The 130032-nt window shown below is 42.2% G+C and overlaps 5 protein-coding genes across 5 annotated transcripts in view; 1 reads left to right on the top strand and 4 right to left on the bottom strand.

The window, feature by feature from the left end:
* The first annotated feature begins 17695 nt into the window (after nt 1-17695).
* LOC141005071 (Rieske domain-containing protein) lies at nt 17696-22230 on the top strand. Its single transcript, XM_073476820.1, has 3 exons — nt 17696-18103; nt 18611-18726; nt 19898-22230. Exons 1-3 carry the CDS (start codon nt 17914-17916, stop codon nt 19994-19996), a joined length of 405 nt encoding a protein of 134 aa, XP_073332921.1. The 5' UTR covers nt 17696-17913; the 3' UTR covers nt 19997-22230.
* A 4176-nt stretch (nt 22231-26406) lies between these two features.
* cilp2 (cartilage intermediate layer protein 2) lies at nt 26407-44677 on the bottom strand. Its single transcript, XM_073477194.1, has 9 exons — nt 44614-44677; nt 36745-36822; nt 35216-35485; nt 34823-35005; nt 33595-33750; nt 33193-33510; nt 32583-32691; nt 31095-31252; nt 26407-28820 (listed from the first exon to the last, which is right to left on the bottom strand). The coding sequence occupies exons 1-9, from the start codon at nt 44675-44677 to the stop codon at nt 26407-26409; spliced, it is 3750 nt and encodes a 1249-aa protein (XP_073333295.1).
* Nucleotides 44678-49410: 4733 nt separating this feature from the next.
* yjefn3 (YjeF N-terminal domain containing 3) lies at nt 49411-93852 on the bottom strand. The gene is made up of 6 exons (XM_073477162.1): nt 93785-93852; nt 64032-64140; nt 55138-55248; nt 51215-51328; nt 49885-50035; nt 49411-49607 (listed from the first exon to the last, which is right to left on the bottom strand). Exons 1-6 carry the CDS (start codon nt 93850-93852, stop codon nt 49411-49413), a joined length of 750 nt encoding a protein of 249 aa, XP_073333263.1.
* A 4056-nt stretch (nt 93853-97908) lies between these two features.
* gatad2ab (GATA zinc finger domain containing 2Ab) lies at nt 97909-121740 on the bottom strand. Its single transcript, XM_073476197.1, has 11 exons — nt 121609-121740; nt 105274-105582; nt 101872-101995; nt 101612-101743; nt 101324-101395; nt 101002-101118; nt 100674-100874; nt 100252-100501; nt 99730-100121; nt 99393-99621; nt 97909-99012 (listed from the first exon to the last, which is right to left on the bottom strand). Exons 2-11 carry the CDS (start codon nt 105567-105569, stop codon nt 98879-98881), a joined length of 1947 nt encoding a protein of 648 aa, XP_073332298.1. The 5' UTR covers nt 105570-105582; nt 121609-121740; the 3' UTR covers nt 97909-98878.
* Nucleotides 121741-124830: 3090 nt separating this feature from the next.
* LOC141004876 (MAU2 chromatid cohesion factor homolog) overlaps nt 124831-130032 on the bottom strand; it is a 9356-nt gene continuing 4154 nt past the window's right edge. Inside the window, exons 11-18 of the mRNA XM_073476565.1 lie at nt 129026-129091; nt 128810-128893; nt 128263-128312; nt 128069-128146; nt 127863-127974; nt 126581-126671; nt 126325-126452; nt 124831-126186 (exon numbers count right to left, since the gene is read on the bottom strand). Of these exons, the coding sequence (XP_073332666.1) occupies nt 126112-126186; nt 126325-126452; nt 126581-126671; nt 127863-127974; nt 128069-128146; nt 128263-128312; nt 128810-128893; nt 129026-129091 (684 nt within the window). The 3' untranslated portion in view covers nt 124831-126111. The remainder of the gene's footprint in view (nt 126187-126324; nt 126453-126580; nt 126672-127862; nt 127975-128068; nt 128147-128262; nt 128313-128809; nt 128894-129025; nt 129092-130032) is intronic.

Below are 130032 nucleotides of genomic sequence, written 5' to 3'. Positions count from 1 at the left end.
TGGCGAGCAAAAAGGAGGGAAAAAAAGAGACAAATAATTTGACTGCGCTTCGAACGACATAAATTATGTCAGCTCTAAGGGTGTTTTTCTGTTCTGCCTGAGCCCTTTCAATCCAAAAAACATATGGTGTCTATCCGCTTTAGACATGGGATTCATATTTAGATGTATCAGATTTAAAGCAGTAGAATAAGAGGGTGGGAATTTTCCTTTTTTACCCCCTTTTCATTTTGTTGAAGAATGAAGCTTTCCCAACGAAACAATTAGGCCTATTTTTTTTTTTTGCCAGAAAAGTGACACCAGCGGCTAAAAGCTTTCGTGTCTCAGTTGTGCTGTTCATCAGGTCTCTGAAGAGGACCTGTCAAAAAAGAGGAAATTGTATGAACCCACTTATAATTATTAAAGTAAACAGCGTGTTCTCATAGGACCTGCACGTTGGCCTGTTTTAGTCTCGTCACAAGAATGTAGAGTTGAAGAAGTGAAGATCTAATTTCTCTTTCCCCACAAGATAATTGACTTTTTTATTAACCTCTGTTCCCCAACAGATCCTTTTTGCTTGATTGTTATGCTAACCACGCTTTCCATTTTGCTTGCCACATATGCAGTTTACAGTGATGAGTGGCAGATTTATTGCATAAAACGGTTTGTCAGATCAGCACAGCCTTCCCTGTTCTCCTCCTTTTTATTTATATATTTACTAATCAATAAGGCAATAGGTCAAACTACTTCAAACAGTCCGTTGCGTTTATTCAAATAAAAGGTGACAGCTCTGGCTGCAAGATAAACTAATCGTTACACATGGGCAGGATTTTAGAAAATCATTAATTAATCTCATAATTCAACTTTTTGTCAACAACTATTAAGTAATAATGCTGAAGTTTAAACTAGTAGTGTGGCTGCAGCGAGGTGGAACATTTGTGCCTGTGTTCAATGCACAAAGCCTTCCTACTGCAAGGCCTTACAGGACACGATTGGTACGATCGGTATTTTAGCCAGATAGTTGGCTGTTATGGATGTGCTTCGCAGCGATTTAGCATAACATTTATATTAGTTTGTTTACATCGTCAGTAATTTGGTACCCCTTCCTGCAGTCACTGTGCGGACCCCCTAGTGGTTGTGGACCCCCGTTGAAGACTACATACAGTATGTAAAGATATAACAGAGTGTGACAACCACCCCGCTCTCTTGTAAACATAAAGATATACACAGAATACCTCTGCAGTGTGTCTCCTCATCTGTGTGAGCACACAGATCCAGTGTTCTGACCACAGGGAGCACCAATGAAAGAAAAACACGTCGGTCAAACGGTGTGGAAACAAAAACAGACCTTTGAAAGTGCGCTGTATAGGTTTTCACTGTGGTGCAAAAGAGGTCTGTAAGTAAGCAGCATAAGACTGATTTATCAGCTCTTTTCATGGAGGGCTAACTAGGGGTCAGATAGGATTGGTAAACTGATATTAGACATTAGCGTCGGTATAGCTGAGGGAAATGATCGAAGTGCCAGATGTGGAAGTTAGGACTAGTTTGTGTCATATTGGGTCATGATATCCACCATATTGCCTGCTGAGCCCCGGGTCCATTTCTACTTCTGTGATGGATCATGATCATTCTTTTCTACTGTTTTGTTGTTGTTTTTTTCAGTGAGAAAGGTAGAGTTGGAAACTTCATCGTTACTGTAAGAAGATCAGTTTCCCAGAGGAACAGGGTGACAGTAGCCTCTTTGATTTTTAGCTCCATCCTCTGAGCCATAACTCTCCCTGCCTTCTCTACTCTGGGGTGCTTTCACAAGATGTCATTCACATTTACATTTACATTTAGGGCATTTAGCAGACGCTTGTGTCCAAAGCAACTTACAATAAGTACACTTGTCATTTTGTATCTGTTTTTACACGGCTTCTTTGGATTGGGTGTGTACGTGTGAATACAACACGTACAGACTCAGTTGGGCGTATTCAACTTGAGATAAGAAAGGATCCCACCCAACTAAACTGTTTAATTTCTTAAGTAGAGATATGAATCGAACCACAACTCCTCTCCTGCTTCTGACGTCTTTGCTGTATTTTGCAATGTGGGGTTTTTAAAAAGATATTTATCATTTTTTGAGACGTATCTACTGTTATCTGAACTGAATATCTGCAGTGCGGTGTGGATGCCTTTTATTTGGGCCAAGCTTCTCAATGTCTATTTCCCCAGTGTTCACTTTTACACAGGAAACCTTGAATAGATTGGTCCCACCAGATGGAAAAGGACACTGGTATTCTGGGTATTTGGCAGTCACGGGGGGAAGAAAAGGCAGGTATTTGGAGGTATTTGGATACTTAGTGGACAGACAGGAGGTGGATAAAGAGGATGAGAGTGAGAACAATAGAGTGTGTATCTTTAGAGTTGCCTGCCTTGGGGTGGAAGAAGAGTCAGACAGTCTGTGTTTGTCATTAAAGGAGAATTTTCAATGGAGAAAACAGATGAGCACTTCTTATCTGATGATTCCTGACAGCTGTGATCAGACAGGAGGGGATCAGAGTGTTTGTGTGTGCACATCTGTGTCTACACTGTATGAGCCTGCGTGGGTGCGTGCTTTGCATGTGCTTTTATGTGTTGTTTTTGTAGTGAGAATGGGACACGGCTCATTTGCTCCCAAGGACCACCCGCACAACCACAAATGATTACTTCTGTTTGACTGAAGGTCAAAGTTACAAATATTGCACAAACTATTATGATCTACCGCCAAAACATACAACAGTCAGAGTCATTTAATTGTTGAGCTGTGATTCATTTCTGTGGCTACATGTCAGAATTCTTATAATTTTTTTGTTGGCTTTGTTGTGCTGTTATACACCAAATCCAGTGTGCCCTTTTTTCTGCATGATTTAGTAGTTGAGTACTGGACGTCAACAGTTCAGTCATCCACTGAATAGCTGCTATTTGTCACTGTCACATTTACTGTTTACTGACCTGGCTCAGGCTCCATTTCGCGGGGCAAATCGGGGCCATTTGAGCCATGATGGCTGCCTCGCCTATCCTGCGTCCACTTGGACCGTGCGTTGTGCACTCCCTCAAAAAGTAACGCATAGCAAGATGCAATATGCGATGTGGGCCAGGAGTCAATACGTTGGTCAGTAGCGCCAACAATGGGGGAATGTTTTGAAGACAAGCTTATAGGACAAGTCTGCAATTACTAGCGTCTGTCTGAGGTGTCGTTGTCGCTGCACAGTGATGAAATGCTTGAACGTGCTTGCGGCCTTCTCAGTATTAACAAAACGGTAACCTCCTTGAATGTCACAATGTTTTAAGTTCTATGCAGTCTGACTTCTCTGTTGTGCCCTCTGGTCAATCCTCCAGTAACACGCATAGCACATACGCAGGTAGCCTATATGAACAGAAAGACACGTTCTATGTTACATTTGCTGCAGCAACTGATTTTCAGGATTGCTGAGAGTCTGAAAATGAAAGCATGCATCACTGACTGTTGTTATCTTGTAGATTTTAGAAGTTAGTCACCACTGATATTTTGCTTGATTAATGTAAAGCATTTCTCTCTCCCGTGATTTTGGATCCTAAATGTTCATGACCTCTACGTTTATAGTAGATAGATATTTGATAGTGAACAAGGGGAGAGAGAGAAGGGTACCTCATGCAACAAAGATACCCAGCTTTTATGCACCTTAACCTTTCAACTACTGTGGCTCCTTGTTCATTAAATAAATGATGTGCCTGTAATGAGACGCTGTGTGGTGAGATGTAAGTTTTCAGTCAATTTTCAGGCAGCACATGCTTGTGCAAATGTGTATCCTCTTTAGAGGGCTGCACGGATGATGCGTTTTTGTAGGCTAACTCGGATGTTATCATTGCTCTGGTTCCCTCAACAGAAAGCCTATGGGGACTTTTGAACTGGATTTTGGATTTTTGCTGAAGATGAGTTTTTGGTATTTACACATTTTGTTCAGCAAGATAGTCCTCACAGATGAACACCACTTTTGTGATTTTGACTAGTGAGTAGATGAGTCTCCGTGTTTGGCCGCGATCCTGTTTAATGTTGCCGACAACTTCTGGAGTCTTACTTGGCCACTTGTTAGTCACGTAAACGCGTCATTATTCAAACATAAGGTATGCACTGGCATATTTTATGCTGGTGAGCAAAACGTGAAAATCTCTTACGCTTGTGTTAACCACAGGCCTTATTTCAGGCATTTAACTGAAAACCCAGTCAAAAAAACCCTTTGATTTCAAACGAGGTAACCGTAAGAACAAAAACGCTGACTGATATATGGGTTTCAGGACTCACTCCTGCGGCACTCTATTGCTCATACTGATTCACATTGTTTTCATGCAGAAAAGTCCTCATCCACAGGAATAGTGCACTATGACCTCTGGAAAGAAACATTGTTTTGCCTTGTACTTCTTTAGTTTCACATGCTTAAAAGTATGAAAACTAAACTGTTTTGCCACAATGATTCATGTCTCAAACGTCTGGCCTTCAGTAACGGTCACAGTATGATATTCCTTGCAAGGTCTCAGAGCTTTCATCTTACAGGCCACTCTTTGTGAAACAGATTGTGAAATAAAGCTGGGTCACGTGCAGCATCAGTTGTGTAAGAATCAAACAGTTTTAAATGCATCTTTCTGAACTCATCTCAGAACATTTGTAGTGATAAATTATCACTGATTAATACCTTACCGTACTCAAACAGTTGCACCACTTAAATCTGCTGCACAGTTATTGCATATTATGAAAACGTTACATTGAAAATGTTGACCAAAGAAGTTCCTGCCACTTCTGCAGAAGAGTTTTAGCTGCACAAGCAGTCTAACCTGTGGAAAAAAAGTGTAAGCAGTCAGGATTGAGGGATGGTATTTGGAGCAAAGGAGACGGCTTGAATTCACCTCTTTAAAAAATATTCATAACTGCAGTTTCAAACGACTTCGTGCAATAAGTACAGATTCAGCAAACCCATACAAGAAATCATTTTTAACTTGGAGGAAGTGGAAATTTCATATTACCCCCATTTGTTGAAGCAATTTAAGTGTTTTGCTCATTTGTCCTTCTTTTCCACTCTTTTCCCTCCTGAACCCTTCAGACAGTAAAACTAAAGAGGTTAAAGAATTAATTTACATAGGGCTATGTAACAAGGTCATGTTCGGTCTTCATGGTTTATCTACAATTTGATCTTACCGCCAGAAACGGAAAGATGGTGATCTCTCTTTGAAATGCAACTATGTTTGTAGTTTACAAGATTAATATCATAAACCACATCCTCTGTCTAAGTTGTGAAGCGGCAGAATGTGATGTCATGGTTACGGGCCACTGCAAGCTGGTTAGCATGCTAACTTAGAGGTCCTAAATGCCAAATTGTGTAACACTAGTGGTCGCAGCTCGGCACCAGCATGTTAGAACAAAACAAACGGCGTGTCGGCCACACCGCCCATCTCCCTATGACGCCCACGTGAAGTGATGATGTAAGTACATTAGGCAAGCAAGAGGACGTACACCTCGGCCATTATTTGCATGAGTAATTAGCAGAGTTGGGAATGAGTGTAAAGGCACGTTGAGTGTGTGTGTGTGTGGGTGTGTTTTCGTTCTCGTTCTGATGGCATGCACATGAAAATACTTAGTAGCCCGAGTCCGCACACAGAGAGTGGGAGTGTTACGTCACTCTCTGCTCAGCACGTCCTCAGCACGTGGACCTTTTTAAGGGCTTATTTCTTCAGATATATGTTCACTGGCCAGAATAACTAGATCCTATTTCCTGTTTCTTATTGATATATGAACATTGGACAATCACTGGACCTTTAACCTTCCAGATCTCAGACTGGAAATACACTCAGCACTTAATCAGAGTTCCACTGTGGCTCTAATACTCCTAGCTTACACTCAAAGAAACAAGTCAGGAAGACACGGAGGATTCCCTGGGCAATGTGCAGGTTATTCCAACCAGGTAGCTCCTGCCTTGACCTAGTTTTCAGCAAGTGCAATTTATCATATTCGCCAGCTCTGAAGTGAAATACAGCAACACGTGGAAGACAAGAGGTGTCTGAGGTTAAGGAAAATTTTGCCCCAGATGTTAGTGAAGTGTGGTAAAGCAGAACTGCAGCTCCTCAATGTCTCGTCAGCTTTTTTTTCTGAAATGAATGATGTGATATTTGAGCAAACCATCCAGAACTGACATTTTCATCTGTGAAGCCGTTGTGCAGTCTAATATGTGTAGCTACATCGTACAATGCATGCAAAGTAGAAAGAATAGGGATCAGGGCTAATATTTTCTCCTCTCGAGTGGGTTATTCTAGCTATGTTCAAAATGCATGTGGTATTTTGTCACTAGGTTCAAAAGTATCTGTCAAATAGTGTACCATTAGGAATGGGACCCTGCGGACAGGGCGAGGATTTGTCAGCAGCAGTGAGTTATCTGGGGCAGCTTTCTTTCTCGATCGGTCCCCGGGGATATTTGAGATGCATGTCTGTGATCTTTGCACATATACGCTGTTCTTATTTCAACACCATTGCCCCGCCGAGATGTGAGCAATTGCACTGGAAGCGGACCGTTTGCTAAGAGACGACGCCGTGCAGAAAGATTTCAGTGAGAAGAGTTTCAGATGTGTTTTCTGATAAAACAAGCATGTGAGGTTAAAGCTGGTTAATTACAGAGCTGTAGAGAACTTAACATATATCCTGATTTTGACATAGATTTTGTTTATGCTGTCAGATGGATATGCATGTATTAAATTATGCTTTAATCAAAGAGAACAAGGCTGCAGTTGGCCTTGATTAGAAGTAGGCAGTTATGTACGTATATGAGCCTTAAAGAAATCATTTTTTAAGTGTGAATGAAACAAGTGATCACTAAGGGAGATACAGAACAGACTACTGGTTGCAGCCAACTATTGGGCCAGGAACATGGAGTCAGAGGTTTTTTTATACATAAGTATAACTAAGTATAAGTATATTCAAATAGTATAAATGTTATTTTGGTCATTTATATGGATACGTTATTAGTGGTAAAAACGGGGTCAAATTCCTTGTATGTGTACACATAACAGGCCAAAAAAGTCATTCTGAATCTAAATGTGAGTGATGTTTGAGTCTTTATCAGCAGAATTATCTGTAAATAAAAACAGCTAAAACAACAAGGAATTGGCACTTTGTTTCAGCCTTAGAGTAGCATCTGCTGTCTGTCTCACAAGCTGCATACTGCACAGCCCAAACAACCTCCGTCAAGAAGGTACAGCAGCTTGTATGTTGCCTCGGGCAAAATCTGGGGCAGATAAAAGCCACCAAATCACTCGCTACGACTGGTGAAACTTAAATGCTGTGAGTGCACAGTAATAACTGAAGGTGACTCGGATTAGCATTTTAAAGGGGATCTATTCTGCTTTCTTGTACGTGTAAAAGATCTTGAAAGTTAATGAGGTCAAAGTCCGCACCAAGAGAAGCTCCTCTCTCCCACAGAAAACACTGCTCCTGAAACGCCTCGTCAGTTGTCCCGCCCTTAATTCCATTACTTTGCGACATCACACTACAACACCATGTCACACATTTGCATAATCAATGCCTCGAGACTAGTTTAGCACATACAAATTGATTTAGCAAAGCAACTCTGCTGTTGTAAGGCTTGTGAGAGCTAAACCAATCAGAGCCGACTGGGTATTCTGGAGGGGGGATCTTAAAGAGACAGGAGCTAAAATGGGGAGTGTCAGACAGAGGGGGAATACAGAGCTGCAGCACTGGACAGAACTAGAAAACAGATGTGTTTTTAGCATTAAAGCATGGAAACCTATTCTAGTAGTAACTCAAAATAAAATCACGAACCTGAAAATGAGCATAATATGTCTCCTTTGATATTTTGATCAACCCAGAGCTTCTCCCATTTGTCAGTTAGACAGTGAGAGAGGACGTTTTAGTGTTCGGGGGGTTTTTTAGCGTCAAACTGAAACTTCCAAGGAACTTCTAAAGAGAATTATACCCTCGCCTCACAGTCAATTGTTTTGTGCCATTTTCCAACTGAAAGGCATGTGGTAGAGAAAGGGGCGAGGGGGTTAAACAGTGTCTGTATTTTTTGGCCTACCTCTTTAACAGAATAATTTTATCTTAAACTTGTGTGGATCGAATCACTTTTACACCAAATATTGTTTTCAAATTCATCCCTATAGAGTCATCCCTATATATGCAGACACTGCACGTCTCCCTGAAGATTGTTAAAACAACAGCTAACATGCTGAGTTTCACTCCATGAGACCTTTGTTCCTTAAATGATCACTTTCCCAGATGGACGGGTCCTCCCTTACGAATCGATCTCTCCTCCATAAGTCCTGTCAGCTCTCATCCCCATTGAGGCGGCCTGGCTGGAGAGGCCGTCGGACCAACTGCTGTGATGTGGTTAGAAGCCGGAGGCCAACGCAGATTTCATCTTTGCTTTCATGTTCTATTTAATGGCCTTTTATGGGGCTGAGCTTACTTTTTCTTAAATCCTTACATTCGATGTGACCATGTGAGATTGAAAGACATGCCTGGTTTGGTGTTGTTTCAGTGATCGTTCACATCTCCTGTGGTCATTACGCCATCCTGTCTGATGGAAACTGGGGAACATGTTATTGTAGATCTATTGATGCTGGAATTTCATTGAGGCCAAATGTATTCTGAACTGCTTCTGTTGATCTCTTGAGCAAAATAACTATGGAGAGGTGAATGTCTCACGCGCTTACCGCCTGGGAGGTATGTCTCCATAACAGAATAGACTGTTTTAGAATCTGTCTCCAATAAAATGGGAAGTACACACAAGTTAAATTTTTTTGTTTACTTTGTGAGAAACTGGCCTCTGTTATCCTGTCTCTGATACATCTCGTTCCAGACTGTAATAATGTCCTTCAGGAAGCACAGTATGTCTGTTATGGGACACATGCAGATCAGTGAGGCCTGAAGTATCCATGAGAGGAAAACTAAGACTTAGTTAGAGTCTGGGGTGGAATCTGCAGCAGCAGACAGTCCGGCTGAAGTCAACAGAGGGGAACAGGCTTAACATTTCTCCACGGGCCACTTTAAAATGCTATGTTCTAACAACAGTTATTCCCTTGTGGGACCAATATTTTTTGTCCATGCAGCGGTCCAAATGTGGGTTTTTATGTCCAGTCCATCATGCATAATGTATTTGGTCTAAGATGTAATAATGTTTCATGTTTTTCTGCGTCAGATGTGTTCTGTGCAGACAAAGACCTGCACGTTGTGGTCATTCCTTTTTTTTATTTCATTAGGCTAAATTGGCAATTTGCCTCGCACAGCAGTTCACAAAGCGTAACAAATTGCGGGTTGATGGCCTGGTGGAGCCGAAATTATTGTTATAGTTGCTGGTCTCTGCTGCGCCTCAGGGCTGGATATGAATAATATGTTGATGTGGAGGAGCTTGATGTATTTCAGAAGGTCTGGAGTGTAGACGTCTGCAGACCGAGGGAGTCAAGTGATTATAGGCCTGTGAGCAGAACACTGTGTCCTGTGTATTGGAGGGAAAGCTTATCATGGTGTGTAATGTTTTATAGGTGTGTGTGTGAGAGAGAGAGAGAGAGAGAGAGAGAGAGCGTCCTTTTCCATTTTCAGCAGTGCTGTATGCAGGTTTGTGAGATTTTATTGATTTTCTGTGCTTGAAGTAGTTTAATAGTCATTTCTAAATTCACTTGTTTTTCAATCTCTCGGTTCAGTTCAATGAATATTTATTGGCATGACATATTGTTGTGAAAAATATTGCCGCGGCATATAAACATTCTGACAGCATGAGGTAAATAAAGTGAAAGCAGGAAGTACACAAAAAAGTAATAATAAACAGGACACGGAATTAAGTGAAAAAAAGAAAGAACAAAAATCTGTTTCTTGCTCTGTCTCTCTCTCTCTCTCATTGCGGCTGACTGTAATCACCTAAAACCTCAGGGACAACACCGCCCCCCTTGTTTCCCGTTAGCCACGCTAGTGCTGTGGCCCTGGGGGTTGCAATCCCTGTCCATCAGTCACCACTTTGGTCCAGACTTAAACATCTCAACAACTCTGCCATGAAATTTTAGGCGGACAATCATGATCCTCAGAGGATCCCCTTGACTTTTCCTCCTGCACTAACATGATATTGGCATCTGTCCTTTTGAGTGAAGTATCTCCTCAGTTATTTGCTGGATTTCCACGTAGCTTTGGTACAGATGTCCATGGCGCATTAACAATGAATGCTAATAACCTTGATGATCATCCAGCATGACTAACTGATCAAAGACTGACTTTGTGTATTTCTTTGGTTTGTGACCAAACACCTGCTAAACTAATCACATTACCATCAGCCTCAGCTGTACATTGTCATTTTGAGCATATTAGCCTGCTGACATTAGCATTAACTAAAAGCACCTCTGTGCTTAAGTACAGTGTCAGGGAGCCAGGAGCTCAGCTTCTCTTCTTTTCATTTCATGGCAGATTGATATCTATGACTTTGAGGTATGAGCATGCCTGTAGACTCGTAGGCTCAATCCCAATACACTCCTTACCCCTGGCATTTAGCCCTACCCCATTTAGGGCTACATGGCCCTCCAAACAGAGGTTTTTCAGAGGTGCACCTTAACCGAGGGTTATGAGATTTCTCTGTTGTCTCAGTGTATTATGGTGCCTTTCTTTAAAAGCATGAAACAATCACAACTAGTTGTCTGATGGCGCTGTAGTTAGTTTGTTAATGCCAATTTGCGCATGATAGTGCTGAATTTTGACGTATTTCAATGTTGCATTCCCCCCTTGATGCTACACGATGCCCAAAATGTAACTAAAGTCCAGCAGTGGAGTTGCTGCATTAATGAGGGTCTTGAAGGGTTGTCCCTTTTCATAAGAGTAGATTTCTGCAAATACTCCCTGTAACTCCATTCTGAGGGGCAAGGAGGCACTCAAACAGGGGGTGGGGGTCAAATATGAAAAGGGGATTGGGCCCAAGTCTTTATTTAATACAAAGCAGAAGGAAAATGTATCATGCATACCTGCCAGATGTTACCATGATGATGTTGCTATGTATAAACATGATTGTGGATGATCTGCAAGCAGCAGTTGCATAACCTCATGAAGTATCATGTAGTATGTATCAATATAGTTGTGTACTATGTCTGTTTAGCCTCATACCATGAGTTGATTAATCTAGGCGTCCTGAAAACGACACAGTGCATCACCATCAGAATTTACTTGCTCCTATTTCCTTCAATCAACCCAATCCAATGTAAACCATATGGTACACAGTAAAACCATCATCACAGAGGCACATCGTGACAACTACACGCCTGCATTTTCAGATGGTGAACTCCTGCTCTTCCCTTCAGACACCACCTCCCCCAGCAGTCCGTCCGCTAAACTAGGGGACCTTGAAGAACAAGACGTATTGTGTCTGGATATAATCAGGACTGAGGACATGAAGGAAGGAATGTAGCATAGTCTGATCTCTCCTGCAGACATGTATGCAGTGGAGTTGGACGAGGGGGGGGCAGACTTTACAGAGAATGACTCAGCGGCTCGGTGTCACGTCCGTGATGTCTCATGGGTACACTTACAGGATGTCTCTCCTGCACAGATTGTTTCGAGAAAAACATTCTAAGGTTTACGATGCTTGCAGGTCATGTAAGGTTTTGGAAAATTGGTCTGAATTTTGCTCTCTGTCTCCCGTATTGTCAGAATGCTGCTTCCCAGTAGGCCCAAGGAAATTGTGCTGTACAACATCACTTCAGACCACATTTATCCTGTCAGATTACATCTCCAGGAAAACGACATGCTACTATCTAAATGTCAGCACTAACCTTTATACATGAGAAATAGTATTGCTGAGGAGCATTAAGGATATCAAACTAAGTTTGCATAATGATGTATCTTGACAAGTTGAGAAAGTAGACTGTGAAAATGTGGACAGACAAAGTAGGAAGTGTCTGCGCTGACTTACATTTCAGCACCATCGATCACGCTAATACGATTGAACTCGGTCCAATCTCAAGAGAAGCAAACAAGGCCATTAATCAACATTTCAAACTGGGTGTTCTTTGTTACTGTTTGAATTTTGATCCGCACAAATAATCATGAGCGATAGAGGAAGGAAAACAACACAGGAAATGACTGACATTGAAGTAGCTAAATCACAATAAGGCTACACATGTCACATTTTAAGTTGGTTGCCAATTAACAGCAAGACGTCTGCACATTCTCCTGTTTTCTGCAAGTTTCCATTATTCAGACCAAAATCTAGTCTGATGAGTCATCTCGCCTTTTTCCTTCACTCAGGCAGCTTTAAGTTTGGAAAAAGCCAAAGGATGCCTTCAGTCTGCATTGAATGCTGCCAACAGTTTAATACTGTGGATCTGTAATGGTGTGAGCAGCCATGTTGTGTCATTAGATCTGATTATTGCTCTGCACGGCCATATAACAGCCAAAGAATGAGACTATTTTACAGGCCCAGGTGGTGCAAACACTGTTCTCTATCCTGTTTTCCAGGATCCTGATGCGCCCATAAACACTGCTAAACAAATCAAAGAGCGGTGTCATGAACACTATAAAGAACAGGATTCTAGCATGGTCTGCTCACTAACCATTGAAACTTTATGAGTTGAAGAGTAGAGTTTGGCGTTTGCCTCCGTCCCATCCCTCACAGAACTGGAGGATTTCCTTCTTGACAAATGATCCAATATCCCCCTGCACTTATTTGGGGATTGTTGTGGCTCCTTATTATTTGTTGTTTTTATTGTATTGTCCACTCCCTGGACTTAAGACTTGGTATAAACTGTGACCTTAATCAGTGTTCTCTCTCTTAGGATCTGATCTTTTTTGTGCTGCAGTACAAGAGGCTCAGTCAACCTAAGCCCTAAGCAGTGAAACTTTTCAAACTTTGATCAAAGTAATGGTTCAAGAAATAAGTTGTTTTTGCTTTTTTGCAAGAGTTAAATGAGAAGATTGATACCAGACTCATGTCAGTATGTTAAATATGAAAGAAGACCGGGAACAGTTAGCCTGGTTCTATCTGAAAGAAACAAAAACTGCCGAACAGCATGTCCAGTGCTCACTAACGTACATGTTACTGTACATATCTTGTTTATTCAAAACATCTGCACAAAAACTTGCGTGTCAAAATGACACATTGTGGTTATACGGGAGGAACTCCAGGAGTATCTGTGTCCAGCCAAGAAATAATCCGGCAGAGTTACCTTTAGACGGAGCCAGGCTACAGCTGTTTCTCCCTGTTTCCAGTCTTGGTTCTGAACTAAAATAACTTGCTGCTAGCTGTAGCTTCACGTTTGCAGTACAGACATGAGGGCGTGTGTTTCAGCCACGTTTTTCAGTCAGATAGACACTTTTAGTTGAATCAATCCGGCTGTCCACCTACCTGCAACACATCCTCACATCTAAATGACTGAATGGGTTTAGGTTTATTGCCAATGACTCCAAAAAGTGACATACTGTATGTCACTATTCACAAAACTAACTTTTGGCAAAAAAAAAGACTGAGATTTCTCAAAATGTCAAACAATTCCTTTAACATCACCGGTGCAATCAATGTAAGTGTGAGAGGGTTCAAGAGCTGAAAGTGCTTCACATGGGCCAGCGCTTCATGAACCCATGAGGTACCTCGGGCAAAGGGGATATCTGTGGCCACCTGAGCCCCAGACACCAGGGGTTTTAGAGCAGAAATATACTGACAGAAAAATTAAATAAATAACACAGTGCCTGTTGCTATAAGTAAACTTGTTTTTGATGGTATAGGTCTTCCTGCTATCCGCATTTATTAACATTACGACACTTTGAATTCTGGGTACTTCCCGAAAGCAAAGTCAGCAGCAATGCAGACTTATATAAAGTGTGCATAAAGTGGTGAAACGTTTATGAAAGGGCCCTCGACCACTTATCGTTTTCACAGTGGGACAGCGCAGAGCCTTGGGGCTTATTGGGAATGCAGGTCTGTGAGGGCAGACGTTGGGAAAAGGCCCAGGAGTCAGTTGTGGGTTCAGTTTCCTGTCCACCAAACATCAAAGTTGAGTCTGGATTTGCATTTGAAGGGAAATAAGGACATTATGGGTATTCATCCACAGTTTACATAGGACATCAAGTACCAGACAAACAACAGCGTTATCCTCATATGGGCTCCCTGTGGGAAGTTAAAATCAGACTATCCTCTTATCTGTACAATAAACAAAAGGCACTTGAGTGACGAGAATTATTAGAACAAGGAGCAAATCAAGCAGGTATTGGTGTTTTAAGCTTGGCTGAAGCATTTGCTTAATGAAAACCACGTTGGCTGGAGAGTTGGTCTTCCATCCATCCTTGGCGGATGAGTTAGGAGACTATTGAGGGTGGTTGCTGGGTTGTAGACAAGACGAAGTTAATGATGGATGAGTTTGGGCTCCACTCACAGTCTAATGTCTCATCTGAGCCAGACTCTCTCTACACCAAATTTTGCCTCATGCAAGCACTGTCCAGTGATCGGAGCACTGCATCGAGAAGTCAAAGAAATTTATGGACGGCACTATCCTCCCGTGATCATTTTGGCCCTGTTTCTCACCGCCTGCACCCTTGTTTATTAATCCCATCCAGCCTACTGATTCAGATTTTCCACAATACATCATTTGATTTCTGTAATTATATTTTTCTCCCTGAAAAAAAACCTCAAATCATTTGGAGCTCATTTAATATGATTCACAGCGTGTGCCCTGCAGTTTTCTCACCTCTCGGCATGCCAAAGCGGAGCTGTTGGTAATGACTGTCAGTTTGTCAGTGCCAACTCACAGCTGCAGTCTGTCCGCTTTACTGTAAAGCTTTTTGGCGCCAAAGGACCCATTTCATAACCTCAGGAATAAGTAATACTTGTCAGCGTTATTGAAAATAAACACCTTTGGTGATTTTCCAATTACATCTTGCTGTATAATAGAGGCTGCATGAGTCAAAGCTACCTATGCAGCATGGCAAAATATTCCCATCTGCTGTTAAATTAACTGACAGTCATGTATCATTTATTTTTCATGATAAAAAAATTAATGTTAGGCTAATTTGCTTCTCAACCTATTTTAACATTACTATTCAGTATGTACATGTAAGGACTGAAAGATGCATTGCTGTAATGTCTTACTTCACACTGAAAGCATGCTTTGTGTGGTAGGAATGACACTGCACAGAATAAGCAAAATGCTGAGCAATGATAGTGGCAGAAGCAATGTGTAAAGGCAGTGATGTTGACAATAGACCTTAATGACACAGCGACCATTTTCCTCCATCAGAATGGGAAGCTTGAATGCTGGGATATTGCTGCCGCTGCATTCCAGGTTGTAAGTTGTATAAACGTTGCTAATTTGACAAATTGTTGTTGTTGTTTCACAGCTTCCCAATCGAGCAGCAACTGAAAAGATGATGGATAGCGGAAATCTGGAGGGACATCACACCATATTTCAAGGGAACATAATATATTTGGTACCCGTGAGCTAATGTTAGCATTCAACTACTTCCTGGATGTTGTACGATTGAGGGAATGTAGTCCCAAATGAAACGTAAAGCGCCAAAAATGTTCAAACTATAGCGTTCACTCAAAGGGACATATTTTTTTAGGTGTGCCCTCTTTTAGGTGGCTAAAATAGGTCATGCAGCTGGTACCGTTTAGCAGTACAACGCTCTGGTGCAACACGCTGCTTCTCCACACACTGACGGTCATCTACTGAAGGTAATAAGATGCAAACTATCACTTTAAATGAATGTGTCCGGGAATTGGGTTGTTATTTCAGATTCATTTGCGCCTTTCGTATCGTATCTTGTAACACTATTAGATGCTAATGTTAGCTAGGAAGTGGAAGTTAAATGCTAGAGTTAGCTGTTGTCCACTGAAAGCAGTGAAATGATAATAACCTGGAACACAGTAGTATAACATTTGAGCTTTCCACCCTGATGACAGAGGAAAATGGCCACTGTGTGACTATAGTCTACTGGAAATCTCTCTAAAAACAACATAAAGACAAGAACAATACTATAACGTGACATGTCAGTCCATAACATTTAGATTTCATTCCAAACTGCTGGCATGTTGAGTCTTCTGCGGCTTCATTGAGACTTAACACACCTCCGTTACAAGGTTTTAATGCTCATAAGTGGATGTTTGTAGAGTGAGGTATAATAATGACAACCTTTTCAGTTTGTTAGCTTAGCCCACAACATATTTGAGAATACAGTCACTTAGTTCAGGTTTCTTTACACTGGCGGTTCCTATTCTTCAGCGATTTCTCTTCACATTTTACTCTCGCGGAGATCCAACTTTTGACAAGACGCAGCAGCGTTCGTTCCTCCTGCCCGTGACACATTTTCACAGCATTACTGCTCTCGGTTTTACATGAGTCAGTTTCTCAAAGTCAGGAATCAGAACAAGTGGCCTCTGTTATGCATCACTCCAGTCTAGACAGTCACTCACATTACTTGTAGGCTAAACTGCCAGAAGCATTAGTACTGGCACAATAAAGCAATGGAGACAAAGTGAATAAAAGTTGAAGGAATACAGATAATCATTTTTTTTGTTTTTTTGCAATTTGCCAATTGGACAAATTTGTAGGTGGCACAAAGTTCTGCTCCAGCGCTCGTGGAAAGGTCAGTGTATACGCTGCTGATAATTAAGAGTCATTAATCTTCCTTGATCAAAGACAGATGACTCGTACATATAACAAGTTCTCATTGAGGTCAAACCTACTGACTGAGGTCTGACTTCCTTTATCTGGATGTATCTTTTTTTCTGTGGTTATATATTTTATCTGTTTTATCAAGTTTCATTTGATGAAGTAGGCCTGCTGCTGACTAAAACTGATATTTTGTGTCCTTGCTGTGACAAAATCCCACGGTTGACATGAATGCTCTACAGCTAAACCGCTGGCGGGGTAACAAAGTTCACAAACAATTTGTAATAATTCCAAGAAACTGCAATGTGGAAAACTTAACCTGAAGAAAAATCAGCCAAATACCTGTCTGGAGCGCTGTACATTATGGAGTCTGCCATGGATGGAAGAACAATAATGGGCTTTATAACTGATCATTGAGAAATAATTTTGAACTATTTGCGCAGTACATAAAAAGTAATGTTCCACATTTGCCACAAACTTTGGGAACAAGTCCAGCGCTCTTATATTTTAGTGTTCTCAATAAACTCAACAGGGCCACCAACTAACAAAGCCTAGAAAATGGGCAGAGTTGCGTCGTTTGAACATAAAAACATGAAAGCCGGCTTTTGTGACAGACTGACTCTGATCAAAGAACAGGAAGGGTTTGTTTGGGTCCATTAATAATGTATTTATGACTGGCAGCAGTCCCCACATTAAAGGATAAGTTCACCCAAAAATGCTAATTTAGTCATAAGTCATGCACCTTAATGCTGATGGAAGGTCAGGTGAAGTTTTGTAGTCCACAAAACATTTCTGGAGTGTAAAATAACAACTGAAAACAACACGAAGTGGATCCTTGGAGCATGATTTAAGGCTACAAAACTAGTAGACCATAACTGATTTTTTTTTTACATTTTGGGCGGACTTGTCCTTTAAGCTCCTTTCGCATGTGGGCCACTGTTTGCATCTGGCTGCTTGAGCCTTGGGGGGGGTTATTTTTAGAGCAGTCGTGGCCGCTAAACTATAAATTAAATCTGTGAGTTTATGAAGGATGTCGGTGCTGCTTGGTTATTAGGCGTGACAAGACACTAATTCACGAATGAGGAGCAGCCGTGCTCAGGGTACACCGCTCCGCTGCGCGTGTGACGGTGTCCCGGATGGCTGACTGAGGAGCTGGCCCGGCTGCGAGCTCAGCCCGCTCGGCCGAACCGTCGCACCAAGCTCGGCCCGGTGGTTAATATGGAACATTCCCACCGGCGGAAAAATAAAAGGAGCCCTGTAGTAGCGGCAAATTAGAAAAGCAGCTCGTTTCGCCGTTTCTTTATGGCTTCTGGCTGCGGGGATGACGAGGGAGACGCGGAAGGCGGCTCGTGGAGGCTCGCAGGCCCGGCCGCGGAGCTCTCCAGCAAGCGCTGCCGGCTGATGTACTCCCCCCTCGGCCGCGGCTCTGATGTCTGCCTCTTCTACGTGAAGGGGGAGTTTTTTGCGATGGATGCTCGCTGTGCACATTCCGGTAAAGCCTCAACATCCACATGCACTCTCTCTTATTAGATTAACCCTTTCTAAGCACAACCAGACCTGAATGCTCTTTATTTTGCACATTTTATTCTATTTATTCTATCTGTCCCCTTTTAATCTTGCAGTATGATAGGTGTGTGTCTGTATTTGTAAATATTGTGTTATTTTTACCATTCTTGTGTCTGGTTTATAGCGTTTTTGTAATATTTTTATGTGAATTGTGGATTAATAAAGTTATCTATCTATCTAAGCAATAGTAAGTGCATTCATCCTAAAATGCAGAATATATGTAGATGCATCTGGTTTATTTCTGGTGTATTTATCCTTCTGCATAAAAAAAACAAAAACAACTGCTAGGCTACTGTGTCCATAGTGACAGGTTTATCAGTTTCACGGCGTGTTGTGCAAGCCTCCAAATCACATTTTCCTAGAAGGAAGACGGCACAAGTCATCTGTTTGGAGAGGAAGAATATGCGATTAACACATTTCCTGTGTCTCCCAGGCGGCCCTCTGTGCGAGGGGGACATTGAGGAGGCCGACGGGGTCCTGAAGGTCTTCTGCCCCTGGCACGACTATGACTTTGAGCTAAGAACTGGGAAGTCAGGCACCTCCTTACAGGTCAGTGGTGGTTAAATATGACCTGCTTGTTTCATAATACTGAATTTCTTCTGTCACCGAAACAGTTACGTGTCTTCTTGTTCTCAGTTTTGAATATAAAGTGTAATAGTAGATAGTAGAGACCGACCGATACTGGATTTGTGGGGCCGATACCGATACTGATATTAGAGTATAAAGAAATTCCAATATCGATTATATTGGCTGATATTCTTATATATATTATATACTTGTGTTGACAAAGGTACATATGTAATGGAGGCATCAGTTCAGTTTAACTGTGAATTTAATCATTCTAAATTAGCAGTATTAGCATGTTTTTCCACATTATGTTCTGTAAAAAATTACTAAAAAAGTTTTAATATCGTCACACACTAGACAAAATATCCAAAAAATATAGGCAATATCAGCCAAATGAGATATATCTGTCTGGGTCTAGTAGATAATGGTGAAAAATACAAACGAGACCGACAAAGATAACTCAAAGATATGTATCAAACACATCATAACGTACGTTTCAGATACATCATATGAAAACCTGATTGTATCCCATCAAGGCAGAAGCATCACTTGCTGACTGCAGCTGGGACTCGATGTGAACCTTTGCAGTGATACGTAGCCAAATCATCCTCTTTCATTCATTAGATGTTGGATGTTCCACCGATTGAAATCAAAACTCATCAGTCAGAGTTGAGATTTTGTTTCCCTTTTTCTTCAGTCAAACATCTTTCCATCCCCCCTTCTGCTGTTTGGATGCACGCATCAGTGACCTGCCCAAACAAGAACTTTTTCCGTAAACATGTCGTCTTTTTTTCCCCTTTAATCATTTTTACATGTCGGACATAACTGTGATGTCCGCTGTCATGCAAAAGATGAAATACAGCAAATATCTGCCACATCATGTCTTTAAATTCACTGTAAGCCCACATGCTCTTTTGCATGTTAAGATTTAGTTTAGTTTATTTATTTCACGTGAACATGACAGGAACATTGGTGCTGCAACATGCTATAATTCACGAGCACCAGATGCACAGCAGTGAGTGTTTATAGCAAGATGCTAATTTACATCACCTGCTATGTGCTATGTGAGTTATCTCTGCTTCCACAGTAGCTTGTGATGGTGTGTTTTTCCAGCTCTTTGGATCATGTTTTTTTTGTTTTGTTTTTTTTACAGCAAAAGGTGTATGAAGTCAAGCTGGAGGATGGCAACGTGTACGTGAAACACACCAGTCGTCTCTCCCTGGAGCCTTTTCCTGCAGATCCGAAGAGTTGAAGAACCTCAACTTTCAGCCCTACGTGAGACAGCTGTGCTGTATAGCGAGTCCACTCGGGCTATTTTTAAGACTTGTTCCACAAACCCAAGCCATCTGAAACATTCCTAAGCCTTATCTGTCCTTTTTGCAGACTGTTTCTACTTAGATTGCTGTGGACTCAGGATTATATCTGATTGTCTGAAGAGGGCATGACTTCATTAAATTGTTTCAGAGTTTTTCTTGCTGGCCTTCCAGGTGGAGACTCATCACAGACACTGAACACGAAGAGCTCACTGCTTAGTTTTGTTCACACACCAGACAGAAGCTAGTATGCAGCATAAATACAAAGAATTTACTTTTCTCAGCAGATGTTACGGAAAGAATCAGCATATTTGAATATTGGCAGAACAAAAGTTGTTTGCCCATTTCATTTTTCGGGCATTTACTTTTTTAAGGATTCCTGAAGAAGATAATATTATTTCTGCAGCTCTTACTTTACATATACATACGAGTTATTACATTCAACCCAATCAGCAGAATAAATGTTATAAGTACGTTTCTGCAGAATCACAAAAAAACTGAAGTTGAAACTGTTGGTTTGTTCAGTTGAATTTTCTATTTCTTTCTGCTTAGGTTTAGTCACAAAAACCATCTGGTTAGGGTTAGGAAAAAAATCCCTGTTTAGCTTGAAATACCTGTTTTGGTCACCACGATCACGGACGGAGATGTTTGAGGTCCAGTGAAAAAATAGCTGGTTTTGGTCGCCAAAAAAGCCATTTGGAAATGTCCGCAGGTGTCCTTTAAAACATCTGGTTTTGACGGCCAAAGTTTTGGATGGGAATGTCGCCAGGTTTCCTTAAAAATATCCAGTGGTGTGATTCAAACTGCAGTCAGCCATTTGGCAGCCTTGGACGTATCTGTGTCTTGCAAAAACGTTAACTGCAACCGGGCCGTTTCATTATATAATCTAAGACCTAATCAAGTGATTTTTTTTCAAATCAAACATGCCCCAAATGAAAAGCACAGATGAGTAAAAAAATGTAGATTACCATCTTGATTTGTTGACAAAACATGTAGATTCTAAATCTCAGTCGTGTTATTTTTGTAATCTTGATGTCCAAACGTTAGACGAACTGATACTGGTCACCTTTCCTGAGTATAAAGCTTCCACTGATTTTCAGTGTTTTAAATTTGCAATCATGTAATAGTGAACGTGCACTGACATTTCTTTTCAGCAACTAACACCGAACTGAGCCTCTTGTTCCTTACTACCAATAATCCTCTTCCATGTCTTTAACAAGCGTTATCTGAGGCCTCAAATTGTCACAGAGTAGCAGTCACACTTGTTGAGTTGTGGCCTTTGGATAAATTTAGACATTTATTCCAGTGATGTCACGCAACAGAAACTCCCTTTCAGAATTTGTGCTTCTGGACAGTTTTTTAACCCACATACGGCTCCAGCAAGCAGAACACACATGAAGGGCACTGCAATTACGACCGGTGGCAGTCCGAGCAAAGACGTCTCCATCAGCGTTTCTCTCCATTCCTGGCCCGCGCACAGACAGGTTTGTCTGTTACTGACGCAATGGGACTCAAAGGAAACGGTTAGCAAGGCGCCGGAGGAAGGTTCACGACCTGAAATGCACCATTGACTCAAGAGAAATGTGTTTTTCTAGCTTTATGTGTGTGTGTGTGCACTGATGCGAGTGTTTTCTTTATTCCTCAGTGGTGAGCGCAGTTACTCACTATATTTTCTGTCAGCTCCACTTCTGGCGGAGGCACAGAGAGCAGTCATGAAAGTGTCAGTGACAGTGTGGCTCAACATGCTCATTTTCCTCCCTGCTGCGCTCCCCGTTGTGTGACTTTATTACAATAATAATTCCAGTGGCGAGAGATTTCTGTCACTCATCCCCTGGGGGGGTAACGGGCAGACATAATGGAGATGCAGCTATTTTGTGTCAATGTAAACATAGTTCAGGATTCTGCACAGGGCAGGAGAGGTTTCTTATGAGCTAGCATTCATGTCAGCCTTTTGCTATACGTCCCTGACTTTTATTTCATATGTTCAAATAATTTTAATACGTTTTGTTTCTTGTTTGTTGTGTGAATTACTACTTACCAGTTGTATGTTGCCATTGTTTTTATTGTTGTGACTTATGCAAGATGTAAAATTGTACCTGTATTGTTTGATTCACAAATTAAATTGTTGTATGTAAGCAACATTGTCATGAATTTAATTGAAAATGGACTAAAACCCACGTTTCCCATTCAGAAATGTGACATTGTTCAATTTTAATGATTGTTGAGTGTGCCCTTAATGCATAATACACAACCCATAAAGAGTATGAATCAAAAAATGTACACAAAATCATTTATTTACAGTTTCTTGTTCATACAATTATAGTATATTTCATACAATACACAATTTACACGTAAAAGAAACGAGAGATTGGCATCACCATGCAAAAGTTAAGCGCTGACAGAGAATTATCAGGAGTTCATTTGTGTGTTTGTTTTACTGGAGCTCAGGGCGGCTTCCTGGAGCACAGTGCCAAATATACAACTCTTCTTCGTATACTCCAGAAAGTTTTGGAAGGGTTTTTCGTGGATGACCTCCTGAATAAATTATGATCTCCTTGAGACCAGCTGGACTGTACAGAAGAGAAAATGGACGGATCCGACACGCTTAAGATACTGTGAAATTCTTGGTGGTTTTCTGGTGGATTGAGAGCTTTAGTGAAATGCAGCCGGTTAGCATTACGTGCACCCACTGTAAGACGCAAAGTGAGGTTAAGTATTTCGAAAGCAATTAACTTCACCAGGTTATGACTGTAAGACTAAGGGGATAAAAAAAAAATACCCTTGAAATCACTGGTTGTCAAGCATGCAAGACTTTAGTTGGTTTCCGCCTGCCCTGTATGTAGCCAAACAATAGTATGCTGTTGGGGAAACGCAGTTATTTGTTCTTTTCGGCTAGGTTTAGATGAGAAGATTCAAACCACTTCCATGATGTATGATAAATACCAAGCTCCAGCCATCTTAGCTTAGCTTTAGCTTTGTAAAAAAGATAAAAACAGCGAGCCTAGTTTTGTCTAAAGGTGACAAAATGTGCCTAAAACACATTTTAAGCTCACTTTTCAACTTGTGCAAGTGTAAAAATGACCTTTCCTGCCTGAACCATGAAGTTTTTTTTTATCTCTCAGCAGGGTTTCTAGGAGACCCTGGCAAGCTGTTTACCGTTTCCACTGGCTCTGGCCTCATTTAATGGACAGAAATGAGGGTGCTATTGATCTTTTCATCCAACTCTGACCGAGACAGCGTATAATCTTATTTCCAAAAATGTCAAACTATTCGTTTTAGGCTGTAAAACAAAAATACATTGAGCTCCTTAAAGCTACATTTGTGATATTAACAATGAATCCCTGTAATATGAAACGGTTGCTGCTGCTCCTATCCCACTGAGACTCAGAGAGATAAACTTTTTTTTTTTTTTGCGGTGTGTTTTATCTGTTGGATTCAGTCTTAAACTCCCTTTATTTGATTCTGAAGACTTTGGAAAGTTTTTCTTGGGTCATTAAACCAAACACTCTGGAGCTTCTTTAATCTTCTCTGAAGTTTCCCAGAAGACAAAGTAACTGCTGGGAGAGCCCAGCTTACTTTTCACATGCAAGGCCTTATATAAAGGTTTACTCAGCCTATTATTGTTACCTTGTCCTTCAAACTCCTCTGATAACTTCTCCTCATGAATAAGCCAATTCTCCTGTCAAAGCGTTCTCCTCTGAAATCCTGCATTCTTCCATGTGCAACCACTTTCGAAGCCTGATACTCTGTAAGTGATTGACTGTGAGGCCAGAGACCACTAATATTTTCCCTTCCTTTTTCCATTTACCAAACAGTGCCTCAAAATGATTAAATCCATCACTAGATAATCTCGCTCCTCTTTCTCTTGATGTCTTTGGTCTAACATTTCCTTTCCAGTTGCTCTACAGCTGTCGGGCCTCCTCAGCTGACCTCACACACCATTGCATTTTTATGGGACTTATCTCTTCCCACACCTGGATTCAATCACAATTTTCTTACGGGGTGGATGCTACATCTGCTGCGGGGAGACGTTTGTTTTCATCTGGAGATCTGGACTGTTGAGTCGTGGACGGCCCACGGGCCTGTGATTAGAGAAGTCAGTGATCATGGCGACGGTAACACGTGTTGTCACCCTTTATTACCCAGCTCTGAGTGTTTTTCTGAAGTGCGCTGCTCACGGTGCATAATGAAAGAGATTGTTGTTCGAAGTGGGGCCGAGTACGAGTGTAGGGTTACAATATATGGTTTTCATTTAAGCATGCAACCTCATGATGCCACCTTTTGGCACAAACTAAACAATAAATCTGCTGCACGTTAGGAATAAAAAATGTAGCCCATGTAGTGCATGGATGTAGAGTTAACTGTACAGTGGGCTGGGGGCCGTTTTGATGATAATTTGTTTGACCATAATTCCCATGGGCCCAGTATATTCTTGATTGCTTACTTCTTCCATTGTACCCTGGAGATTAACTTGTTTGGCTGTTTGTGAAAGTGAGTAAAACTTTTTTAATGGTTCTCAAGAGAATATGTAATTCGTTTTCGAATTAAAACAAGGCTTATATTTACTTGTCAGCCTCCTCTTTCCTCTGTGGTCCCCCTTATGTGGTTTTGGATTAGTTCAGCTTGAAGAGCTTCTCTCACGGGTCTGCTAGTGCCCCTTTTGCAGATAAACAACTGTTGAGCTTTAATCACCGAGTGAAGTTTTCTCTCTATTACCAACAGCGATTAAATGGCTTAGTATTTTTAGGTCTATATGTCTAAATATCTATCAAGATGAATACTTTGAGTGTTCTTAGATTGTCACACATACTGCCACAATGACAGGAATCTCTGAAAACTTGGCCAGTAAATTAACACGTGTCATTTTTTAATTGTCACTCTCCTGTGTAAGAGTCTCACAGTGGGTTCTGTTAATGAAGAGGAGGCTCCGCTGAGAGTTCCCACTAACAAGACTGCTCTCTGAAGTTGAAAAGATTACCGCGGTGTACAAATTCTACAATCAAATGAGCCATGCAGCAAAGTACGGAAAGGTTAATAGCTTCTACGTAGTTGAGAGAGTTGAAGAATGATTACACGACATAGCAGTTAAATTATTTGCTTTAAATCACTGAAAATGGTCTTGTGCAAGATCTCGTACAGACACCTTTACCATACTACCTGCTACATGTACTGAGGGAGTTGTTTCTTCATTCTCCAGCAGCACTTTTCATGTGCTGTAATTGTTTGTTACATGCTGATCTTAGTTAAAAGTTAAATTATATACTTATTGCACTTCAAGATACAAAGGCAGCTGACAAACACATAACCCGACAATTAAAACAAAGTAAATCAAGACCCTGAATGAGTCTCTGTAAAAGGTTTTTGAGAAAGTGAGATATTTGTGAATAAACAGTATAGTTTTGAGTTTGGTGATGCAAATTTGGACTGTGCAGAGGACAAAAGGAAAATCATGTCATACCTCACAATGGACTATCCTCATTCTAGACTGCCTGCCACCAGAGAGATCGGTGTTTGTCTTGGCAAAAGCCTCGGTCTTGCACATTTTAAGTAGGTGTGAAAGACGTTTGGCTGAATCACAGTTGGCAATGTGGCATGCTACAGAAAAACATTAGGAGCATGACTGAAAACATCCTCTGTTCCCCGGGTGGCATGCCTCACCCTCGCTGCACCCGACATGTCTCTTTTGCCTCCCCTTGGTGGAGTGAGTTTCCCAGTTTGTAGAAAAAGGGTTCAGTGTCTGCTGCAGACAACAAGGACCTCGAGTTGGTTTCTTTGCCGATCTTGAACGAAGTTCCGTGGAAAGGAATGGCCAATTATGAAGTGTTTGGGGCCTGGCGTAGTATTTTCAGTTTTTTAAGGTTTGGTTTCGACTCAAGCATTGAGAGACGTCAGCAAAAACACCCGCCATGGGGAAAGTGGAATGCCACAAATTAAAACTATAAAAGTTACAATCTCAAACGTCAAGTTTGTCTATTCATACATAAAATTAGACCAAAGCTGATTTAAAAAATGGCAGTCACTGCATTACATACAGACAAATGATGCATGTCTTTGACGAGGGAAGGAAGAAAATGATATACCGAACCCTTCAAGTAAGTATAAGTCTAATGAATATGTTCAATCACACTCATTGATTTTGCTGAATTGCTGTCTGCCTTGGTTTTGTGGTTTCCATAGTGAGGAGGGAGTTCATACTCATTAACAGACGTTCGACTTTTACTCCCTCGACTTGATGCCGTCATTGACTGAAGACCTGGAGATGAAAAGCAAAGAACATTTAAAATGCTGATATTACCATCAATGTAAATACAGCTCAAATGACCCTATCTAGGCCTACCTCTCGCCACATCTATTGGCGCTGCTGTATGCGCGTGGACACTCTCCTCCTGGTTGTAGAGCTGACTCTGCGACTCTGGGACCTGCCCTGCTGCTCTGAAGGATAGGCCACCACCTGGGAGGATAATCTCTGCGCCTGCAGACCATCCGACTCCCTCATTTCCCTCGCCATCTGAGACAGAGTCTGACCGGGGTTGGTCTGCAGACGTTGGAAAAGGCTTTCTCTGTTAATTTTCCTCTCTGGACAGCTGAAGGTCAGAGCCACTCCAGAGTCTGACTTCATCTCCCTGGAGAAACCATCTGAGGTGCCATCAAAGCAGCGGCCTATAGCAATCTCCTTTGCCACCCTGGGATTCTGGTCTGTGACTGTGTAGATGCCATAGTTGTGTCCCAAAGGATCAACAGGCGCCAGCATGGTGAGCGCATGGGACTCGTTATTTTGAGCGACTGGTGGATGTTTGATGAGATACTCTTGTAGGAGACTGTTGGTGTTAATCCTGCGGCAGTTCCCCTGAGGAAGCACTGATATGAGCGATCGGTCCACCTCGGCTTGATCAAACAACATGCCGCTGCATTTGAACTCTACGCAGGCTGCTGAGGTGTTGGCCTCTCGCATGTCTCGGGTGCTGCGAATGTCTCTTATGCCATAAAGTTTGCCTTTTGTTTCTCTGTGTGTTCCTCCCAGATTCCTTGACCTGATCATCACTTCCTTCTGTCCATGGATCTTGACTTTAATGAAGCATGCTCTGAACTCCTGGGGATTGGGCCACCAGGAGAGGTAGTCTCCCGTCCAGGTCGTCAAATCATTCTCCTCAAAGGGAACAACATTGTATTCATACTTGTCCTTTTCCACTCTGAAGAATCTGAAATGATTTGCATCAACAGGAGCATTTTCACAGGCTATTAAATTCTGATACGGATATATTGGCCCATTGGTCTCATCAAGATTATTTTGGTTGGGCTTTGCCAAGTTGATTCTGAAGGCTGTTTTCTTCAGAGCTGGATCCTCGTGGTCTGAGCGCTGGTAGTCTATTTTATCCAGGTATGGCTGAGACACTCCAATGATGTTTGGATTCATCTTGGGGGAGGAGGGCGCTGCCTCCAGTTCTTCCCCACCCATCATTGCTGTGACGTAAGCTGTGTAAGCGTCGGGCCTTTGGGCATCACAGAAAGCAGGCAAACAAGCCCCGTTAGATCCAGTTATGACGCTATCAAAGCGCCCCCATGCCCTCGGATTAGAGGAATAACCAGGTTTGGGTTCCAAGTTTATCAAGCTGATCACAACACCCTCCAGCTGCTCAGTAGGTAGGAACTTGTCACTCATGTAGGCACGGACTTTGACGTAGCAGCGTCTGTTTTCAGGCACGTCTAAATTAAAGAGCCTACGTTCTCTGATCTCCATGTTGCCTATGAGGAATGTGCGCTCCTCTCGTTTGCTTCGCCCGTGACCACCAGTAGTTTGTGTGGCGTAGAAGTCACTCTCCTCTTCCCAGACTCCTGTGTCTGGGTTTAAAGACCACAGTTTCATTTTGGGAATGTGCTCTTGCATTTTGACGTGCTGTGTGTCAAGAAGGACTTGAACAGCTCCGGCTCCGAGTACCTCCTTGTTGGTTTCATCTCTGAAGTCCACAGAGAACATGCCGTAGGTCCTCAAAGGGAGCATGTCACCCTCATCGTCCACAAAGTTGAGATCGCCAGGGGCCGCAGCCGCCGTGGTGATATTTCTCGGGTCAATGAATGTGACGCTGGCTTTCACAGTTCCCTCATAGATTTCTCCATTGTCCTTGTGGAAGGAGTTGGGAGGAATAACCAACTGACCAATGGGGTCTTCCCCTTTAATTTCCCCTAGGTTTATAGAGTTGGTCTCTCCTGCATTGATATCAATCGGTGTCTGCTTTCTCATCACCTTCACATCATGGTAGATGGACCCACCTTTCTTATCAAAGATGAACACCTTAGGAGTGTCAATAAACTTCTGAGTGGGGTCAACAAAATTAACAACTAATCTCTGTGTATCAGGAGTAATTTGCAATGTGAAGCCTCCGTTGTATCCAGTGGTGCCCACCCTCTCCTTACCAATGTAGATGTGTCCAAAGCGCAGTGGCTCATCATTGTCAGCTGTGACCACTCTACCACGAACCAGCACAGTTGGCTGCACACACTTCTGACAGCCGCACTGTGTCACAGCCCGGATAGGGAGGTTGTAGCTCCCGCAGTCAATGATTCGGCTTTCCAAATGTTGGACCCCACAGCAGAACGCAGACCCGTCTCTGCAGCGCATATCAAAATCTAGAGAACCAGCACATTTGTTGTGAAGGCAGCGGCCAGCGTTGTAGTACTTGGAAATAGTCCCGGGTTGAACACAGTCCATCGGCAGTCTGATGAGGTGCGTCTCCGGGGTGGAATTGCATGCTGGTGTTCCTTTTGCTGTGAATTAGACGACAAATTACATTATTTACTACTTACTTTTGTTGACATGGCACATTTAGAAGATACATACATAACACATGAAAGTGCAAAAACCTGCACAAATGACTGCTGTGAAGTGTTATTTTAACACTGCTTTGGTTTGAAAAATGCATTTTCATACATTTTTTAAAATAACCTACCTGCTCTTGAAAGTCTGTTAAATATAACTATTTTTATTACCAAGAAATTTATGTTTTCACTCTTGTTCTTTGTTAGTTGTTGTTGTCGGCACGATTACACAAAAACAGAAAACAGAGCAGATCTCCACAAAATTTGGATGGACAAAAAGTCTCGGCCCAGAATTGACCCCATTGACTTTCGGTTCAGATCCAGGAATTTTCTCTCACTTCTTTAACATTGTGAGACAAGGGCTTTTTTGACATTTCTCAGGGAATAATGCGTGGATCTTGATGAAAGATAGTTGATGTTGATCCTAGATCTGGTGAGCCTGAATCATGGTTAAGCAGTTATGGGTGGTATAAAATTTAGAGTGATACAGAGCTATCGAGTTTGACATTGGATTAAGCTTGATTGAATTAAAGGGGATTGTGGGTCTTGGTGGAGGTATGCTCTCTACTGTGTTCTAGTTGTACAACTGTTTAATTATACAATTGTCGGATATATGTAAGTGTATTAAATACAGTGGAACCAATGGAGTACTAAAAAAAAGAAATATTTATGCTTTTTACACTTCTTTCTTTTTTACACACATGCTCTTACACTCACACACAAAGACACACAATCACATACATTATTTATGCACACACACACACACACAATGTCTGCATGGCCTGAAAGTAACAGTAAGTGGCCAAGTTGGACGCTGGATTGCGCATGGAAGGGTAATTAGACATGAAGTTGAATGGAACATTTATTTACCAACCATCCAGATGGGAGTGGGAAAGAAAGAATTATTGTTCGGCCAGACATTGGCAGAATAAATAATGTGCATGATATCATGGTCGAGCTTATAGTCAAGTATCCTTGTAAAGCTGCCCATCTTGACAGTAAGTTGATAATTGCAGACACAGATCCCTGCGATGTTGTGCATGAAATATCATCACAGTACTGCTGATGGCTTTACCAACAGGCTCTGGAGTTTCCTTCAAGAATATATTATGTAACTTCTTTTCACCTGTGGTTAACACTTTAAATGGGAAATCAAATAAACTTCTGCATGATGTAAACGGTGAGAAGAAAATGTGCTGAGTTGAAGAATTTAAATTTTTCATCTTGCCCAGAGGTGCAGCTGTTGTTCTGCACACACACAGTGTCTCCTGCCATAATTACTTTTGGAGTGCAGGGATTCGTCTGCAGCCTGGAAGAGATTGCTTTAGCGGCCTTCCATGAAACCCTGTTCGTTAATCTGTGTTTATGCTAACAAGCACCTGAAGGACATAAGCAATGTGTCGTTCTCCCACGTGGATGTGGAAGCGCAGACTTGTCTGAGAGAGAAAATGAAACAAGATTTATTAACAATCCTGGATTTCACCTCAACACTGGATGTCTTGGAGAAATTGGGTTTGAGGTTTTACAGCGTCCCGAGCCATCCCTCACAATGAAGAATGCCAGTTTAAAAAGCCGTTACCTCAACCAAAGTAAACATAATAAAAACTCACTGCTCCAAGCACAGCCGGATTGTGCGAGCCCTAATATTTTTATTTTCCTATTTTCTTTGCTCGTAATGTTTTTTTTCCAATGACAGATAGTCTGTTAACTGACTTTCCTCCCTCCTTCGGTTGTAGGACACTGTGGTTTTGTTTGAATCCTCTTAATGCACAGACATGGCTCACGGATGACTTAGTTGGAGCTTAGTGCTGACATTCCCCTCAAAGTGTGTATTCAATCTACGAGGCAGCTGCTCTTTATACAGTGAAATGAAGTGCCGTTGTTTGCTTTTTGTCAGCGGTTTTACTTGAACCTGTGCAGAACGTCATTGTCGAATGCACTGGGAAAGCAGCCACCCTGAGCTATAATCCCTGTGTGCCGCTTGCTATCATCATAGTACATTACTTTCTCTCCAGGCTGATGATGATGAATTACACTTCATGTTACATCACTGTGAATAACAGGAAAGAGAACTTTGAAGGATTTAACATTTTACCAACACGTGTATGTGTCTCTAGTCATGTGGTAAATAATGGCCAACAGAACATCTTGAACTATGTGACTGGGAATGTGCAACAGTAGATAACATCTTAAAAACTACACTGACATCCATACTACACATACCAATCACAGTGAGGAAGGATGGCGAGGACTTGATGCTGCCTGCAGGGCTGCTGGTTTTGCAGTAGTACTGCCCCGACTGCTCCGGCTTCAGGTCGCGCAGAACAAGGTCCTCTTCATACTTGTACACCTTCCTGTCCAGCAGAGTCCCATTGTGGTACCTTGAAGAATAGTTACAGAGATAAGAAAATATTAAATATCAATATATACATTTTGATTTTTAAATATGCAATTTATTCTAAAATTGAGTTTTGATAATTAAAGGGATGGAGGGTGGGCTTTGGCCCAGAATAGACCCCACTGACTTTTGGTGTAGATCCAGATAAAGCGACAGCTCCAGGAATTTTTTAGCCGTATTTAGGCGGCTGCAGTCTATGAGTGAGCACAAAAGGGCGGAGGCATATCCTCTACTGAGTTCTAGTATTGTGAATGGCTCGAAACACTATGTGGAATGTGAAAGGGGTTTCTTTAGAGGTGTAATAATCCATCGATCTGGATCTGTAAATCAGTTCATTGACCAACTTTCCAATATAATTGATGCAAAATGAAAACATTGATACATATCATCAGCTTTAAGATGCGCCTTTATTTTGAATATCCCATGGCGGGTCTGTGTCACCTCCGTCCAAGCGCACCTCCTTCCTAAACGTCAAAAAGAGCTAGTGCCAGGCAGGTGATGGCAAGCAGCCAAGAAAAGCCTTTTGGAAAATAAATCAGTGTGGAAATATTTGGGATTTTGGAAAAAAAAAAACACGGGTCAACAAACAAAAAGGGCATCTAACTTATGTAATTTGTTTAGCTATGAGTAGAGAAAAAGACAGTTAGCTGCTAGGCTAATTTATGCAATGTAAAATGCAATAGGTTTAAGCTAATAATGGTGACTAGAAAAAACAATTGTTTTGTGTCCCTGACAGTTAATACTGAGCCGAATTGTTGTGAATTTAAAGTAAACTGTTCTGCACTTAACCAGTTACAATTATTCAAATGTTGTTTTTTTCTTTTATGACCAAAAGCAAGAAAGAAAGAGGTGGCAGCAGCTTCTTCTTCTGTAGCTGTGTGAAACATTATCAAATCGATGTCATATCACAGCAGACGTTGTGATATCTGCAAATATTGTATCGTTGTCCAAAGAATCAACATAATATCGTGGTGTAATATGAGCTACACCTCACCCTACTCTGCAGTTCCCCTCAGCTGGAAAGAGCTATTTAGCGTCTTTCAGCACATTGTTTTGGTTTTCCAGTCTGCATTGTCACTGCTTTGATTCGCTGTCACCGCGCTCATCAGCGTTGTTTTTTCAGCCACAGCACAGTGCTACAAGTAATTGATGAATGCTGCTTTAACAATGAAAAACACATGCTTCCATAAGTATCTTACATAAACAAAATTAGATTTTTTTTGGAACAGATGTAAAAGTGATCACTCTGATGCAATCTGTTTCTACGTGCTGTGTTGTGATTAATAATGTTCCAGCACTAGTATTCATCTCACCAGTAGTATTTGTCAGGCGCTGGTGATCCCGTTGCCTTGCAGCACAGCAGCACCCGTCCTCCCTCATAACGCACTTTGTCCTCCGGGTGCTTCACGATGTACGGCTTTTCTGTGGAAAACAGAAAGGAGCAATCTCTCAAGGCTTTTTCTATGAATGCTGCTGCAGATTTTGAGACCTCATAAAACTCAGTCGCTTTATTCTCACATTGTTCTCTCTGCTTATGAAAAATGATTGCGGAGGGAATAACTCGTTGAAAAGCAGCGCAGGCTTTATTTTTATTTGGTCTCCATGCGACCAAGTAAGTAAGTGCTCCAGACAATGTGAAGTCTCACAATAGACCAGACTGTTTATGTTGTAGTCATGTCAATTTCCTGTTTTCTACAGTCTGAGTATATGATTGGAGGATTTATTGGCTCTGTGGCGCAGTAATAATGAGAATCAGGAAACTCTTATGAAAATACCTCTTCTTAAGAAATAGCCAACAAAATCTTGAATTAATACTTAAGTATACCATTAACTTGCTTTGTGTTTTGATTGATCGAAGGAAACAAACACTCGTTAAAGTGTTAATTATTTTTATTTTTTATAATCTTTTTTATTAGGACTCACCAGCTGATTTGAGGACAGCCCGTACCCACGACAACCCTGTGGTGTTACTGGAAGTGGAGACAGTGATCGGAGCATACTTCTCCTTCCTGATGGAGATCAAGGTCGAGCTGGAGGAGCAGACTCCTTTGAGGCCGAACTGACCATTGGCGTCCGTCCGAGCACGGATCGCCTTGGGCTGGCTGGCCAGAGCCACCAAGGCTCCTGCCACAGGGACACCAGTCACAGTGTGGACTTCTCCGTGCAACACGTGGCTGTCACACACACACCGGCTGCAGTCCTCACTGGGACGGCCTTCGGTGCACGCACGCTGACATTTGGCTGTTGGGAGACAGACACAAAGACGTGAGCACACACCGATCAAAAGAAAGATATGACATCGTTTACAGCATATTTTCAGCATACCTGGGCATGGACTCTTCCCGCACTTTTGAACTTCAACAGGCCGTCCAGAACACTGAATTGTCAACGAGGTCCGCACACAGGTCCTCCTCCTGATCCTGCGACCTCCACCGCAGGTCGCTGAACACATCCCCCACCGACCCCACGGGGTCCACTTGGCTGACGACACAAAGAGAGGGAGGCAGGAATGATGTGAGTGTGGAGTGGTGTTGCTTATATTCTGTTAAATTGGTGATCAATGATATCATTATTTCATTAAGTCATTCAAACTTTATAATGGGAGTTGTTAGCTCTCTTGTTAATGGGCACCCTGTGTATGCAGTTATACAGTGGGCATGAAAAGACGTCTGATTACAAGTAGCTCAATCAAGAACACTCGAGCTAATGGTTACACAGGTCTGTTTAGCAGCAGCTCTGCACTGGAGGGTGCTGCTTGAAATGTCACAGCAGAAAATTGCTCAAAATCAAAAATAGAACTTAAGTTTTTGAAACAATCTCATGTTGATATTGTGTTAATAATACACATACGATAATATTGTGTGAATAACCCAGCGAAGATGTTCGGCCTTGTGCATCTCACATTTTACATTTTACAGGAATGGTTACAGACTCGCTCTCCACCTCCCTACATTCGTTATTGTGAGTGTATTTATTGTAGAAAGATTCGATGGCCAGCATTTTTGATCATTTCTATAGATATTGAGATAATATCGTGAATTTGTTGGGCCATGCTAATTGTGTAGTGAAAATCTATACAGGAAAATTGGATTCCGGATTAATATTATCCTCACATTTCATACAAGCCTCCAAATTAAACCTTTACAAGGGAGGTCAGGGTTTAGGGTCAGGCACCGAGCAGTGACCTGGAAACTGGAATTCATTACAATCACTTTGATTCACTTGATATCTTTTGGTTGGTGTTCATAGAGTACTGTTTGTAGGCTAGTTCATGTACTTTTTTTGAAGTCGCTGTGACATCTAGCATTGATTCTTCAGTTCAGCAGTACAGTTAGATCGGTCTGAGCTGTTCTGTTCTGTTCAGTTCAGCGCAAAACTCAGTTTTGATGCACTTTCATAAGTTTGTTAGCTCGGCAGCCAAAGTCAGAAGTTATCGCTTTAGTTTCTGTGACATGTTTCTGTTGCTTTCACTGTCTTTCAGTGGGCTTTAAACAAGGAAGATTAGTATTTTGTAGTTTTTGCCTGGCTTACTACTAATTCTTGTGATTCTCACCTGTACATGGAGGGGTGGAGCACTCCCTCCTTTCTGAATGGTGGCCCTGGCACGCTGGCACCAACAGGAGAGGCATGGGCTGGGTGTTGACACATTTCCTCTGGCGGACCTGAATGCCTACGTCGTCACAAACCGATGTTGAACAGGGACCCCACTCGCTCCAGTCGGTCCAGTAGCTCTGCACTAAACACACATTGAAGAACGGAGTGCGACATCCTGAGCAAAGCTGGCATTATATTCAAGGACAGGAAATCACAAGCACAGTATTTAACATGGCATAATTTATGATGACTGATTCAACCCTGTAGCCAGTGCTACATGCATGCATGGCTGAATGTTCATATCTGCAAAGTGACAGTGTGTACAGCTCTGAGCTGCTGTCATCAGAGCTACCTGGGGGACACTGAAAGCGGACGTGATAGTTGGAGCAGATGCGACCGTGGGGCTGTTCCTTGTTGATGCACCAGAAGCCTTTCTCCAGGCTGGAGTGGACCACTTCCCCGGTGTCCGCTGCTGCCACCCAGTCTGTCGTGCGGGCCTCCATGGCCATGGGCCGTGCGCAGACTCTCTCCCTGTAGTAGAACCGTATCGCCTCCAGACGCTCGTAGTCTCCATTCCCTCCAGGATGGTCGATGTTGAACCAGGACGTCCACTCTGTCACGCCTGGAGGCACATGGAAGGGAAAACCAAAAGAATGAAGGGTCAGAATGGAAAAAGAAAGTCAGTAAGAAAGAAAACAATTCAACTCAGGATCCAGGATAAGAAGGAGAGGGGGAGAGAGGCTGGTTTTACATGGATGGGAGACAGGGGTCAGAACCAAGAAAAAGCAGGAGGAGGAAATCAGCATGGATGGGTTATGAACTTTAAGAGGAGGTCTGCTACTACAATTTGAAGCTGACTTCATACACCCCAGGGAGCTTCGCACTGTCCAGGTTCTTTCCAGCCCCCTGGCTTGACTGATGAGACATATTGTCTAGTTTTTATAGTCTGCTGCATGTTCTGAAACATGAGTGCTTCCTCAGGAGGAATATGAGTAAAAACAAAAGAATCTGATGATATCTTTCTGATCATGAACTGATGCATTAGTCTAATAGATAAAGTTGCTTGGTGGACTGCACTGAGGTGATAGGAAGGACGTGCTGCAGGCAACGACCTGAATACAGGCTGGTGCTCTCTTGTTCAACTGAAAAAAGGATGTTAAGTCATAAAAATCTCTGAACACTTAACTCTCATTTCCTTTGTGCTCGTGTTATGGTAAAAACATAAAAATAAGAACATATGTCAGCCATGTGTCTCTGATACAGGGAGGTCTCAGAAATGCTTTTGGTTTATGAACCAGGAAGTACCACTCAGATCCCCCACTTCTTCTCTTCTGTCTGGTCCAAAAAGCAGAACAAAAACATTTGGTGATGTTGCTTTCAGCCATAACGCTCCGAGCTGCTGAAACAGCCTCCAGGAGGATCTGAGAGGAGCTGAGAATATTGATATTTAAGTAAAAACACATCTATTGTATGTAGCGTTTTATAATTGTATGATTTTACTATGTGTATTTGTTTTATTCGTCATCATTATTATTACTTATTTCCTACAACTGTGTTGTTTCAACATTTTACTGTTTTACTGTAAACAACTGATTTTGTGTAGTAATTCATGATTTTACTTTTATTGTTATTTTTATTGCTTGTGTTATTCTTTTATTATTAATCTTTTACTCTGCCCAGTCACCAGGATATAATGTTGGCAGTCAACGTTTCTGCAAACCACAGATACGTCCAAGGTTGGCATCCTCTGTGTACCAAACGTAGCATGCCACCCTTCACATGGAGTTACAAGCCAACAACTCCTGCTGGATATTTTGAAGGTTCACAATACATATCAAGCTGTGAGTGTCACTGCTGATGACGGATAGACAGATTCAGTACCTGTTGTCTGTGTGTCCGTGAACGTGTTGAGGGCCACTCTCCTGCTCCTGTCCAGCTGACTCCTGGCCCTCACAGATCCTGCAAACAGGGAGAGAAACAGATTCATATAAAGCAACAAGCACATAGACTCAATCCTCCAGCTTATACTTTTAAATTTCACGTGTTTCTCTCCTGATCCCCCAGAAGCCTAGCTTAAGACTTAAAGTTTAACTGATACGGTGTAATAGCCTCAGTATTATTTTCAATTGAAAATGAGGTTTTTGGCAGCATAAAAAATGGAGAACCAGCTCTCTGACACTCTGCATTACATTTCACAGCTTATTTCATTATTTGTATTCACACACACGCGCAGCCCTGTGCACACACACATACTGACGCAGTCAGAGCACATTTTGATCTTTCTCCACGGTATTAAGGTTCTTCTAATTACTCGCCTTCCCTCTGCCCTTTACTTTATATTGGCTCCATTTTTTCACTGCTTTCATTTTAGCTACAGGCCTTCTGTCCTGTTTATGTGCTGAAACAACGAATGGGCTTCTGGGACGACTAAAAAAGGGAGAAAACTGCAAGAGATTGTCCGCTTCTTTTTCCATTTTTGTCCTTTCTTTCTTCTCCTGCAAGCTTTCATTTATGATGTTCTACTTCCATCTCCTTCCTCTTCGTCTGTCCTCCTCTGTCTGCTCCTTTGATGTTTCTCACTGCTTCAGCGACACCACCGTCTTCATCAAGCCATCGGAACATCCTCCACATTCATCATCATCTCCCCCGTGCTCTTTGTCATTACATCTTCTCAATCTTTGGTTTACTGCTCCCCGTCCTCCTCTGCTTGTCCTCCTCCAGGTCCTCCCTTCTGCTCTTGATCCATCAACGGGCGGCCGTTGTTGAGGATGCTAATCAAGCTCCAGCTGTGACAAATTATTGCATGTGGAGTCATCTGTTAGCCAGCGGCCGAGCCAGAAAACTTTACTTGCTCCATCACCTCTCACAGAGCGCACACACACACATTCAGCAATTTGTTGTCGATCTCTTTTTGATCTTAATGATGTATGACTTTAATGTACACACACACAGCATGCCTGTATCACTGAGTCATTCTTACGCCGTTGTCATTTTTCATGCATGTGCAACACAACTGTGAGGATACGATGAAAGCGAATGTTGCCTTATTAGAAAGAGAAAGACATTCAAGCTGGCATCCATCGCAGATTTGGCTGTTTGATGTATTAAACATGCACCGTGGCATGTTTTCCCCCTCGTGCTTTGAGGCACAATGAATCATTTTTCCTACAGAACAAATTTTTTATGTTTTCAAAAACGTCAGTTGTTTGCTTGACATTTCATCCGCCGCCTTTCAGCTCGGGCTGCGCGGAAAAAATAAATGTCGAGGTCCGTGACAGAAACAAAAAGTAGCTTATGCAACTTCGAAAGAGTGTGTGTCTCTCTGTGTGTGTGTGAGTAATGTGTGCAAGCACTTAGCACTTTCAGGGAGACACTGCTGAGTTTACGAGCAGAGACTCCCAGCACAGGGGCCAGTATCGATCCCAGTCCCCACCGGTTTTATGGCTCACTTCGAGTCTTTATTGTCATGCCAGCACATTTCTCTTCACAGCCTTAACAATTTTTTTGATAGATTTAGCATAGAAGGATTGTAGCTCAACAGAACAAAGATCTACTGTCCAGAAATGTATTACATAAGCTTTAGGGCTACATAGGCACTCAGCTGACCTTCACGGTTGTTGTGTTTTTATGCCCCCTGGCTTTAAAAACCATTGATAGGTTTCCATATCGGCTTTGTCTCTCTGATATACTGGAATCGCTGGATAAACAGAAGCAAATGCTTTCACTCTGATCTGCTGGGCAGATGTGGCTCTTCATGCAGGTTTTACTTTAGTAAATCAAATCAAATAGTTTTTCCACACTGCTCCTTTTGTCTCCTGAATCCTGTGTCTGCCCTGATTACAATATAAAAACAATTGAAAAGCTCTTCTGCCACTGGACAGAACAGCTCGCCCTCTCTCACATGTGGGTTCACTCTGAGAAGTTTTTAAAAATCTTTTAAACGCGAGAAAAAGATGCTGCGGGGACACAAAGAACCCTTTTGTTCCACTTAATTAACTCTGACTTCCAAACTTGTGGCTAATTAATTACCCTCCTCACTCTGAAGTGCATCCATTTATTTCCAAGAAATTCTACAGCAGTTTTCCCGCTCTGGTTACATAACATTTCTCCTCCGCTCAGACCAAAACAAAGGGAATTCACAGCCGAACCGTTTGGCTCCTGATGATCAGTTCAAGATGTGTGATAATGAAAAGCGAAATGGCAAACGCTTCTCTGAGTTTTATGAGGTGACTAATGGTTTTAGAAAGTTAAAAGAGGAAACCCAGATTAGCTTCGGCGGAATTAAGGCAAACGTCGGGGTAGTGACCTCAGTTATGGCAGGTATGAACTGGCCTGCTTCCCGCGGCGGACTCACAGAGCTCATTGTGCTTTTGAGTGGCATGTTAACACTTTCGGATTTTTTTAAAAGCCAGGAGGTTTTATTGGGGCACTGCTTCATATGGCTGGTATGTGAGGGAATTTACCTCATCGAGAGGCGAGTAAGACACGTTTTTTAAGCCAGATGGAGCAAGGTTAGAACTTATGATTTCCTCTTTGCTGCTAAAATAACATCCAAGTGCTCCGCTGGTACAGTATATCCTGTTTATCTTTGATCATGTGTTACGGGTGCCTTGCTCGCACAAATCTCTTTACAGTCCTGACTTTTCAAAGCTAATGTAACAGAACCATCAATAAAAATTAAACGACAACTGTCTGTCCACACCCTCTACTGCAGGATGACACATGAAGGCATATTAACCTTCATTGGTTCGGGTTAGGCACAAAAATGACTTGGTTAAGTTTAGCTAAAGGTCCTGGTTTGGGTTAAAATAAGTATTTCAAGACAAAGGGTGTTCACTTGGTTGCAATCTGCAACCACACAGCTACATGCTGCTAAATCCTGAACACAGGACCTCTAAACATAGTGTTCTACATCCTGAAACATATGTATTGTTCTGCAGTGATTTCAATCCGTTTTGGAAGGAACAAAGAATTGATGTCATCCATCAGATAAAATAAAGCCTCTATGTGTCAGTCTAGTGGGCATGGACAAACAATGTATTTTGACATTTAATTTGAAGGACTATTTTGTTAAGATAAGGGGACCTTCATTATCACAGTTACAAAAATAAACACATGGTAACGGTCCTTGATCGTGGTCAAAAGAACGTATCTACCAGTTAGAAATGAGAAATTGGACTGTTGTCATGGCTCTCTCATGGTTTAGATGCTTCCTGTTTTATTTTGTAGGTGAATCCTTCTGGGTCATGTTCTATTCCTTGAAAAACTTACATTATCCCCAACGTTTGTACTTTTACCAGTGGTCCTGCTCGCTCCTAGTTTTGCTGGGTTGCCTTTTGGACTTCGGACTTTCTTGGATTACCCCTGTTTGGATTATTCTTTATGAGACTTGTTTTCACCTGGATTTCCCAGCAGCCTTTAGTTATTTGTGTTGCGTTGCCAGTTTCTGTTCCACCTCAAGTAAGTTTAATAAAGTAGCTTTTGCTAATTCAACCCCCTGTTGTTTTGTGTCCTGCATTTTGGTCCTTTTTACAAAATAACATAGCAACTGTAAACTACTGTGTTAAAGTCTGATGTATTATTGACCCATCCATCCACCATGACCTGCTCCCTCTGCAGACTTTGTCGCTCTATAACGTCTAATGACTTCCTCATTTGCTCTCATCATAACTGCCGCTAGGAGACTGTGTCACTTGAATGCAAACCTGCACATTCTTACTTCCAATGCATCAAATACGCCACACTATGACGCCGTAGGTACCCCTCTAGTATGTAGTAGTGGCAGGGGATTCAAAATTGTGTGTGAGGCCACATTACTAGATGAGCTTAACACATTTTTACTCACTTTGATCTCCTCAACAAAGAGGCAGCTGTAAATTCCTCTCCATCTCCAGAGGACCAGCCACTGTCAGTAATTAACAGTCATTAAACAGGCTGCTGATCCTGATAATACTCCTGGCTGTGTGCTAAAAACATGTGCCAAACAGCTAACTGACGTTTTAACTAACACTTTAAACATCTCTCTCTTGCAGGAGACTTCCCACCCGCCTCGATACAGCCACCAGCGCTAAAGTCTGCTATGTCTTGCCTTAACAACTACCGTCCTGTGGCTCTCATCCCCATCCTGATGACGTGTTTTAAGAAACTGGTTCTACAGCACATCAAGACAACCTCCCTGCCAGGCTGGACCTTCAACAGTATGTAGTCAGAACCAACAGATCCGCAGAGGGTGCCATATCCACTACCCTCCACTCAGTCCTCACACACCTTGAAAGTTACGTAACAAACCTACTTGATTAAATCCACACCATGATCTTTTCAAATTACAACCATTTTAACATCATATATACTAATTATTGTTGCTCAGGTGCAAAACTGATGCTTGGAGGAGTAAGTCGTTGTGCAGTGAGTTGGGAGTGACAACATGGTGATGCAAACATGAGCTGTTTTGGGGCACACGCTTTGACTTTTCGCAGCTAGAGAGGTGGAATGCATATAAGGATGTATCACTTTTCTCTTGCAGTTTCACCTTTGACATGAACCCCGCCATGTGACGGTTATTATAAACCTCCGCCAGCCTCACCGTGACCCTCATAAACCATGGACAAGGTAAGAAGATACATTATAATGGCACCAATATATTAGAGGAGACCTGCATCTGTGGGCTGGTTAGTATCCGCTTCCACATATAGCCACATGCCAAGCACCTGAATGCCAGTAACATATCTGAAACATAGCTACTGGCTTACATCCTATCCCACACAGCACTCATTGTCATCTCTACCCTCGACTGCTATTCTTATTTTTCAGAGGACTATCTTTGGATTTAACGATTTACGTCACAGCGGTTCATTCTGAAATACAGCCTGGCTACACCAAGGCAAATCCTCTATTAATAATCACCAGTGCCTTTATTTTCACAGGCCAGCCTCTTCTCTGCTTGACTTTCTGAGTGGGAGTACTCTGCCTTAGCCAGAATCTAATAAAAACGCTGCTGAAGAGAAGAAGAGGGAGGAAAACGCAGGACTCTATGAAGTTGCACCCAGAATGGTTTCAGTCGGATTAGAGAGGTATAGTTGAGCCAGATGTATGTTGGCAGTGGGACAGGGCTTAAATACAAGGTCTGGGTTGTGTTTACAATATTCCAGATCCTTACAAGAGGGAGAGGAGGAGAAAACAACACCCACCCGGCCCACCTTATGTAACCTGTTGGACAAAATAAAGCCCGCTAAGAGAGCGAGGTTGTGCAGTCCTTGCCCTTTTTGAATTGGAGGTATTTCACGTATGAATTTTGGTGATGTGAGTGTGTGTGGGGCCTGTGTATGTGATGATCTGTTTGCCATGTCATATGGAAGCTGTTTATGTGTTTGGCCTGCTTCTTCGCCGAGGTGTGTGTGGTTGCTGCGGAGTCTGCTTTTTCTCTCTGTGTCTATCTTTCTCGATGGTCCTCGTTCTCAAAACTTCGAGTCTGATTCCTAAAACATCTGTAGCTCATTAAAATCCGCAATCTCGCCCCCTGACATAAACTAATGATGCAAATCAACCAAATGATTTAAGGATTTGCAAAGGCACAACAAAGGCTTTGTGTTCTCTGGTTATTTTCTCCTTGATGCTATTAAAAACACAGTGTGGCAGCTTTGAATTTCCGCATATCTGGAAGTCCTTGCTTGAACCTCTGCACCTGTGCACAGGTATCAGAGCCAGGATCAAATTGAAAGCGGCTGATTAGTCCTGCGATGGATAATATCTTGGCGCGAATACACAGAAGAAAAAAGTACGATGTGATATGGCTCGGAGGTTGTCATTAATGGGTATTTGCGCCTTGTCTTTTGATCCATTGTAATCCCTGTCTCTGTCATTAAAGTCAGCTGGCCAGACAGCTCTGTGTTTGGAGCAGACAGTGGTCAACATCTGGAGAACTAGCCCTGGTGTCTGACTCACAATGGCCCTCCAGCTACTCAAACACACACACACACACATCATCTAACTTTGACATTTTATGCAAGACGGCAAGAGATGGAAGAGATGGATTGGAAGTCCTTGAGTTCAGATATAGAAGGTCGGTTACAGTGAGTTACAAAAGGCTTGGAGCTGGTAATGCCACGCCGTTCCCCTCTGAGTTACAGTGGGCATTCGGCAACAGCTGCCGCCTTCAAATAGGAAAACAGCTCGTAAATCTGTAAGCCCTAAGGTGTGCGGGGAGAGTGACAGGGACCGAGGCGAGGAGAGAGCGTTTGATGGAGTAGGGCAGAGAGAAATGGGTGGAGAAAGGCGAAGGAGGGAATGTGATGGAGTGAGGGCGAGGCAGAAGGGAAAATACCTGAGGGAGACACATTAGAAATGCAAGACGAATGGACAGATGGAGACATACAGTCGCTATGAAGGCAGCGAGGGGGGGCGCCGAGACGACCGTTAAAAAGTAAAAAGGAAAGAGTGACATGCTAGCCAATGCGACGGGGGAAAAGAGCACGGTAAAGTCATTTTACCTGTGCTCTTTATCCCTCCTTTTATTCCATTCCCTCATTTAGCCGAGCACAAACCCCAACAGGTGGGAAAGTGGGTCACTCGCTTTGTGATTATTGCTTCTTGTTTCCAAGGTGACCGGGTTTATATCTGTAGGGAACGCGGGTGAAACGAGGACAAAAACGCACCACCTTACAGCAAAATGTGGATGTGCTGCTAAAGAAGCGTGGCACAGAGCGTGAAACTTTACAATCCGTTTAAAGGTCGCCATTTTATACATTTACCTTCGCTCCTACTTCGATATACTCATCAGTTAATGGCACACAGCCTCTGCAAAGACATTTACGACTCCGAGGCCTCCCAGTCCAACAAGATATGGAGACTATTAAGGTGTACTTACAGTCGCTTGCTTTTATGAGCTGCCAGCTTCCTTTAATGGGGAGCAGCTGTAAGGCGGACAGAAAAGTGACAGCTTTGGAAAAAGTGCTGCTACTGGTGTCATTCAGGAAGAGAGGCAAGCTTTCAGGAGGATGATAAGAGCGAAATTCTGTGGGGAAAGAAGTCGTAATCTGGAGGAGGCAGAGCATCAAACGGACATTATGGAGCTTGACGGTTCAACGTATTGAAAAGTGTGAAGTGAAGGGAGGAACCAGTGCTTAAAAAGGTCCATTAAATTGGCTCTTTGTGAGATCATAAAGCACAGTGGCGTGCATTTTTTTATCAAAAGCCGGCCACTTCTATACTGCAGTTTGTCATAATGAATACAAAATGTTAGCCGGCAGGAACTTTTTGTCACCTTTCCTCTCATCATCAGAGCTGATTAAATCAGGCTGCAGGGACAGTATGAAGAGTTTTCGCTGTTTGACCTCCTCCTCCTCTTCCTCCTCCTCCTCCTCTTAACCTCCACCTCTATCACCACCTGTGGCTGATTAGCCTGGTGGTGAAACGTGCCGGTGACTTAACATGAGAGATTAAGAGCTACTGCGGTGGTCTGTGAAATAACACGAACACACACATATACACACTCATATCATATGAGCTCAGTCCCCCCTGCTCTGACATCCTCGGGGGGAAATACCGTCAATGTAGAAAACTCTGGTTGTAGTGCTCATGTGTGAGTGTTCATACACTGGCCCTCTGCTGTTACAGTGTGTGATTACTAAAAAAATCGTTTTAAAATTGGCTGTCATTTTGCTGGAAAGTCTACATTTAGAGTAATATCCTGTTATTCTGGCATCCACTTTGGAAAACAGCAATAACAACAGCTGCATTTTCAGTCTCACTTACCTTGGCCCAAAGCCAGTGAAGCCAGGAAAGACAGCAGGAGTGCCACCTTATTTAATCCCAACATGGTACCACACCTTCAGGTACTGCTGAATTTCTTTTTCTTTCTTTCTTTCTCGGATCCTCTAAAGACTTAAAATTAAGAAAGAAAAAGTGGATTCTTCAGCGTGCAGACGCAGCTGCTTCAGGTTGTCAGGTGTGAGTGATGCTGCCGGTCGAGCCGCAGCTCTTTCTCATGTGAGTTGAGTTGCTGAGCTGGAGACAGGAGCTTTTTAAAAGAAGGGGGCATCGGGAGTGCAAACCGATCCAGCCCCTCTCTGCTCACCATTGGCCAGTGAGATGTAACATCTGGGTCCCCCATATCATCTTCCAAAAAAAGGTGAGGGTACGGTGGGGGTAGAGAGAGAGAGAGAGTCAGAGGAGGAGAGAGGGAGGGACAGCGTGCTGAAAATAAAAAAGGTGTTTTCCTGTTCGTCCAAGCAGGAGCAGAAGTTTTGACTTCTTTGCAAGGATATTTTCATATTTCTTTGATTTGTAATCTTCTTTAACTCCTGTAAAATGTTCTTTATCCACAGAGCAGGTGTGTGTCTGTGTGTGTGTGTGTGTGTGTGTGTGTGTGTGTGTGTGTGTGTGTGTGTGTGTGTGTGTGTGTGCAGAAACAGAGCCTGAGGTGACCTATTTTATTTTCATTTCTTATTAAATTTTATGTGCTGTGGCTTTTGTTTTTGGTAACATTTCAAATGTAGGAATCTGGTTTATAACATCTTGTCATTGATGGCACTTTACTTCTGTATCTCTTTATTCAGTGCAGAAAAAGGGAAGCAGTTCTAGTCGTCTTCTGTAAAATGTCATGTCCTCACTCTTTTAATCTGTCCCTGCACCAGACACAGGACAGTGCCAGATGCTGCTCTGCCTCTCCTTCAACTTCTGGTTCAGTTTTGTAACTTTTTAACAGTCGCTGATTGCAGGGCGACAACACTGCCAAAGAGTGGAAGTGTCGTCATATGGCATGCCATTCAGGAAAAACTCCTCAGAACGCAGACACGAGACGTGCTTATGAGGTGCAATGTACTCATTTACAGCATGTGAATTGTTGCAATTTAGCAGCGGTGCTTGTAAAAAGAATTCATGGAAATTAAAAAAGGCTACGTACGTTTAACTCTTTTACAAATCCCCCCTGCTGGAGTATAAAAAGGTGTTTACAACAACTTTTGGAGCGTAAATGCACTTCTTGAAAAAGACGTTACGTCTATTTACATAAATTTACATGAAGGTCACACAGCGGAAGCCTTTTGATGAAAGCTTGAGGAGTGAGGATGGAAATAAATCCTGGATTTTATTGTTTAATCTCTGACACAAGTTTTCAAAATTCAGTGGTGGAAAGTCATTAAAGTGGAAATCCATTATTTCACAAAATACAAAGATCAGTGAAAAGTCCTTATACAGATATAAGTTTATGTTGCAGAATATATCAGTCACAGGGGGACATTTTACAGCAGAAAACCTACTTTTACTTTTGACACTTTAACAACAGTTTACTGGTAAAACTTCTGTCCTAGTAGGTTTGAAAATCCATGATTTTTACTTGTAATTGAATCTTAAATTGTTGCACCAGTACTTTTGCTAAAGTTTTTTCCATCACTGTCCACACTCAACAGGCAAAATAAGTTTTGATAATGTCGTTACATTTTGTCATAATATACTTCTCCATAAATGAGTCAGTTAGCCCCTTTCATAAACCTCCTTTGGACAGACTTTCATCATTGCAAACTCATGATGAAAGACTTTAAAGAGAGGGATCAGACATGTAACTGTGTGACCACCCGTTCTTTACATTTTCACAGAGGTTGTGTTATCACAGCCAGAAAAACTGGCAAACGACTGGCCGCAGTAAAAGTCACACCAGTGTATATTTGTAAAGACACCTGGTGATATTTCAAGCAGTATCTGTGGCGACAAAACCGGTGTTAATTCAGGAGACCTGGGAATATTTCTAGCCGTTCATGTGGCATCAAAAGTGAGTGTTTTTTAAAGGAGAACCGCGAACATTTCCAGTCGTTTTCCTGGTTATTTTTCACAGAAAATCAGACCATCTCAATCTGTGATCATGGCAACCAAACCATGATGTTTACCTTAACCCCAACCAGGATATATTTGTTGTGCTTAATCCTAAACAGGCCATAAGCACAGTGTTGTGACAAGAAAGACAGAGAAAATTCAACCTCAACAAACGTGAAGTTGCAACATAAAGAAACATTCAGTTTTAACTTATCTCTGGTTCAGCAGAAACTTAAATTTAGAACATTTATTCTTTGACACTGATATTTATCACAGAGACAGAGATGAAACTCTTTTGGTCTGGTTGAGAAAAAGTCCTGTAAATTGTTCAAAGTTAAGCTTTTTTGTGCTTTGATTTATCTTCTGCTGCTCTGTTTCTAACTCCACTTAATCTTTTGACCGCATTTCTTCTCCATGTAAGACACTTGATAATGCAACAAGTGCCGCTGTCAGTCGTGATCGTTCAATTTTGCGGGCCACCAACGACTCCAAAGCTCATTACTCAACGGCTCCCCATGAAAAGCATAAAGATCGGAGTGGTGACAAGTCGTTGTTTCCTGACAGGGATTGGACAGGCATGAAAGACAGGCGGGCCGAGCACTCAGACTTTTTTTGTACAACGCTCGTCAGTTTGCCTCTGACAGATTTAATACCACCGAGCAAAAAAAGGGGTCGACATTCCTTTTCACTGACTTTCCGCGCCCTCTCACACATGTGCACACACACCGGGTATCAGTGCGTTAGTATTCAGAAGAAACTCCTGTGCTTTGTACGTATAAATATTACCTCATCCATAAAAGGCACCGCAGTGTTGCGTAGTCATTCTCGCTCCTGCCCGCAGCCCTGATCTCAATTATGAGACTTTCCTCCACAGCTGATTATAGCCTGATCACAGCTGTTTATGGCTCTCATTACCCAATCGAATCCAGCTGGGAACCAATATACAAAAGTATCAGCGTGCGCTCATCACCACTAATTGCATGCAATGTGCATGTAACACAGCTATGTTTCCCAGCGATAAGTGACCGTCGCTTAACAGAACGAGCCGTGTTCAAGGGACGTGTTAGCGAGACGCTACCCTGCTGAAGTGTCCTCAAGCAAGACAGTCAAAGACTCTACCTGAACCACCTCCAGGACTTGAACATTATATATATTAATATTGTTTATCAGAAAATATCCATGTATGCTGGTATAAAATAATGTAAGAAAAATATTTCTTGCCACATGAAGGTTAGCTTGAAAACATAACTTTCTCACCATGTTCCTGCTCACCTGATGAATGTAAATGAAATATTCACTCTCTTATTGGGTCGCTCACATTTCCTGATGGAAATATTTCGCTCTTTAGCTGCTAAATGCTCTGCTATGTTCACTAGCTAGTCTTTAACTATGTCTGTCTGCTGTTTGCCTATAAAAATGGAGCTATGAGAGTGGTGAAAGTGAACCAAGACGTTTAAGTGAGCTAAAACTCACTTAAAGCTCTGTAAAGCTTTTAGAGATGCAGATTGGGGTTGTAGTTCTCTTCATATTGTCATTTTAAACATTATTATAAAAGTATCAATTACACTCACTTTAAAGCTACCTTAATTGAGTTTTAGGGCCACATGTGGGCAGTGGAACAAGCTGAATACATCATTGTCACCAGATATAAGTGTTTTGAACATGCTAGAAGTTGCTAATTTACACATCCAGTAGACACAAAGCAGCATAAGTGTCATTTTGAGTGTTGCGTTGACCCACACTTTATGAATGCTACTTCAACATTAACCTCCTTTTATCTCTGTTTTGGTCTCCACCAACTCCTGAGAAATCAGTCCGGTATTTTAGCTACTAAATGTTCCCCTTTGTTCACCAGCTAGGTGCTAACTTTGTCTGTCTGCTGTTTATTTACTGGGTAAATTATGTACAGTGAGTTCATCAGACTTTTTTTGCCATAAAGAGCTGCCTGTACACATTGTTGATGGGAGCATGTGTGCAGGCATGCGAGGAAACCAAAACAAGATCCAAAATAGGCTAAAAGGCTCAATGGAAACTGCAGAGTTGGTCTGTAATTCTTTGTTGGTTTGTCACTATGAGCCACCCCCTTTACAAGTAGTCATTGTATAATCATTTTAGTCATTGTTGATATGAAATATACTAAGTGAAAGGAAACAAAACACCAGAAACTGAAATATCCTTTAAAAGGAACTTTTTAATTGAGCAACAAGAACTGTCCGTGCCTTTTGTAACAGCTTATGAAGGAACTGAAACAAAAGTAAGTTCAGGCTGACCAAACAAACCAAAAATACAACAGAAAATTCAAAATTGCCAACCTACACTCACTAATCTCAGCAGCACATCTGGGTAGAAAGTAAAAATGAACAAAAAGAGCATCAGTACATGAAGGAGAAAAACAAAAAAACATTCCAGGGGGTTAAAAGTCATCTTTCTTTGTCGACTGAGGGAAAAGAAATTTCTGTCTTTTGCATTAATCAGTAAACAGTGTAATGCTACAGCTTTTACAGGTAGACTGACACAAAAACTCCTCATGCCGTTCCCTAAAAAGACATTTCAAAGACAATATTATCTCTCTACTGCAGCTCAACAGCACACGTCTGGCTAATGCGTAGCCAGGTCTACACAACTGAGATGTTAACATTAACTCACAGTAACAATCTATAAAATACAAAACAAGAGAATAGATTAACAGTATGTTTTTGAAAATGAGGAGCGGCCACTCGTGGCTGTTACGTTTCCCATGTGTTACAATTCTATGAGACAGTCTGTGCCAGGATAGTCTGGGAGGTTAAGCTCGTATTTTTTCTGGATGTCATAGGGCAGGAAGCGTCCGGCCAAGAAATGCTTCCCCGAGAACCTCGTGGCGCACTTCTTTGGTGCTGTAAGCGAGATGAGAACATCGGGGTTGATCCCGTCCTGACTTGGTTCTTCTACGTCCCAACCTGAGGGAGACAGGGAGAGAAAAAGAGGCACTTAAGGAGAGGAGGACTGTGATCATTTTCTGCTTGTTGTGCTCACACACAGCAGGTGATGTATTCGGCGTATGATGAGCTCACACTGAGCTGACTGTTGCATGAGATTTATCCTCCATGTGTGCCTCCAGATTTGGAAAACGCCTGCCTGGGAGCCAAGGCTCCGAGGGAGATGCCTGGAGGCCCATCTATCATGTAGTGTCTCTGAGCCTCCGGCCTGATTTCTACAGTTTGTACAAACACTCACCTGAGGGCACATCCACACTGACAATGGGGGTCTTGATTTGCTTCAGGGTGACCAGAATACCAGAGTAGGGCTCCTTAATGTTGGTATGGTCCGCCTCTGGGCCCAACATGGCGTCAATCACTAGGTTGTAGGCATCGTTTATGAGCTGGACCTGAACAGAACAGACGTCAGAATGAATAAATTCATTTCCTGTACAAGACTCACCTAAATCAGTGGTTCATAGAATACATTTGAGTTGTTAAAAGCTGAATAACAGCATAGGAAAGCAAATTAAACAATCTGAAAAGCTATGGAAAAGCATTTTTCGATATAAGGGCCACAAATAAAAATGCTTTTTATATTTTTTAATGATGCAATGGAGTGTTAAAAATTTTAAACAATAATTTGATATTTTAGACGAGAAGATCAACAACGCTCTCATATCCGTCCGTCCAAGCTACACCAGCAGCTGATTAGCTTAATTTAGCATGAAATGACAAAACACAACACAAAATACCTCCACCTCTAAAGCTCACTGATTAACATTTTATATTGTTTCGTTTCTCAACCAGTTGAGAGAATTTCTTCAAATTTGGCACAAACGTCCACTTAATTTGGACTCAAGGATGGACTGCATGGATTTTGGTGGTCAAAGGTCACTGTGACCTCATAGGAGACCGTCGTTGTGAACATGATAACTCAGGAACGCGTGGATGTTGTGTTGTCGTGATTATAAAATAAAATGATGACGTGATCACATTTCATATCCACAACATCGAAGGTCAAGCTCACTGTGTCATCATAATGTTCTCGACGACCGCAGCTGAGGAACAGCGACTTGATGGGTGCACGGAGGCATAGTACCACGAGGCAGAAATTCTGGTTCAGCTGTCAGTTTTTGTCGGGATTAAACAAATGACATATAACTGCTTTCGGCTCCAGCTGCGTATTTACCCAAAGAATTCTTCATACACAGTTTAACTTTTACATGGAAAGAAAACAAATCAGTGCTCTTTTTAGTAAAGCAGTTTTATTGTGATAAATTAAAGGTTAAATGTAAGAGATTTTGAACATTAATATAGCAGCAAACAACTATTTGCTTTGTAAAGATATAGTGGAGTCATGACATCCTGAGCAGAGAATGATGTCACACTGTCAGGAAGTGTGTTGTAATCTTGTCTGTTCTTTGTTGTGGTGCATGTGAGTCTCTCCCGGTGTCTGTTGTCAACATGGTGGTGAAACAGTGCGCCAAAATACCGTTCTGAAAACATCTGTGGCAAGAAATAGGCTACGTAGCAACAGAACTTTATTGAGTGGACAACGCGCACATTCATTTTGACCTGCTGCTGACCTCTGTGGGGAGATAGGAGAGGAAAGGGATGTCCATCTTCTCACACTGAACTGTGAAGTCCTGGTGTAGACTTTGAGAGGAGCGTTTCGGGTGGTAGATGGTGGGCTCATATTCCTGGGTGAGACAGAGAAAAATAAACAGAGAAGAGGTGGGGGGTCACAAAGGAAGAGAGTTACATAATATCGACAGAGCTGCTGCGATTTCAGCCAACAACACTGACATGAGTGTGTGATGCATCAGTGCACATTTGACCTTTAGTTTACGACAAGTGGAAATACTGTCGATCAGTGATCAGAGGTTGTGGTTTTCTACGCTCTGTCTCCTGGATGAATACTTCCTTTATAAACTGGAAGCTGAGAGTAGAAATCCAGACACCCGCAGTCTGAAAGGTCTGTGATGCTCAGCAGGAAGCACCTGTGATCCGTGACCTTTACACGGCCCCGGAGATAAATCCTAAAAATACTAGGAACCACTGTCAGTATTGTCAGTTTTCTTTCCCTCAAGAACATACTGATAAGTGTCTCCATAATTGCTTTTAAAGGACCAGTTCACACCTTTTTTTTCCACTCATTCAGGCTGCGAGCTATGTTTGTTCTATTTGACCAGACTCTGAGATCCATACATCCATACATCTACACTGTCATCAGCTTTCAATGGGCTTATTTATTTGCTAGAAAGCAGCTCCAATGGAAGCTGTTAACAGTGAGGTCTGTGCAGACTAACGGGGTCATTGAATCTGGACAGAAACATTGTTATTGAGTTGCTGTTGCAGTTTATAGCCGTCCATGCAGCGTGGCTCCAGGGGTGGATAGCCTCCTACTTTGGTTCAGACTGATGTATTTCAGCAACAATGTGATGGACTGCCCTGAAAGTGTGTGCAGACATTCATGTCGCCCTCATTATGGGATTTAATAACTGTGGCGTTTCCTTAACTTTTCATCTAGCGCCACCATTTGGTGAGATTTTTTAGTTTGGTTGATGACTAATTAACCCCATCGTATTCCCATCAGCCTCAGCTGTACTTTTTGTAATGAGCAAGTGTGAGAATACCAACATGATGAACTAAAAAGTCAACATGGTAGACATTGTACCTGCTTAACTATTAGCACTGTCGCTGCGAACATGTTAGCATGCCGACTTTAGCATTTATCTCAAAGCCTTGCTGTGCCTGCGTACAGCCTCACAGACCTGCTGTGGGTAAAGACTCTCAGTGTTGTTATACACTCCAGAAAGCACCAGAAATCAGTATGTACTATAGTTAGTAATGTGCAGCTTCTGAGCTGTGGTGGAGACGGGTTTTTGATGATGTTTTTGGACTCCATTTCTAAACTAATGTCAGCTACTGTTGCTCTCTGTTAATGGAGAGGCACTGTGAGGAGAACGTGCATAAAGTCACATCCTTTGGACTGTCGCTGAAAATCTGATCTGAGTCCTTCGCAAAGAAATCCACAGTCCAGCAATTATAAGGAAGCGATCTGTCGGGTCAGACACACCGCTGCCTCCTCAGGGATCCTAAACCAATCCAACTGTTACGACCATGTGATCACCTGACGTCATCTCCGTCACAATCTCCACAGACCACAGAGCGAGCAACAGAGCCAGACGCAATCCACTCTGTGTGTGTGTGTGTGTGTGTATGTGTATCCCTTCGGGGTTAGCTAGTGGCCCCGGCATGCCCTTGACCTCATCGGCAGTTACACCATCAAACCGTGTGAAACTGAGGAAGGGCCCGGAATGACCGCCAGTGTCACTGAGCATGACCAGAACTGGGCCGTGAGACAGAAACAAGCACAGGGTACAGAGAAGGTCTTTTTCCGAGTAATTCTCACGTCTAGCAGGGTTACACTTCTTCTCCCTGAGAGAAGGCGGTGTCTTGCAGCATTTTGTTTTCATACACAGCCCATTAAGAATGAAGGTCTGCAGCACAATGAAGTCGCTGGTCGGTGAAACATTTCAACATGCGACCTCTGTTTGAGAGATTTTTTTGTTTATATGTATGATTTGAAATAATTTGTTCTCTTTAAGGTTGTATGATAAATAAAAATGAGCATTTTCTTCATTCATTTTATGTAACTAACATCTTTCCATGCAGTAATTGTACTGTAGAACACAATTTTGAGCCAAAGATAACATCATGTCCGCTTGGTTTGATACGAACAAAACACCAGAACTAATGTGCATAGGACTTTGTTTTTTTACGCTCATCAAACTTTAGCTTTGATCAAGGCATATGTGTGTCTTCCGGGATGCAGGAGCGGTGGAAATAATCAAAGATGAACGACGCAACCTGCTTTTGTGAACACGGACGTCCTAGAGTGACGTGAGAATCGAGCTGGCCCGTCTTCCTACAGCTGATCATTCATCTCTATGCTCTGTCTGATCACATTCACAGCTCTGCATCAGAGGCTCGAGGCTGTGTGTGTGTGTGTGTGCGTGTGCGTGTGCGTGCGCGTGCGTGCGCGCGCGTGCGCGCGTGTGTGTATGTGCACGTCTCAAGTGTATCCTTGCATGTCTTCCTGCTGACAGGGATCGCATCGCACCATGAAAAACATAGACTCTTACACCAGGAGAGCGATTCGCAGTCCAAAGTAAGTACTCGAGTTTCTCAAGTTAGAGCGAACTCAGACAAGTGCAGTCCCGATCGGCCTACTGCGGAGTGCAGTCACTTTGAGAATAATGATAATAAAACAGCAGCACGTTTCAAGAGGCAGTAAAAATGTTCACAAATACACAGGAAAGAGAAGCAGAAGGTAAAAATATTAGAATAAATGCAACAAAAAGGGGATAAAATAGCGTGCAGAAGATGGATTTAAGAGAGGGAATCCATTCCTAATTGTTTAAAGTTTGGAGTTAACGTTCATGTCTGGAATACCAGAGAAAAACATGTCCCCCTCTGAGCTGACCTCTGACCTTGTCCTTGGTCTTTAGAGGGAAAAAGAGAGAGCGTGGGAGGCGAGGGAAGAGAGAGAGACTCTACAGAGAGCCATCAGCCGTCCATCTAACATGGTTTTCATCAGAACTATCAATGCACTGTAAATCTAGCACATCACACACATATGGTAAAGCGCACAGATGCATTCGATTCCAAACCAAAGATCCCCAAAACACATATCCAATGTTTCCCTTCCAATAAAGTCAGACTGGTGCGGGACCACAGCACCGAGGACTGAAGTGAACTGAAAAAGAAACAGCTTGAGTCCTGATCTGTGATATGTTTGGAGAGGCGCAGGCAGTATGTGGCTCTGAGGGGCCGACATCACGGTCATGACATCATAAGCTTAATACACAGACGGCTTTAACGAGAGTAACAATAGCATGATATCATGACTGTCTGAGTGGCCTTGCAGAGAGGGTAATAGGATAACTGCTCCGAGGCATTTACAGGAGCTGAAATGAGATTCTGTAAAGCACAGAGGGCCCGTATACAGGAGGGGGTCCCCTGTAAGTCCTGATGTAAGCTAAGGTAAGCAGGATTGTGTTTTATGCATACAAATACTTTGTTACTGTACTTTTAGGGTATCTGTACTTAAGTGTAGTAATTATTTTTCTTTTAACTTTTTACTTTACTCCCTATATTTGAACACAAATATCCTTACTTTCTACTCCTTTCATTTTCAAAACAGACTTTTTGTGTGTGTCATTGCACAAATCATCACGCACGGCAGACGTAGCAAGACAAAACAACGTAAAAGATGTAACAAGGCAGAATTAGACAGAGAGAGAACTGTTTGAAGTTGTTGGCTCCAAGAAATAACACTTTTACACTTTGAGTGCATTTCAGAGCCTGTACTTTCTTTTTTGTCTTGAGTAAAGAAGGTGAATCAGTACTTCTACTTTTACCAGAATCGTCTGTGCTTCTACTTGAGTAAAGAATGTGTGTACATGTGTACAAAAGTTGTTTTCATGCACGGTAGTTTACTTACAAACATGCGCAGGTATCGGGCACACACCAGGCCGATGGAGCCGTTTTGATCTGGACCGCAGATGACCAGCACTGTTGGCTGCTTCTTTGCTAGAGTGGTGAGAGGGTAGGCCTGGTGGAGAGACAGGAGGAAAGTTTGTTAGGAACAAGAGCTGATGACTGAGGGAAAGGAAACAAATGAGACATCGGGTTGAAAGAGATGTACAGAGGAGAAAATAGAAGGGGTTATTGATAGCAAACAATAGTGAGAGGAATGCAAGAGCAAGATAGATGGTCATCAGTGTTTATCCCTCAGACTCGGGCCTTTTATTCAGTGCAGGTCATCCGATCTGTGCCTCTGGCCCGACTGCGGCATGCCAGGCATGCCAGACGAGGGTGGAAATGGCACCAGCTCCATTGTCTCTTCCGTCCACGAGAAAAAGTCAAATCTCGTTAAAATAACCCTGGCAGCGGTGGAAAAAAATACCAGTGTCCACGCCGTGGGTTGCTTCCGTATATGTAACACACTTTCCGTCTCGGCCCCGGCTGCACCGGGCTGCTGGCATCCGTCTCGTTTATTGGCCGCACATTCCCTCGTAAATCACACTGCACCTTCTTAAACCAGACAGGTATTTGCCGGCAGAACTGTCAACCAGAGTGGCTAATCTTCCATCTTCAACACCTAAACAGAAGTGCTGCGTGAGTGTGTGTGTGTGTGTGTGTGTGTGTGTGTGTGTGTGTGTGTGTGTGTGTGTGTGTGTGTGTGTGTCACGATCATTACTGAAAGCCCCAAAGGTGTCTGCCCTCATTTTCCACAGATTCTTCGAAGCACATGAACTCGCTGCCACATTATGCATTGTTAGGCGATGCTTTTCGGGGTTTTCGTTTAGTGTCAGCACTATTAGATCAAACGAGAATGATTGTTCATTAGTGTAAAGGTCACAGCATAATGTCACGAAGTAGAAGAGGGACTTGAGCTGAGGGAGACAGTTTACCAGATTTCTGCAAATCCTGTGCAATTAGAGCCAAATGACTGCATCTGAGCACAAGTCGAAAGTTAGTCAAGTTTTAGCGCCACTAAGTGTAGTCTGTGACTGCAGTTCATAGTCATGCTTCAGATCACAGCCAGGACCTCAAATTACAGTGCAAGTATTTTTGTAAATATGGGGCACAATTAAAGGATTAACGGGATAATGTATGAATAGAACTAGGCAGAATGTCTTAAAATAAAGGGGTCACATTTTTGTATTTATTGGGGAACTAATTTAGCTATTTTTTATAAACAATTACTGAATAAACATGGTAATTAAAAGGTACAATGATGTCGTTGTATTAAGTCCAATGAGTATAAGGTGGTAGGCCTTAAGTTTTATGTATTGTAGCACCTTTTGACACATGTAATTCAAAAAGTAGTTAGCATAATTTGCCACTTTATTACAAAACTTTTTGTTCCTTGTAAATGTTTTATTGAAACCCGTAATTATTTTAATCATTATAGAAATGCACCATAATTAGAACATAATTACACCATCATTTGCAGCCTGTTGGGTAATTGGAATTAATACTCTTAAGCTGGTTCTGAAAGTAAGATGAAATCATACATCGCTGATCCTCGACCTCCTTAAAAAAAAGGCCAAAACTCTGCCACCTCTAAAAAAAAAAAAAAAAAAAAAATACATTTACTTCCACTTCCACTGATGTATTCGGCACAGGAGTAAGTTCATGTGGAGAAATAGGCCATTCCCCTCGCTGTATAATTGAACGTAACAAGACTCAGAGTGCTTTAAGTAGAGCGATGAATCCCAGAGATGAGACAGCAGCAGTTATCTCCATCATAACAGCTCAGCTGAGAAATCAGCACCCAGATAAAATGAGATGGAGGAGAGTGTGTTATATGAGGAAAGAGAAGCAGGGAGCAATTGAGTGGAAGAGAGAGAGAGACAGAGAGTAGAGACTACAAGTGGGAGACAGTAAAACAGGACTTTCATTTTCATACCTAATGAGGGTGAAGCTCGCAGTGAGTTTCACACTGTGAGAACTGATGTTAATGACACATCTCAATCTGTGTGTGATTAAGTGTGTGTGTGTCTGTGCACTCGTGAACCTATATAACAGTGCACTTGTCGTTCCACAAACAGGACTTGACAACGGGACATTTTTAATGCGTGTTCGTGTGTGTGTGGTGGGTGGGTGGGGGTGGAGGGGACATAATGTCAAGCTTTCTGTGCTGACTTACTCCCTAGAGGGAAATGCTAACCATCTCTGGTAGTGTTGTCCCCTGCTGTGAACTGCCCCTTATAGGCACTACGAGAAGGGATTAAATGACTGAGTGTACTGCGGGGGTCACTTATTGTGATAAACCCATAGAGAATTAGCAGTTCCTGACGGGTCCACAGACCATGTTCAGTGTTTTGGTACCATTCTCATCCACCATGTTTTCCAGCAGGCATCTATTCCTCTGATGAACCCACTGTATACTACTTACACTGCCAAATGACAGACAGCCTAAGTCAGCACCTCGTCGGTGGATGCACTGTAGCATTGTTAGTGGAAATCAAAACAAAGTGTTAAAAGAAGAGTTAATATTGGAAAAATTCATCAAATGGCCAAAAACATGACTCTGCTGGTGTAGCTTCAGTCTGCTGGATGAGTAAATTAAAGCATGAATACCCGACATGAACCCGTCGAGACCAGATGGGCAGCCCAGTCACCAGGATATAATGTTAGCAATTAACATTTCTGCAAAACACAGATGCAAACCAGGATGACATTTGTACCAGATGTGTCAAATCATGTGAACATTATATGTTTATTAGCGGAATTTCACCACAGGAGGTGGAGGGGAAGGAGGTGGTGTTATTACAAGCTACAAGGCTGCTCAGTGGGTGACCGCAGTTCGAGTTTGTGGGGATACTTCGGACCATCTCCAGGTGTTTTTTGTGGCAACCAAAACCAGGTGTTTTTCACGGGCGTCAGGTTTACACAGAGGACCCAAACGCAACACAGACAAGCAGGCAGGTAACGAAACAAAAGATGAGCTTTATTAAAATAAAACTGTCAACCAAAATCCGTAAAAAAATCCAAACAAAAGTACAAACCAGATGTAACGCGAGGAATCTGAACCAAAAGCCGGAGACACATGAAGGGAAGATGGGACAGGGGGACACAGGAACACAAGGGCAAAACTACAAAATAAAACGGGCAATAACAAAACTAAAACCTCAAACTATGACAACGGGAAATCAGACCATCTCCTGGCGTTTTTGTGGCGACCAAAACAGGTATTTCAAACCAAACATGATGTTTTTATTCGAACACTAACCAAGAGTTTTTTGTGCCTAAACCTAAGCAAAGCATAAGAAAAGTGTTATGACAAGAGAGAAATAGAAAATTGAACCTAAACATATGTAAAGTTGCAGCATAAAGAAACATTAATTTTTAACTTATATGTGTCTTTGCAGTCGAGTTCTGGTCGGACTCGGTTTCTGCTCTCTCAGACAGAAAAATGCGGCCCGGGCTGCACTCTAGAGTAAATAGACTTCTGTGTGCTGACCCGTCAGACATAACAACTTTATAAGGTGATAGATAATGTGTCAGTGTTGTATTTACAGCTTGTTCCAGAAAAAGAAAATATTGCTATAAAATCAATGTGTCAGTGACGTTAAAAAAATCTTTGCATGGTCTTCTTGCATTTGTCTCCGTCTCTGTCTCTTGTTTCAGACATACAAAAGCTCACATCGGGAGGTTTAATGACCTGAGGAGCGTCAGGAGGATCAGTGATATCAAAGCTGGAGCCATTTCATGGTGCTGGAGAAACCATTAGAGCCACACACTGCTGAAGGTGAGCAGCTATAAAGGGAGCAGGCCGGATCACTCGTGTTGCAAGGCTTTTTTTTCATCCAACAAAAGTTTGACTCACTTGATTCACACACATTTTCATAATTCGTCATTTATTCTGATATCGAGCTGTCAGAATGATGACTGAATAAGTGAAAACACTTATCAAAAGAGGAGATAAAGAGCATTTCTAATAGGTTTCTGTCTGCAGTGTCAGTGTTGAAGCCTTTCTGTGTTTGGTTTTCAGCTACTTTAACCATCATATTAAAAACAACTTCAAGTATGACCTAATTCTCTGTGATTTTTTATGTATTGCACACAAATAAAAAGGTCTCAGCACGATCAAAAGGCAAAAAAAAAAAGTCGTGTGGATTTTCTAGCCACTAGTGATGATAGCTTCACGTCATTCTTTATTAAATTCAATATCTGCGATACACTCTATTCCAAAATAATGTCATTTGTTTCCATAAAACTCTCAAACAGTTCAAACTGCCTTGGCAACAACTTCATCGCAGCATTGTTTTAGAAAAACAAGGTTTTATGAGTCGGTTTTAGCCTAATAAACCTGTTCAAATGTTTTCCAGTGTTTGAGATATTTATGATATTTTTGATATGTAGGAGGTTTCTACAAGTGCAGACAGATGGTTTGTTGCATCTGTTCGGCAGCTTTGTGATCTGGTTGCTTCTTTTTATCTGTTCTTCTGGGGAACCTTTTGTCTTAGTTTGCTGTGGACATGACATTTAAGGCCTACAGAGAACTTCTCCATTATTCTAGAAAAGCATGTTTTTGCAATAAGATGTGATTATTAGTTGATTAAAAGATTAGTTGATTTTTCATGCAAAAATGTCAAACATATGCTGGATGTTAAATGTGAGTATTTGATGCTTTTCTTTGTCATTTATGATCATAAATCAAAGATCAATAAATGTGGGTTTTGGACTGTTAGTTTCATACCCATGAAAAAAGGTTATATATAAAAGTTTTACATAGAATTAGAATCTGTCCGTGTCCTGAAACACAAGTAAGAAAACAAGTAATGGGGAAAAGGAAAGCAGAAAAAAAAGCAAATAAACCACAAAAAACAAGAAAATATATATATAAAAAAAATAATTTAAAAAAATTTAAAAAAGCAATTTGAAGCTATCACTCTGGACTGACCAGCATTTTCACATTTTATAGACTAAGTGATTCATCGTAAAAATCGTTTAAAAAATCATTAGTTGCAGCCCTAAATATCCCACATATAAGTGAGCTTCGGTACAGTAAGCACCCGAATCGATAAAGGTGAGGGGAGTGCACGGTCTTGTGAGAAAAGTAGTGGGAGGACGCCCCCCCTCACACTGACACACACTCTCTCACACACCTAAAAATGTCTGTCTTGATTGTAATAAGGTCTCTGAGGGAATACCTCTTTGAAATAAATGTTAAAGACACATGTTCTTTCACCTCCAATCAACCTGAAACACACACTGAGCCTGAGAAAACATTATCAAGGTCCTACAAAAACACAAATACTCTCACATCTGCAGAAAACAGTGCCTCTAATATTTGAACTAGGAGACCAAACTCAAGTCCAGGGGCTCCTGTAAACTATAGACTAATTTATTGCCGTGTGGTAACAAAAACTCTGCTGTCTGCACTCAGGTGTTGAAAAGCCTCAGACTGATACAGAAACACACACACAGTCTGGAGCTGGTGGCTGCGGCTGCTGCTGTTGGAACAGTGAAGGGATTACTTACAGAAAACCTATAATCTATCTGGCAACCAGAGGTGTAGGTGTGTGCGTGTCCGTGTGGTATAGCCAGCAGCAGTAGGCCAGCAGTGAAATCAGACTGTCTGCATCTCCTTCTACTGTAATTTTCTTTAAATAGCAGTGATGTCATGTGAGCAGTAGCGTGCTTCTGGCGGCTGTGGGCAGCAGCGCTCCTGGCCATGTTTGTCTAGTAAGGCTATGCTGCTGGGGCTCTTGGTGGAGGGCCAGGCATGGGGCCAGCGGTGGCTGATGATAATAGAGGGGAAGTGGATGTGGTGGGCTTAATCACACACTCTGAGGGGAGAGCACAACGTCTCTACTGCTGACTGATGGCTGCTTCACTTTTTACATGATGTGGCCCATTTTCCATTTTACTGTCTTTAAACTGTTGCTGTTGTGTCTGTCTGTTTCTCACTCCCCAAGAATGTAATAGCTTTATTAGGTTAAACAATATTCAATTGTATGACCAAAACATTAAACTGTCCGTTATGCTCCATTACGCTCACCAGTGAGCCCCACCATATTGGTCAAAAATGTAAGCCATTTCTTACCACAGATATTTGTTGTTGGTGACAAGTGAGAAGAAGCAGTATAAATAGTCCTTATAGGGAGGAGGTTGAGGATGGATCATGGACAGACACAGGACTTCCATTTACAAGACTGCTGTTTGTATCCAATGTGAAACCAGAAGTCAACCATGAGTTCTTCTAACACAATATTGTAACATAAGTAACGTCACGTACATAAGGTAACATAAGTCACTTCGGTAACATAGGTACATACCAGAAGTTACAAAGTAACATAAACCTAACCAAGAAGCTTTAGTGCCCAAACCTAACCAAGAAGCTTTAGTGACTAAACCTAACCGAGTAGTTTTAGTGCCTAAACCTAACCAAGAAGCTTTAGTGACTAAACCTAACCAAGAAGCTTTAGTGCCTAAACCTAACCGAGTAGTTTTAGTGCCTAAACCTAACCGAGTAGTTTTAGTGCCTAAACCTAACCGAGTAGTTTTAGTGCCTAAACCTAACCGAGTAGTTTTAGTGCCTAAACCAAACTGTGACGGTACAAAGAAGGTCAGGTACGTGTGTCGCTGTTACACTGCAATGGCTGTGTTGTTTTGGGAGATGCTGAAAATTGACCTATTGAGTTGTTTAGGTATGCAGGTGTGTAGAAAATCCCACTGTCCTCAGCACCAGGTACCAAGTAACTGGTGAACACAGTTGAGTATTTAGCAGCTGAAGAGCTGCAGGATATTTACCTCATAAGTAGATAGAGACCAGAAACAGAGTTAAAAGAGAGTAAAAATTGTATTTATATTTGTCAGGTGGCCAGAAACATGACTCAAAATAAACAATAATGTTGTTCTGTAACTACCGGATGTTTAAATTAGCAACTATTTGCTGACATGTTCGCCTCATCAACATAAAAGGTGAAGATATGATGATGTTTGGGGTTGTTACATGTGTTATTGGAGATATTTGTCATCAGTTGTCATCATTTTGTGTCTCTCATATCTCTGCATATGTATTCAATGTATTTGCTGCATCTCTTCTTTCCTTTTTCTATTAAAGCTATCTTATTAATGTCTGTTTCTGCTTCTGTCGTTCTCTCTGTTTCTCTTTGTCTCATTCCGTCTTTTTCTCTTCATCTTTCCTTCTGACAGCATCGCAGGGTTTCATGTGTCTTTTAGCTCAGACTCTTATTCATCACAGCCTGTTGAAGAGCCCACTGAGGAAACCAGTGTGGCATTACACCAAGCCAGTGGTCTGGTCAAAGGGAACCACATGTGTTCCTAACAGCCCTCCACGGACACACACACACACACTCGCAGTCTTAGTTTGACACAGTCCAGATCACAGAGAAGAAGAGTTGTGGCTTTGGACCGGTGTGGTGCTACAGAGTGAGCTCAGGTGTTCTGCCCCGAGGTGAGCTGCTCAAATGTCACAGAAAGTTAGATCATTTCCTCCAGATAACAATCAGACATTTTGTAAGGAAGTTTATGCAAATTAGGAAGGTGTAAGTAGCAGCAGCTGTGACTTTTTGCCCTCTTGTACAAGCAAACAGTCCCACCAGGACCTCACAAAATGAGACAGAATGTGCAGCGACTTTCCAAAGAAATTCGGATGAAATTTGTGCCCTTTAGAAATGATTTGCTGAGTGATACACAGCGTTGACTATTAAACAGGAGCGTGTTGGTTGAAGCCACAATTTGAATTTATTTGACTTGAGTTTGTAACTGTGATCCAGGGCTGGATGGCTTCTTGCAGAAAAGGGGGGTAATTGTAAAAACTTGCATGACTTCCTTTAATTTGACCATTTTTCCAAAAGCATTTTGCAAGCTGTGTCAAAGAAAGGGCTTTGATTGAATTTGTGTTAAACCTGACAGCTACGAGATTTGTGAAAGTAGTAATTACAGAAAGCTTTGTGTGACATTCCCCAACAATTTGTGGTTTCAGTGTAATACAAAGAGCGAGCAGAAGAGATAGATAAAACACTGCGATTCATGGAAAACATGTCACAAAATATAGACAAAATGAAAATTGCCGCTTCTGCAGTTCAGCTAAAAGGAGATCGACACACAAACACATATCACAGTAAATGGCAACCACTGTTCAGTGTGCAGTGCTTGGTGCCACCGGTTTAATGGTCCAAAGAAACGAGCTTTAAAAGCACAGCAGCACACAAGCAAAGGTCGATTTCACAATAAAAACAAAAAACGGCTATAAAAACATACTGGAATGATGTTTTCTGTCTGAGCTTTCATTTATAGCAGTATTATTGCATGACCACATAAATTGGACGGTTGGATGGATAGAGAGACAGATATGGAGGGATGGGGATTACGACTGAATTAAAAACAGGTTTGCGTGACGTGTTTTGCTTCACGCTCACAGTAAAGTAGGGACAACAAGCAAACAGGAAACAGACATACTGACTATAACCTGTGATACTTAAGTACAATTTTGAGGTACTTGTATTTTGCTTGAGTATTTCCTTTTTCTGCTACTTTATAATTCCACTCCACTACAGTTTGGAGTCACATTTTGTACATCTTACTCACTACACTTATTTGATAACTTTAGTTACTAGTTACTTTGCCGATTGCATGCTGCATCAGACCAAGCAGCGAATTTATTTTTTTATTTTTGTATTTATTATATTGGCAAATAGATTAAATGCACTGATTCTGCCAGTTCCCTGACCAATAATATGCAACATCAGTTTAAATATAGATCATTTACTTGCACTTGTGCTTACTTTTGGGTACTTTTTACAACAGTGTGACGAACTAAAGGGAGATCTGGAAAACAGAAGACGTACAGACCTTAGTGATAGCGGTGGCGCATGCTTGTCCCCAAATCTCTATCAGCTGCTGTTGCCCAAACCGGTAGTCCCTCAGTAGCTCTGTCTCGATGGCTGCTGCCTCCTCTTTACTGTCAAACACGGAACAACACAGGTAAGCAAAAGAGGTGTTAGTTCATCATCATCATCGTCAATAAAAACATCCTGAGAGTAAGTTGAAGTATTGAAATGTGGTCCAAGAAATACTCAGAGCTCATTAAAAGGCTTCACGCGTAAGTCATCGTTTAGCCCACCAGCAGCTCTGAATTTAAAGTGTCTGTAATGTGGATCAAAATGTCACTTCTGCTTTAATGTACTGTACAAATACAGCACAGACAGCAGGCATTTACAAGGTAACATTTGGTTTTCACACCGCACAGAAGTGACACATAATTGAGTCCTTCTTGACTCGTAACACACTAACACACAGCTAAATTGGTCTGCTTACATGCTTAGGTGGTTGTCTGGTATCTGTGAGCCTCCAGTAGGTTTTTAAGACTTTCTATATGTCAACGTGTACTCATAACAAACCTTAACAGCTTCTGGGAAACATGAAACTCAAAACAGAACATGTGGCCGATGAACTGACCATGTGGCCTTCGCAGACGCTCACATATGTCAAGTTGTGTATGTGAACACAACCCGACGTTAATGTGTTTTCTGCCTTACTTATCGGGTTTGCAATCTAATGTTCACACGTGTTTGTGCTTCGCTTCCTGTGGCGTCTCTCTGCATGGTGACAGTGTGACTGATGCTGCTGTAGTGGAGCCTGCTGCTGCTGCTGCTGCTGCTTTTATCATGGAGGTGTGTGTGTGTGTGTGTGTGTGTGGCAAATGCAATGTGTGTATGACAGTACAGTAGCGGGCAAGTGACACAGCCACAGCGGCATCACCTGATTGTAAGAAAATGAAGAGCAGGAGCAGGCCGAGTTAAAATATTCAACAAAAAAAATCTGCCTTCTTCATTTGGGATCTGATTCTGTAACATCAAATGCATCCCTGTCACTCTACAGACACCTGGTGGTCCTCCTTTGGTACTGCAGCTCAATAAGAAAACCTGGATGATGACATAATTACTTTCAGGTAGAAACAGCTTTTTTCATTATCTGTGCTTTAAAACCTCTCAGAGAGATGTGAGAAAACTCAGAGTAAGAGTTCACTCATCAAAGATCATTTATCAGGCGACTGCGGACCAAAATCAACAGATGAGAGAACAATCAATGCAAAAAAATCGATATTGTACTTCAGATGAGTACTGACCCTATAGGGCCACTCAGCTTCAAAATCTTTACCTCTTTAAACAGATCAAGAGCTCTCTGCATGAGTCAATGAGGGTTTACTCTCTCTTGTTACGTCATGTGAAAAAAATAACCGAGAGTCATGCAGATGTAACAGCCCAGATATTATCACGTAGAATGGATTCATAACAGTAGAGATTCAGCCGTGCACACAGATGAAAAGAGCGCCCACGTAAAGGATCATTTTTAGAAAATTCAAATGTTCAATAATCAGCGTCGCTGTAATGGAAGAATTGTGGTCTTTTGTGTAGTAATAATGCTGTATTATGCCACTGTCTCGCAATTGTCACCCAGCTCTGTCCTTTTTCCAGGCAGAAACACAAAACCCACTTCTGCTATTGCTCTCTTTATGCTGAACAATTACAGTGAAGGGCTGCGTCTGAAGCTCTGGGTTACCCTGTCACAGAGAGAGAGAGAGAGATGCATCTTTCATATTGTGCACACATGCATTCATCCTGTTCCTGTCGTCTCTATTCTCTGTGCTGGCGGTGTGACTGATGCTAAGCCTGCTTGTGTTCCTTTTAGGTTCTTTAAAGACACAGCAGTGTATGTGTGTGTTTTGTGTGTGTGTGTGTGCATGCTTGTTTGTGTGTCAGCAATCCAGTGTATCCAAGTGGGGTTTCTGGCATTTACCTGAGCCAGTGGAGCGGCAGCAGCTGTCACCCACGGCTCACCTCAGGGATGTTTCCTGAGTCACTGTGACAAGATGATCTTTGGAAAGTTCACGTCGGTCCACAGCGTCTGCTCTGTGCTCGCTGCAGCCGGCAGCAGCAGAGCTTCTTTAAAAGGTTTTAATTGAGACGAATTGATTCTGCGTGAGGACTGGCTATTAAAATTGTTGCCTCTGAGACAGTGGGGGGAAAGTCTAATTTTTGTTAAAGGAGACATATTATGGCTTTTTTGTTTTTGTTTTGTCCTTTCCTTCAGTGTTTTATATCGGTTCTTGTGCATGAAAAAGGTCTCGAAAGTTAAAAAGCCCCACTCTCCCACAGAAAACACTGCTCCTGAAACACCTCGTCAGTAGTCCCGCCTTTAATTTGGTGACTTTGTGACGTCACACTACGTCACAGTGTCACAATTTATGCCTAGCGACTAGTTTTGGGGGAACTCAAAGAGACAGGAGCAAAAACAGTGTGTATGAGAAAACTGATGTGTTTCCTGGGAATTAAAGCCTGCAAGCCTTTTCTAGTAATAACCCAAAATAATATCATGAACCTGAAAAAGAGCATCGTATGTCTCTTTTAAAATCCCAAATCTGTGGTGCTGCTGCTGTGGAGAATTCTGAGCCCACAACCGATGATCACAGTAACAGTGTAGCTGCTGAACAGTCAGTTACTTTTGATCTTTAACAGCACACAACAGAATAGTAGATGTGGGTGTACAGCTCTCCACTGCTGCTGGTGTTAGCCGAGAGGCTCTACCACAAGGGAGCAGCACACAGCGCTCAGGACAAAATAAAAGCAGATGGCTGTTTCATGCCACATTCTCAATGTCTTTTCAATTTCCAGCTCTTGCCATGCTAATTATCATTCTTAATCAAGCATTCATTTACCTGAAACTACTCACGTACACTGGAAAAAACTCTACGCAACCATTCATTTTTGTATATATACCTTACTGGAGGCTTCAACACTAATTTTCTTCTCAAGGAAAAAAAGGTATGCAGATACACTTTGACCTTGACTTGAAAGAATACATGTGTGGGCGTGTGGGTGCGAGCATGTGTAGTGCAGCTGCAGAAATAAAAAAACATTTTGACTATAAGCTTCTGGTGCACCTGTAGCCCCAGCCATGCAGCAGCCGTCAGCCCTTCTCCCCAGAGAGAGAGAGTTGATTTCCCCACGCTGGGCATGATGTGCTCCTGCGGTGAGTCACCTTCGTTGTAGCACTGTTCGACTGTGATCGCAACCTGCTTAATAAGCCTGTTTACTTTACACCTGAGATCAGGTAAAATGTAACTTTAATGGCCCCTGTGGGGAAATGGGGATACAGCGGGAGCAAATAATGGGAGCATACAGCAAAGATAAACTAGGTTACAGTAAGTTACATTAACATTAAAAAGCTTATTGTTCACACATGAATAAATCGTATTGTGTGAATGAAAGTGTGGCAATTTAAGAGTATTAATTCATAATATTAATCAGTTTTCAGCAGTGTTGCACCAACACATATACAGTATATGTATATAGCAACGTACCATATAATACAATTTCTGTGCAACAGCCTAGCAACAGATACAATGAAAGTAAAGTAGCACACAAACAGGCTAAATTTATCCTGTAACGTCAGCCAATGATAAACCACGTGTTGCTGTATATACGCTGCAGCTGTGAAGCATCCCTGTATCACATGAGATGAATACTCCGCTGGAAATCAGAAGGGTTTCTATTTTTCTAACACCGGCAGACTGAAATAGCCACATTTTCCACCCCCTTCCTCTCACTTTGCCTAATTTCCACCTTTCCAGCGTGATCTGCTGGTGAGACAAGGAGCGTGATTAAAATAACTGAAAGTGTAGTCGACAGCTTTCCAAGCTCCAATTTTATGCTTGCCAGGGGGAGCTCTATGTCATGAAGCAGAAACAGATACTGTCAAAAATAAAAGAAAAACACCAAACAAAAAATATTAAGAGCAGATAGTCATTTTTTAATATAACCAAAGAAAACCCACATTTCTATCTTTCGCTAAACTAATAGGGTGAACTTAACATTACACCTGCTAAAAGCTTCTTAGCATTGTCGTTGTCGGCATGTTAGCATGCTTACATTAACATTAGCAACATTAGCTCATAGTACCACTTCACTGTGTAAGTACAGCCTCTCAGAGATGCTAGCATCAGCAGGTGTTTTGGCAGTCTAACCAATGTGACGTTACTAAATCCATCGCTGTGGTGGAACAGCTGTCTCCATTTAGAGAGCCGTTTGTGCGTATTGCACAAGCTTTTACTACACGCTGAAAGAGGTAGAAAACAGGTCGTTCCTATGGTACTTCTGTGTAAGGTTCATTAACTAGAAAGTAGGGCAACTCAATTTATGTGAATTATTAACATTAAAATAACCTATGCTCCCAGTCGTCTTTCGGGTGGACGAGCAGTTAAACCAAACTCCATTCTAAAAACAGATGTTTTAAAGGACCTTTTTTTTTTCGAAAACTCATCAACTCAGTTATATTATTACCTCACCTGTGAGGAAGTGTTTGCCACAGACACATATTGACCAGCAGGGTCCCACAATTTACATGTTCATCCTCTCTGCAGATAATAGAGCCCCAGATCTTTGTTTTTTCCTTCGTTCTTTGGGAAAGTAATGAAAATCTTAAACTGTGGCGTTTTTTGTTTTTTTTTATTGTTTGACACGCAAAATGCAACACAGCAGCTTTTAATCTAGTATTTTCTATTTGACGCGGGCACTTTCACAGCGTTTGGTTTCACCCAAAAGGGTGCGTGATCATTCTGGCAACTCCCTCTGTAGTTACTTTCATGAAGACATAAAGGAGACGACTGTTTTCCTGCACGACAATATAGCATTTATAAATATAGTCATCACCGACTGGCCTGATTTGTTTCAATTAGAACATTTTTTTAACTCAAATCTTCATGAATGTTTTGTAATTTAGTTTTTTTTCTCTCATTGTGTTTTTCACAGTTAAAACTGTTAACAGCTCCAGTCGACAACACCTTTTTTATTTATTTACCTACGTGTTGTTGTACGTGTTACAAATGTTTCACCCACCTCAGCACCGGTTCTACCTCATAAAATGTGATCATACAGCCCGGCTGCTACCTGCTCCAGATTTACTGTTGTGTAACTAACTAAGCTGTCCCCACTAGTAAAAAGGCCATTTATGTGAGGGTGACTGCTCCGGTCTGTTAAAGAGCAGGTAATAATTAATCAGATTCCTGCCTGAGAGAGGACAGAAACAATAAAAACACGGTGTTCATTTGGTCCACAGCCCTCTTCTCCATCCTCCTCTCCGTCATTATCTGTCCACCTCCGGCTTCATCTAACACTCGACAGCTGTCAATGATGCTCCAGGCCTTTTAAACACAAATAAAGTACCACATCAAATAACATGTCAATAAGGAGAAAAACACTATTATCTGTCCTCTTTAAAGTACAAATCTGTCACATTTCCATATATATTAACATCCATTTTGTTGCAGTCTATCACAGTGATGATTGAGCCTGAACACAGAACAGCGAGAGCTTTTGTTGCTGCATGCGTTATCTCACCAGTTGCATCTGTATGTGCTTTACGTATCACACACTGTGGTACAAAAGTGCAGCTGCACAGTTCTGTCCCTTCATCTGAGACTTTCCTGATTTGGCTCCATTCATTTGCTCCATTTTACCCCTTTCCATTTCCATTCTTTATCTTCTTCTCCGCCGCTCTCATCCCCCTATTCGGCCACCCTCTGTCTCGCCCCATCACAGCGCTGTGATGAAGGTTCGCACTTCACTGAACCAGAGTGATGGCAGATTTGTCTGTGTGTGTGTGTGTGTGTGTGTGTGACAACAATAGACTGAGATAGAGACTGAGAGAGCACGTGGGAGATGACTCTCCCCGGCTGATTTCATTTGCTGTTTTAAATACACAGGTTTTTAACCTGAGGAATGCCTTCAGAAGAAAACTACAGAAGGTAAATGTAGCTTTATACCACAATATAAACTATCACTATCATTACCCAGGCCTCTCTTTCATCACGGCCCTGAAGATAATCTCATTATGGACACTCAGCCTTGCCGAGCTAAAAGGTTTCTTTCACGATTTTGGCATCATGTTAACGGACCCATTATAACTTGTACTATGTTGCTGACGGATGGCTCCCCTGCCACTGTAATGAGATTAACAGTTGACTTTCCCAGGTGTGTGTGTGTGTGTGTACGTGTGCATCTAATTTAACATGCGTCATCTCAGGACACCTTTCATCATCACTCTCACCTCCTGGAGCGTGCCTCCAGGAAGTCCTGCAGCAGCGGGCTGAGAGACGGTGTAAAGGGGAAAGGTGGAGGTGTGGAGGGCAGCAGAGGAACGCGGGAGGGTTCAGATCCAGACCGAGAATGAAAATGAGATCGAAATTGAGAATGACTTTAAAAGGCGGCAGTGGGGATACCCGCAGAGAGTGGCACATCAGAGGATTTTCTGATGAGAAATGCGTGCAGCGACATGGACACGCGCTATTTTTGTCTTCAAAAGAAAAACAATGCAATAACTCGAATAAATTAACAAGAACCGGCTGTTGTGTTAGCATGTCTCAAATGAAAACTCAGTGCCCTACAGTAGGCTGTATGAGATTATGTCTGAGTGTGTAGGTGGGTGTAGTAGTGTTTGCCTAGACTCTGTGAGTACATATGCAATTTGGGTGTTTTTTAAAAGCGCCCGGCTGGATGTGTCGCATTTTACAGTCGAAATTACTCCAATCGTGGACTGATTATTATATTCACATAGCTGGAAGTCCTGCAGCATCCAGCTAAGAGATGGTGTAAAGGGTAAAGGAGGAGGTGTGGAGGGCAGCAGAGAAATGCAGCAGGGTTCAGATCCAATTTGGGAATGAAATTGAAAATGTTTTTAAAAGGCAGCATCGGGGACCCCCGCAGAGAGAGGCACATCAGAGGATTTTCTGACAAGAAGAGTGTGCAATGACATGGACATGTGTCTGTCTTCAGAAGAAAAACAATGCAAGATTGAGAATGAAAACGAGCTTTCGAAAGAGAAAAACACTTCAGTGACTCGAATAAATTAAACAAGAATCAGGCCGTTATATAAGCATGTCTCACATGAAAAAAACGATGCCCTACAGTACATGAGATTATGTCGGAGTGTGTAGGTGGGCATGTTAGTGTTTGCCCACAGCATATGCAGTTTTGGGTGATGATTTTTTGAAGCACCTGGCTCAGTGTGCAGCATTTTCCCATAGCCAAAACCAGGAGCATCCAAACTCACATTTGTAGATAGCTGGAAGCATAAAGATATATATTATGTTTCCCTCTGCATAATTTGATGATGGGCAGGAGGATCAGGTGCCGCAGTGACGGGAGTGTCTCATAAACAGCCTCAGCTGGCAGACAGGAGCTGAGCTGGCCTTGTGCCTCCATATGTTCCCATTCTAACTGCCCAGCGTGAGCCCCTTCATGCTGCTCAATTCTTATTTAATCAGGATGGCATGATTCACTTTGTTCCAAGACTCCTTGGGCAATAATTTAGGAGACTGGCTGTATGTATTATGAGTTTGTGAGATAGAAAGAGACACAGTCACATCCATGCGACTGTCTCCTGTAGCATCATTCTTCCAAATCAGGCCTTAATCGGTTTAGCCGTCCACTCATGTTCCTCATATCCGGTACGACGAGACAGACATTCTTTAGATGATCCCAATCAGCGGCTCCTGCATTTGCTCTCATAACTCATTTTATTTCCCCCGGCAGCCATGGTCCTGTCGACATGTCGGGATGAACATGCATCATGTTCATCTCAAGCCACAGGTGTTGGCGAGCTCAATTCTGCTGTATTTCCTGTGCTCTCATGAGCTAAAAATAGTCTACTTATCCCTCATTTTGTAGATGTCATGTGATCTGAGAAGGAGAAGGACTTTTATCTAGTTGGAGGAGCACATGACACACATGAGCGAGGGCACAACAGGTTACATCATGCTCCCCTTCCGGTGGTCTTTAATCCTTTCACCTACTGATCCAGAATATCCATTTATAACCTCTGCCTGTGCTTTAAACCCAGCTCCCTCAGTTTGAGGCAGGAGGCCATCCGTATCACAAATAACGAGCCATGTGTTGTCACATCGGATTCGTATCCACTGAGCCGGGGATTTGTCCTCCAGGTACCGGAGGCAGAGCAGGATGGCTAACAGCATTCATAAAGCTGCTAGCCAGGACACGACAGACTGATGACCCATCTGTGTTACAAAGTGACCTCAGGTTTAGGGACAACAAAGTATCTGCTGCCCTTTGCTTCAGGAGGAAAAGCTTGTCTTTGGAGAGAGATTTGGCCCGGCTCTGTTGTTATCTCTTTGTTTCTTTGCAGCCAGCAGCAGAAGAAAGAGAAAGAAGGCAAAGAAGAAGAAAAGTGACCTCATTTCCCTTCCTGGTGTGCACCTAACATGAACGATGTGGTCGTATGCATCAACTATCACCTTTAAATGTGGTTAGAGTTCGATTTGGTAAGACTCTCAATTGATGTTTCCTGTCTGGATGGGATCGATCACTCAGAGATGGATTTTAGCTCCGGGTGTCAACAGGACCTTTAACTTCCCTTCTTCCTTTTCCCTACAGTTTCCCCTCTCGAACCAGTCTGATACCAATTCTCCCTGCACAGCAGTCATCGTCGCTGCCACCATGTGCTTCTTTTTCACCTGATAGTGAAAAATTTCATGGCTCGTGATACGCTCACAACTCCACATCCAAGCATAACGGACACAATCCCTCACTGGCTTCCCATCCACAAAACCAAAACCAAACCAAAAAGCCAGAGTGATTTCTACCAGAAGAGCAGAAGAAATGAAAACAACTTATTATGATCCATATTTCAGTTTGTTGTGACCTCTAGCAGCCGTAGTAATTATTATGGCTGCGAAGGAGTAAGTGGGAAAAAGTGGTATAAAGAGTGAAAAGTCTGTATAGGGAGGAGGTCAGGTGATGGACAGTTGGGTTAAACAAGCACAGGACTTTCATTCAGGAGGACGACGTTCATGTCCCAGAAACTAGAAGTCAACAGTGAGTTCTTTTAACTTACTAATGTAGTGAAGTTCGCCACATACATAACTTAAGTTACAGAGGTAATATTGTGATTTTAACCCAAAACACAATGTTTTCCTAAACCTTACCACACTGTGACCGTCTGACAAAGGTTTTGGGAACGGCGACATTTGTCATACTGGGAGACAACTGACCTATTCAGTCGTTTGGGTACGAGGATGTGTTGACCAGAAAGAAACTTGATGGTAGTTCACTACATTCGTTATTGTGTTTCACTCTACTAAACTACTCAAACTGCAAACTATTTTGGGTCATGAAGGGAAAAGAAACCCTGAATATATTAGGTGTTAATTTGTTATTGTAAGTATTGATAATTGCTTTTTATTAACAAATGTTCAAAGAACTTGTTGCACCTACTTTAGAAATTACCTGGCTATCTGGGTAATCCTGCTCGGTGTAACACCACCACCTGGACGCTAGTTTCTGGGAGGCAGCTGATGAACACTGTATGCAATACCACACCTAACATTCATTGCCCTTTCCAATGAACAGTGGAATATTTAATTATTTTACTTTGTGACATGAGAACGAGTGACCATTTATTGCAGTAAGCTCAGTCAAGTGCTGCATTGTGGCTGTTTTGTAAGATATTTCCTTATAACTTTGTATCAAATGAAAACTGTAATTTGACATTTTTTCCACAAAGTTTAAATGACTTTTTCGAAGTAGCTTTAATTAGGCACTTGATTTCTCCCTAGGGGGGTTTTCTGTACTTCAACTTCCTTCAGTGTGAAGTAATTGGTAGCTTACAGAGCTGTTCTTTCAAAGTAGCTTCCACAACACTGCACAGAGCCACGTTTAGCCTTCCAGCTGGAGTTATGTAGCCGAGTGGCATTGGATGAATCAGACCTGCGACATGCAGCGATCATCATGAGTACCGACCGTTGTAACAAACAATCTACTTGAGGCTGGTCTTGAATGTTGGCGGAAAAATGCCATTTTCGGACCTGTGATTGGGTGCTCAAAGCAATCGCAATATGGTGAAGGAATGGGTCTTGAACACAGAGTGATGCGGTACAGACTGTGGGACTGTGATAAGAGTGACAAATGAGAAAAGCGGTTGTAAGAGAGAGGTCTAAACTATTATGGCGGCATAATGAAAATAAGTGAAGGATAGACGGGGAAGGTGGAGATGCAGCAGACAGAGGGGAACAGAGGAGGAGGAGGAGGAGGTGACACGGCATAATTAGACCCGCTGCCACCGGCGATACTGAGAGACAAAGAAGAAGTCAGACTAATAAAGCCCTGCCACGAGGAGGACAATTTCTTCCAGCCTTCTCTGCTGCATGTGGCTAGATAAATACTTTTCTTCAGGCTGTAAACTAACACCACAATGCTTCACCGTGGCAGCATGAGACAGTGTTTAATCAGAGACTGTGATCTATCGTTATGTGGCTAATTGATGAGACCACTGAAACCGGCTAGAAGTGGAGAACATGATGTTTGTTGTATTTCAGGTCCGGCTGTAATCCCATGAGGCCTGATGTGGCTCCAGATGTCACGGCTGGTTAGCTTCAGGACACAGTGTAACAGAGTAGGGAGAAATATACCACGAGGACACACGGGGGAGAGGGCAGGATATAAAAAGATAGGAGAAGGACACAGAGTACACATGGAAATAACAAAGTAACATTTACAGAAAGAACAGATTACTGTAGGATATGTTCATTATTAACAGGAATCCTGAGCTTGTTACAAACATATGTAATCATGCAAAACATTCACATTTAAAGTAGATTAATGCTCGGTACTGTCATTTAAATGCACTGAAAAGCTGCAATCAAGTCAGTGAAATCTAACATCCAATATCCTGCTGATGAGGCCTCAACACTGATTTCTCCAGGGAGGAACATTTAAAGGATTTTATCATCGTTGCGAATGGCAAGCCTTGCAATTTATTTGTCATGCCAATGCGGGGTTTTCAGTTTAATTCTTATCAGTCGCTGCACAAGAGGGAGCTGAGGATGAGATATTACAAGAAACAGTAAGCAATTGAGGGTTTTCGAGTATTTACATAATCATGATGTGAACATTATCAAGGTATCACTCGGTATCACTGGGTTACGCTGCCTGGTGGAACTAGCGTCAGTAACATGTCGTCATAAGTCATAATAATTGTAGTATTCACTCAGTAATGTCGCTCTAACAACAGGGATTAGCATCTTGTTAGCACAGAAAAGGGCAGTTCTGGTTAAGTCACAGGACTAGTCTGGCCTATAATTTGAGTAAGGTACGATGGGGGAATAAGGTGGATAAATATTTGCCAGTCCGAGACGACCTTTCAGAACAATGCGGCAGTTCAGCTGGCATTAGCATCGACGCTGCCCTCTGTGATATGTCAGCAACCATGCAGCAGGTAAAGGTCGGATAGCAAGACATAACATTAGTGCTAAATAATCATATCGTGGGTTAGATGTCAATTTATATAGACATTATGGGAGGCTTACTAGACTTACATTATGGTTGCTGCCAGGTGAATAGCCAGCCTATAAATAAAATAGATAAGCTAGCTAATAGCCTAGTGGGTGGCTGTGGTGTGTATGTGTGTGTGTGCGTGTATGCGCAGCAGGCTTATTAGCTTATAGCTTATTACACCTACCCTTTTGACACAAATTATATTTTGTCAGCTGCCTTTAAATTATACAGAGCAATAAAAGCAAATAACAGCAACTAAGAATATCTAACTAATATATATGTCATATAATATATACCCAAACTCATTTTATGTACACTCTGGTGTTCATTCTTCTGTTTGTATTTGTTAATCATCTTGTGTTTAAGTAATTTTTAAAATCTATTGTGTGTATTACACTCTTTCATTTTTCCGTTCCTAATGTGTAAATTTGCAGCTGACTAAGTTCACCGTATCAGCGCTGTGTATTTGTTTCACTGGCTCTGAATGGGAAAAAATCAGTTATTGCAGATTTAAGACCAGACAAAGACGCTCGAAGGTCAATAACCAGCTGCTGCAGAAACACTTGTTTTTCTATACACAGGAAGAGGTTCAAAGGAATCCTCTGGAGTGGCGCGTCAGATTTCAGAGAGGCTGTTGGAGAGTTTTTTGAGGGTCTGATACCAAGAGCAAAGTCTGATTTCGACTTTAAAAGTCTGTTAGAATGATCTGAAATAAACCACTTGAGAGGAATGTGAGGATCAACTAGAATATCGGGATCAACCATACAAGAAGAGGAACTCAATTTCAACCAGAACACCAGCATCAGCACAGTAAAGAGATCATTTATTGACTAATGAGTAGTTAGTTATTCATCGATGTGGAGGAATACAGGTTCCAAATTAGGTGTTTACATCCACTGCACATGCAATGTTGTTTTGTTCTGAGCCAAAAATAGAGAGCTGGAGGTTAAGTCGAGATGTTTTGAACCTGCGGGGCATGTCTTGCATTCGCCCTGCCTCCCTCTGCATCTTCTCCCCTGCTGGTTTCTCCCTCAGCGGGGCAGCAGGGCAGATTCAGCCGTCGCACAGAGGGCCCCACCAAAAGGTCTGCATGTGTCATTCCGTCAATTCTGTGGTGGTGAAACGAAGGGTTCTACCGCCTCTCTGCACCAGAGACATCTGAAGTTAGACTCTCTTTGGTGCTCAAGGGTGCAAGAAAAAAGTGTTCCCCTTCCGCGAGAACTTTTTGCGGCTCTATTTTGCAGCGTTGTCCGTAAAAGACAAGATGAGAGAACGCCAAGGAAAACTAGATAAGCAGGAAGAAGAAATGGAAGTTTCTCTACAGGCTTTTCTTTGAATTCACAAAGACTCCTCACTCTCCTACTACCTAATCACCCTGTGAGTGTGCGTGTGTGTGTGCGTGTTTCCGCCATATGTGAATGTATGATCCAGTGGAGACTGTTTCATGAGGAAAAGACAGGTGGGTCAGCTGAAAGGCAATTAGATACAGAGCACAGGCGGCATATAAACAGCTCAGAGCATATTAATGAGAGAGCGCAGCCTCAAGCCTACACTGTCTCTCAGCATCTCCCACACTCATATTTGGCCAGAAGCCCTCACAACAAGCAAGGTTTTGTTTCTAACACCACACAAGAGCACCTGCACATGTAAACACACACACACACAATGTGCTGGCTATGTATAATTGATGAGCACAGCGGTAGGGGGAACGATGAGAGGGACCAGAGAGCCATCGCATCAAAACTGGCATTCGGCCGACCTTTCGCAACCACGCTGGCATGTGTGCATGCATACATGCATATGCGCATGTGCGTGGGCCGCGTGCGTGGGTGTGTTTGCGATGTTCGGGTGGCAGGTGGCGGGGAAGAAATGTGCGAGAGGTGCATAGAGACCAAGGCGGGTGGCGCTGATGATGAAAGGAGTATTCTTCAGAGACGTTTTGAATAAAAAAGGATGAAGGTGAGAGAGTTGAAAATAAGGCTGAGGAGCGGGAGAGGAATACTCCTGTGAGCCGCCTCTAATGAGAGCGGAGCTAAGAACTTGGACAAAACAGGAGAGGGTGAACTCTCGAGAGGATGAGACTGATGTGACTCAAGTCTTCTCGCAGTCAAGTGCCATTTTAGATGAGCAATTAGCCGGTCCCCGTGGCACGCTGTTGTGTTACCGATACACAATCGCTTAACACGACTTCAGAAATGTAAATCCAACTGCCGCTCAAACATTTGCCCTTGGCATCACCCTCGCTGATGGACAAGTGTGTCTGTTAAAGGTCCATGTGTGCAGCTGTGACCTCAGGCTACCATCGGCTTTTGCACTGACAGGCTTATCTGTAATGTATGCGCATGTGGCATTTCCCATACATTAGGAACAGAATGTCACACAAGCTGTGCGGCCCGGGGAGCCTGGCAGGGTGTCCTATACATGAAATGATGGGTTTCTGCACGTGTGCCTCTGTGACAGTCTTGGGACACGTACACAGCGCTTATGTGAGTGTCGCCTCCCCCTAAAATGATTAGGAGGTGAAGAAGCCACAGCAGGAGAGGAAGGAGGTGCAGATGCATGAGCCAAACGCTGCAGAGGTGTGATGTGGAGGAGGAGCCGTCACGCTAAGCTGGCTCCTGTCACTGCCGCCTACACAAACAACCTCATCAGCGACAGTTTTATTCCACTGGCTTGTATTCATACAGCCAACTGGCAGCGATTAGAACGATGTCTGGCCATCGGTTTTTATTCACTGGGTTTCATTCACGTCCCAGCATTATAAAAACATGACATAAATTAGGAGATACACCACATCATGACAGCTTTTACTGCTGTCAATACGACCATTTCTCCAACTCCTAATCTAGTAATCTTCATACTTTAATTGCAGGACGCATTACGGGACTAACAAAACCTTTATCTCCTGCCAGGGGTCACTAATGGTCAAGGTAATTATGCACAGTCTGAAATCCTGACTCTCAGTGAAATTAAGAATTGCAGATCTTTCAGTATTTTCATGCATAACTAAATGGATGATCATTATTAAATCTCCTGAACGCTGGCTAATCCCATTACCTGGACCATCAGTGTGCCGTGGAGGAAAATTAAATTAACAGAAAAGCTATGGGAAAAAGTAAGGAAGTTAAGGAAAGTGGACAACAGTTGCATATAAAGCTGGACGCCTGACTAAAAAAGTGAAATTTGCTGATAAATCATCATCAAAGAACAAAGATAATTCGGCCTCAACCACCAACTGAATGACAACAAAGTCTGGCGATGGATAACAGATGGGTTTATTTAGGGTTTGTGCTGTTTATTCACAAAACAGAAGAGAGACGTGACTCGGCTTCAAAACATCCTGCACTGTAACAGCTGATGAAACCAGCTGGATTGTTGTGCTTTGTGCCAAATGTGTCCCATTTCCCACGACAAAGCAAACGCAAGAAGGGACCCAACAGAGGACATGAGATGAATAAGTGTGCAAAACCAACCACATCTGTACAGACAGTAGGACTGATTCCGGCTTACATTCACTATGAGAAAGAGTACGCCTGGAGTGGGAGTGGGTGGAAATAGATGCATTAATGCAGCAGTGTTTGTGTATGAGTAAGTATGTACAGTTGAAGCGTAAGGATGCAGCCATACCATTAACAGAGACACACCCGGAGGCACGAGTTAAAGCTCTCCGATCAAAGCGTGACCTCAGGCTCTTATCAGAGACGTTTCTTGATGCGTCTCCGGGTCAGCTCGGGACAGGAGGTGTTTACATCGAGGGGAACTCAGACTGATACCCAGCGTCGATGAGACAAGGGCCGTGATTTTCCTGCAATCAGTTCAATCAGAGGAGTAATTACCTCTTATCCCCTGATTGAAGGAATGATTAGTGGCGAGTCATTTGGAGTTTGCGTCACATCCTGATGGTGTTTTTCCGGGATCACCTTGGTGCATTATGTTAACCCTGTTACCCATGTGCCCCTCCATCATAACTGTGTTTTTGAGGGATTGACAGCACATGCTTGCAGCACAATGGGTGGTTCATGAGATCCGGGGTAAGAGTGGCTATTTGCTCTGCCACAACATGAAGGTGATGATGATGACCACGATCATTTGGATGTGTGCTGCAGCGCTTGCGTCGTGTGGCTGTCACAGCAGGGACGCATCACCGCCTTTAGGTTGCAACTTTATGTTTCTTTTGTCAAATGTGAATGCATCAGTGGTTTTGCAGAAACATTTTATCTTGCCGACTGGGCTGTGTAATCCCAGTTCTCAGAGCAAAATCAGAGACTTCAAGCGTTAAGCTCTTCAAATCACTGTCTTAATGGACGCCAGGTTAAGATAGAAGGACCAAATACAGAAAGTGCCACGGGGAGTCTGCAGAGCTTGTCTGGAGTGACATGAATTACTTGCAGATTTTACTGGGTTGTGTCTGCCTGCCAGCTCACAGAACTGTGGTTACTGTGAGTGTGTTTCAATCGGTACGTTTTTATGTATATTTTCAAGCTGCTCATAAAAAAGACCCTCACCCTCCCTCACATTCCCCCCCGTGGTTTTCTTTTGTTTGAGCGGTGCACTCTTAATTATGTCATCTCAGTTTTCGCTCTTCCTCTGCAATTTTTCAATGGCACCCACCTGCAGTTGAAGCACCAAGTCTCTTGAGAGTTGGTTGCATTTGCATAACAGTGGTGGATGGAAATGTGCATCAATGCATGACATTTTAGTTTGCCAGTTTCCTGAAGTCCTCTAAAATTTGCATTAAATTTGGAACGTGTATCAACGCAATCGCCAGAATACATTTTGGCAATGTACGTTGAAACTTTTATCGCAACTTTACGTTTCTTCGGGTTCAATTTTCAATTAAATGCTGTGACGTGCACCATCCTTTTGGTCTGGTCAGGTTTAGGCGCAAAAACCACTTGGTTAGGATAGGGAAAAGATCATTTTCCGGCATAAAATACCTGGTTATATCAAAAACAAAAATGAAAATGGAAATTGTCCTGACATCTTGTCAAAAATATACAGCTTTCAGCTGCAAAACATACTTGCCAACCCTCCTGATCTTCCCGGCATACTCCAGTTTGTCATTGCCCTCTCCCAGGGCCACAGTTCTCCTTTATTTCTCCCAATTTATGTAAATTTTTACACTATGTTTCTGGCAACGTACAACATGTAGTCTACTGTAGCCTACTGTTGCATCTCGTCCTCCTCATTGAGTGAGAGACTGACAGAGAAAAGAGGAGTAAAGAACTTTTCAGATTGCCCTAGAGAGAAGAAGTCCCGCTTCTTACATAAAGTCTATAACGCAAGTTTATTTGCAGTAAAAATGCTGCTACATTACACTTACACTCATTCTTTAAATGTCACCAGAACGCAGGAAACACAGTCCATGCATCTCAATTTTTGGACTGGCAAGTATGCTGCAAAATGTCCCGCATCTCATTAAAAAAAATAGAGTGGATTCTAGCTTACAAACAAGTGTCTCTCGCTAGACCGCTGTCTCAAATAGCTGCAGTCCCTTCTTCCTTGTTCATTTTAAGAAAAGTCAAACAATAATGGCAATTTGGCCGCATTGCATAAAAAGCCTCTTGAGAAATTATCTCCAGTGTTGACAGTTTTAGAGCCACCCACTCTGCCTGTGTCTTACAACTGTGGCAGACCTCTGGGCTTTAGATTTACTAATTAGTGAGCTGACAGAAATCCAAAAGAATGTAGAAAACCATGTGCCTCCCTCCAGCAATTATCAGATAACGCAAACACAGAAATTCAATTTTGGGCCGCGAGAGCCAGAGAAGTAGACACAGATAGATGTGCGCTCAGACGATCCAATATATACATACAGCGCCTGTGCTTCTCTTATTTTCTCTCCCTCCGCTCGTCTTCTCTCGAGGGGTTTGATCGACTCGCTCCGCGTAAACATTTAGTTGATTGTCTGTTGATTCATCTGTCTGGCTCTCCAGGTTGCTTTCTTTTTTCGCTGCGAGCCTCTCTCAGCTTCACCATTAACCCGCTGGCTCAGAGGCCACCAGGGAGTCTGTCCATCAAAGCTTTCAGGAGGCAAGAATTCCCCAGCAGCTCCACTAATAGAAAAACAGATCCTCACATCGGTAGCCTGGGCCGAGAGGTTTTATTAATTGTGGAAGATAAAATGCTTCAGAGATCTTTGTTTTCAGGTTTCACGATGAAATGTTATCATCTTCTTCTTTGAAACTGTATTTTGGGGGCATTTTAGAGCCGCTTTGAATGAAAAGCAGCCAGAAGTTTATGTTTCACGACGGCAAACTGTTTTTATCTACATTATGTAATCAACACACGAGCAAAACTACTATTAAGCTGATTACATTTGCACGTTATTGTCTCACATCTTGAGCATTACGTGGACCTTCAAAAGCCAGCTCTAATTCTATTTTATATAATCCATCAGGAGGACATAAACAACAACAGGGAGCTGTATAAAAGACGAGCCATTTACATAATCAGAATTCAGCCACAGTGTTCCTGCAAAGGGAAACAAAACAGAACCGCAATCAGGACTCAGTGGAGCGAGTCACTGAACCCAATTACTGAAAACAGGGAAAACCTTCCTGGCACGCACACTCAAATTCTCTCTCACACACACACACGAAGAGATGCTATACCTGACAAACACATGATGTTGTTTTCTTTAAACAATTACAACTGGAACTGCAGAAGAGAAAGATGAGCGTGCAACACACATAAAAGCAGCATCTTTTCCGAGTCCTGATCACCTGTCCAGTCTCAGTCCGCCAGGAAACGTCTCTCACTAGGTTGTAGCTGCGGGTTGGCTTCTATGGCAACTGGCACAAAGCGAATGGGAGTGACAGGTGGTAACAGCTGACAGAAAAGTGAGCGCGAAGACACCACCCCCCTCTGGATCTTATTATCGGTTCACTGGTCCTCGCCTTCTCTCTCTATTCCCTCCTCTCCTCTCTCTGTTTTGGACCACTATCTGCATCCTTCTCCGTCTTCCCCCATCGATTTTCCAGCAGAGATGACATTAGGCGTGTAGCTGCTGGGCTATTCCCCAGAATAGCCCTGACCCCTGTCAGCGAGTCGCCCACAGGGTTGAGAAGAAAAAGCGCTGAAGGAGTAGAAATTAATAACTGAAGAGTGTCACTGTAGGGCCCGGGGGGCTCATCTACAAACATTGCGTATGCACAAAATGGGGCCAGAAAGAGGCGTACGCCACTCCCCATGCAAAAAGCTGTGAATGTGTAAGCAAACTCTCTCCCGTGCATACATTTTGGAGGCAAGGGGAACTGGAGACACAAACAGTGAGGAGGTGAATTGAAGCAGATTGTAGAAATTAAACACAAGAAGCATTATTCTGCGTGTAATAATACATCTCACGATGGATTTCACTTCAGATCAAACGTTATTCACAGATCTACGTTATTACCAGCGGGGTCCTTTGTCCTTGCGCTTGTAGTGAAGTATAACTATTCCATAAACACCCTTTAAATGTAAAAGATATCAGCCAACTCAAATCTGAAATCAATATTTCCTCAGCGCTGTCTCACCGACACATTCCCCCCCCGAGCACGGTGGAGAGGGCCGGACCGTTTGATAACGAAATTATCATCATCGGTGGTAAAAATCCAAGATCACATCAGATATCATCGAAGAATGAATACACATACTGTATGTACACATATAATATAAGTACGATATTAGTTTTCATATAGCCAAGTTGTGAAGGAGACACACACGCACACACACACACTGCCTTCTCTAGTCATTATTTTTGGCTTTTGGGCGCACGTACACTTTTAGTATGGATCCTACGCAATGTTTTATAAATGAGCTTGCAAACCAGACACTGCCCCAGACGAACTTCTATTCTCCAACTACTCTGATGGTTTTTCTGAGCCAGACAATCCATCATTGCTTTTTGCCTGGGTCATCGTGCATTTATCCAGAGTTCATATCCCTCTCTGTAATTCTCTGTACAGCAAGTCGCCTGCTTTTGGACTCCCCTGATTAAAGGCTTTGAGGCCACCACCACCCTGGAGAGCTCTTCTTCCTCAGGAAACTTAAGAAGGAAGTGAAGTGACATGTCTGCACAGAACCTAAAGGATATTAAAAGACAACACCCACCTCAGTCTGTTCACCCTGCTGTCATCTGGCAAAAGATACAGAAGTATCGGCCAGACTACGGAGCAGCCTCATTCATCAGGCGGTGAGTGTTCATCATCAACACTCCATTTTATAAAATAGTTTTGTTTTTTGTTTCTTTTTCTGTGATGTAGCTAAAAAGGAATTTGCAACCCTGGTGTTTTTAAATGATCTCTCAAAATGTTTGAAACTGCTTGAATCAGTGTTTGTCGAATCGAAGCAGAGGTGAAAGAATAAAGAAACGTGCCAGTTCAATAAAAAAGCCTCAAATTTTGCCAAGTTTTCCAACAACAGTCATCTTCACTGTTTATCTTGATCTCCAGTATGAGTATTGAAGCCAGCAAGACTACCAAGTAATGCCTATACTGACGCCTACGGCTGTTTCCGTTGCACATCGTGAGTTTCTCAGGCAGGTATATATACCATAGGGGTAATTGGTGAATGAGGAGCAGATGACTGGAAGTGATGAGGGGCAACTGGGAATGACGGGTTGAAAAAAATGCCACTGTGACACTGTGTGGTGATGAATCGGTGGCAAACATAAGCTCAAGATAGACAGAGTCTGCTCACGTCCTATTTCAAGGACTCAAGGAAAGAAATGATCGCCAGGGAAATACCTGATGATTGAAGCTACCTCACCGACATCGCTGCGGGAATTTGAGAATAAATGAATTTTTAGGCGACATAAGTCTTTTAAATTGACTGCTCTGTCAGTCGTCACTTGATGAGACTTGATGGATTAGTCCTGCTCGCTTTAAAGTCACTCTGAAATCAATGCTTTGGCACATGTGCTCACAGCGCAGCCAAGGGTTTGGGAACAAGGCCAATAAGTAGTTAAAATAAATCAATTCCTCACGTCATTCCACACTTGAAATCAATGCTGCAAAACAAGACAGAAGCTCATGCTGGATATGGGGCGATAATGACTTTTTCAGAAAGCATGGAAATGAAGATTATAGAGCTACACAATAAATCTCACAGCTCTTGGAAATATTTTTCTTTATGTCTCTACTAAACATGGCTGATTGTTTTTTATTCAATTGGACAAACAGATTCACATAAAGGAACATAAAAACAATGCCAGTGACTGAGAACAACATACATACATACATACATGCATGCATACCCTGGCCCTTATTGTTGTGATGGAAACAGAGGAGCGAGGGGCCACAATACCTATTTTCTAAAACCTAAACCGTGCGCACATACACACTCATATACACACACAGAGGGATGCACAGTGCACACACTGTAATCCGTCTCTCTTTTCTTCGCTCTCTCATGGCTGTCAGCTTTCTAAATGCGGCCCCGGTAAACAAAATAACAAATGGTTGCCCTGGATGACAATGCATCCTGTCTACACGCATTAAAGTGTGTATAAATATCATCGAGGCATATAAACAAACACACACACACACACACACACACACACACACACACACACACACACAAACACACATATACACACATGATCATCCCACACATGCATAAAAGCTCAGACATTTACAGATGATTTTAAATGGTTATTCAGATGTCTTTATTGGTTGTCTATCTTAAGCAGTCATCATAGTTCATATTTCATATTTTAGCATGTAATGTAGAGGGATTGTATAAACAGTTTAAACTGATGATGGACATTTCTGGATTTCAAAATCTCTGATTACTTCTTTAAATATCTTATGATAATGATCATTATCGCTTTTTCTCCTTTCCTTCAGTGTTGTATATACGTTCTTATGCTTGTAAAAGATCTTGAGAGTTAAAGCTCAGAGAGCATTTCAGCTGCAGCACTGGACAGTATGAGAAAACTGATGTGTTTTTTGAGCGTTAAAGCGTGTAAACCTATTCTGCTAGTAACCCAAAATAAAATTATTAACCTGAAAATGAGCACAATATGTCTCCTTTCAGTTAACATCAAACAAACTTTCAGAAACAGAAAACTATTGTTTCTTTAAAAAAAAAAAAGATCTTACTCTCATAGTTTTGGCCATCATTTCTATCCTTCATTTCTTTCACTCATTTCATTGTTGAGATCTTGAAAGTGAACAACATCAATTAAAGAAAACACAAGCGGCTAAATGGTCAGGCAGGTTAATAACAGTTCAGCCATAACAATCAAACCAAAGCAAAAACAGAGACACGTCTCTCACATCCTTCAGTATAATGAACCAAAATTGAACCACGGAGTAATTCTGGAAAGGCTAAATGTTTATTTGTGACACCGTTGATCTTTAGTCCCTTATTTATTGTAAAAATGTATTTAGTCTAATGGTGGCAGGTGGTGTTACTTACGGTCACGAGTGAATCACAGAAGAAAATGTGTACGAAATGAAAAGTGGTGGATGTGAACAGTCAAAAGTAGAAGTCAGAGCAGAGGAAGGCCACCATTACTGTATGCTTCACCTGGAATATGAAAAGTACCAAGATATAATATAAAAGGATGACATTTAAGCAGCACAATAGTTTAATTAACAGTAGCTAATCGAGGCACACTGTGAACCTGTCTAGTGAAATAATGTTCTGTCTCTAATTATAGCGTGGTGATCTGTTTCAGTCAGATGAAAGCCTGTGTAATTACTGGAGGTACTTTTATACCTAAGAAAAGGCTAAATGAAACGGTAGTAGACTCTAAATCACTTTCCACATGGAGTCCAATGGGCCAGTCGCACAATGTTGTGACAATTCTACATATAAGAGGGTCAATAAACTCATAGCATCATTTGGTGCTCGTTTAAAGGTCCCATGTTGTAGAAAGTGACATTTCCCTGTCATTTTGATCATAAATAGGTATGAAATATATTGAAATTCAGCATAATATGGGACCTTTAATACACTAAACCAATCACAAGTTATAGGTTTTTGGTTGGCAGTGGGTTTGCTACCTGTTCACCTCAGGGTGAAACATCCCTGAAAATCATAACCGTAACCACAGTATAGATTTTTTTATTCTTACAAATATGTTTTCCTGCCTCCCAGGCAGCCGTTGGTTACCTTTGACTCTCAGTACTCTGTATGTAGGTGCGCACATTTGATGGGAATTTAGCTCCTAGGGGCCTGGAGGCATTTCCATCGAGGCTACCCTTGAGTACATTCAGCCGCCACCAAAGACGGACCAATCAATCTTACGCACATTATTGCATAAACACGCGCAAACTCTCACACGCAGCCTTCACGTACACATTTTTAACAAGAAATATTGTGGCTTTTCTGTGACTCCAGTGTGCGATTCTCTGTCTGAGCTGCAGTTTGTGCTTGAATGAGGAATGATGCATGAGCTCTGTTACTGTTAGAAGACACCTGGAGGGTAGCTGCCCACTGTAACCACCTCTTGTTTTTGGCTGTAAAACAGGAGCATGATGACAGAGTCCAGCGTTTTGCAGGGAGAGATGAGGGGAGGCAGAGAGAACTTGAAGATGAGGGATAAGGAGGACAGGGAATTTTTTTTTTTATCTTTTTCTTTTTGAAGGTCAGTTTTTGAAGGACAAGACGTACTGAGCTTCCTCTTACTCAGTAAATAGACAGACATCGCTCACTCACTCACAGTCTCTTTCGCTCGCTATCTGGGCCGTTGTAAACCGAAACAGTTGTTGGAGCCGTGAAGGAGGTAAAGAAACTGATTTGAGTCCAGCACGTACATCAAGGTGCCCTATCTCTGTTCATCACGCCGCATTTCAATAACACGTGCACACACTTCTAAAAATCCTCACAATTGCGATTACCTCTGCAAGGAAGGAGACAATTAGGTAGTCTCTCTCTGTCTCTTTCTCTAACGACACACTCCACGTGCAAACGCTGCCGTTTGAAGGACAACTCATTGTACATGGCTTGTCAGGCCAAACCCTACGTGACGATAAACAAACCCAACTCAACCCGTCATCTCAACACGCAGTAACCTTGTCGCTCTGCTCTCAACCAACTTGTGCTGAAGTAGTTTCAGGAGTTTCCTCTCCGAATCTGTCATTGTCAAATAAATTGGGCCACCTTGGTGAGAATATTGTTTTCCCTCTCCTGTCCCCTAATACCCAGTGAAGTCCCTGAAATGATTCACAATGTGGTCTTAATGAGGAGGACACAGTCTTGGCTCAGCCTCCCTCAAATGGCTCTCTTGTGTTCTTCATTAACAAAAGGCTGCTGCCTGGAGACTAATTTAAACCTGAAGCAGCGAGGGTTTTTCTCTTTGGGGGGTGGTCGAGCAAACGGAGCAAAACAGAAGCTGACAAAACTCACATTAAAGTGAGCTCAACCTCACCAGAGAATTGGAATCAACATGAAAAACCATCAATACCTAGCACCTGTGTTTTGCTTTCTTTTTCTTGTTTCCCATTAGCTTGTAAGCTGCTGTACACTCTTCCATATATTAGCTAATGTGCTGAACAAATTATGTAAATTCATTATTTGCATGTTTAAGCCACACCAGCAGCATTACTCTGGGGATGACAACGCTGGCTGGTCGGCCGACTGGTTGCCAGTCCACTAATTTGGTCTGGGCTTAAATATGTCAAAGAACTACTGAAAGGATTACCATGAAAATTTGTACAAACATGTTCATGGTCCTCCTACACTTTGTGTGGTAGGGTTGGGCCGATGGATGATGCCAATAAGCGGCGTGTCCCCTCAGAGTTGCCGTAGGGCAACAGTTGTTGTTGTTTGTGATATGTCGGGAGAGGAGATGATAGAATTCATTACGTCTCCATGTCCTGTTTATTATTTTCTTATTAAACTAGCTCAGTCAGGGGAACCCAAGACACTCGCTTAAATTTGTGGCAGCAGTATTTCTTTTCCCGCAGGCCGCTGTTTCTCTCAGTCTCTCATGCTGCAGACTCTAACCCTAACCCTAACACCAGCGGTGCAACTCTTTTCAACGATTTTCAGGATGGCATCGTTGATAGTCACTCCAGCACTTTGGTCCAGACTGTAACATGTAATACATCAGAAATACTCACAAAACTAATGACATTCCCATCAGGCTCAGCTGCAGTTTAGTTTTTATCAAGTGAAACAGCAAATGTTAGCATGCTAACATGCTAAAATAAGATGGAGAACTTTTCAAACATTATTTCCACAACGCTGAGTTTATGCTCTGGTTAGGTTTAGGGACAACAAACATTTGTTGGGGTTCGAATAAAGATCATGTTTTGACTTGATACCTGTTTTAGAACTCACAAACATGACTGGAGATGTCCCGAGGCCTCGTATAAACACCCGGTTGTGCCGACACTAACACGGCTGGAAATTGTCTCGAGATCTCCTTGGAACTGTCCAGTGGTTTCACACTTACAAAAGTTGAAACGCAGTCTCAAACTGTGACTGGTTTGCCGGTCTTTTAGTTTGTAACTCCACCACCATCCCCTTCACCTCCTGATATTGTAAGTCAGTCCCGGTCACTAAATAATTTTGTGTGAATGCACTTAGAGCCGTCTGGTTGCTTCTTTAATTCTGTTCGCTCACACTTTACACCTATACAATGCTACTTAGGAAGCTAAGATCAGAAATATCAGATGTGCTGTAGCTCCTATAATTCATTTCAGACCAAACCGTCAGTCATTATCCCACTCTGCCTCCCGTCCACTCCAGTCTGGCCGACACGATCCTCTTTCAAACATGGGAAATGGAGGACTCTTACAGCTAATCTGACTTTGATGGAGGAGGAAAATTATGGCCAAACACTGCACTGCTTGCAAATCATCTGTCCACTCCATTCTCCCTCTCTGCACATCCACCCCTCTGCCCCAATCATTATATTTGGCCTATAAATAAATGAGCTGAGCTGTCACACAGCCAACTGGAGCTGCCAACACAGGAATTGGTGGCAGGGAGCTGAAAGAAGGGAAGCAAGCCAAAGGAATGACAATAAGCCCAATATGCATGGTTTGCCAAGTTAGAGAAGAGGCATGAAGGTAGGTAAGGACAGACAGCTTGACACACTGGCAGCAGCTCAGATAGACATGTAGGCAGACCAGCAATTGGAAGAATATCTCAGACCAGTCTGAGTCCCTGTGCGACTGGCCCCAGGCCTCAGGTGTGATGGGGAGGAGGGGAAAGATGGAGCAAAGAGCCGGAGCATTCATCACTGTCAGGGCAGCGAGACGAAGAAGAAGGTGAAAAAGAAAGAGCACATCATAGAAACAGTCGAGTTTAAATATTTTGATCCAAAAAAGTGGCAGATGTTACAGATGTTTGTTGAGTCAGTCCTGGAAATAGTTTCAAAAATGAGAGTGCCTCTGAAAAAAAACAGCCCTTTGTACTATTTTCAGTTCTCTCCTGCTGGTTATCTGCTGTTGTTTCTTGGAAAGAAAAAGTGTAGATACAACAGAACAAGTGACAACCAGGAGCCCTGACCTTCTACAAACAGAGGCAAGACAACTTTATTTTTCTCAAACAAATCAGACACACAAGCCCAAACAGACAGAAACCAGAGACTGTGCTAGATCCACAGCCTACGACTCACTGGTTCAGAACCAACATTTACAGGCTGTCCACCACTCCAGGTATTTATACCTGCACTTTAAAGGGGCTCTATGTAGTTTTGGAGAGGACATTCAAACTCAGATTTTTTTATATTTACAATATCAATTAGGTAATAGTACAAACTTAACTGTAACTGAATAAACAAGCTGTTCTCAGAGGAAAACAAGGTCCCCAGAACACTGTTTGAAGCTGGGAAGGTGGCAGGGTCCGCCACATATAAGTAAAAACGGTAGGAAATTGTGTCCGTTTGTTTATTCAATCATGTCAATGAAGATCTTTCTCTTCGGATAAGAACTTCATCCCGACAACCACATAGTGGACCTCTTGTTCGTTGTTTGGAGTGGATTACGATGACTTTTTTAAGAGTTAGTGATGTGGATCGTATATTGCATTATAGTTTAATCTGTTATTCTGAGAGATGCTTGGCATGATCTCTCTGCAGTCACAACCATTATCACACTAAACACAGCAGGACTGTCACGTTTGAGAATTTCATGCATTAACTTAATAGGATTGTGCTTGCCTCTGGCAGCTACATTACAATTTCTATATAATTATATCAGATCATTGAACAGCTTTATCACAAGGGTGTCTCCGGGCTAATATTAACTGCTGTGGATGCGTGTTTTTTTTTTTCATAAATCAACTCACAGTTCAAGACGGTCATTTTCTCCATCTATTTCGTCTTCGCTCCCAACAGGCTTTGACGTAAACAGGTTGCTCCAACAGCTGCTTGTCAGCTACTGACTCAAACGATGGATATAAATTAGGAATGAATTATGAACCAGAGGTTAATCTAAAAAGTACACATGCAGATACACGGACCCTGATGGTGATCGTGACTGTGTAATCAGCTCCCCCTGCAGTAGCATACGGGGGCTTTAATTGACTGCCTTAATTGAATGCCAGCCAGCCCCAATCAAGCTGCAGAGATCTGAGAGTCTGAGGGACCGGGGGTGAAACCTCTCGGGTGATGGTTAATCTGCCAGCCTCAGCTGCTCACATGTCGGCACGCACGGAGAAGAATGTTAATGCAGCCAGTGCGAAGAGGGTAAGTGCATGCATTATCGACACGAAAAGAAAAAGGAAAAAAACCTGCAGAATAGATGTAATATGTAGGTGTGTGCACTGACTGACATGACAATAACATGGAGGCAGTGAAGAGATGGAGCTAAATAAATGACAATGACAGCGAGTGTTCCTGCAGATACATGAGTAGGAGGAGAGCACACTGTGTGAAGATGTCTTAAGGCACCATATGTACACCCATAGGGTAAAATCAATTTTTGGCTCATGGAGCGATTCATATAGATAAAGGATCAGCAGAAAAGGATTCAACCATCTGTCAAGGCTATATCAAGCGCATCATCTTATTTGAACGGTACTGAGGGAAGAAAGGCAACAGTCAGCGACGTGTCCTTCTGAGAGACAACACAGGCAGAGAGAGCGACAGCCACAGATCATTCAGGCATTCACACTCTAATCCCGCCATCACACCATAGACTTTAACACCATTACTCCATTACACCATTACATTAAGGGGCTTTGTTATAATGTGTACCGCTCTGTGTGTCTGCGCTCAGCTTCATAGAGCGCCGCACAGAAATTAAAGGCAACAGGAGGGAGACAGGAAATTGTACGTGGACTCAGCTGTTTTAACATTGTACTGTAACACTGTTGGACTCATTAGAGGCGGTAAAAAGAAAAATGTACATGTATTAATAATTTTTTATCGGCCACATGTGAGCGGATTCTAACATGACGTGAAATATGAGACCTTCCCGTCTCTCTCGGTTGCCTATAGAAACCTGTGGATGGTCTGTTTAAGTTGCTTAACGCTGCTGGACAGATTTACAGAGACAGTCCAAAGGTTGTGACTTCGTGCAGCTCGTCTCAGTGCCTCTCTCTGCTCCGCGTACAGAGACAGATGGTGGTTAATGTTAGTTTAGAAATTACCCGTGATGGAACTCAACCACAAGCAGCTCTGTTGGGAAATATGGATGTGTTATCTTAGCAGAGGCTAATCTCCCCTCATGAGTGCCTAACCATTGTTCTGACGGCTCAACAGTCCGAAACCCCAACAGTGCGAAAAATGTCCCACTGGAATCGAATTGCTCCGTGCGCCAGAGACCCACTGTTGAGTGAAATAACTAACGTACTTATTTTAACCCAAACCATGATCTTTTCCTGAGCCTAACCAAGTAGTTTTAAAGCCCAAACTACGATGGCTTCCTGTTAACTGTGTTTATCATTGTTAACAAGATCTGCTGAGCAGAGTTGTTTTTTTTCTATCATTAGGTTGGTTTTGGTTCTTATCGGTGCAGTTTCCTGATGTACATTTTATTTTAGGTTTTGCTTTTGGGGTTATTATCTCCATGTCTTCATTTGAACTGAATTTTTTGTGTCACAAGTCAACCGGTCAAGGCAGACGGCCGCCCACCATGAGTCCGGGTCTGCTCCGAGGTTTCTGCCTGTTAAAAGGCACCAAGTCCTTTCTCAGGGGGGTAAATGTTGGGTCTCTGTAATTGAAAAAGTATGGTAAAGATCTGTTCCAATGGAAAAGTGCCATGAGATAACTTTTGTTGTGAATTGACTTGCCTGGACAAGTTTGATCATGATGACTAAAGGTTATTGATTAGAGTGCATCCCAGAAGTACAGACGAGTATTAGGGCCAGAATCTGAGAAAAAAAAATGAGAGAAGGTTGTTTTTTTTCATTACGCACGTCAAGAAAAAAGTTGAAATATCGAGAAAAAAGTGGAAATGTGGAGAATAAAGTCAACTCTTCTGGTCCACTCTTCGTTTTTGAAGCATATTCGTCTGAAAATATCGACTTTAATCTTGAAATGTCAAGGTCATTTCCACTTTATTCACATAATCGTATTTCGACTTTAATCTCGACATTTCGACTTTTTTCTTGAAGTGCGTGATGAAAAAAATTCTGGCCCTAATTCTCACCTGAAGATGAACAAAAATACAAAAATGAAAGTATCAAGAACATTAGCACATACATGCCAAGCACATTATCAGCACCTCTCTCTTTGTCTCTCAAATTTTAAATTCTAGTTTTTTGGTGTCGCTCTGAGAGTGGACGTGTTGCTAGAGAGGACGCCAGGGGCACAAACACGCCACACTGACCCTCGATTGCGTGACAAACTGATCACCCATCACATCCACAGAGATACTGAACCATTAGACGCTTGATTTGGTTGGTAATGACAAATTAAACGTTGGCCCCTTGACTTAATAACAGCTCAAATGTCTAATTTAATTATCGGCTTCAGCAGAGTGAGAGAAGAGCATCGAAGAAACCGCCGAACCAGAGAAGGAGTTTCTTGGGGCGCTGGCATCATCCTCATTACCATCATCATCATCATCAGTGCTGGTATTCATGTGGCATTTGGCGAGCGAGTCAACTTAAATAATTGATCTCTTTTATTACTCCCTCCCCTCTGTTTTCCTTTTGAAAGCTCGCTCTGATTCAGGCTGTGAGATGAAATGTACACTCAAAGTCTCGTGGGTCCTACAAGAAGATCTGGATGTTCCTCTCTGATTCTGCCTCTGTACTGTCTCCTTCTCGCAAAAAAAATGTGTGACTGCAAACAAACAGACAGCGGAGGAGAACAGGAAAAGAACAGGAGAAGAAGAAGACTGCAACGGAGGAGGAACAGGTGCCTACCTGAGGTAACGCAGTGGTTCTATGGTTTCAGCCTCCGCCTCGGCTGAGCTGTGGTTCATCTTGTCCATCTGTTTTTCACCCGGCACGTCTCGGCAAATATGAGAAAGGATGAGCTGTGCCGTTGCAAAGAAAACACTTCCGTCCCTTCTCTCTGGCTCTGATTCAATAAACACACTGTCTACCTCTTTGCCTGGGAATAGACTGAGAATCTAAATGGGCTTCCTCCCTCTGTATCTCTCTCTCTCTCTCTCTCTCTGTGGCTCTTGATTGGTTCAGACGCTGGAAGGTAATTACTGGCTGCTACACACACTCACACACACACACACACACTGATGCACACCGTGAATCTTTCCTCTCTGTATCTCTGCCTCTTTCCCACTGTGGCCCCGGCTCTTTCTCTCATAAAACCAGCTGGCTCTGTGTGTCAGCTGCGCTCACCGGGAAAGCCAGCCAATTAAGAATCAGGAGGCATGGTGCTCGCCGGCTGATTGGCTCGGTCTGCTGTGATCACAGTCGTACAGGGTGGAACCCCCCCCCCAAGTCAGATTCATACAAACACACACACACACACGTTCACGCGTAGTCCTCAGTTGCAGAAGGATCCCTTGGTGTAGAATCTAGAGCAAGCATCGCAGCGAGGAAACACTTGACTGCTCACTGAATCACAAACACCTTTCACATGATGGTGGGAGGTAAATGAAGGCCAGCACCACAGCTGAGATAATAACACTCCAGTCCCTGAGTGGGTGCATAGCAGAAATGCCTAGCTCCAGCACACACAGATGGGGCAATACGAACAGAACCACAATGACCCTCCCCGATGCATGCAGACTTTATCGTATGGATTTAGGTCAAAACATGAAAGAAGAGCGACGGCGTCATCATTAAAATGTACAGTATTACACCCAAATGCACACACACACACACTCTCGCACACACAGAGGAAGGATATGTATAGTAGTATCACAAGGAGAACGTGCTGCTGCCAAGGAATGAAGCTCAGAAGTGGGTCGTGGTGAAAAACAATGGCTGACTTTCTTCTGTAAAGGTCACTCTCTTCCCTCTGAGTTCATGACCACCCGCTCACAGCTCCACCAACAGTGCAGATTCTGAGGTCTTACATGGGAGATTAGGCCGTAGGTCTTTGTTTTTCCAGCGCATTACACAAATGTGCCTGTTAGGAGGATTGAATCCCTGCAAGGAGAGTTGAAGACAAACACAGGTGCTGTGGAGTGGTAGGCGTGTTCTGCCACCTAGGGGTCAAACATTGCTAATGCAGGTGGGAATGAAGGATGTGACACAGAATTGTGTTTTGTTGGCAGCAGCTGTTCACTCAAAACATGTGGCTTCTACAATATGAGCCTCCGCCGTTAACAGCTGTGGGCGGGGAGTGAAATTCAGACCTGGCATTTTCCATCTCTTTAGGGCCATTTAGCCAATACTGCAGAATTAATCAATAAGATCACTGCATTATTTGGATTTATTCATACATAGCCTTTAAAAAAAAATACATTGGCTTACAGACTGTAAAGGACATAGCATGGCCCACTAGCTTCAGCACCAGGTGAGTCTGAACGTCAAGTTTGGAGAGTCTACCTGTGTTCCAGGACACATTTCATTAGGCACTGAAGAGGACACTTGGAAATCGCATGAATATGCATTAAACAGTAGGCCAACAAATAGCAACTTGTCTGCAAGCAAATGTTAACCTAACACATAGCTGCTATAGCCTGTAATTCATTTAAAACCTCAATCTTACCGCTTCATGTGCCCCTCAAATCAACACTGCAACACTTGAGGATCATGATGGACAAACATTTAGAAACCTGAGCCTCTAATGCCTGCTTCATTTTCTCTCCGAGCTTTTCAGCTCCTTTACTTTTTAATTTAAAATGTATTTATTTTTGACATTTTCATTTGACCTCACTGTTGTTGATGTCTCTAGATTGTTAACGCGACATGGGGCAAGCAAGGCCATTGGTCAAACAAATTTCCCAGCAAGCCTTTCTTCGTAATTTTTGGGGAAAGACAAACAAATTAAAGCCTACATGTTTTTTTTATTTGGAATAAAAGTTTTCAAATATTCACATAGCCGAAGGCAAAATATAAAAAGATTTAAAAAGAAAAAAAAAGGTTGTAACTCAAAACCAACCGTAATAGTGAAGTAGAAAAAGGTAAAGTAGTGTATATATAGCTGCTGGCTCTTCTATATCTATTCAGGTGGACATGTTTTGAATTTACTCATGGATACCACCCATTTAAACACAGTTGTTTTGGGGGTTTTTCCCCCCATCTAGACCCATGCATTATTCCCTGAAAGATTAACAAACAGGTCAAAAAACACATCTTGCAATGTTGGAGCTATTAAAAAAAAAAAGAAAAAGATTCCTGGTATTCATCCCTTTATCTGAATCCGTAACAAAAGTTAATGGGGTCTATTCTGGGTTGAGACCCATCCACCATCCAAGTTTCATGGAAATCATTTCAGTAGTTTTTGTGTAATCCTGATGACAAACCAACCAACAAAGAAACGGATATGGGTGAAAACATCCTTGGCAGAGGTAATAAACAGGCAAACAGCCGTGAACGAGGGGTTAAAATTAGTTTTTATTATTATTTGATAGAGCAGGAAAAAAAAAATCCAAAAAAACAAACAAATATTACTCATACATTGTTTTCTTTTCCATTGGGGCTGCACTGCAGTTTAGCAGAGCTTCGACCACAAACAAACGGAATGGTGATATTGTTGTCAAACAGCAGCAGCAGCAGCAGGCAGTAGTCAGGACAGCACAGGGTTACACTTAGCAGGGCACAAAATCATGGGCTCGATTCCAGATTGCTTATTTTGCATCCACAAGACGCGGGCTGCTACCTTCTGCCTGTCAGGAATGTACAGACAACCTGGAACATTTCCGATGCTACTTTGAAACAGAAATACAAAATCTTGAGCGATTTAAATTAAACTTTTGTACGCTTGTATTTCTATCAGCAAAATGTACATACTGCATTGTTGCATCGTCCTAAATGAAACCCAAATGTACAGTGATGATAGCCCAGTTAGCTAATGCAGTGCACCATCTTTTTAGTACGGAGCTTGACAATAATCAGTGAGCTCTGGATACGCAAATCCAACAGGGCAGCAAGAATCCATGTTTGAATAACACAGTGATGAGATCATCACAGCTGTATCAATTTGAAAACGATTAAAAATGGGACAGACACGGGATATTGACAAAATAAATCATGGGGTGGTTTGGTTTGTGTTTTTTAACATATTGCTTGTAAAACATCCGGATTTTTGAAAATATGCACTAACATTTTACTGCTTAAAATCAACACATCAGAGTGTGTAACTTTTAATTTAGTGACATTTTCCAATAGGCCACAGAAATATGTGAGTTAAGCCATCTCTAAGTAGTAGGGTAAGAGAAACCAGACCATCCCAGTGATTGAAATGAGAGAAAACAGCACATGGTTAATAAAATGACTCAACTCCATGAGCAATGATGGGAACTCCCCTGTTTAATGTAGGACATATTGTTCACTAGCTTATCCTGTGCTGCTGCAACCTGATAAAAATGCACTAGAGCTCGTGTGAAAGGCATAGTTAGCTCAATTCAAGGACCTGACATAAATCATACACACCTTAATGTTAAAGACTAAGAAGTTCATGTCATGTGTTGCTATAGGGGTTTTTGCATAACTACATTCTGAAAGCTGTCCAGCTTCTCTCAGACCGATCGGGAGGTGAGCAGGAGCCACTGGACACACAAAAGAAAACAAATCATTTTAAAATGGAGATCCATTCAAACTTAGGGCATAAGCATATATCTTTACTAATATGACCCTATAAATAAACCCAGAGACAGTTTGTCTAGAGAAGAAAAATAATGCACCACAACCTATGACTAAAAGCAAAACGATGTCAAAAATATGACATTCCTTACACCCCCTCAGTTTAGCATGAATTCATGTTTATATCCAGAGAGGGTTCAAATAAACTAGAAACCTTCTAGCAGAAGGGATTCCATTTGGGCTCCACTAGTTCTTTGGAAGGTTTTTTTTTCTTCTCAATATTCAATAAGAATAGTCCTCCAAACATACGCTCCGTGTCTTTACATGAGTCCAGTGAAACCTTAATCTTTATTCTTCCTCTTCATCTTAGAAAAAACAAAGTATTTAAAAGTAGGCCACAACATGGAACCCAGCAGATGTAAAACCACCTCAACAGTAACATTAGCCTGTAAATTCAGACCTCGACAATAGGCCACTTCCAAAGTTATCGGGGAGCACAATATTCCAAACACAGTATATGACTTATAGAAGAAAAGACAAAATCCTAACATTCAGCCATACAAAATAATCCAACACACATCGACTTCTCTACTATACACGCTGTGAGAGAAGAGGCGGTCTGTGTGCAGATAGAGATCATTTTTACAGTCCTTTTTTTTTTTTTATTATTCATTTTTGCAAAGCTGAAGCAGTTATCATTTCGTGGATGGTCCTCGAAGCTCAACCACAGTCCCTGTGATGAGGTCTTCCGGTATATTCGGCCACCACATGGGCCTGAGTCTGACTGGCTCAGACAGGAGAGGGGTAGGACGTAAGGCGAGTATCTTATTTTGTATAATAGTGATTATTATTCTTTCCCCCCCCAGCCTAATCCAGAGGCAGGGGAGCTCAGGGATCTTTTCCTCTTGGTGCAACAGGGTGGTTCAAACAATATACAGAGAGGGAGAGGCAACATCGCTAGAGAAGTTTTTAAAATTGTACACGCCCATGTAAACCCCAAACCTCAAAAAACAGGTACCCAAATGCTATTTGACATATTCCTTGAATCCGAGAAGCCCAAGCTGTTGTAGCACAACTCCACTTTGGGATGGAGGATTCAGGTAAGGAAGATGGTGGCAGAAATATCTGAGGAAGAGGTGAAAGAACTCTTGTATCCAACAAAAAACTAGGCTGATTCTCCCCTGCACCAATTTGGCCAGAGGCGGAGTCCATAGAAAGGATTAGAAATGATAATGAGAATGGCTGTTATTGATATTAAGAGGGGTAATAGTTATGATGTCAGTAGGGAGGAAGATTGCATTATTTCCATGTGTTGGCTGCTTGGGAGATAGAACGGGAGGGAATCATGTCCAGCAGGTACTCTCGCTGACGCTCAACAGCAGAGCTGTTCTTGTGGGCAGACAAGCTGGGGTTCACGTAGGCCATAGTCACACCTGTCAGGAAACAAACACATAGGTGGTCAATGAACTGAAGACTGCATTACTAGACACTCAGTAATTTGGCTCGTGCAAGGAGAAGATAAAAATGAGTGAGGAAGTTTGCATCTAGCAAGGTGAGTGGAAATTTCAAAATAGTTTTCTCTATATAAGTGAAACTGCAGCAGCTAAACTTATTTGATACAAAAAAGACACAAGGGGAACAAATAAGTCATTCTAAAATAAAAAAGGTCCAGCTTAAGAAAATGGGAAGAAAGACTTGAGTGACAGCGCTAGAGAGGAATCCACCTTAGAAAAGAGTGATTACCCCAAAGAGGAACAGAAAGGGAGAACAGGTGAGGGCGTTCTCTGCCTAACCTTGTCTCACGTTTATCTACCTGTGTTGCCGCTCTGCTTCCTCCAGGCGACCATGTTGCCCTGGTTACTGCTGCTGGCGCTGCTGCTGACCTTTGCCCCCTGGTGCAGCGGGCGTGCTGCAGCATGCTTACCTGACCTGCCGCCCAGCGCCGCTGCCGTCACTGCATTCTGCAGCTGAGAGGAGGTGGTGAATGAGTGGGCCATACCACGAGCGCTCACTGCAGACTGGAGGCTGTGTGACAGCTGACTCTGTGTGGAGAGACAGTGAGTGGAGAAGTGTTGAGTTGGTGCAGATGTAACATGCAGATGTTTGGCTGCTGATCTTGGAAAACCAACAGAATCAAAGGCCATTCTCACCTGCTTAATGGAGTGGTGGGCCACAGATTTGTGCTGCATGGCAGCCCTGACCTGCTTGTACTGCTGGGACACCAGCAACTCACTCTTGGACAGTGAGGAAGAGGAGGACGAGGTGGTTTTAGAGGAGGAGGAAGAGGAGGAGGCCGCCTGCTGGAGGATACGCTGCTCAATTTCCTGCTCCTGTTGGAGTGCCTTAACAAAGGCTGCCTTCAGCCGATTGGTGTGCTCAGCCTTCAGGGCCTTCTTCTGATTGGACGACATACATTGGTCACAGAGAATGGTCCCGGCCTTCTCCTTTCTCCAGCGGGAGGTAAAGTCCGTCTTACACTGGGCGCAGGTGTATGGCTCTTTGGGAATGGAGCTGGCCATGGCGGCAGCTGGGCCCAGATTACCTGAATGAAACAGAGAGCTTCTTCAGGCTACATGTAAACATATAAATTCAACTATTCAATATAGCTTTGCACTACAACAGCTCCAAACTGGCTAGCCAAGAGAAAAGATTGAGAGAAAAGATCTTCTCACCCCTGCCATGCATCTCCAGAAGTTTTTGCACCACTTCCTCCAACCCCAACAAGTAGATGAATTCATTATTGGCTGCTGAAGGCAGGAAGTTGAACTCGGGGGCAGGAGGTTTAGGTGGAGGGATCTCCAGCAGCGTCTTCTCCAGCTGCTTACGCAGTGCAAGCTTAGCAGCCGCCTGCCGACTGGCTGGGGAGTCATTGATGCTAGAGTTGGTCGATGCTGAAGAGCCCTTTAGGCTGGTAGGAGAGGCCTGGACACAGATGCAACAAAAACAACTTCAGCAACTACACATGAGGATGTCATTGAGAGTTAGGCTGCCTAGCAGTGGAAAAAGAGTAGCTATGAAAAGGTACGTCCAGTTCCTGATATGAAATTTTTCTCTACATGAGTGTGCAGTGTTTGCTTGTATATTGTGTCCTCACCTGAGGGATGTTGACCATGACATTACTATTAGCCACGTTAGCCACCCGAATGAGTCCCTGCTGAATGATCCTCTGGCCCTGGACCTGGACATTGGGCACAGAAGCCCTGGGAGCCAGCAAGAGCGGAGGAGGGCCTGAACCACTGTGCTGCTGCTGTTGCTGACGGAGACTGGCTATTTGCTGGGGGGTCATTGCAATAGGCTGATGGCAGCACACACAGAGGCAGACATCACAGATGCAGGGAGAGAGCAAACGAGGAGAAATTAACAAAGAGCTCAAAAAATCTAAACTTCTTCAAAAGAATGGTGTCATAGCTCGTCAGACTTACCTGGGCCCCTCTGACCAGGGGTGGCATGACAATCTGAGAGTTGTGTTTGGACGGGACGTGTTGCCCACCCCGCACCAAGGGAGGAGGGATCACCGTGCCTGAGCTTCGACCTGTCACCTGTAAACACGGCAATGGAAATATACAGTGAATGACAAAGTAGAGCTTTATAACATTATGCTACAAAGGCCTCAAAAGCCTCAACTCAGCTGCCTAGTTGATCTGTATCCATTTTGAATGTAATACAATGTAAATTTATACCATACATCAGCCAAGGCTCTAAAACACTAGTTGTGGCAGGTGGCAAACAGAATGTAGTAACTACCTGGAGGGGTCCTTTGCTTGATGTGATGCTACCTCTCACCAGAGGAGGAGGAGTGGCTACAGAGCCAGCCGCCTAGAAATCAACAGAGTATAATATTAGTCTATGTAGTGTTCATTGATTATGTCATTTGGAAGACAGAAAGAAAATCTAAGGGAAAAACTGAACCCTAGTAAATAGCAAATTCATAAAACTGGCAGAAACTTAAGATACAATCCGATGCATCTGTAAATTCTACCAAAAAAACACGATTGACAGTCAACTCTCTCCTTAGTCTTCTGGGGTTTGTACCTTCTGAACAGTGCTCTCCTTCTGAATCTGGCTCTGTCGTAGTTTCTTCAGCAGCACCAGCTTGGCCTCCTGGAGTCTCAGTTCCTCCTTCAGCTGTTTGATGATGCGCTCCCTCTCCTCAGGAGAACTCTTCTATATACACCATATTAGATAAAAAGTTGACTTAGTAGATATACATGTAAAATGTAAAGTTGTGTCAGTCTTCACTACTCCAAAAATGTTGTGAGAACAACAACAAGTTAAGGTTGTTGGTTTCCTACCATAAGTTTATCTGTGTCAGTCTTCGTGAAGGAGTGACCATTCATGAGAGGACTGGATGGCTCATTGTCTGATAACACAATCACATCATCTGGCGATGGTGGCTGTCGCTCTTTCTTAATGACACTAAGGGGAGAGCAAGAAAAAACAGAAAAAAACAATCAGTTTCATCATTCAACCAACACCCAGCTCTGTTTTCTATGTCAGTCAATAATACCACCGTTACCGTCACTGTAACTTAAGTGTAGTGTTGTCTTACATCCAGTAGATGGCAGTATATAATTACGATTTCATCACCCTGCTCTAGTGCAAACGTGCACTGGGACACACAAGAAGACAAGAACCAAGAGATCAATAATGGAGTAATGGCGGCAGGGGAAGATCGCAACGACCCATTATCTCCAGCAAAAGGTAACATCAACGGACAGAGCTCCTCCTACTCTCTCCCTTCCAACAGACACAGCAAAATCAGTCACAAACAACAATGACCAAATTCACTACATTTTTTTGGTTCTTTGATCAGGGGAAACCGCTTAAACCTTGAAATGTTAAGTGGCTTTTCCTGAGGAGACTACGGAGAACAAAGGCGACTAGTGGCAAGCTGCAAATGCATCAATCCGGTGAGGGGTGGAGATAAGAAGTAGGGGGTGGTTGTAATTTTACGACGTGTGGTGGAAGAATAAATCTGCTTCTATCACAGCGGGGATCCTGTGAGGTCCTGAGGGTCCGCATGTTTAAAAAAATAGAACTCTGAGTAGTATGCAGAACTGGTGGAGGACAAAGTAAGGTAGGGACTGTGATATAGGACCGTGTCTGAGAGATGGAGGTTTAGGTCATAATGTGGAGTTATGTGTGCATACATGAAGTTAAAAGTTATAGAATTGTTCAGACGCTGTCGAGTGAGAGGCTTCAGGGCTTCAAAGCTTAGGCCCAGTTTACCACCCAGACAGGGCCTCACCCCTCCCCTACCTCCGTGGCGAGGCCTATGGCCTAGCCGGATCAGCACAGCCTGGGCCTCAGCTCTCCCCTCCCTCCCAGCTGCCGACACCAGAGTCACAAGCTGAGCAGAGCGGAGGTCCGCTGGAGACACTGGAGAGGGTGACAGCGAGGGGGAGGGGAATACATGGCCAGGAGCCAACCTATTGTGTACACTCTCTCTCACTCAGTCAATCACTCAGTCACTACTTCACACACCCCTCCCCCCATCCTTACTTACTTGTTCATCTTTTATACCCCAACTCACTGACCCAGTTCTTCACACTCTTTCTGCACACTCCTGTCTTCAGACACGTTTCTGTGCTATCATCTGCTTCCTCTCAACAGCTGTCTAACAGCTCCCCCCAACAGACGTTGCATGCTCAGTTCAACGAGGTCAACTATATGACAACAACCATATTGTTCACACCTACACTATAGGATGAACATTTCAGCAGACAAAGCAACCGCACAAACTGAAACCAAATATTTACGGTTATTATGTTTCTTGGCCCAGCTGCTAAGAACATACTCGAACCCTGCTAATACATTATGCTGCTACTTCCTGGAAAATACTGCCTAGATAGGTTTCATTCAGATCTAGAATGATGGCTGAGGGCCCTTGCACTTCCAGCATACTGCTATTCTAAGAAGGATTACACTCCTCAAGCTCAGCTGAAGCCTGAACAGGCGGCAGTTTTCCTCTAAAGCTCTGTTTACATTCTATATATGCAATATGATAAACTATGGCAGACACAAGTAGCATTAGAGAAGAATTGAGTGCTTCATCATCCTTCACAAACAGAAAACCTAATCCAGCACCTTGACTGACTTGGTATCTGACAAAACGACAAGGACTAGCTTATGTTGCTACTACTCAATTGAGAACAGCTTACACAAGCATCAGAACACACAGCAGCCTGGTTATGTAAGGTCCAGTGTTACTGCATGCCTTGGCTTCTCAGATCATGGCTTCACGCTGACCCCAATATAGGATTGCTGAATCAGTCTTTATCATTCGGGTTCTCGATGCAACACTGCTAAGTGCCATTTTAAGCTAGGTATGAAAGAGCTGAGCTACAAAGAGACAACAGGCCTGCAGAATATGTGCACAAATATTTTTAAAATGTAAACACAGATTTCTAACCACTTCAGAAGAGAAGGGGGTTGTGCTTCTTCTCGGTGACACTCGGTTTATACATGAACCCATTCAAGACATGTTCAGTCCAGTTTTTGCCTTATTTTCCAGGATGGGAAATTTGGCTTGCATTTAATTCCATTCACAGTTTTACAAAGATGGTCTCCACAAAGTCTTCGGCATCCAACAATGAGGTAATCACCTCGCAGTGAGTAAGCACACAAACACATGCTGGGGGTTAATCGAGGGGCAGAGGTGACACTTATGATACACCACAAACAGAGTAGACACACTTCCAGCCTAATCACCTCTCTGTTCCACTTTAACTGCCATTACATCAGTGTGTGTATTTATTGCTCCACCAAACACGTCACATGACATCAGACATTTCTCTGTGTGGTCATGTGACACGCCCACCACCCCTCCTTCCTCCAACTGCTCCTTCCAATGTGGAAACCATGGCAACGGCCAGTTGGAACCAGTTTGTGACACATAGCCTTCATTTTGTGTGAAGTGTGAGGCAGAGTTCAGGTGCTGCTGTGGGAGAAAATGGAGCCCAGGCCTCAGGAGCCTCAAACTTTTCAAAATGGGGGCAGGCTGTCGACAACCACACGGCGACTTCCTGTATGACTCCTGTCAGACCACTCGCTAGTGCAAAGTTTGAGAAAACCGAAACTCCAATAGACACATCTCTACACACAACCAGACACTGTGCATGCATGCATGCATGAAATCCAAGGCCTACAACACATAAATAATCCCGAAGAAGTTTTCAAACAAACTCGTACACAACAATGACAAAACACTGTGACTCAGTTGTCAGCTTGTGTGAAGTCGTGCTTTCCATTCACATCCCTTTATCACAGACGAGTCAACATCAGTTCAGCATAACCAAACAGAAGTAGACCAGTAAACTATTCTTTGCATTTTATACCCTCACAGATACAAACTGGTGTGTAAGGAGATTATGGTGAATTTTGTCCAGCTGGGAATACTTACAAAGGCTTTATTGTGGACAAAGTTGGCTGACTATGCAATCTTGAGGCCCAGTGTACGGGAATAGACGCAATAGTTTAAGCTAACGTGTTAATGCTATCCCTTTCATTGGTATTCACAGACTAATGACTTTGACATTATCATGTAAACTGAACAATATGTTCTTTATTACCAACAAGCTCTCAGCCCCTATGCATGAGCACTGCAAAACATAGCTAATATTCACTTCAAGAGTTCAGTACACAAAAAGAGCATGTGACTGCATCAAGCCCTCTGATCTTTTCCCTTGTCTCACCTTTTAGATGTGCTCATATCAACGGGCTCGTCCCCTGTCTGCACCTCCACCTTGATAGTGGCCTTCACTTCCCCGGATTTTAGGATGCTGGCTGCTACCTTGGCAGCCTGCTCGCTCTTCAGCTTGACACCCTCAGCTCCAGATCCCACTAGGGCCAGGGGAGCTGCAGCTGCATCCCCTTTCTCCAGCTTAACCCGTTTACTGTCAGTGTCCCCCGGGGACCCAGCATGAGTTGCATGGTCCCTCTCCAGAGCCCGTTTCTGGCTGCGTGTTTGACGCGCTGCCTCCTCTGACATGGCTGCTCTCACCCTGGAGAGAGAAAAGACACACACAGTTGGAAACAGTTGCAGAGTATATACAATCACAACACAGAAAACAAACAATGACAAATAGGCCAAATAAATAAACTAAAACGGTTTAGATTAAGGTGCTCTGTTACTGCAGGACACACATTGTCCATAGCTGAAGTTTTCATTAAATGAGCAAAAAGTGTAGGTTTCATCATAGCAACTCTCAATTATTTTTAAGATTTAATTATATTGTGCATCACAATTAAGTATCAGAATCGCTGCTTTCCACTACTGTGGAGGTTTCCATGAGTTTTGAGTGTAAAGTAAAACACACCATCATCTTCCATGGTCAGTACATTCAAAGCCACCAGAGGATACCAAGTAATCTGATTTTGACAGAGAGAAGACAAGTACTGCTCTAGAGAGAAAGAAGCCGTCCTATACGTCTTGTGAAATAAACTGTTGGTCAAGTAACCTTGGCTGAGGTACAGCAGGGACCTATTTTTGCTGCAGTAAACAATGTGGAGCGTCCATTGTAGGGAACACAGAAAGTTCTAAGTGCCTCGATTCAATTTAAAATTGAGACAATAAAACTAGACGACAGCATGGTAGGGTGTAAGCTCTACAGTGATAACTGACCTGAAGGCAGCCTCAAAGGCAACAGAGTGACTGAGGAAGCGAAACTGAATCTACAATATCACACAGTGAAGATGTCAATTAATAGGTTTGAATGGCAGACACTTTAAACAAAAGCTCTCAATCATTCCCAGCTATTGTATGTGAGGACTAAGGTTGTGCAACCAAATCTGCACTGGTGTACTTAAATAAAATACTACGTTGGAGCAATGTCACACTATAAAATGAGAATAGACACCCAGAAATGTGTTTGCTTCACCCTAAACCCAGACATCCACTGGACCTTACAAAAGAAACCCAACAAGAGAATCCATACACGTGTAAACACGTTTTTTTAAGGAAATAATCATCCTTGAAAATGTATTGATTATACATTTTGTGATCAGGCATTAACATGAAAATTCAGTTTGATTTAGCTGATGCTTATAGCTGTACAAAACGGGACAACCCTGAGGTGTATAGGCATGTCCTGTCCTACTGCCAGTGCCCCAGATGCTGACCCAAATCTCACCCATTAAGATTCTGGGAAAACCTATTACACAGCAGAAAAATAGCACCAACACTGTGCACCACTCACACCAATGTAGGCCATGCAGTTATTATGGAACAGGCACTGACAATCTCTTCTTGTATAAACATTTTATGATGTGTAATCAATATAAAAATGCATGTCTATCAGTGCAGATTTAAAGATTCTGAGATGATAGCCTAATGGATGACCAATTGCACATACACCATATCTGATTTTGGAAAGCTGACTCAAGGTATTTCTATAGTCCAACGTGACATCATCATCATCATCATCACAGCTCCACATGACCCTATCCCAAGATTACGTGTGGAGACAAACAGCGCTTCCCTGAAAACCGGTTCAAACTGGTCTGGGATTGAGAGAAGGCGCAGGTTTAACCCCTGGAGAGACGGAGAGGCAGAGGGAAGGGAGGGAGGCCACAGACACGTCCCACACAGGGAAGGAAGAAGGAGGGAGGGGGAGAAAATTATGTAGTCTTCGGACATTCCTAAACGTGTCTACCAGAGAACAGGGAGGCGGACGCATCGCTGACATGAGTCAACAGCCGCTGACACACATTAAAAGCATCCAAAACACACCTTTCAGGATATTTGATACACCTAAAATAAGATAAATACTATTACAGTGTTGTTGTAAACATCCTAAAATGTTTTCTCTGCTATATTTCAAGGCTCAAAGACTAAAAGTTAAGATCATAACTCATCAAAGGAATCCAAATGTATAAAAAAAAAAATTCACTACAGGCCTGTTGTCTGTAAAGCAAAGCATTAAAAGAATTGCAAACTACGATGGGAAAATGAAAGTGCTTTCAGCAATTTGAACAAATCACTGTCTTCAGTGAGGCTGCAGTTTGTTCTAACAATTCAGCCAAGTTTTATTTTTACTGCAGATAAGACACAGGGATAAGACACAAGAGTTGCTAGAAATAACTAAACCAACAAACGCATCAAAAATAATGCAACGCAGCTAAAACATTCAGGTCTGTGTTTGCATACGAGTGTGTGCGGCCTAATATGCACCCTGCACTGGTACACAACAAGGACAGATGTGCCCTGGTGTACCATCCCTGGACACAAAGGCTATTTATCTGCCAGAGATGACAGCTTGTCTGTGGGTGTGTGTGTGCATGCCCATATAACGCACACAGTGCTCATGAAACCATACTTCACCCCCTAAGATTGTAGAAATGGTGGCTGCACATTGCTTTAGCTGTAGCGCTGTAGCGGTGAACCGTATAAGGTACAAACTGACTGTAACCCTTTGGGACAGTGTGGTATAAGACCTGCATGTTACTAGGACGGCTGTGGTTGCCAGTTCCAGGTCTTGAGACACGTGGTAACTTTTGTCCCAGAAGAGATGGATGGCATCATGAATCCAATCTTTCATGTGCTAGATGTATTGCTGCTAAGCAACAAGAAGGGAAACCAAGTAAAACGGTCCATCCATATGTTTTGATTGCGAGTGTTTTGTACCCACACAAGATGCACCGATGTGCACAGGGATGTGTCCTCATACTCACTGTTGCATCACACTCCATCTCACTAAGCCCTCAGTTCAGGACCACCACTCACTGGAACCCATTTTGTATTCAATGCCTTGTTTTCTATATGAGCCCCGAGGGCGTGCTGTGTGATAGGTCATTCACAACCCCCGGACATGTGAAGAACAAAACTGTGGAAGGTTCATCTAGAGAAGGCGTCCTAAAGCTGATATTGTGGCATAAAGAAACTGCACAGCATATGTGTGAGGAGAGGAGATAACATAGGAATAAGCATGTATAACGCAGGTACATGAGCTAATATTACTACTCATTATCTAAGACACAAAGCTACTTTTTCTCTGTCCAGGTTGAGCCAGTCAAATTCAGATTGTTGGATCTCTGAGTTTGAAGACCAGTACATCTCAGGAGCAAATCTTTTACAAAGCATCCTTTAGGAATTTGTACTCTTAAGGCCAGGTAAGCAACAGAGAAAATATCCTGAATCAATCAGTGCAAGCAGCCTTCCTGGCAGTTTTGATGCTCCCACAGCTCCATCCATCAAGTGTGTAGACCAAATGAAACCGACACTATAATCTCAAAAACAAGTCTGATTTGTCCACCTTCAAGTCCATCGGGAGATGCCTGGAGGGAATTGGTACCTCGAACTTAGCTTTTTTTGGATTCCAGGATCAGTTCTGCCTATTTCTGCCCACAACATTTGAGGCTGGGCTAAGGTTCCAGGTATTTAAAAAACTGCCCGATTTCACATATACGGCTGGGCTCAACCCGGCGCAGTAAAACTGGTAATGGAAAAACAAATCAGCGCAGCTGGGTTTTACTCGGTGCGGCCAAAAGTGCTAGTGGAAAATGGCACGTCTCTTTGATAACTGCAACAACAGATATAATGATACTCACAAGTGTTGTGAAATTACTGAAATACACATTCGTAAATTGTATAAATGTTATGCAAATTAAAAAAGCATTAATACAGATTATCTGCACTTGACCTTGACTGTAGAACCCAACTGCTACTGGATTTTTTAGGCCAATACACTTCACTCAATAGGTGCTCATCGTTTTGGTACAAAGTTGGAACAAGCTTTTTGAGATAATTTATTGACTAAATGCAAATGTTTCACTGTGCCTTTTACAGCTAAACCTTGGGCCCATGAGCCACTCTTTTCTGTTAATTTTTTTACAAAATACATTGACTGACCTCACTGACCTGTGCCAAGAACGGATCACTGCACTACTCCATAAATGTGGCTTGTACCAAACCTTGAATTTTGTGGACACCACACAAAATTCATCTTGTCAGGCTTCAACCACGGTTGCTCCGACCAGCCATCGTCCTGTGAGGAACTACTGTCAGCATGGGTGTGGTTTAGGTGTGACAACCATGAAGGTGACGAAAGTGATAAGGAACTGTTTGTTCGAAAAACAAAAATGGCAGCTCCAAAAGGGGTTAGCGGGAGTACTTTTTCATTGAAAGGCTTTCTTGATGGAAAATAAGTTTTTGCTCTTCTCCCAAATGGCTTCAACTACATCACACAGTTCCTTGATTGATAACATAAACATTAACATAAACCTGTATACTTATATATCTGCATAATGTTGGTGACACACTGAACAAACAAACTCTACATTGTCAAGTGTATTGTATGCCAATGTAACAGTCAAACCTCGTGAATGAAATCTCTTTGATATATAAATGCAATACCTACAACAGCAATGAACATAACAAGAGGAAGACAGCCAGTGATTAGTGATCTGTGTCTGTTCCTCTCAGGAGACTATGGAGGAGGAGTAGATGCATGTCCCTCTCCATTCCCTCAGAATAATAAGGCCTAAGGGCAGAGCAGATCATAGATAGAAAAATAACAGGATGACGGAGTAAGAGAAGATCTCTACTGCCTATTCATCTAAAAACACAAATATATGCCTTTCTCCAATCAACAGATTGAATACATTTGCATTTCTCTGTGAGGTCTAAAATCAGTCTTAAATAAATTATACAAAATCTCTCAGCTGCATGCATAGTGTGGCTAAGTGTGGATAAGATGCACTTGTCTGAAAGTAAAAAGAAATCTCGTGACCTGGACTGACATTACAGGTTTCATTTTCAGTATGTCTTCTATTGTGTCCAGTAGTTCATAGAGAGCCGATCAATGGCAAAGGCTCATCCCCCCCAGGTAATGTGCTAGACTCTCATCTCCTTGCTGTAATGATCTCCCAGCTGGGACTGGACCCAGGCAGCAAACACATTAACAGCCATTTTAAAAAAACTCAGGCTGTGTCCTTAGGGTTCAATGAGAGGGGATACAGCAATTATGCTGTCCAATAAAAGCAATACAACTATGGATTATTATTGCCCAATAAAAGACAGCAGAGCGACAACTCTTTTTCTTGTGTGGCTAAGGGGCCTTGGCCCTCAAAATATTGAATTAATCGCTCACACTGCCAATTATCTTACTAGCAGATATGACCAGAAGATGATGATCTTAAATTCAGGATGATTACTTTCTACTCACCGCCATAAATGGTTACTGCTTTCTTCATGCCATATCCTGCTTTTTTTTTTTTTTCAATTAAAAAATCATTTCAGGCTATCAAGGGTAAAGTTCTTTTCCTTTGGGATATCGTCTAGAAAACATCAGACTACCTATGCTAATCTGTGCTCAGCAAGCTACGAGTGGGGGCAGGGACCCAGCTGAGGTGGTGCCATGGTTGGGGGAGGGAGAAGGGTGCAGAGCGCATGTGGTTAGCAGAGCCATAATCTAACTGTACCCAAGTGAAAAATACTCTTCCTTGTCTTGTCTTCTCTCTCCCTCTCTCGTTTGCTCACTCTTCGTCCTTCCCTCTACCCCTCCCTGCCTCACGCACTCACACCCGCCCCCCCCCTCCTCCTCAGTTGTTCTGTTGTAGGCTCGGCCAGCCCAGAGTGTGTTTGTGCGTGTGCGTGTGTGTGTGTGCCCCTACTGGTTGTGTCCCGAACGCCAAGGGTTAAGCCCCTGCCATTTTAACGCCACTGACAGATCAGACCATTAGGGTGTTACCTAACAAAATGGAAGCCTTTAACCCTGAATCTGCCAGACTGCCTCGGTGTGTACGCTTGTGTGTGTGTGTGTGTGTGTGTGTGTGTGTGTGTGTGTGTGTGTGTGTGTGTGTGTGTGTGTGTGTGTGTGTGTGTGTGTAAGTGAGCGAATGAGAGCCAGAGCCACACACAGTCTATGTATGTGTGCGCATGTCTCCACCTGGATTCTCCCTCAGCAACGTGACAACGACAACAGCAGTAGGTCTAGGAAGTGCAAACCACACTTTTTATACGTGAGAACACAATGTGCACAAACACATAGCCACAATAAACCATACAACAGTATAGATTTTATACACGCAAGACACACACCAATGTACTCTATAACATTGAGAACTAACATACAAATAAAAAGCATTATTTTCAAAGCCAAAACCTTATCTGGATTTTGGCCAGCACACACAGACATACATGTGCAATGCATAAAACCCATTAGGTACTAGAGGTAAACCGATTAATCGGTTTGGCCGATTCTGCGAATCTGCGCTGATAGGACTTTTCACAAACTATTGTTATCAGCTGAACTTGGCTCCCATAGTTGCTGATGGATGCGCCACCTCCACCTACCACGGGGGAGTACGTCACCATTTTGCATGTAGGATATGCTGAATCAATCATCGTTTGAGGGCCACTTCTGCTGAAAATATCTAAATCCTCTTAATCTCCCTCTCCCTCTTAATCTAAAGTAAACAAATTGACACAGACAGGTAACTGCTGTACGTTAACGTTAGATATGCAGCAGCCATACATGCACGACAGACTTTAATTAATGTCACGTTTTTCAATGTAGACTAAGAGAGACTAGCTAGCTAGCTTTTCAACTCAAATTAAAGACTGTGTCCTTCACATCTCTAAAGTTACTCTATTTTACTGACTGTACAAAGCCCGAGTTTCACTGTAACAGTAACTAACTGTAACCACCGAGAGGGTGGGAGGGACTAGGGGGAGAGAGAGAGGGCCCTAATGTTCAACTTCTTATAAAGTTAATAGCAAAGATTGTTAAATTTTGACAGTGTTACAAAAAAAAATAAGTAATCCTAAAATATGAATATAGATGACTATGCTGTACCTGTCCAGTTTTCACCAACAAAAAATAATCGCCATTTTAATTGTATACATATATATTAAATAAATAATCGGCCGATTGATCGGCTAGCTGCCTTTTCCTACTCACAACTATCGTTATTATATCGGCCTCTAATTAGTACATATCTTTAATGGCAATTTACACTATTAACAGAACATAACTTATTGACCATCATATGACGTTAGATCTACGTCACGAAGCTCCAAAGCACCTTCACATCTCAAATCAACCATCTCTAGTAGTTTTCTTCAGCCTCACATCACAAAATCACTGGCTTCATTTTCAACCACAAATGTTTACAAGCTATAATAAAAAGGAATCGCTAAATGTTTTAAAAAACCCTAGACAGGCTTAATCTCCAATTTCAGCCAAATCGTTTCCAAATGGTGACTCCATAATCCTGTAAAACCAGAAGCCTATACCCACATAGAGACTGGAGGACCAGGACACACGCAGGCTGCTATCAGATTACATTTCTCAGAAATGGATGGTAGCAGGAAGTGACCAGAGTAGGAGGGAAAGAGAACTTACAGGGTGCAAAGAAATGTAGCATACCAGACAAGACAACAAGGAGCTGAGCAGTTCCAATAGTCAGTGTGCACTGCTGAAGAACACAACCAGGTAAAGAAGGACACTTGCCTCATATTTCTGAGTTAGGTCAGCAATCATGACTTTCAGAAGATCCTCATAAGTAGGGGTTGATGAGGTTAGTCCACAGGACATTAAACATTCTCAGTTATAGAAGAGACAAAAAACGCAGCAAATTCCTAACAACAACAACAACAACAACAACAACATCATCATCTAAATCAATCATGCATGCAAAAATCTTGCCATGCAGGATTGATCACTAAGCATTTTCCAAGGGGACTGAAAATGAAATTGTTTGAGGTCCCATGAATGGCTGTTTAAGATGGATGACGCCATAACTTGTTAGGCTTGATTAGGCGACTGTTTAGGCAACAAGAATGCAGCTTCCATGGCAGCCATCTTTTCTATGAGGCTTCAAGTGTAATTTGTTTAATACACAACAAGTGAGCAAAATTGCCTTTTTGAATTTCTACAATGTCGCTGTTCAGTGGTCAGGGACTACACACCAACAATGATGGGGTTTCAACCTCTGAAGTTCTGAAGGTACTGGCCGACGAGTTCAGCAATTAGATGCTGAAAATCATTTTCAAAATCCAACTCAAGTCTTATTGTAAGTATTATTATAAGTATTCATTACCATGATAATCAATGCCCACCAACTAATTTTCAGTATCACAACTGGCATGAATATTTGAGCATAGGTTGCACCCGTTTAATGTATGAATGCTGGCCCACACCTACGGAAGGATAGCCACTTTAAGAAATGATGATGCTGTCCTGACAAGGATTAAAATACAATCCCTGGCACAAGTTAATTCTGTTTTAAAAAGGCCACACCCAGGCCAGCGTCATCGATGGGTGTGGCTGAATGTTTGGTCTTTTGCACTTGTTACCACACCCAAAAGTAAAGTCATTGATGGTTACTAAATCATGTCACTTTTTGAGTAACTGGACCGAACCTAAAGCCCCCACAATCAACAGGTGATGTTTGTTTAAGCCCAAATATTTGGTCAGATTCTTCATCCTATGGGCTTGTGCTGTAAATGGTCTTGGTAATGCTTACATATAACAAGAACAAGTAAAAAATGGCAACAGAGGCTGAGGTGCTTTGATATGTGCAGACACTCTCATTCAGTTGATTGTGACTGTGTCTTTGTTTATATCCAATGTTAGAATAAAATACATATAATGCATTCCTAGCCAGGAAATTCAGAGTAGTGCCTGAATGTAGATGTAACCTGGATAGGTGCTTAACCTTAAGCTGTGTATCATCATCATAATAGGCATTCATAACATTCCCAAATGTTATCCACTGCCCCAAAATGTTCACTTTACTTTAAAGAAATAAAGAAATCAGAAAATATTCAGATTCAAGAGAATTTTGACCTTTTTCTTGAAAAATTACTCAAATCAGTAAATGATTATCAAGATAGCCAGCGATTAATTTAATAGTTGTCAACTAAAAGATTAATCGTTGCTGTTCTAGAGCAGATGAACAAAGCAGCTGTAGATTATGCTGCAGGAGAGGTTTGACAGGTGTATTTGAAAGTTTTACATTTTTTCTGCCATCGTCACCATTGGAATCCATTGTTACCACCAGATATCGAGCAAAAGTTGCTGTTCTCCACAAAGGACGAAGGTTCTGTAGAAACCTTTTAAAGTGACCTTTCAAGTGTCTAGTATCCCGTAAAGCCCGAAACTTTCTGGAAACAGATATAAAAAAAATGCAGGGTATTTCTTATAAAGCCTGAACATGATACTGTACCACTATACCCAGGAATTCATGAGACTCCCACATGCCTAAAGTAGAAAGACCAAAATTAAATTCTAGAGTCATTATGGTGATGTTAAAAATATGATCTGTAACGCAAGTTATTTTCTTCCAAATGCTACATGATATCAGTCTGATAATGGACTCATCCAATAAATATGGGGTAGTGCAAATGGTAATGGGCTTCAGGAATGATAATCAGGTCATTTTTTCCCCTTGTAGTGTGACGTGATAGAAGACAATCAATGTAGTGTGTGGAACACCTCCTCTCAATACTCCAGCACGAAGATGACCATTTCACAACTATTTTTACATTATCTCATCTCGCCTGATGCTATAGATTTCACTTGATTCTTCATGCAGTCCCTCATTCCCAGCTGTGATTTTACAAACACGTTCAGTGTCTATAACTATACACTTTCTTCTACAGGAATGGATGACTTTGCTTCGGATAAATTGAGTAAGTGACTAGCAGGCTCCAACTTCAGTCAAAGTCAGTGTGGCTGACCCTTGTTTTGATACCTTACATTAGATCAGGCATGACTGATGAAATAAATGCACACACAATCTGCACAAAACAGCCATGTGGCAGGGAGTCAGGCAGGGCAGTTTGTCCCCTCTTGGACACATGCCTTGATGCTGCATGTATCCAAGTTGCTGGTCTGCCTGTTTGCTGATCTGAGAGTTCGAGAGTTGCCATGTCAGCACTGGCCACACAGAGGAAGCAATTGTTAAAGGCAGATTGAGAAAAAACAACTTTATAAAATGTGTATTCCATAATCTGTAAATTTTCAATTAGTCTTCATTCCAATCTGATCCGCCATTTCAGGCAATACAGGTCATGTAGGTCATCACTTGGGAGCAAAGAGGCTCAATTCTCTCCCATTAACACAGTCTAAGTCCAACAGTAGGCTTCTTGCGAACACAGTAAGTGCTGGTTATAGCTCTGGAGATATGAAGCTTTGATTGGCTGCAGAAGTCAATGCAACACATGCCACAACTCCCACAATTTCAAGATGTATAGATGTCTAAATAGCCAGTCAGACAGAGGCAAGCAGTAGGGCTGTGCTACAATATCAATAAGATACAATACCGCAATATTTATTTTCGCAATATACTGCATCGATTTCCAGCTCCAAACATTGATATTTTGAAAAAAAAAATCATGTTTTAAACAGGTTGTGAATAGCCTACAACCTCTACTCCTATAGATGTTGTAGTACGGCTAGTTACCTCGAATTTCGGGTGCCATTTTCAGCAGAGTGAATGAGTCAGAGCAGCATGGCTGGCAAAATACGGTACATTCACATGAAATCCGGCGGTGCGGCAAAACACCACAAGCGTGTGCTGTGGTGTGGGGCTGTCACTCTGGTCCATGTGTGTGACGTGTTGAGAACCCCCACTTATCAGTTTGCCGAAAAGCGAAGCTGATATGTTGTTATGCTAAAGGCATGCTGATCCTACTTGTGATCGTTTGTCCTCATCGATGGATTAAAGGTAACAGTAAACAACAAGGATGCCAGGAAGATCATTACTGTGTGCTTTAAAGTGGGGCACAAAACCAAACTGAGTGATCACAAGTGAAACATCACTACACAGAGAAATTTCTGTTGCGTTCCCTCTGCAGCATTTAGGTATGCTAACTAACATGCCCTGCTACTGACCCGCTCTGCTCTGCCTCTGAGTTGGTGGTGCATTTTATTTGCCATGATTTGTGCTCCTATAGTGTGGTTGAAAACACCGGCTTCAGGCATATGGTTAACACTATAGTGATAAGTACTTTTGCATATGCACTTTATTTTCATAGATCTACATTTCAGTTCACTGTGTTCACTGTTCAAACAGTGACACAAGAAATTAATACTCTGGTTATGGCAGCTACATGTCCAGTATGTGCTTTGCACAATTTACTTCTCTATAAAACTATGTATATTGCGGTATGCATGTGAATGGCAGCTGTAAACAACACTGCTGTAACTTTAAAGTGACAAGTTGACAACCTTGAAGTGCTTCCTTCTGCTATGAACGTGCACACACATCGCATTGGCAGCTGTAGCCATCGTTTCCGGTAACATACTCGTATGACAGAGTGCACAGACCAAAGATTCAGCCCTCTGCCACACCTCTGCAAGCATTGACAGGTGAGGAAATGACAGGTAGAGTGGTATTTGGGAAAAACAACACGCCTCTTAACAAACTTCACAAATTAATTTGTTTTGTTTTTTATGTAATCTACCATTCCTATCAATGTTCAAATGTATGCCTCATCTCCAGATCAATCTGTAGATAAATAGGCAGCCCGGTGCAGCTGAGGATGGTAAAAGTCTCTAACTCAAGCAACAAAGGATTTAACTGTATGCCGGAAATACAGAGATAAAGACAGCCCTCTATACAAACATTTCTGTGTATTTGTTTGCGGGTGTGAAGCGTTTCTTGCATAAGGGGCATGGACGAGCCTTGTGACATTAACTTTTTAACTTTCAACCAGCACCGGGATGAGGTGCTGCTGATGACGGAAACGTGCACTCAAAGGTCTCCTCACGTAACTGAACGCCTGCCTCTAGCATCCAGGTGACATTAATTGTGATGGTAGCCTTGTCACGTGCACGTTTACAGGCAGGTGGTATGCAGACTCACAGCGTAGTTCGAATTCACAACAATCAGTTCACTATGAGCTCTGGTAAAGAGGTGCACATTAATCAGACAACTGAACAGGCAGCGCAAATTTTCAGGTGCACAAATACGGAGTGAGTTTTCTATTTGTCTCAAGTTACAAAAAAAGTTGTAGCATGACATGTTTGAGTTAATTGCTCTTGATTAAAATCGTGTGTCCTGCAATGCGACTATTCCACACTGAAGGTCCATGCTGAAACGATATATTGCAGCTCTAGTGGAGGCTATGAATCACTCTGAACTGACCATGTGTTTGGTTTTAGTGCAACTAAAATCTGAGGCAGTTAGCTTCATAACACACAATAACCAACACTTACTTTATATAGTGCATGTGCCTCCAGCTATCTAAGACAGGTTGGCCACACTGTTAACACACGTGCTTGAGTCAATATGAAGTCCAACAGGGTAAACAAGAAACTGCCTGTCAAACATTAGAGGATTCCTCTCCTCGAGCTCCGAAAATTGCCCAAGGCATTTGGGTGGGATCCTGTGGACAATACGACTACTCCTGTCTTCTGGCATCTGATGCAACGCACAGGGACGTTGACAGAACAACAGGCAGTTGTCAAATAACAAGAAAATGCATTCAGAGCTTAAAAACACTATGTAGATCAGATAAGTTGAAACACTGCTATGTCAGATCATACGTTATCATGATTGATGATCTCTGATGACAACAAAATTGTGCATAGGCACGCCCCTTCATACCTGTCTGATCTCCTTAAGCCTTAGATTCCACCTCGTGCTCTCTGTTCTCAAAATACATGTCTCCTGTCTGTCCCCAGAGTTAAAAGAAGTCTGCTGGCTGCTGGGCATTCTCGTATTGTGCCCCCATGCTTGGGAATAACCTCCCTGCTGACATCAGACAGTATGACTCTGTTGAGGTCTTTAAACTTAAAACTATTTTTTTTTCCCTTTAACTTTCAGTTACTTATTCTTAAATCACTTCAGACCCTGTACCTCTTATGCCTTGTATGTATACGAGATTACTGTTAACTTTTTTTAAACCACTCTCTTCCCATCTCTCTCACCCTCTGTCTGTTGTCCCACAAGCACATGAGCATCCAAGCTGTGTGCTTATCTCTCTTTCCTCCCTATTGTCTCCTTGTCATCTCTTTTCACTCAGGCATCTCTGTACTGGACCATTGACCATCCTGGAACCTCTCTCTGTCCCCTGGCTGTCGGTACCTCATTCCAGATGTTTGAGATCTGGATCTTCATTCTCTCAGAGATTTAGCCTCTCCTCTTGTCCCTGTCTCTCTCCCTTTTGTGCATGTTGTCATTGTCTCTCCCTCTGTGTGCTCGTTTCCTTTTTACTATCTGTGTGAACAGTGTGCTTGAGTTTTGCCTCTTGTTTGTTTTCGTAGTCTGCCTTCTTTCCAGGCCTCCATGGTGGAGAGGAAGATGTGTGGCTCTGGTCTGTTTTGCAACACCTGAAAGCTGCATGATGTCCTCCCAGATCCATAATCATCATAAACTTTTACAGTCTCCCTATGGTTTTATCCTTCTGATTGTCCATACTGTAATTATTTATGTACACATGACACATATTGCATGTCTGACCATTCTTATTTTTTCCTATTAACAAAATTATTTCTTATCTAAATTTAAGGTCTAAGGATAAGCCCCTTGAGGGAAATTTGTGATATTGGCCTCATATGATCTGAACCAAAGTCTCTCAAAACATCCAATCACTTTTAAACATGTAGGAAAAGCTAGTAATTCAACAATAATATATAGCATAACGTAGTTAGCTCAGTGTGGCAGGTACTTTGTAACACAACGCAACTACAGAACAAGAGGCCAATTTTCACTTTCACTTTTGCATCGTATTTGATAAACACGTAACAAACACTGTCTGAATGGGCCTAACAAATCTACTTTCAATCAGTTTCCTGATGATGTCAGTGTGGCTTAAACTTGAACTTTAAAACTGAAGTAAAATGTGGGCCTCTCATCTCTCATCTACACTGACAACGTCTGGCCGGTCAATTCTGGAGTAACTTTGTGGTTTCACCAGGGCTCACACTGCTGTTAACTGTACCTACAGTGAGCTACACAGGTACTCCTATCATCACCACTGCCAGATTTGGATGGATGAAAACAAGAAAGGCTATGCCACCATTATCAGGTCGTGCCTAAATATAGTTGTTGATCATTAGAACAGGTCAAAACAAAAAACTAATGATAGGGAATGTGACATTTCTGGTAAAAACAAACAACACAATTCATGTCTGGGCAAGGTTTACCAAAACAGATGTGGTCTCTATTTTCATATCATTCATAAATTGTCTTGAAAAATGAAATGTCATATACTTTAGTATTAGTAGTATGTAGTATTTAGTATTGAACTGCACAACTTGTTACACAGCACAACTAAAGAAAACACTCCTTGAGGAAGGAGTACCAACATTAATATAAAATAATAAACCTAACCACAACAATGAGGAATGTACCTTTAACAAAAACCTAGCAGCTCGTGGAAAATACAGATATATCTTTGAAAAGTTTCAGTCCTGATGCAGCAGAATAGGAGTAGATCTCGAGTCATGCCTGTCTGGTTACATCACTCTCAGGAGGGTTTTTCATAAGAGGCACCACTCCTGAGGCAAATCCAAGGTCCATCATAAAATGCAAAGCGACATGTGTCCCCCATTACTAGCCAAGGGTGCCAACTGTCTGCTTGCTCTAACAGGAGGGCACTTGCTGAGCAGAGGTAAGGATTAGCTTAAACACAGCACAAAGATAGGTGAATACAAAAATGACTTGATTTGTCCACTCAAACAACATGACCCATGGTTCATTGCTCGTGCTAGATGCAATGTCTGTTAAAAAAAAAAAAAAAAATCATCCAATGCTGAGCCCTGAGACACTACAAGGCTTAATTACTCAGATATATGTCATACATAATATATCTTACAAATGACATCAAACGATTAATATCGAAGGAATGCGTTCAAATACTTGACTTTAACGTGAAACTGATAGTATAGTAGTTGTAGGGCATGCCCATTAGACATGAGAATAAGACATCTCATTTCAAATATTGCGTGGTGAATAGGATCTATTACATAAACAATGTTTTTCCGTTAAAAACATAAAAGTATTCGTTTTGTTGTCCATAGTCTGGCGTAGGTGATGGCTATTACTAACCCCGTCGTGGACAGAGAGACACACACCCAGACGGAGGCACCACCGTCCACCATTACGCCTCCATAAAAAGGCTTTTCACGGTTGAGCTAATCTGACAAAGTTCTGAGATCAATGGCTCATAAACCCATAATCATACCCATCCACGGCTGAGAACAGCAGGCGGGTTTACAATAACCGGTGGCAATACTGGTTATGATGTTCATAAACTTTACTGACTCAACTTTGCCCAAAAGAATAGCTACCTATTTCCAACTAACCCATCAACAACAACAGGCTATCTCATGCTAACGTTAACTTGGCTCGCCAACAACAACCTGTCCATCTGTCCGGCTACAAAACCAGTGGCTAACTAACGCGAGCTAACAGCCAATTGTGGTCATCAAGCGGTTACAGAGATTATATGAAAAGCCGCTGAACACTGGGGCACATACACCTTCAAATCTGATGATATAGATTGTGATATTTAGCTCGGATGTCGGTTCGCGTCCAAAATAGCGATACACGACAGACAATGAAACCGACCCCATCTCAGGGAGCTGCTAGTGTTAATAGGCTAGCTAGCGAGCTAAGTTAGCCTGCTAACGCTAACTCCCTGGACACTCGCATGCCCAGAGAGACAGTCGCTAAATTTATTCACGAATAATGAAGCGTTAATTACATACACAAATGACAGTTTTGCGAAAGACTTCCGACGCTTCATTGTGGACAAACGAAAACAATTACTCACATTCTACTGAACTATTGCAGCATCCCAGCACAAGTTTGCCGGGGAAGTTAGTTTTAATATTCCTCGACTTTTGAGGCGGTTTGTTCCTGGCAGTCCGTGCTCGGTAGGTGTATGCGTGTAGCCGAGCGACACACAAACTGTTACCTTGCACGTTAGCTGACATCAAGCTATGCTAGCTAGCTTAACTTACGTTAGCAGAGCTAACGCCGACAGAGAAACTTCCCTTCGTCGTCATAATTTAATTGGAAATTAAAATATTGGATTAACTTAGTTGATATGGTAACGAAAAACGTGAACTTACGAAGTCTAGGAGGAGCTTGACCGAGTTCCCCCGCGATTTTCGGATGTTTGATGTCAGTATTTAGCTGGCTTCGGTGTAAAAATCCCGGGGATCCCCTCTCTTCTGTCCGCTGCCACTCCGGTTGCCAGATAATGTAATGAGCCACCACAGGCGGCGTCATGCTGCGTTCACACACACCTCGGAAATGTTAAGTTCCCAACTCCTCAGACAGGAGCTACTTGAAAGACGGACCGAGGGTGCAGGGGGAGTGAAAAAACAAGACAGGACAACTATTGCATGGGGACCTAAACTCCTGCATGAATCACATTTGATTTCATTATAGTGTTTGCTGAATTTAATTGGATTAGGTGCTTGTGTGACAATGCTGTGCTTGTGGTAGAAGCTTCCCAGTTCCTCTGTTTATTTGTATTATTTGTATTTGCTTTACTCCAAGAAAATAAACATTTCTAGTCCTAAATTTGCCACCGTATACTAAAACAAGCCAGGATACCATAAGGCATGATGGTAAATCTGAATATTTAGTAATGGGGTTTTCAGTATGTCATTTTTCATTATGTCCAATGAAACATACTTTTGTTTTGTTTGTTTTTTAACCTTTTTGTTGGCCTTTTTCATGACTTTTATTGACAGGACAGCTTAGGGGGGTGGCATGCGGCGAGGGGCCGCGGGTCAGACTCGAGCCCTGGGCCGCTGTGGCGTGGACGGAGCCTCTGCACATGGGTTCCCAGTCTACCAATTGAGCTACCGGGGCGCTCGGTCATACTTAATATAAAATACAACCTTATCATTTGAAGGTAATAAAGTTTGACTTGGTGTATTTGCTTATGCTGGATATTTAACAGTTCAATAACCCTGCATTACATGGGACAACAGTTGAGGAGAAACAGAACAACTGGTTGCAGAGTACACATTACACTGGATCTGGCTCGCTGCCATCCCCTCAGGGCCTTCCTGTGACCACAGAGGACCCCATAGCAGCTCCAGGATCAACAGAAACAGCAGTACCAAACTTTTGCTGTTGGGAGTCCAGTGCTAAACTATCCCCTGGCACCTTCCTGAGAGACTCTGTCCCTTTCTGAAACACACTACTATCCTCAGGGTGTACCTGGTCAGCCTGTTCCTGAAGTACACTCAAGGCACATCATGTGACATAGCAGGACTGCACAGCTCAGTAACCATGCCGGCAACTGATACGGCCACAGCTTGTGATCTGGTGCTGGTGTGGGAATTCCTGCGGTTATCCTCACTAAGTGAGACCCCCGCAAACATACTTTGTTTCCTGGCTAATTGCAGACCTGTTCAGTCTGCCTTGACAATAATGACCTCTGAATCTCGGTTAACCACCTGCAGACAGCCAGCTTTGTGAAGGCTCAGGCCAGGGAAATAATGCTTTTGGCATGTTCTTAACTACAATATGGAGGAAGTGCTTTTGGGTTTATCTGCATTCATGCTGCTCTTTGGGGCCTGCCAGTAGTGGCAAACGAGGCAATGGACCAGCATCCCAGCAGAAAGTCCAGGTCTTGATTTGTATCTGTGCAGGGTTAACCCCAGATGATACATAAAAGGCTGGGTGTAGACACAGTTTACTCAAATAGCTAGTTAAATGCACTTCTGAGTGGTTCAAATGAATGTTTGGAGAATAGAGCAACCCGATTCATGGTCTTGGTTCAAAATGACAAGACAAAAAAACAGAGAGGGGGGCGGTTGACTGAGAGTTCAGATGTACAGACAACACGTGGGTACTAGTGCTGCAAATGGGACCAGTTACCACTCACTTAAACTACAAGTTTTACCAAAACAGAGTGTAACATCTCCGCTGCATTTCCACCCCTTTGTATTATGGGAGCTATTTAGTTTATTAAGTAGGGTTTTGATACAGAGAGGTCTGACTAAATCAGGCATCGGAAACACGATGGAGACAATCAACAGTGTTTCTACATAGTCAAATTCAAGCATTTTCAAGTGGCACCTTGCACCTGTGGTAAATTACATATTTATACACAGTACATAAACACACTTAAAATGATTAGTCCACTCCATCCCATTAAATCAGATGTTATTGTGCTGTAAACAACCAAAATGATGTTTCACAATAGCATTCTACAGAGGGAAGACGTACTGAAGGAAAACACAAAAGTTTCATGTTTCAAAATGTGTCGCCTGTCTGTAAGAACATTTGGCATCCATCCTATAACTTGGCTGAGCAAGTATAAAGCTATTTATATTTTAAAGTAGTGCAGTTACAATGTCAAGCAGCTTTTCAATCCTTGAAAACAGCACACTAAAAATTCAAGCGCTCTCAAGGATTTCCAGCGCCTGTGCGTACCCCGAATTAAAAAGAAGTAACAAACCTGTTGAATTGTTTTTAAATACAAATGGGTGACACTGGCCTGTACATTCATTCTGAAGAGCGTGGATTAAGCATGGAGAAAATCATACAGTGTATAATCAGTGTTGGAAAAAGTACACAAAAGTCATACTTGAGTAAAAATTAAGATATCAAGTCAAAATATTTCTTTGATATAAATAAAAGTCACCCATATGAATAGTACTTGAGTAAAAGTAGCTTTCTGGCAATAAATGTACTGAAGTATTAAAAGTACAAGTATATTTATACATGTGTGCGTATATATGCAGGATGTAATCTGCAAACTAACTAGTAACTAAAGTTATCAAATAAATGTAGTGGAGTAAAAAGTAGCAGAAAATGGAAATACTCAAGTAAAGTGCAAATACCTCAAAAGTACAGTACTTAAGTAAATGTACTTAGTTACATTCAATCGCTGTATGTAATTGCTTTGGTGGTGCATTTGAGCCACGTAGACATTTATATAGTGGCAGCTTTTAAATTGATTTTCTTCTAGAAATGCTTTTATAGTTTAAAGAATAAGTATATTAAGTGAAATATATTAACAGTATTCAGCCCATTAGTGTTGATTTAAACATATTTTGTCTTGAAGACAACACTAACAGTACACAACTACACACAACTGAACACATTTGACAACTCTAGCACCACCTACAGGTTACTTAAAAGCATGCTCACCACAAACTCTTAATAAATAGTGCAGTCCTTCATCAAACAGCTAGCAGTATTCACCGTTTCCTTCCTCTTGTTTTGCAGTGTCAACTCACGTCTAACACACCCAGGCAATGAAGCAACTTCCAAACACACACACACAAAAATCAAGTCAATTCGATGGAATAACGGCCACAACCTGATGAGGAAATTACAAAATTTCAATTGTATTTTTATTGGAAAATTATTGAAAACAATGTAAGCATTAAAAACATAGGCATTGGATAGAATATGGCTAGTACTCAAGCTTCAACTGTGTCCTTACAGAGTGCCTTAAATACCAAGCGTTGAGATTTCTACATAGGATAGCTAAAAATACATATCACACTTTACTAAATTGACTTTATAAAATGTCACTGTACAATAAAGGTTCAACGAGTGGCAAGTCTATACAAACATAATGTAAAGGAACCATTTAGTAGAACTATCAAGAGAAATTAAAATACAACAAAATAAAATAAAGTCACTATTTGAATATCTGAAGATTATTGTATGCTCCAAAAGTCTAAACATGAATTGTAAAAATGAATGCGATGGGGAATTCATGTACTCTGAAACCTGAAAAAAATACATTTTAATGTGTTGTTTTAAATGGTATGTGGTTACCCTCATCCACCAAATGATATAAAATCCAGACGTGTTTCAACATTGCTCATTAACAGACCCAACAGAGGAATATCCTGGTCCATAGAGGAACTGTACACAGTGGATTGTGCACTGGCCCAATACGAGGTACACTGCCAATTTTTTTATCGTGAAACTTTTCAACTGATTACTGTGTGAAAATATATTACAAGATGTCTCTAATCTTTCTAATATGGATTTGTGCAAAAATGATCTACCAAGACTTTATCATCAGCGACCCAGGTCAGAAACTAGTGTACAGGGGAATCCACATTAGTATCTTCCATGCATACAAACAGGATCCTTACAAAAAAAGGCAAGATGTAAAATATTTACCAACAGTTACAAAAATATCAACATGAATAAATTAATTTTCTCTACATTTCTTTACTGCCCCGCTATCTACCCTCTTCCAACAGGTGGAAAAGAAACCAGGCAAACGTAATACAGGCTTCTCTACAACTGAGACAGAGAAGCCCTGTAATACGTCGCTATGAGTCCTTCGCTACTCTAATCAAGAGTCTGACCCTGCCCTGGTGCCCCGTAAGCATCCGTGCCATCGGAGAGCGTGAAATACATGTACAACAGTCGTAATTGTTTTGCAACAATTAAAAAATATGATAGCAGACAATCAGGAAGCAACCTTGAGAAGCAAATAAAGTGAAGACGTGAACTCTGTGACCTGTTAAAATCATCTTAAATCTCAGCTACAGTGGTCTGATAGCAGGTTGTTAGGCATCAATCTGTTGCTTATGATAATAAAACAGCTACAGTCATATGCAAGTCTGACAGCTGGTTTCTCATAGCAGGCTTGCGAGGCTGGTGGTTGGGCCGTTCTGGGCTTGGATCTGGACAGGAGGAGGGCCATCAGTCCACTGAAAAACATACAGAGAAATACCGTCAAGAACTACAAAACATAGACACAGAATAAATACACCACAGTGAACAAGTGTAAATATGTAAATCCAATATGGAACAAGAGAAAACTTTATGAACCATGCTGTTTCACATACACTGATGAGGTTATGCTCAGGTAGGCTGCAGGCAGCAATGTGGTCCTGCAGCAGCTGCTGGGAGAAGTTCTGGTGCATCTGGGCCGCTTCATGGGCGTCCATGTTGTTCCCAAGGGCCTTGTTCAAGTCTGCAAGCACAACAACAAAACAAAGTCAAGGTATTCTCAATGTAAAGCTGGAGATTTCATTTAAAGTGTGAACCTGTAACAAATCTAAAAACGTAAATCATGTTTTACTAGGATAAGGGAAAATATACCTTTCAACAGTGCAGACGACCAGAGCTGAACAGACATGTCAGGGATCTTGCTGGCCAGCTGCATGGCAGGTACAACCATGTTGTTGCTTTCCTAAAAAGAGAAAAGAGAAACTTTTTAGAAAACAAAACAGGTGGAAATGATTAGACAACAATCCTTCTTTGTCAACACTGATAGCATTGAAACGGTTTTGAAATATGTGTACGCTACTACACCCGACAAAGGAGGGGACATTTCCACACGTTTGTCCTGTCAATTATTAATTTGTGCACACAAAATAAATCTCCACGTCAGTGATTTGGAACTCTCATATTACTTAACCTGTGTAAACAAATTAATTGAAGTTGATACCTCAAATTAGCTACTGTAGCAAAAGGAATTTAAGCTTACAGTTGTTGTAGCTTCTCAGATTAGGAAAATTATTTCTCTGGGCAACTTTATAGAACTTTTTGCTTTATCACCCATCTCTTATCCTTTTTCCACCAAATACGCTCTGGTTCTTGAACCAGTTCCAATTCAAGACTCTTGGAACATTGGTGACGTCTAGCAAACGTCTAGTTTTGATCAGGAACATTGTGATCAAGGATGTGTTATCAATAAGGGCGTTGCACACAACAACCTGTACAATATGACGCATCACTTAGGTTTCGCGTTCTGTTTGTTTACTGCTTTTCAGGTTACGAGCCTGGAAATGGAACATAACTGGTTCCACGTTGGTGGAAAAGGGAGAGGAATGCTCTGACACCAACCAATGGTACCCCATTTTTTGCTTAAGCTCCCATAATGGCTCCATACCGGCTGTCTGGGGTAATCCAAGTCTCCAGAAGCCCAGAGATCACAAATTGATTTGAAAAGATGTTATCTACACCCTCGACACATGGTGGAACATGTGCACCTACTTCAGACGTGGTGAACTACACTTGCTGTAGGAAGCCATTTGATTTTATTTTCTGTTGTTTGCTTGGTCCCCACCTACTTCAGTTGTTTAGGAGAATGCTGAATTTCTGGTTTGTGGTGAAGCTCCAGAAAATGTTTTGTGGTCAACATAAATTCTCCTGACTCCATGTCTAAATTTAGATTTTGGGTGAACCTATCCTTTAATGTTCTGTTTGGACTTCAAGCTGTTCCAACACAGGTGTTCAACCCCAGTCATAGCCCAAACAGGGTAGGAAACTGGCACCCATTAGCCATCAATCAATCGTGGTAAATATGTATTTATATTGCATGGCCAGTTCATTGAACATGCATTTGTATTTAGGGACATTTGTCATATGCTAAACTTACTCTATGGTTGCCCAGTACATAGAAGATGTGGCCCAGCAGAACGAGGGAGCAGGCGGTCAGTCTGTTCAGATCCTCAGCATTAGACATCTTCAGGGTTTCCCTGAGGAACCGTCTGCAACACAACAATACATATATACATGCATAAGTATGAACAGGGTGGACCTGGGGGTGTTTTTTTGCAAGAAACAACTGAACATTTGTCGTACTTGGCCTCGTTGTAGCGTCCTTGAAAGAAGGACAGGAGTCCCCTGATGTAGAAGGCAGCAGCACGGAGGCAATGGGAGCTGAATCAAAAACAAAGACAATGATTGTATATTTAATCATCCATTCAAGTTTTAACAAGATGCATTGCTTTAATGTACTATCACACGTTATATACAAACTGCCTTAGGCCTCCTACCTCACTGGGAAGTTATGGTCTGGGTTTATTCTCTCCAGCAGGCTGTAAAGCTGAAGTAGAAATGAAAAACAGGAAATATGTTTAAAAGTGCACCTCATAGTTTTTAAGGAGTTGTATGTATTCCAGTTACCTTTCTATCAAAGTAAGAGTGTGCTTTTAAACAAAACAACTTCAACATACTGACTGTGTTCTTAAAAGAAGATAAGGATCACTTATATTTGATTATCAAAGTACTATACTGAGACATTTTACAGTTGTCAGTGCTCTCTGGTGGACAAACTCTGTAATAGCAAGCCTGTTTCTAAATCACAACAAACGCGTATTTTTGGCTTTCCATTGAGCAATTCCTTCTTACTCTGCGGCTCACAAACACATTAATGACAACAAAACTGAGATAAACTATTGGCAATGCTGATGTAATGATCAGGGTCTACAAAAAAGTAAATCACAAACATCATATGATGTACACTAACCACTTCCTCCAGAATTGGTTTATTGCATTACTGCGTTGTGTTTTAAAGATGTGGCTCGTTATTACTTAACTGACCTCCTGGTGTCGGTTTCCTTCCCTAATGTAGACACTGGCCAAGTTGGTTACAATGTATGTCCACAGTTCCTGGTGTGTGGTGAGCTGAAACACAACAGATCGAACATGTTTGAGGCAGCAGCAGATAATAGAAGTAGAGGAAAGAGAGGAGAGAAGACGATATTGGTGAGAGTATTTGAGGAGAGGCAAAAAAAAAAAGAATTGCTATAAACTCACCCGCAAGGCTGTGGTAAACTGTGCCTCTGCATTATCCATACAGTTCACAGAGATACAGTAGAGACCCTGGGATGTGAAAAGACGAATAGATCGATGATTACAGATGTATGTCATTAAAACAGGGACGTATTTGAAGTATTTCAAAAGGTTTGTTTACTTCAGACTAAACAGCTTTTGGAAATATAACACCCTGTTATTTCCCATGTCAAGTTCCTTTGTTCTGATGTTTAGCCTATAAAGTTTTCACTGGTTTTTATCCGTTTCATTTTTTTTCAAGGTTAGTTTGGGCGTATTGGATTGTTCTACATTTTTTTAAAAATGTGAAAATTAAGTCCAGATTTTGCCGAGTGTTTGATTGAATTCTCAATTAATTCAAGGTGCACTATGTAGTTTTGGGGAAGACATTTTAATCAGAAGAGAAAGATTTTCATTGATTTTTTTTTTTAATGCTGAAACAAACTAAACAAACTCTTCTTTTTCATGACTGAATACATTGAATAAACAAACTGAACTTAAAAAGGACAACAAAATTTCACTCTGTTTATATGTGGCAGACCCTGCCACCTTTCTAGCTTAAACGGTGTTCTGGGGACCTTATTTTCCTTTGAGAACTGCTTGTTTATTCAGTTACGGAAAAGATAAAATATTTCTGTTTTTGTATTATTACATCATTTATATTGTAAAAAGAGTGTAAGTTTGTTTACTTCAATTGAATAAAACAAAAACTATTTTCATGCTTTTGTTAACATCCCCTTTTGGTCTTTGTCTTTTTTTAAATTATCATTTAGCCACCCCGTCCTACTGCAAATGATGGGCAACAGTATTTTAAATAAAAATGGGGATAACAATACAATAACAATATTTAATTACAAAACATATGATGACACCAAAAGAAGTCAAACAGAACTGACCACCGAAAATATGTCTCACATAGATTTGTTTACAGTGGACGTTACAGCAAAACTGATTTTAGTTGTTTTACTTATTTTACTTGAATTTGCGACCGT

This window comes from Pagrus major, chromosome 11 (genome assembly GCF_040436345.1).
Source record: "Pagrus major chromosome 11, Pma_NU_1.0".
NCBI classification, from domain to species: domain Eukaryota; kingdom Metazoa; phylum Chordata; class Actinopteri; order Spariformes; family Sparidae; genus Pagrus; species Pagrus major.
This window is presented reverse-complemented; position numbering and strand designations above follow the sequence as displayed.

Excerpts from the sequence above, each read along its gene's own strand:
- gatad2ab (XM_073476197.1), bottom strand. The coding sequence starts at position 105,569 with ATGTCAGAGGAGGCAGCGCGTCAAACACGCAGCCAGAAACGGGCTCTG. Across the intron at positions 101,744-101,871 it reads CTGACACAGATAAACTTATG|AAGAGTTCTCCTGAGGAGAG; the intron begins GTAGGAAACCAA and ends TGGTGTATATAG. Across the intron at positions 101,119-101,323 it reads CAAGCAAAGGACCCCTCCAG|GTGACAGGTCGAAGCTCAGG; the intron begins GTAGTTACTACA and ends CCGTGTTTACAG.
- LOC141005071 (XM_073476820.1), top strand. The coding sequence starts at position 17,914 with ATGGCTTCTGGCTGCGGGGATGACGAGGGAGACGCGGAAGGCGGCTCG. Across the intron at positions 18,104-18,610 it reads TGCTCGCTGTGCACATTCCG|GCGGCCCTCTGTGCGAGGGG; the intron begins GTAAAGCCTCAA and ends TGTGTCTCCCAG. Across the intron at positions 18,727-19,897 it reads AGTCAGGCACCTCCTTACAG|CAAAAGGTGTATGAAGTCAA; the intron begins GTCAGTGGTGGT and ends TTTTTTTTACAG.
- cilp2 (XM_073477194.1), bottom strand. The coding sequence starts at position 44,677 with ATGTTGGGATTAAATAAGGTGGCACTCCTGCTGTCTTTCCTGGCTTCA. Across the intron at positions 33,511-33,594 it reads CGGGAAGAGTCCATGCCCAG|CCAAATGTCAGCGTGCGTGC; the intron begins GTATGCTGAAAA and ends GTCTCCCAACAG. Across the intron at positions 28,821-31,094 it reads ATCCTTCCTCACTGTGATTG|CAAAAGGAACACCAGCATGC; the intron begins GTATGTGTAGTA and ends TCTAATTCACAG.
- yjefn3 (XM_073477162.1), bottom strand. The coding sequence starts at position 93,852 with ATGGACAAGATGAACCACAGCTCAGCCGAGGCGGAGGCTGAAACCATA. Across the intron at positions 51,329-55,137 it reads CCCGATACCTGCGCATGTTT|GAATATGAGCCCACCATCTA; the intron begins GTAAGTAAACTA and ends TGTCTCACCCAG. Across the intron at positions 49,608-49,884 it reads CAGTGTGGATGTGCCCTCAG|GTTGGGACGTAGAAGAACCA; the intron begins GTGAGTGTTTGT and ends TGTCTCCCTCAG.